This window comes from Cavia porcellus, unplaced genomic scaffold (genome assembly GCF_034190915.1).
Source record: "Cavia porcellus strain 051 isolate PalLab524CR breed Dunkin Hartley unplaced genomic scaffold, mCavPor4.1 scaffold_14, whole genome shotgun sequence".
Taxonomy (NCBI): Eukaryota; Metazoa; Chordata; class Mammalia; order Rodentia; family Caviidae; genus Cavia; species Cavia porcellus.
In genome coordinates, this window is record NW_026947497.1 from 1,831,920 (window position 1) to 1,976,098 (window position 144,179).

General features: G+C 40.7%; 1 protein-coding gene across 1 annotated transcript; it reads right to left on the minus strand.

Annotated features, from left to right (window-relative positions):
* Positions 1-23,819: 23,819 nt before the first annotated feature.
* On the minus strand, positions 23,820-108,255 carry Emcn (endomucin). Its single transcript, XM_003468023.5, has 12 exons — positions 108,018-108,255; positions 77,091-77,210; positions 73,191-73,256; positions 66,372-66,485; positions 53,059-53,097; positions 39,342-39,431; positions 39,062-39,115; positions 37,480-37,575; positions 33,710-33,734; positions 32,352-32,413; positions 28,917-28,988; positions 23,820-24,678 (listed from the first exon to the last, which is right to left on the minus strand). The coding sequence occupies exons 1-11, from the start codon at positions 108,091-108,093 to the stop codon at positions 28,954-28,956; spliced, it is 777 nt and encodes a 258-aa protein (XP_003468071.2). The 5' UTR covers positions 108,094-108,255; the 3' UTR covers positions 23,820-24,678; positions 28,917-28,953.
* Between the last annotated feature and the right edge of the window lie 35,924 nt (positions 108,256-144,179).

Here is a 144,179-nt window from a genome sequence, read left to right on the forward strand (position 1 = left end):
TTGACTATTGTCTTCTTTGGAAGTCCTGTAATGTTTACAACGCCTAAGTTTTATTGGTCTTGTTCTCTACTGTTTTGTCCAACTTTATAATATCTAATAAGATAGACAATTCTTTTTAAGGAAACAAGGGACAACGTTGATAACCATTGTTGATAAACTTGTACTCTGTTCTACACCATGTGCTACGTCTATCCTTGGTATTGACTGACAGCTTTGTTTTGCCATATTTGACTGTATTCTTCCCCCCCCCAAAGAAAGTAATAAGCACTAAGGAGTAATAAAATCCAAGATGTGTAAATTTTGTTGTAAAAAAGAGAGGGAAAAAAAAAAAAAGAAAAGGAGCTCTAACGGATATAACAGCAAGTGTGTTTGGGGGTGTTAAATAGCTGACTTTATCAATGTTTTTGGAACATTGAACACAGCTGTTTGCAGTCTCCCTGTTTGAATGTCCACCTTGTGTTCTTTGATACTGTGATTTGAGGAACTATTTTCAAGAAAATAGTGTGTAATCTACTAGCAGGTAATTTCTTACTGTTATGGTTTTTTGTTTTGTTTTGTTTTGTTTTGTTTTGTTTTGTAGTTCTGTATTGCGTGTACCCTTACGCCGCTTTGGTTTGTTTTGTGTTTTTCTCTTTTTCCTCTTAAATAAAAATAAAATAAAATAAAATAAAATAGAACAAAACAGTAAAGAACAAAACCGACAAAACCAAAACATTGGAGAAATTGTAGGTCTTCAAAAGTAGATAAAAGTCAATGAGAATGGGCATTATAATGAATCTCATTATCTTCACAGCTGATGCCTAAACTTTCGAACCTGATACTATCCAGAAAAACAGAATAGGGGAACATCAGTCAAAAACAAGATGATGAGAGTAATATAGGGCTTTAAATCGAGATAATGGAAAGTCAAAGTTGGTTACTATAATATATCCTGCTATTTTTATTTATTTTTTCCTTAATTAAAAGGATAAAAAAAGTAAATAATGGAGTGGAGATTGAGATAAAAGAGGGCATAACAGCAAAACAGCGCAGATCAAAACATAACCATTTAAGCAGAATAGTGTTTCACCACCAGATAATCCTGACATAAAAGTAGTTACCATATTGTCTCTTTCCTTGAAATCCTTGAGTACAACTTCGTATACTGTAGCATTAAATATATCAAAACAATGTAAAACCATTTAAGAGAATGACAGCATTACAGAGTATTTAGAATCGACTAACAAAAAATGAACAATGGTTTCTGTATAATCTCCTTGTCTTTAAAAGGTTTTTGCTTATACTATCGTACATAATAAAATCCAATAAGATACAAGCTATTTAGACCAATGGAGACAGAAGAACAAAAGCTTGATGAGACTTCAAAACAAGATGATACTAAATCAGTATTACCTATTAAGATGTCATTTTCTCCAAAATAGCTGCTCCTATCATCCAATCTTCTCTGCCTCATTTCTGTTGAGCTCTTTTTCTGTCAGTAGCTGTCAGTTTGTCTTCTTCATTTTGTTCTCTGCTCCATTCATTGTGGCCTCCCCGCCACTATTTCTGGATTCTTTGTATTTTTCTTTTTTTAGAATATCCTGCAATACTCTCTGTAGAGTTGAATTGGTGGTTGCAAATTCCCCCAGTTCCTCTTTATCCTGGAAGCACCTTGTTTTTCCATTAATTTCCAAGGACAGTTGTGCAGGATATCTCAATCTTGGCTGGAGATTATTATCTTTCAAAGCTTGAATTATTTCCCCCCACGCTCTTTGTGATTTAATGGTTTGTGCAGAGAAATCTGCTGTAATTCTGATGGGTGTTCCCTTGTAAGTGGTCTGTTTCTTGTCTCTGACAGCTTTTAATATTCTGTTCTTGTATTGAATTTCTGGAATTTTTATTATTATATGCCTGGGTGTTGCTCTGTTTGGGTTGTAGGTAGCTGGGGTCCTGTATGCCTCATACATCTGAGTATCTTTACCTTTTGCTAAATTAGGAAAATTCTCCTGGATTATTTTTGTGAGTAGCTTTTGTAGTTCATTTGTGTCCCTACTTCTTCTTTTATGTTCTTAATCCTTAAGTTATGGATCCTCTTATCATCTTCTTGTCTTTGTATTATTGCTGTGTGTTTCTTTGTTATTTTTAAGAAGTTTTTCATTTCATTCTCCCATATTACAAATCTGCCCTCCAGTTCAGATAGTCTGTCTTTAGTTTCTTTCAAGCTGTTATGCCAGTTTTCAATAGACTTCTTAGTTTCTTGGTAGTCCCTTTGAACCTGCTTCACGTATTCTATGCTTTCTCTGTTTTCTCCATCAAACAATTCTCCCCTCTTTTTCTGTTCTTCCATTCCACCATCTGTTTTTTCTTGGGTGGTTCTTAGCATTTCTCTAACTATTCTGCATACTTCTAGCTTCAGGTCATTGATAACTTCATTCCTGAATTGATCTATGAGGCTCTCTATATGGCGCTTTATGTCTATTGGTGCGGTGTCCGCTATTACCTGTTTCTCAGAATTGGGGGCCGAGGAGCCTTTCTTGTTGCTGCCTCTTCCCATATTCTCTGTTCCTTATATATGCAAGCTTATATGATAATGTGTAATCTGTTAACTAGTGATTTTTTACTGTTTATTTTTTGAAATTCTTTATTACTTATTACTTTTGTTTTTTTCTCTTTAAATAAAATTTTAAAAAGAAAGAAATCATATTCTTGATAGCTACCTCACTACTGACAGCAAGCAGAAATACCAGCTTCAGTTTTTTGTCAGATGCTATGTTTCAAAAACCTAGTAATTTATGTATGTTGCAGTGGGGATGGAATCTAAGGCCCTCACACTGTGCGCTATGGCTTGCTTAAGTGTCCTCCAGGCAGTAGGGGAGGCGGCTGAGCCTAGCATTTGTGATTGGTTGGTTGTCTCGCACTGGGATTGGTGGTGAGCGCTGCCCCCGCCCAGGAGCAGAGTCAGCATACATGTAAGGGAGGGAAGGAAGGGCGCTTTTCTGTTTTGCCCTTTCCTTTTGCTGTTTGTGGTTGCCATGAACGGTTCCCTCTCAGCCACACCACCTGCCTTGGAGCCAGCTCAGTATGGACTAAAACCTCCAAAAAACTGTAAGCTAAATAAACCATTCCTTGCTTTACTTTGGGCATCAGATATTTTGTCTCAACAATGAGTGAAAAATAAGTAAGACATTGTGTGACATCCCCAGCCCTTTCTTAGTATTTTATGTTCAGACAGAGTCACACTAAGTTGCCAAGCCTCCTAGAGTGCTAGGATTATAAATGTGCACCAGAACACCTTTTTTTAAAAAGGAGTTTTTTTTAAGGCCTTTTAAAAAAAAGAAGAATGAAAATATCTTAGCTGGGGATTTAGCTCAGTGGTGTAAGCGCCTGCCTGGCAAGCCTAAGGTCCTGAGTTCGATCCCAGATACCGGGGTGGGGTGTGGAAGTATGAGAATATCTAGTAGGACAATTGACATCATTTAAAGTATTTTTCCTTTATGAAAGTGATGCAGACAGTACTTTGTTGAGGAGTTGAGTTTGTTACTTTGACAAATATCTGCTCTTGAACTGTTTGATGTTGTTCTGTTTCTTTGCTCTGTCTTTTCTGACTTGGATATTGGGTTTGCTAAATCCAAAGCCTGAAGTATCTGGAGTCTTCATGCTGTTAAACACAGTGGCCATTAAAACTTGAATTGTGACTAATTTGAATTGAGGTGAGTCACCTGTATAAAACACACATGACTTTAGAGGCATCACTTGATAAAAGGAAGAATATCTTTCCTATTTAAAGAAGTACTTTTATAGGTTTATACCTATTAATAACAATGATATAGTCGGTTAAAACAAACTCATCATTCTTTCTAGTTTTTGATATAACTAAGAAACAGTGCAACATGGCATATGTGACTTTGTTTCTGTTGAGTTACCACAGACTGCTGTAGACTACGGATAACTAATCAAAAGACTGGAAAGTGTAGTGCTAACACTGGCTTCAGTATCAGTGGATTTGGGAGACTTAGCAACTGCTAGCCCAGGGCAACTGGTCCAAAGTGTCTCTATGCGTGCCGCCATCCTATGGGTATGGAATGGCCCCCAAGGCCATGAGTGCAAGGTTCGGTTGCCATCTGAGGGACTCTTGGAAGATGGGAAATCTTCAGGAGGCTGGACCTAGACAAGAAGTCCAGGTCCTTGGGATTGTCTCAGAGGAGATACCAGGGCCTGTAATACTTTATCAGAGATGAAAACACACTGACTTGGATCATAGGCAATTCACTCATGATACATTTTTTTCTCTCTAAGGTATGGATAAGACAATTTGCTTTTCAATCTTTGGTGATGTGAGGATTTTTTGATAAATCAGCATTCGAGATCACATTCCAGGGGAGAAAAATGACCTTGTTGAAGTCTAGGAAAAGTAATTTCAGTCAAAATTGAGAAAATGGTTTTGAACTCAAAGTCAGAATCCTGTGTTAAAGACTTTGCTTGGTCATTTACAAATTGACCATGTGTTTTTCACTAATAAATTGTATTTATTGGAGAGCCAATAATGCATTGAATATCTGTAAGAAGGGGGATATTTAATAACAATAGTACAATCTGTCTGCACGGCTGCTGTGATAATCAGAATCATGGTTCCATAATTAAAATTCATATATTCAATAGTCATAATTTTCAGATGCCTCATGCATTTTTCTTGTTACGGTCCCATGTATGTAAGATACTGAGATTCTATTATTTTTCAATCAATATACAGGCAATGAGATTGCATATATATTTGTTTTTCCCATGGGAATATATATATATATATATATATATATATATATATATAAAATGAATATTTATAAATAAATAAATAAATATTTATAAATAAAATATATATAATTGAGATCTTGCCAAGTCTAAGCCAGAGATGAAACTTTAACCATTTCTATTTCAGTTCTCCCACCACTCATCATTGCCATCCGAAATGCTGATGTATTTTCTTCTGTAGAGTTTTCTGTAGTGGCTAACAACTCCCTGCTGTGAGTGTATTCAATGCAGTCACTAACACTCTATACACTTACCTTCCTCTTGACTCACCCATTGTATAACCTGTCGTACTGTATGATGTTTTCATCATCTTTTTTAGCACCTAGACAACGTCCTGGTCACTCTCACGAAGTGAAGGCCCCAGCGTCCCTGCGGCCACTTCCCTTTCCCTTCCTGCTCCGTGCAGCTCTGTTGAATGCCTCACCCTTTGATAGCCCCACACTTGGTAACAGCTCAGGTTTGGCCTCCGATTCTGTGTACAGTGGTGCTGCAGCACTGAGAACCTGCTCCTGTTCACTGTCAGACCGGGTAGTGGTTTCACAGAAGCCTGAGCAGCTGTGTTGAGTGCCCTTCTGTGGACTGGACATGCCATCCCGACGTATGGGGTAGCACATGGTACCAACACATAATTTGTCATTAAGATGACGATGGCCATGTGCATTCGCTGATGTTTTCATGGCTTGCACCTACATGAGAATTTTTGCCTATGTAAAGTTTGGTAATAATGTTTTTTAAATAGAAAGAATGAAAGCTGTTTCTTGATGTCTATAATAGGAGAACTCAGATCCCAATTGGTTTCTCTTACTGTGAATCATTCTTGTGATAAAAGCAGTGGACAGGTCACTTCAAGGAACTGATGGAGGCAGCTGCCAACTTTGATCTTGGATACATTAATTTTTTAATTCAATTAATTTTTTAACCTGTCTTAAAATAGGGTCAAAATAAGTTGAGTTGCAAGAAATGTTTGAAATAAGTAAAAGAAAGAGATTTAGCTTACTGAAATTTGTGAATCCAATGAGTAATAGTTTATTAAGTAACATTAAGATGAAAACTAAATATTTTTGGATAATATTTAGATTGATATTTGTATCTTGAGGTTTATTGAACTTTATATATATTTTCCTCATAAAATACTTTATTAGTTGCACTTAACAAGGAGAAAGGAATCTTCATTTAGCTAAAAATTGTGTCTCAAAATAAATGAAGAGAGGGAAATATAATTGTCATTAAATTATGCCACTTAAGGAGGTTAATTTAGCATCAAGATTACATTCATTATTTTGGAAGTACTTTTTACTATGTCTTTATTTTGTTCATTAAAAGAAAAATAAGATTTTCTATTATGTTTCATGTTTCTTGCTTCTATACGATACAACCCAGCTGAAGTACTTTTACAATCTATTTGGTATTTATAAATAAAAAGAGTTCCAAACTTTCCAGGATGTGACTTCTTTTTGTGTTCCAAATTTATCTACATAATTTCTTTCCTATATTAGCTCTCTGGTATATTTATTATATTTGTTATTTTTCACTTATAGTTTATATACAATAGGCATTGTGTTGAATGATTTGAACACATTACTTAATTTTCTCACCATTTAATGCAGGCATTTAAGAATTGAGAGGGTAGGGGTTGTGGATTTAGCTCAGCGGCATAAGCGCCTGCGTTGTAAGCAGGCAGTCGTGAGTTCGATCCCTGGTACTGATAAAAAGGAAAAAGACAAAAAAAAAAAAAAAAAAAAAGAATTGAGAGGGTAGAACTGAGAGAGCCCTGCTCCTCCGGTGTGAGCTGTATGTACACAGCTAGGAGTATAAGCAACACTGCATAACCTTTTATTTTGCACATAATCACTTCAGTCCACATTCTCACATTAGCAACAAAAAACTCCACCCTCCTTCTTCAGCTACATGCCTTGCTTTCCGTACCAGATGATGATAAGCTTTTGGAGAAAGTGATCACTTATGCTGTGTTTCACATCCCTGTGCATAAAACAGTACGCTGCACTAATAAAACTGACCAATGAGGGGATGATGATGTGGTGATGAAACCTGTAATGTCTAGTACTGGTATTAAAGGTGGCTTTAGTTTTTCTCACACACATTTCTTTAAACTTCAACCTTGGAAATCTTCCCACACTTCTCTTTCCAAGAGTTTGCCTTTGCTTCTGCTCTGCATGTGCTGAGCCTCCAGGAAGCGGAAGGCACTTTCACGCCAAGCCCAAGGAGTGGGCTGCGCCACGACACAGGGAGGAGCCAGGCAGGCATCTGCTTCTGAGATGCTGAAGAGACCTTCAGTGCATCTCCAAACTGCACTCAGTTAACAGTGATGCTGATAAGCCTGTACCACATGCATTATGGTCTGAAGGCCTTAGTGTTTTCCAGAAAAGCCAGAGAAAATGTCCTTGGTGCCTCCCCCAAGTCCATGATATCTGATAAACCATCTGATGAAATTAAATGACATTGCAATGGGAGAGCAATGATGTGGCCGATAGAAATGCTGTCATTTGTTTCAGCATTGGTCCAAGTCACATGCTGTAAGTCTTGCCCTGTGCTTAGATTTACAGTTTAAAAGCACATACCATCATAATTCTCCACTGCAACATCAGCAGGAGAAATCCTCTGAAATATATTGCCAGCACACCAAAGAAACTCTGTTCTTCACAGTAACACATGTACACACTAAAAATCAAATTTGTACTTTAAAAATGGTTGATTTGTTTATTTATTTATTTATTTTTGCCTTTTTTGAGACAGGGTTTCACTATGCAGTTCAGGCTGGACTTGAACTCACTTTGTAGCCCAGTTTGGCCTTAAACTTGCTGCAGTCCTGCTTCAGCCTTGAATTATTTATTCTTATTGTCTGCTTCCATATTATGAAAGCACTTCCCCAAATATCAGTGATATTCTGAATTGCCAATTGCAAGTACAGTATAGGGCTATGGCTCATCAGGACAAAAGACTTCACTTTTACAAGTGTGACCTAGCTTCTGGATGCTTGAGAAGTCTAAAGGTCTCAGGAAAGAGGCCAGGGGAACATTTGGAGAAAGAATAGGTTTATTATTCATTTTCCTATGTGATTATATACTAAAGAATTTTAATACTTAGCATCATATTAGACAAAAATGAACTTTGCTAAAATGTTACTTATATTAAAGTTGGTACTAGAATTACATAGGTGGGTTGAAGCTAGAGGTAGAGTACAATGGTTCAGATGCCCCGTTGTTGGAGAAGAATCAGAGGGCTCTCAGTTAATCTTGAATGTGGGCTTTCCTAGTCCCTGGGAAAACTGAGACAGTAAAAGATAAGAAGTTTCTATTTTATGTGTCCTTAAAATTCATAATTTCATTAAATTATGCCAGTAATCTTATAGGAAGGGATACTGGTCTGCAGGCCAAGTGGCTTAAAGAAATCAATTTCCTTAAACTCCAGATCAAAGTATGGGGAGATTTGGTTTTAACTTAATGTCTCTCCCACGTGGTTGGTAGCTGGTCTCTTTCTTGCACAACTGCCTTCTTGCTTTTCCAGTGTAGCTCTCGAATTTTCTGGGGGGAGGTTGGTGCAGGATGAAGAAATGAAGACAAGAGTCAGAATGTAGAAAGCAGAGGTCAGGTGGAGCCCTCTCTCCGAAACAACCACCCAATGACTGCAGCAACATTTGTGGAGGTTGATGTCAGTTGAAAACCTTCTGCCTAAACAACTGATTGCCTGGCTTGCCTCAGGCACCTTGAATTGTCAGAGCTGGCACACATTGTTCATGTGGCAAACTTCTGGTGCTCCATGTTCTCAGGGTTAGCCTGGCTTTAGCCCCACAAGAGTGATCAATCTCCAGCTTCAGTGTCTTCTAGCTCCCATTTTTTGTTTTGTAGTTGCAAGTGGTGGGTGGTCAGCTGAAGTTGGAGGAATTGTGTTTGGAAGGTTCTGCAGAAGACCTTTTCAATCCTGAACACTTTTCATTCTGAGTGAATTTACTCATTTAGGCTAAAGATTACCTGTCCAAGAATTTCAGTTCCCTGCATTGAGTAATTTAACCCTGTATACTCCATTCACCCATAACAGTAATCAGTTACCAGTGTAGCTGGTAATTGTCAGAAAGTGTTAGTGATTTGAGTTTCTTTTATAGCTAATATATTAAAATAGCATTGTTTTGTACATCTTGTGGTTATTGTTTTCTGTTGGATGTTAAAGACCAAGTTAATATGAGACCTGTATTAATCAATTTTTTTTCTATCTATCAAGGTCAGTCAAGTCTCAGGATTTATCATGGAACCATGTACGAACCTTTTAGTTCTGCCATTGTCATTTGTTTGGATGAGTGACAGCCATTGCTTGACCAAGTTGCTTTCTGTAAAAATTTGGGAGTCTTTTCTCCTGTGACTCTTCCCTAGGACACTGTACATCACTGATCTCCTTCCTCTTTGGTCCAACAATCTCTTCTTGGGTCAGAAGACTGGGGACTTACTGAGTTGTGGAACGTTGCAACAAAGTTTCTCTTATGTCCTGCATCCTCACTGACCTAAGAGGGCCAGGGCTAAAATATTGGCTGTCCTCCTAGCCCATCTATCTCTCTAGTTTTTGGTCTCCGAACCTCAGCTGTTGAATATCCAGAAGAGAAAGTTAATGACATTATATTGAAATGGATGCAGTGTACTTAATATAATTTTATCTGAATATCAAGTACCTTGAAATACAATGTAAAACCATTATTTCCTACTAACCAGGGATATTCTAGTGTCAAATACTTGTACAATGTTGACAGACAACAGTTACATAGTTTTACACAGAAAACTTGGAGTCAAAACCATACGTAATATTGTAGCATGACAATCATGACATTTTTGTAACACACCTAAATTTCCATTTTGACATAAAATAGTCTTTTTAGTTAGTCATCACTATCTAATACATAAAAAGCTTTTACCTAACTTGTTATAGATTTCTGTAAACACAGAGGCACATACATAGCATGTAAATCACATCTATTTTGTTAAAACAGGAGTCTGAATTTGAATAAAAAAATCTATTACCATAAACAATGTCTGTTTTATATTTTGGAAGATCTGAAGGCATTTAACACACCATGAGATTAGTAACAATCATTGTCATAACCATATGAAAACTTTCATTTTTAATTTAGTTTTGTACAAAAGCACTTTAAGTCAGAAAATCTTATTGTCTCATTTTTAGAAAATGCAATCTTTTGATGATGATCACTGTAAACCTATCACAGTAATATATTTATAACATTTGTTGGGGTATTTCTCTTGAGTCTATGGAGATCACTGCAGCTTCCTATTAATGAACAGAAGCTGGAAAATGATTCTTCTCAGGCAACTGCTCCTTTATTCACCAAAGGGAGCCTTGACCAACAATCTTCTAAGCCCAAAGGGTCTCCATTTAAATACCTTAACAAATTTCTGATGACCTATGAGGAAACCAAGATGGATATAGTTTTGACAGCAGGCGACCCAGATGGCAGCATAATTTTTAATTCAATAAAGCAAACTAAATTATGAAAAAAATGATACAAAAATGTAAAAAAAAGAAAAGAGAAAAAATTGTTGAGCTCAAATAAAAATAGCTGCTTATAAAATAGGACAAATAGACAAATGAACAAATACACAGATAATCTGTTTATAATATTAAAGTGCATTCAAATGTATTTTGGCAAAATTGACTTATAATACCTCTTAAAATTTTAGGTGCTTGTAATTGTAAATAGACTACTAGATTTTTTATTTTTGCAAAATTTTGTCTTAAGAACACTGATAACTTTCATGTCTCCTTCTTTCAAATAGCTTTCAGGTCAGTTATCTCTAAGCACTCTAACACCTATTCAGATCTCCATTCCCATTTTTGTTTACCATCTCCTGCACCATGGAGCAATTTCTTTAATTTGCTCCAGGTTAGGTCTAGTCCCACCCTTGTTTATTGGCTGTGGCCTAATCTCCAAGACATCACTGCCACAGGACTGAGCATCAGCTTCTTGAAAAGTAGAACCCACTCCTTCTCTGGGTCTGGGTCCATGATACAACCAGACTGGGACCCAGATAGGTGTTCAGTGTTCTCTGGAAAGACACAAGCATGCCTTCAACCCCACTGATTACTGGGCTAGGTCTCTTCCATTGTCCAGTGTGAAGGTCTTTCCAAAGGATCCTTGTTAGCTTCTTTTCCTTTATTTGACTGAATTGCCTTTCTGCTGTTGTAGTATCCCTAGTAGGATTTAAAAAGTTAATAGCATGTATTGCCAAATGAAATGTATTATGAGGTGTGAATTTTGTAGGGAAGGATTCCCCTTTTTGTTTTCATAATTGAACTTTGCACATACAGTGAGCACGCTCAACAGTTCCTTGATTTTGAGGATTATAAGAAATTCTCATGGTAAGGGAAAGGTGAAAAGTTTTACAAAATGTTTGGAAGGCAGCATTCATATAATCTGGACCATTGTCAGTCCTAAGTGCCTATGTGCAGCCAATGGTACTAAAATCATCCAAGCAATAAGCAGCGCTTTGCCAGTGCAGACAGAATCAAAAATAAATCTTGAGAAAGTATCCACTAAAACACGGATCCACTATAGAGAACCAAACTCAGGAATGTGAGTGACATTCATTTGCCAAAGTTAATTGGGCTGTAACCCTTGGAGATAGACCCCATAGGGAGTAAAGGAAGATCTCCTATGCATGGAGAATAGTGTTTAACAATATGTTAAGCATGTTCCTGCGTTAAAAGGAACCATTTGCTTTTGTTTAATAGTATCAAATTTGAGGGTATAGGCAACCACTTTGAAGGCAACCAGATACTCTATGATGCCCATTATGGTTTGACTATTATCTTCTTTGGAAGTCCTGCAAGGTCTCCAATGTGGGTTTTACTGGTCTTATTCTGTACTGTTTTGTTCAATTCTTTTATACCAGCTGATATAGGGACCTCTTTGTAGGATAACAAGAGGCATAATGGTAACCATTGTTGATCACCTAGTAATCTCTTTTAGCATTATATACTATGTCCATCCTCCTGTTCTAACTGACTCTGTTTTGCTTTGTCACATTGGTTTTTTTTTGGTTCTGTTTTGTTTTGTCTTGTTTCTTGTTTGTGTGATTGTTAGCATAAAATAGGGAGGAAAGAAAGTGATCTAAAGGATATAACTGCAAGAGTATTTAAGAGTGTAGGATAGAAAACCATATTACTGAGTTTTTGTTGGATCATTGAACAGAACTCTCTGCAATCTCACTGTATTAATGTCCACTTTATATGCTTTAATTTTGTAACCTGGTCAACTGTTTCTGAGATGACAATATGTAATCTATTTACTAGTGAATTCTTACTGTATATTTTTTCTCTTGAAATTCTGTGTCACTTTTAGCCTTTTACTGTCTTACTTTGTCTTGTTTGTTTTTCTCTTTAAATAAAAAAAGGAACCATTTGCACAAGGCAGAAGCCTTGTGATGGAAGGTTGCATGGGGGGCAGAAGCCTATTGCACGGTGTCTGAGGGGGCGAGAGTGACAGTAGCCTGCAATCTGTCTATTGCAGTGTTTTCCTCAGTGATTGGCCTGGCAACTGAGAATGGGATTATAAAGGACTGATAAAACAGGGGACATGGCATGACAGAATGAGAAACTGAAGAGTGTGAAATTAAGGAAACAGACCTTTTTGGCCAGTGTGTATAGCAGGAGTTCAATGTGGCATATCATACTGCGCACATAAGCGCTATCTGAAAAGAGGTATCCTGAAATTCAGTCTTTTGTGCAGAAGAAAAACTGTCTCCTGTATTTGTGAAGAGGAGGCCATTCTGTAACCTCTCATGCCTGGAGAGGACTGTCTGTGAAAGCAGACATGCACTGCTTTGGGAACCGAGCTTATTTTTGAAATTGAAGACAAAAAGGTATGAGGGAAGCAAACTGAATTACTTTGTACTGGAGGATAATGACAATAAGTAACACCAAGTTAGCCTACATAAATTACCAAAAGGACAAAAATTGCCACACCCACTGCTGCTGAACAGAAGCAAAGGGGACAATGATAGTTTGCACCTCACAACCAAAGAGCTGAACAGCATGCATTTGCCCACACACATGAAGTCCTGCCACAGCATCATAAATTCCAGTAATGGTTTTATGTGGAGAATATGGCACATGAAACCATTGCGAAGGGTCCTGAGCCTGCCGAGGGGCCCTAGTGAGTATATGCTGAATTGGAAAAATAATTAAAAACATGGATGAAAATGGGTCAATTTTACAGAGTTGAGCATTAGAGAGAGCCAGATTAACTTTATCCAAGGTGGCCTTTGCCTCTGACATAAGTTCTCTTGGAGATGTGGAGGCTGGGTCTCACTTTAATGTCAAAGAGAGGGTCTATATCATGAGTTGTTAGCTTAAGGGCTGGGCAGAAGCAATATTATCAAATAAATTATGCAAATCAGTTAAGGTTTCAAGATGATTAACCTGGCTCTGAACAATTGGGGGCACAATATGTCTCTGCTGGTAAGGTGACTCAAATATGAGAAAGGTGCAATGTTTGCACCTTTTCAGAGACTACCACCAGGCCTGAATTACAAAGGGCATCATCGAATTGAAGAAATATTTGGTGCAAGGTGGGTGAAGATTCATGTGCAGGAAGAATATCATCCATGTAATGAATAAGATAGGCAGATGGGTAAGTTGCTGGACTGGCAAAATGACTGCAGCCACAAACTCTTCTTTTATTTTTATGTTTTATTTTTAAGGTAGTAAAATACAACAAAACAAGACAGTACCAAGTCAACTGAGACAATGCAGTGAAACTGGTACAGAACTTCAGAGCAGGATACTGGGATAACAGTAATAGGTACCACAGTATATCTTGTTATCATCACAGTAGTTGTCCATTCAATCAAATGTATCAAAATCAAACCAAAACAGAACATTTTAAAGCCTATCAAAACAGAATATTTAATAGAGCAAAACAATTAATCAGAGCAAAGCAAAATAGTGAAAACAATATTTGCCTTCAAAGAGAAGATAGAAGGAAATCCCCCATGTTTTCTAATTGCATACGGTTATGCTCCCAAGAGATGCTCAGACCTTTGGTCCCAGCATAACCAACCCCACAATACAAGCATTTAGTTGCTTTAATGTGCCTTAGTTGATATGGATTCTGGCTATCTTCGACACCATCCAGTTGCTAACAGGTGTGTGTGTGTGTGTGTGTGTGTGTGTGTGTGTGATGGGGTGGGGCATGTGGCGTTTGATTCTCAGCCTGCCCACCGGTAGCCTCATGGGAGACACTGACTTGTTCTCTTCCTGGCCCATCTGCCAAACAAATTCTGGACACAGAGTAGAACTATTTTTCATTCCTTGTGGCAGACACCACTTCAAATGGCATATAGGGGTTTGATAGTTAATGGAGAATAAACTAAAGGTGAAACGTTTTTTATCTTGAGGATGGAGAGGATTGTGAAAAAATAGTCTTTTAAATCAGTCACCATGAGAGAAAAATGTAAAGGGATAGCTATGGGACTGAGAAATCCTGGTTGAAGTGCTCCTATAGGTTCTATGGTATGATTAATAGCCCACAAGTCTTGTAATAATTTTTACTTTTTTTGTTAACAAAAATTGTGGTATTCCAAAGGATGTTGTAGGTGCCCTGTGTTATGTGTTCACTAACCAGTGTATGAGCTGCTTGTAAGCTCCTCCTGAGTGAGAAGACATTGATCAACCCAAACAAAGCAATCAGACTCTCAGGTTACCTTGGAAGCAGTTCATGGGATCAGAGAAGAGATCAAGGCCCCTCCTGAAAATGTGAAGGTGAGTAGCCTATGCCTGAGTGATCCCTGTTGGGAGTTCTTTCCTTCCTTTATTGTATTTACTAAGCTCTTGAGTGGAGAGAAAACCTTGCTATGACATCTGTTGAGTCACCAAAGGGTTAGGAGTGACCAAAAATGTCCCCATATCATGTAATACATCTTAACCCTATAAATCAATTGGTATACAGGAAAGGACATAAGGTGAGAAATATCCAGAATGACCTTCTTCATACCTCCAGGTTAACAACTTAGCACTTCTACTAAGGTGAGAAACAGTGCCTGGCCCCTGTAGATCTGTAGTTGCCACATCCAGGGGCCATGATATAGGCCAATGGCATTGGGCAGTAACTGAAACATCTGTATCTGTGTCTAAAAGCCCTTTGAAGGTTTTTCCTTCAGTAATCAGTTCCATCTCAGGATGATCTTGTTTAATTTTTTAAACTCAGTAAGTATCAAAAACCCTTGGATCTTCTTTCCTTATTTATAGATATTCCAACTTCTGTCAAAGGAAAAATGACCAATGGAGTGATATGAAGTTTGGGGTGACTTGAACAGTGTGTGGAAAAGTTTGAGCCATAACTTTGATCTCCCTTGTGTAATCAGCATTGGTGACACCAGGAAAAACCTGGAGACATTTTAAAGTGAGAATGCTGTGGCATAGAAGGAGTCCCTTGTACCGTGGGGCAAAAGTCCATAAACTCCAGTAGCGGTAGCTTGGGGTTCCATTTCAGCAGTTAGACAAATCTGGAGAGGGGATGGAAGTTCAAGCTTCTGCTGTCTTTTATTTCTCACCAGAGGTCAAAAGAGCACTTCTGACCTCTGGCCATGGAAGGTAGATCTTGGGGGGGCGGATTATGGAAGGCATCCCCATGGTTTGATGGGGTTGGGGCACGGTGCACTGGAAGTTTCCTGGAATAGTTTGACCTTGCACATAAGTTTTGTATCTGTGCTCATTTGCCCAATGATATCCTCATCTACACTTTGGACAGGTACTAGGTTTTGTTGAAGGGACAGATAATGACTGTGCTTCCCTTACAGGTGCCAGTGTATGAGCTGCTTGTAAGCAGTGGAGCAATTTCGGGGAAAATGTCTCCTTCCTCTGCCACTGAAATAAGTAAGCTTGTTCTTTTCCCTTCCTGTAGGCTGAATGGATAACCTGAGTGACAGATGCTGCCAAGGCAGCACAAACCTGAATCATCTCAGACAGCATAGCCCATTTGGTGTGGGCTCTTAGAGCCTCTTTACATCATTCATTTGCCAATTATTGAGCAATTAAGTTGCTAGCCTCTGTGTCACTGATAATCCTCTCATATTTTTGTGCCACAAAATGCACTGCAATAAGCATGCCACAATATCCTGAAAAAGTTCATCAGGACCTTGGTGAATAGGGGTCAGGTCAAGAGATGTCTCACCCTTTGATGGAAATTTCCTCCAAGCCCTTGCGGGCAACTATTCTAACGTGTTCACATATTTGCAAATCAAAAGGAAGTTGACTATTTGTGGCAGCAAAGGCACCTTCTCTGGTTAACTTGTCTTTTGCAGTGGCCATGTTGTGAACAGCAACCGCAAGCAGCTTGCTCCACGCACTATTCAAAAACATTTCCCTTCCACAGTAAATAATTCCCTGGTCTTAAACGTGCTTTAGCTATTACTTTCCAATCATTTGGGGACATAATCTGTTAAAACCCAGGGTAAAAGAGGCTGTGAGGCCACAGGTAGCTGTTACCTGTTTTATTTCAAGGTCTTAAAGGACACAGCTTTCGGAAGATGTGCAACTTGTCACTTTTTGGGGGTCTTGGAGTTCAGCAACAGGGCAGACAGGTTGAAAACTTCGAGAGATTCTCCCATCTCATTGGCTTCTTTTAGCACCAATTTCAAGGAAAAAAATAAAGGATGATGCTACTCTATGATTGGTGGAAGTCTCAGCCTGTGAGGTAGCAACACTTTCTGAACTGAAAAAGCAGAAGTAGCTGCTTGTGGCACAGTTAAGATTATGGGTTTTACTTTGGGTGGTTGTGAAGTGAAAGTCACAGCAAAATACTCCTCTCGTGGAGAAAGGTCTTTGTCCCCCATAGCTCCATCCTTATCTGATTGAGCAAAGCTATAGAATTCAGGCTCCATCAAGAAGGAGGGGCATGTTGCTCCACTATCCTTTTTCTGCTTGGAACTTAGCTTTAAGATAGTGCTCCAAGCCAAATCCTCTGTGGTGATCTCAACAGGCATATGATCATCAAGACACTCCCTGTTCCAGGTCCACAACAAAAAAGCTAAAGATAGAAATCAGTAATACAACAAGCATTTATATATACTTCTTTCCTTCTTTAGAAACTGTTTGTCCCATGTTTTATATCTGGTTAAATCAATATTGATAATATCAATTTACCTCTATCCTCTGTGCTTCTTGTGAGCCTCTTTTGCTCTTCTGAACCTATATTTTTCACATACACACCTGGAGATGTCCTCTCACTTGCTGTATTATGGATTTTCTCATGCCCCAGGTCCCTGTTTGGGTGCCAAAATGCCAGGTCCAGTGCAGCTCTAGAATTTTCTCTGGGGAGGATGTTGGAGGACAAAAAAATGAAGACAAGAGCCAGAGTGCAGAAAGCTGAGGTCAGGTGGAGCTCGTTCCCTTGATGGGAAAAAAAGAACTGCCCAGCGACTACAGCACATTTATTTCTACACTCAGGAGGTGATGTCAGTTGAAATCCCCTGCCTAACAACTTGTTTGTCTGGTTCACCTGGACACCTTGCATTCTCAGAATTGGAACAGCTTGTTCATGTGGCTAGCCTTAGGTGTCCATGTTTGGGACTGGCCTTCTTTAGGCCTACACCTGTGAACAATCTCTAGCTTCAGCCGTTTCTCACAGTTTCTGTGTGTGTGTGTGTGTACACCTGAATGCATATGTGTTCCCATCAACAGTCTATACACGTCTGGTTTCTCATATTCATGTCAATGCTTCATATTATTGACCTTTATAATTTTAGTCATTATTGAAAATATATCTCTCATTATTGAGAAAGTATCTCTTTGTGGTTTTAAATGGACATTTTCCTGATTAATAAGTGATAGTGAGGGTCTTTTCATGAACTTATTGATAAATCATATTGTTTGTATGCAAATCATTCCAATATTTTCCCAATACTTTAATGGATCTTGAATTCTTAATTTTAAGTTTCAAAATTTCTTTCCTATTCTAGCTGTCATTTGACATACATAATGTAAATAATTTCTTGTCCTTTCTTCTTTCATTTTCTATTCATTAATATTCATTTGATGAGCAGAAAGCTTTAATTTTGACAAGTTCTATTCATTATTTGTCCTTTATTTTTGGTCTCTTGTGTCCTTTAGGAAATCTTCACTACCTCGAAAGAGGGTAAAGTCATAAACTGGATACAACATTTAGGTTTGTGGCACATTTCCAGTTGCTCCTGTTTTTTTTTTTTTAAAGAGAAAAAGTTAAAAATAACAATAAAACAGAGTTTCAGTAGAGGCCAGTAAGGAGTGTAGCAATAATTAATATATTGTATTTTGGTATATTCATAATCTTTGTTCAGAGCACAAGATAAAGGCATGAAATATTGTTCAAACAATATTAACAATATTAATTTAGTGCATTAAACAATGCACTAAAAGATACTAGATATGTAACTATTTTAAGTATCTGTATATATGTTTTTTTCTTTTTCTTTTTTTCCTTTTGTCTTTCTTCCTTTCCCCTTTCTCCTACCACAGGTTTTCTTTTCTTTAGGACAGTTTCTTCCCTATTTCTTATATCTGTTGTACATTTTGGATCTTATTTGCTTGTTTGGCTTCTGACATTAGTGAAGGCAGTAAAATGTCTCTGCTGAAGTAACTGAGGGTTGAGCTTTCTTCCCAGAACACAAGCACACTACTGCCTCCGAGCCATTTGATAAAAGTGCTGTCTTTTTTCCATTGATTCTTTGACACCTTCCTTTGACACCTTCGTCAACAACCAATTGATCATAAAAGGAGATGGGGAGAGGAGGAAAAGCACATATTTGTATACTTCTTGATTTTTTTATGATCAAACTCACAGCCTCATGCTTGCCAGGCAGGTGCTTATGCCTCTGAGCTAAATCCCAGATCCTCTATTTCTTCTATTGATTAAATTATATTCGTATGTCAAAACAACACAGCTTTTGTTTCTGTAGTTCTTTATAGCTACGTCTGTAAATATAGTCATGTGAGTCTTCCAACTTTATGCTTTTTAGAAAAATTATCTTTTATATTTCCATATCAACTCCAGCACAGTCTTATCAATTTCTATAAAAGGAAAACCGGATTTGGATTGTAACTGTGATGAAATCATATGGCAACTGAACTGTAAGTAACATCTTAATAATACTGAGACTTCCAACCCATGATCTACTGTTCTTCAACTTCTTTCAGAAGCCTGACAGTTAGAAGTGTGTTATGGTTTACACTTAGAGCATCCCCCAAAGGCTCATGTGTCTGGAAGGTGATTGGATTATGAGGGCCTTCGAGTGGACTTGCTGCTGAGAGGTGGGGTTCAGTGGACATGACCTGGAAGTGTTTACCTTCCTTCTCAGCTCTTCCTTTGGCTGATTTCTGTCTGCCATGAGGCTGACAGCTCTTCCTCTGCCAGGTCGCATACCACGCTGTCCTGCTTTGAAGCCAGCTGACCACGGGCTAAAACAAGAGCCACAACAGACTTCTTTCCTTTTAGTTGTGAGCATCATGTATTTTGTACCAGTGAAAAGAAAAATGAGTAAGACAACGTGTACAAGAAGTGCATATATTTTACAAAATTTTTCTAGAAGTATTTATATTGTTGACATTATCCTAGGCAGTATTTAATTTTTTCATTATTATTTTTCTTATTAGCAAAAGTTATTGTTTTTTATTTCGAGTTGTACTCTACAATTACATGAACTCAGTTAGTAGTTCTAGTAGCTTTCTTGCAAATTTAATAGGAAATACGCATGATTTAAAAAATTTTCCTACTATCTATAACCTACTATTAGCTAGGAACCCACACTCCCTAGAATAATTTTGAATAAAAGTTGTAAGAGTGAATATGCTCTAACTTACTATTTTAGGGAAAAGAATTCAGTTTTTTTCATTATATATAAGTGACTTTTTTCATAAGTGTATTTTATCAGATTGAAGTTCTTTTTAAATCCTGTTAAGAAACTTTGTCATAAATGAACACTGAAAAATTTTAAATGATTTTTCTACATCTACTGAGATAAATACAATATTTTTCATTATTCTGTTAATATGCTAAACTATAAGGATTGTTATTCAAATACTAGACAACTTTAGGAACATAAAATTTATCACACTTACTGCTTTTTAAATTTTCTGGATTTAAATTGATATTTAATATTTAATATTTAATTTTTGTTTATGTTCATGAGGACAATTAGCTTACAAGTTCTTCCTTTCTTTTCTCTTTTTTTTCAGACATCTTTGGTTTTGTTATCAGCACAATCGTGGAATTAGTTGTGAAGTCTTCATTCCTCTTGTCATTTGTGGATGTTTTTATTGACTAATTTTTCTCATGTTCATGGCTTAAAATTTACTTCTTTAGGAGGTTTATGTAATTTAAACTTAATAGAGGTATTTGGAACTTTGCGTTGTTCAGTTATTATTTTCATTTTGAAATGAAAGATGCCAGCCTTCATTCTGGAGGGCTGTTAAAGGCTTGGCGGATTAGCCTCATTCCTACAAGGCTAGATTCTAAGCTGTGCTAGGCTTTAGAGTCATCTTTACCCAGGGGATATTCTTCCCACTTGTACAAAGATGTCGTTGATCAAGGTATCACAAGCATTGTCAAACATGTTTGTCCAGGTCTGGGCTACTTCTCCGCTCAGCAGTGTCTAGAAGTCACACCTGCAGCTCTCAGTCACTTGGTCCCAGTTGGGTCTGCTTGGCTTCATGGAGTCCGATGCTGTGTGTGGCCAGAGTTTAGTCCTCTGTCATCGACAGTTATTAACACGCAGGCGCTTTGGCTTGTGCCTGTGTAGGTTCTTCTTGGCTACAGATCCCAGTGCGGGGGTCCCTGGCTCCGATTCGTTTCTCCTAAACATTCAGGGACTGTCAGCTCTAGTTGTGGTCCTTCTCTGTGTGACTGGTGTGGACGCGCCGGTGCCTGCTAAGCTGCAGCACACTTTCCCTGCTTCTTTGGGCTGCTGGGCCCAGCGCAGCCTTGGGACAGTAGCTCGGATTTCAACTGTTAATCGTGGAACTGTAAATCTCCCTGTTTTTAATTATGATCAGTAGCATCATTTTTCCCACTTCTTTTTGTAGATAAGTAAAATGAGACTTACAGAAATGTAGTATAATGAGAAAGAATAGGGATGTGAGTATAATTTGGGGGCTAAATTTTTCCTTTTAGCAACTGTGCGACCTTCAGTAAAGTTACTTTGCCTTCCATGTTGGTCTGAATGGAGAGGCTGCTGCTGTTAATATGCAGTTAGGAACTATCTGTGATAATGTGATGATTAACTGAGATGGTATCAGTGAAATTTCTGCGCAGGGCTTGGTACATAGTAAGTATTGGGATTGGTGTTTGCTAACTAATCATATTGCTCATCATTACTTTGCTAGGATTTGTTTTTTTAAGATAAAATATGATGTATTTTCTTATTTATTTCTCTATGTTAAACAAATCCTTAGCAACCTCCTAGTAATTACTGGTTGCCTTGGCTTTGGAAGGATTTCTGACCTCAGGTTCAGGAATGTTAATACCGATGGCAAGACGAGCGCCTTGTCTATTATTTATCACAGTAATTTTTTCCTTTAAAAAAGTCTCCAGAAACAGAGAATAGGTATGTTCAAGCCTGCAGGACAAATCCTCTGTGAGCAGTGACAAAGTACACTAATTTCAAGGAATGAAAGTTTGTTGGAGTCTCTGGGAAAGTTTTAGAGGGAAGTCTGTGGACAATCCATCACAGTCCCAGTTCAGGACACTAGAGATGAGTCGAATTAATCACAGTGATAGATGCCTAAAGTCCACAGGGCTGCGGCGCCGATGGCAGTGTCCCCTCCCCGCCCCGTGGTGCACGGAAGTGTACGAGTTCTAAGAGGTGGGCGCGTGGTGGAGGCCTCGCTCCCCTGCCCTGTGTGGAGGGGCGCCTCCATTGCGCCCTTGGCCATGATATGTGCCACTCTTGTACCTCTTCGCTGTGACGTGCGCCGTGACGTGTGCAGTGATGTGACAGTGACGTGCGTCGTGACGTGCGTCGTGACGTGCGTCTTGACGTGCGCCATGACGTGTGTGCAGTGACGTGATACCTTGCTACATCTCCAGAAGCAATGGCGCTGGCGCCCGTATGGTCCTGGCCTGGATCTCCAAATCTGGGAGCCAAATGCATCTTTTCTCTTTCTAAATTGATTTATCTCAAGTGTTTGTTGTCACTATGGAAAGCTAATGAGCGCCAATACTAATAAACAGTTTCATAATCTAGGGATTGCCATAGTTCCTCAACGTCCATGGCTGATCTGTTCCAGGAGACACCAAGGTACCAAAACTGTGTATGCGCGGGTGTTTTAAATAAAACGATGTCGGAGTTGCGGACCGATCTCCTTCCATAGCTCTGAAGCCCTCTCCAGGTTACTTGTGATACGTAAGGATATGAAAGCCATGCAAATTGCCATACGGAAGAAAGACAGGAAGAATCTGTCAGTAGAGGTGAAATTCTTCTAATGGTTTTCGATCTGGGAAGGTTTGAATCAGAGGACACTGGAATTTGCGCATACAGAAACTTGACTTAGAGTCACTCACAAGACAGTTTTTAAAGAATGCTTAGTGTTCACTGTAGAGTGCCATAAATTCTTGGTGTTTTTTGTTTCACTGTTTGCTTTGCAGCACTGGGGGTCAAAGTCAGGGCCTCAGGCTTTCAGGCCAGTGCTCTGTCACTAAACCTTATCCTTCACCCCAGCTCAATAAAATCTTCGTGACAAGTAGCTCAGCAGCTGAGAAAAATCAGACTGAGGTAGTTCAGTCATTGTTAAAGGTGTGACTATGTCCTCTGATGTTCCTCCCAAACTTAAATATGGCAGATAGGTCACAAATAAAGCAGACTTCCCAGCCATGTGTAAAGGGATATTTAAGCTGAGCAGAAACAAATGAGACATCTTCCCTGCTGAATGATCATAGCCACGGTGTCAGCCAGCAGCACCCACTATCCTGAGAGGCCAGCTAATGAGCTCTTGTTTATGTGTGGATGATGGGTAGATGTAAACTCCATCACAGTGACCAAACAACCTGTGATCTGAATCGAAACTTTCCTTGTTTCAGCGACATTTGAACTGCATATCAGAATAAAGTTTATAATACAGTGGGCATTAAAATTAGACCATCTAATTCTTAAATATCTGATTAATGATGGTTTTGGCTTGAAAACAAAATACTCTCTATTAATGAAATTTTAAATTGGTTAATAAAAATGCAGACATTGGGCTCATTGGTATAAGTGCTTGCCTGGCAATCGTGAGATTAAGAGTTCAATCGATGGTACCCCCCCAAAAGCAGCCATTTGGGATTACCTTTGAGAATGATGCTATAAAATTCCATGAACATCTCTATAAAATTCCCAATCTCTTATTCCTTTGATTTTTTAAAGATCATTGTAGGTACTGTAAAGTATATTCATTGTGTGCAATTCTTGAACTGGAATCAATTGCTTTCTTTTCTGACAGTTTAAATGCTTTCTGATTCTTGAAAACTTTTCTAACAATGCTCATGAAAGTTAAAGGAAATGGTTTTCTATAAGCCATCTAACTTGCAGGGATTTAAACTGTAGATGAAGATGTTTGTTCTCATTTCATTCTGTGAGCAGGCCTTTTGCATATTTTGGGCCTTTGTGGGTGTTTTTCTTGTGAAAACAGGTGTCCCACGTGGCAGGGCCAGCGACTGTCCCACCAGCTTAGCAACCTGAAAGTCATGCTGCAGTCTGCGCAGAGCCCAGAGCAGAAGTAGAAACCCGAGTCCTTTTCTTGCTCTCCTTTCCTATTTTTCCTTCTTGCTTTCCCCCCACTTTTTGAGTTCCCCATTCTTTTCAAAGAACATAGAGACACTATGGGAACTACAGATTCTTGCGTGGTGTGCATAACTGGAAAAAGCACAAACACTGGAAAGCAAAAGTCAAGATAGTTACCCAATCCTCAAACCTGGAAGATTCCCAATACATTGCACAGGAGAAATTTCCAAAGGTGGGGGAGGCAGTTATACGCGCATACTTCCCAAGACAGTGACACACTGAAAATTAATGTCCCAATTATGTATTTAGGAAATGTTGGTTTTATATAAACCAGAGTTTTAGCAGTGATTGCTGAAAGAAGTCATTACATTTCCAAAAGAAATGAAACCTCTACAGAGTTGGTATCAACAAAATAGATTAATGAGGGGCTGCCATCCCATCCCCTTTTCCATGAATGCAGTCCAGAGCTTTAAATGTCCTTATATCTTTGTCATACAGAGTGATTACAAATATGGAAGCAAACAAAAACAAATCTCTGTCCCGTAATAGCATCTGAAGCACAGACTCAAGCTTCTCTGAGCCTGATGTGTTCTCTTGTTCTAAAAAACAATCCAAAAGTACTTGAGATCAAGAAAAGATAATACCACTGTCATTTCTGTTATGTTAGGATGGTTTTAGTGTAAGTTCAGCAATTATTTATTGAAGTAACTCATGAAAACACGAATAAAATACCTATATATACAAAGTGGCACAGTATGATTTTACCTAATTCTTAATAATGCACTTGCGAAGTTTCCCTGCTGTAACATAGTGTAGGCCAATAAATACAAACACTGGGTAATATATGAACACCAAGAAAGTGGGGATCATTTCCATAGAGAAAGCCCTCAGTCCTGGAAACCTCAAACATGAGCTCAGTTGGGGTTCAGTGTCCACAAAGCTGCCCAATCCCCAGAAGTCTCTACCGGAAAGTCTCTCATGGTGGAGTAATATACTTTGTGACATCATGCGGACAGGAGAAGCCTGCTGTTCTTTCTGATTCTGTCAGTGCATGTCATCTTGAAGTCACTTTACAGACTGCGAAGTCAGGGCTGATTCTGCGAGACTCCTCCCACTGCTGCAGCAGAGAAGCTGAAGATTAAGCCTGTTGCAAGAACAACAAGACATCAGAGTCCCAGGAAATGAGGAAGAAACAGGGTGCGGGGGGTGACCTCAAGGTGGTGAGCGTGCTGGGGGCCTGTAGCGGTTTTCTCCACACGCAGGCTCTTCAGACTCAACGTACTTTCTGGAGACCTAGTCCTCGTCCCAGCGGAGTCCCCACTGCACTCATGGCCCCAGGCTCTCCTGTCACGTCTGTGACTCAGCCTGCTACCAGGCTGGTGGTGTGGGGGTCACTATCATCCAGAACTCTGACCTTATCCACTCCCACAGCCCATGGCTTGCATCTCTCAGTCCTGTTTCTCCTCCACCTCTTCAGCTGCAGTGCTAGGTCAGGCCTGACCAGGAGGTCATTTCTCTCTCAGTGCTGTCCACTCACTCTTCCTGTGAGTTAGAGTTGCACCTTAAACACATGGCAATGTCACCTGCAACCCTGCTACTCCCACTTCATACCTGCAGTTCCAGACCCGCTCCTTGCAGTGATGAGGAGCTAAGAACTTTGTGGGTGGCTTTCCTACTTCCTGCTGCATCCTGACCAGGGAAGAGATTGAACGGGCCACTTGACCTCTCCTTCATAGCAGGGCCAGCCAGGCCCTGGGGTAGGGTAGGGGATTTCTGTCTGCAGCACAGACATGGCTCTCTGTGTTGGTCCAAAGACAGTGAAGGCTGAGGCAGCTTCTGTGTTTTAGGTGGGAAGTGACCAGGCTGAGTGGGCAGGGCTGTGGACAGGGTGCGGAGGCTGACCTCAGCCTGGTAGATGGCACGGCGTGCTGGAGATAGTGTCACCACCATAGAGATGTATCTGCCTTCTCATGGCATAGGTGGTGGAAAAGTTTCTTTGATAAGGGTGGCAGCTGTGTCTCCTGCTAAGGGGGACAGGCTGCTGTGGCCTGGGGTGACTACCAAGGTTCATGTCACATCTTTGACATCCTCCAGAGAATGGATGGCTGGCATACACTCAGTACACACAAGATCGGCGTGGGTCTGGAGAGACAGTAGACCAGGCCCTCCTTCAAGTGCTAGACTGACTCACTTCCTGGTGGGGGGCAGCCCTGAGATGAACCAGTGACATGGATGGTGTTCGTGGGCTAGGGGGTCAGTGTTCCTTCCAGCCCACAGCACCCTGGCAGAGGAGCCCCCATCCTGCCCCTCTGCTCCTCTGTTGTACCCACTCTTGTGCACTGACCTGCATTCCCCAGACTGGTGCTTCTTAGCTCCTCACAGATAAGCACCAGGTGGGTTTAGAGACTCCTAACCAGCTGGAAACTGATATTTCAAGATGTATAATTACATGAATTAAGTGCTGCAGGACATTTTCAAGCTTTTCATCCTGTAGTTTATATACCACTCAGTGTCATAACTCTTTATCTTTTGGACATGCTGCTTCTTATGCCTACAGAATCTTTTTTTTTTTTTTTTTGCCTAGATTACTCTAAGGAAAATAATTCTGTAAGTCTCAGTTTACGTACCATCTGTAGGAAGTTTGCCATTAAACTTCCATGGGATCATGTCTGTCTTTAGATATCATTATCTTATCTTTTATCACATTATACTAAAACTATTTTTCCGTCTGTGTGTCACTCTGAGGTCCAGTTCTGTGTGCCCTCTGAGGACCGGTTTGTTCAGATCATTGATTGGCACCAATAAGAAAGCAATGTGCTTTGCTTTTTCTATAGTTTTGCAGAGAAATTCTAGCCAGAGGCATTTTAAGTGATAGCAAATGATACTGTCAACTATGCCACCCTCTCTTCTCCTTATCCTGCGAACTGATCTCAGAAAAAGAGAACAGAACACATTTTTCCCACCAGTGAGTGCTAACATGTATAAAAATGCAAACAATGAATACGTTTTGCATCTTTGATTCTAGTGGCCTTCAAAACTTATCACAAGCTAATGTATCACGAATTATTATTTTTAGGGTAATGTCAGTTCTTCTGAGGAAGGAACCACTTTGTTCTCATAGTTGAGATAAAAAAGGATTATACAGGGAATGTGAAAGTTAAAATAATTATCTTATTCTAAGAAACTATGGTCCTTCTGTGTAGCACTGTATGTGCAGTGACATGGTGGTATTTTCTGAAAACCCTATCCACCCTCCTGTGGTTGATGTAAGAATGCATGTGAGTTATGTGTCAGTAACAGTCATGTCCATATAGCTTTTAAAATGTTTTCTCATTTCTGTGCAGTGCTTCATACTCCAAGCAGAAGGTAGGCCATAGGTTGGAAGTATTTCAGAATTCTTGTCTGCCCTGACAAATCACATTAAGCATGATTCTCCACACAAAATAGATGATTGATAAATGAAGCAACCAGATCTAATTATATCTAGTGTCTGATTTGGAATGTATCTAGGTGGTTGTGTCTATGCTTGCTGTTGAATACAGAGTCAAAGACCTCCACTTTTTTCTCTAAAGCTTTTAGGTCTGATGAATATATTGCTGCTCATCCTGCATCTCTGCATCAGTAACTGATTCCTAGTGCAAAACTTAGAAAGTAACTACTCATTAGTTCTCCAATTCCTGGTACAGGGGTAGAAATACATATTTTAAGAAAATAAATAGCCAGCAGAATTGACAGATGTCAAACTTATTCTTCTCATTACATTCTGACTTTTACTCTTTAGAACATGGTTATCTAATTCCAGAACTACATAGAGGACAGCAAACATTATGTACCTCTGAAAATCAAGACACAAAAGCGAAGATTAGGAATAATTTTTAAGGTATGACAATGGAGATGAATGGAGTGGAACAATGATCTCTTGTCGGGCTTGTTTGGGTCAGCACTATGCCTTGTCTCCTGCATAACTTTTTCTTCTTTGCTTTTGTTCTCCTTTCCCAGTTGAACAGAGGACATTATTAGTCTTCCTCCAGGTTGGACAATGAGTGTCTATACTTTCAGCATTTTGATCACTAGAAGGCCTCCCTTTAGCAGACACTGGGGTGCAGAGGCACTGGAGCTGGCCTTAGTTACGACCTGCCCAGAATCCTCTCATCCAGCTCCCCAGCCTGGCTCCGCACAGTGTTCAGGACAAACAGGTGGGTGACGCCCACACTGCTTTCTTTGTAGTCCACCCTAAGCGTCTGGTTATAGATACGACATTTGGATGTGATGTGTGTATCTGGCCCGCAGCTCTTGCCTGTCTTCTGCAGGAAACACTGTGGGAACTATTTATTCAGCAGGTGCCTGCTGAGCGAGTGTGGGACAGACCTGAGTTGACATCTTCATGTTAGGCACAGTCAGGGGACACACAGTGACATCCTCATCTGGGCTACTTTCCCACAAAGAAAACCATGGTAGTCGGACCATCTGGTGCCTGTAAGTATTGACTCGTTTTTGTTTCTACTCTTTGTTCCAAAGCATAGATTCCTCCACAAAGCATCGCCCATTAATTGTAAAAACGCTTAACCAATGTATCTTAGAGTAACTAACATAAGAAGAAAATTTCCCAGCCCAGTTCTAGGAAAGCTAGGGCGATTCTATACTGAATAATTCTGTGGCGGGCTTGAAACGGGCCTGAGCTGTTTAATTGAAGTATGAAAAGGTATTTCTCCTGCCCTGGCTCCCGGTGAAGGTGTGGGGTAGCAATGGTGTTTGTAAGACTCACATTGGTTATTAATTAGCAGTTATCATAAAAGATTGATCATTTCATCTCATTGATACCTGGAGGTTGTAAATCAGAAAGATTCCTCTATGATCAGCTGGATGGAAGAAGTCCCAATTGACCTTGCCTCTCTGGTCACCCTCTTCATGGTGTTTTGTGACAGGTCCCCAGAGAAAGTGTAACGCGGGTGGAGAGAAGGCAGGACTTTGCACCCAGCTCCTCGGAGCCCAGGCCTGAGCCGGTCTGGGGCTGTGGTGGATCGCCTTACTTCTGGCTTTTGTACTATGTCCTTTGTCCCCCTACAAATCATCGCTCGCCATAGGGCCCTGTCTAACCAGCTGGCACTGTTGGTGTATGTTTATTGACCCAGGCAGGGTGCATTTAGGAAACACAGAAAGAATTCAGGTCATTCCACAGACAGGAAGGGCATTGGAAGAATTTTCTACCACACTCATTTCTCTAGCAATTGTTTATAGAGCTTGTTTTTAGACAGACAATGATGGTGTCATGGACACAAATAATTAATTTTTCAGGTTTCAAGACTCATTAAAATAATCTAGGTTGCAGCTGGCTAAGGAAGCAGATAGGAGCGAGACTTGAGGAGGAAGGAGGACACTTACGTATTTATTGCCCAGGGCAGGCGGACTCTCCACACGCTCAGTTCTTGCTCTTCTCTGCCACACGGTGCTCGCCTGGAAAGAGAGGAGGGTTTTGGTCTAGGTGCTCAGAGACTGGCTGAGGGGGAAAATCATGGTTCTTGATTTAGTTTTTTGTTCACCAAGAATGGTCAAATTCTCCTGCAGTACAATCATTAGAGCTACAATTTGCCTCTTGTTACAGTTGGAAATTCATTGGCCAGATACATGATCTTTCTCTGGCCAGCATCCACTTCAGCCATGGAGATAGAGCGACCCCTGGAAAGTGGATTGATCACCTGGATGATTGATGATGGGTGGGCAGGTGGAAGAGTGGTGTAGGCAAGGATGTCCATCTGTCCTTACAGAGCCAAGGTCCATGCGGAGGCAGGTGAAGCCTGGGGAATCTGCTGTGGGAAGTGGTTCTCAACTGGCACTGTGTGAAAGGCCACCATGCAAATGTGCTGTGGGTTTGACTTAATCCTGGGTGACAGGAATTCAGAATTCATCCCAGGTCTCCAGGCAGAGGGATGGAGTGACAAGTTCAGATCTGCACGCTCTTGTTCTAGTGGTTTACAGTGAATCAATTTTTGAAACTGTTCAGTGGCATAATGTTCTCTTTCTTCATTTGTGTAATCTCTAAATTTGTTTTCTGTGTAACTTTTATAGCCTTATGCATTTAAAGTGAAATAATGCACATAAACTTTCTGAGACATAGAGTGAGAACCACGTTTAAAATGCATCACGCCACTTGTATCTTCTGCAGTCAATCAAGGTGACGTTCAACTTGGCAAGATGTCTTACTAAAGCCAGGAGGCGTCATCTGGGTTTCCTGCAGGATCGCTTGATCTGCCGTACTCAGCACATACATTTCTATGAAGTTGTATTCTTATTACATGCTTGGGGGCTTTCTCTTTGGCACTAAAGAAGCTCAGGATGTGTCTGGGCTCCATTTGGAGCAGGCAGGGAGTGTGGCTGGACAGGCAGTGCAACTTTAGTGGAGGGGGAGGACTTGAGGTCAAGGAACCGTCCTCCCAGCAAAGATGACTAAGTCTGACCTTGGCTCTCAGGGCTTCTGGAAACCCAGATGATTTAGTATCTGCTGTCATTCCTGAGACCTGGCCCCTGCAGAGGTCTGCTTCCTTGGAAACATTGTTTATTGGCCACTAAGATGACACAATTCATTTCAAGACAAAAGTCCAGTTTCTACATTGAAGTAAATGGTTGTGCCAGAGAATTGTGACAGCTGGAAGCTCAAACATCTTGGAGTTACTGACCTCCCACATTCATTAACACTGTTTTTTTTAGACTTGGAAGCAAATAAGATAAATTGTAGCACCCTGATTCTGATTAGTCAAATACTTGTATCAAATTGTTTCTGTGTTTTAAAAAATGTAAAGATATTTATATAGGTGATAGTAGAAAAACAACAAACTGAACTAAACCTGTGAATTTAGGTGAAACCTAATCCTTTCAGGTTTTGTTCTAGTTATATTTTAGGCAGGAAATGTAAATTTAGGAAATGCCAGTATTGGTACTGAGATACCTGAATAAAAATAGTTTTAACAATGTAACATCTGTTAAGTGTGCATAATTTTATAAACAAAACACATTTGAATACATTTTGAAAGGCAGGGAGATGAAATGGCTTGGAGACTATTAAGGGTTATGGAGTCTTAACAGTAGACTTTAGTAAGCGCAATGCTGGTCCCAGGACCATTTGGTTACTGTTACACTTGATCTTATTAATTTTAGGCTATCAAAATCTGCTCTAAATCCTCATCTTCAGCTTTGCTGTATCACCACCATGTAGCTTTCACGGTAATTATCTGGTAATCCCTTCTCAGAGGTCAGTCGAACTTGGCAGAACAAAGGTACCAGAGGCTCTAACCTCCTTTTCTTACAATATTTGCCCCATAGACTGTGACTAAGAAAGACAGGAGGCTTGGAGAGCTGAGGCTCTGTTACGATTCCATCCCAGCCCATTCCATGCAGCCAGTGGGAGCCCTTTCAGAAGGATCCACAGTGCATTTTTGCAACCAAAAATCATGATAGGATCTGTGGGACTTTGCCTGAAGGAAGCCCTGATTCAATTGTCTCATGTGACTTCCCTAGTAGTGAGCAGAGAGGACAGGAGGTGGCTCCCTTGGGGTCCCTTCTCAGGAGAGCCCTCACAAAGGCCCTGAGGGAGCCAGGGGCTCAGGCCTGCAGGTAGCAGGCAGGTGCTGCGTGAGGATGAAGCTGGCTGCTCCAGAGCTGACTGAGCTCAGCCACCTGTGGGCTGCGGGGCTGTTCCCTGTCTCGCTCCCACCTGGGAGGAGAGGTGGCCGCTTGGCCAGGGTAGTAAGAATGTGGGGACCTTGGCTCGTAAGGGTTTCATGTGTGCCGGTAGCATGGCTCACTGTGACGAGGTCTCCCATGAGAAGTGGTTCTCAGGCTATGTGGGGAGGCTCCAGAGGGCTCTCCAGGTACAACACCTGCCTGCCCTGCCTGGGACATCAGGCCACACTCAACCTGGGGCATCTTGCTCCTGACCTAGATAATACTACAGCTTTTTGTTTTACAGAATTACCTTTAACCCGAAGAAATATTTATAATGCAGTTTGTCATCCTGTAGCTGTCACTTTATACAATCCTTTGGGGGACTAGTTTTGTGTAAGTAAAATTTGACTGGACTGAATGTTATAAATAGATTAATATAACTGGATATTAGAGTTACTGGGATTATTTTGTAAAATTTATAATTACTTTAAATTTATTCCCTTTGTGGTATCAGTGTTGTACATATCTGGTCTACTCAAAACAAGAAAAAAAATCGTGCTTTTTTTATTTTTAAAAATCTCCTTGGTATCATTTTGACTGTTCTTGGTACTTTAGATTTCAAAACAAATACAACAAATAAATTAGAATAAAATGCAGATTTTAACAATGGGAAATTGTGATTATCTTTATTGGAAGCTCAATTAAAACTGTATAAAATGATATGGAACATGACTAATACTTTAATGGATTAATAATGTGTTGTAATAAAGATTGCTGGTTATGCTTGACTGTATATAGCCATTATCAAAAATAAAACGAAGCAACAGTGATACTAAAAAGTCCATCAATAAATTCAGCATTCTTCCTGCCAGCCCTGTGGGACGGAAAGTACGTCCTGTACTGCCTGTTCTTTAGAGCCCACATATAACACAAAGAAAAACAACCTCAGACGGCTGGGTAGCCTAATGGCTTTATAAAAATGGTATTTGGAGGGTTCCTCTTTCCTTCGTACAAAACATTTCTGTTCTTTGAGAGTTAGTAACTGAGTATTCCTAAAGTAGCTATGCTTTTGGGTTGTGTCTCATGTGACAAATCCAAGGCTATAGTTAGATTTTAAAATAGCCATTTTTCCATCTAAACAACTGTCTGGGAACTCACCAGGCTCGTGAGAAATTGTCTTGACAGTGAGCAGCTTCACACTCTCTTTGTTGGACTGTGGTCTGTTTGAAATGGAAAATACCATTAGCACACAGGCCAGCGGGCGTGTCCGCAGAAAGGTAAACACAGCACTGAAAACCTGCATGTAGTGCTACGTGTCACTGAGGCGAAGCCTGCGTCTCTTCATGCGCAAAGCCACATGAACTGCTTAGCATTTTCCGCTCTGGAATCGGAGCAGTGAAGCCTCTCATGCCACTGCAGCGGTGCCAAAGCTAACTCTGGCATCAGTGTGGCAGTGCGGGATGCTGTTGCAGGGCCACCTCGCCCTTGTCTCCGGCTCTGAAGTATGAGAGGGAGCCCTCGCAGTGCCCCCAAACCTGTGGGTCAGCTGGGCTCCGGGCTCTTTGTCTGCTTGTCCGGGACCCCGCAGCACAGCGCCTGGCCTGCCTGTCCACCAGGAGTTCCTGCCTCACTGTTCCAGCACCAGCCGGTTTCTAGCCCGTTCCCTCCCTGGGACCTCCCCAGAGCTCCCATTCTCCGGACGGAGGTGCTCCAGGGTTGTTATTTCTAACACTCACAACCTGATAAGACACAAAACCACTTATACACATGCAGACCACAAACGCAGGCCAACAGCGGTCTGACCCCGCAGCACTTGCTTTTGACATGGAAACGCGATGGCGCTCTTTATGGCGCTTGGTTGTAACAGGTGCTGGGATGGCTCACAGCTCCTGCCTGCTTTTGTAAGGTCTAAGTAAAACCATCTGCTGTTCAGGTAGAGCCACTCAGAGCCAGCTTGCGGACAGGCGTGACTTTTCTGAGATTAAACATGCTGAAAATGTCACCGGGAAAACTATTTTAAAACTCTATGCACGGTTCTGTGGTAGTTTCTTTCTTAGTTTGGTTCTATTTCAATTTTCTCCCCTTATCTTGCCATTTATCTACACTTAAGAGCAGTCTTCTCTTTCAGTTGTTGGAATTTCTCTGTTCAGTGCTGAGAGCTCTTGGAGACAGCCAAATCCCTGATGATGACCTCGACAGCCTTTTCCTCCCCCTCTCCCTCCCTCCCTCCCTCCCTCCCTCCCTCTCCCTCCCCTCCCCTCCCCCTCTCCCTCCCTCCCCTCCCCTCCCCCTCTCCCTCCCTCCCTCCTCTCCCCTCCCCTTTCTCCTCTCCGTCCCCCCCTCTTTTTCTTCCCTCCCTCCTTCCTTCCTTCCTTTTCTTCCTTATCTCCTGTCCCTCCATTTCTCTCTCACTTTTCTTTCATAAACAACATAAATGATAAATACAGAATTAAATATTTTTCCCTGTGGATACTGTAAAACCAGATTGTCCAGGAAAAAGGAAACGCCCCACTTACTGGTCACTGCCATCTTCGGGTGTACCTGGGAGAGGAGATGGTGGTTATGAGAACCGCAGGAGTTCAGGTGCCGAAACCCGGCCCACCTCTGCCTGCCGGAACCTTCCCTCCAGCAGGTTTAGCTTTCCTGGTCTCCCACAGGAGTTCTGCTTTGCTTCGCTTCATTGCTCTTTCTTAGCACGCAAATAGACATTTGTGGTGAGTGGTGAATGAGGTGAAGGTATTATTTCTAGTTGTATTTAAAGACCACTGACTCAGTGTCTCAAAAGTGTATTACAAAGTATCACTCAGGTTATGAATGAGATTAAAAATAGGCAAATGTTTAATTCAAAAAATTATTACACTGAAAGAAATATAGTCCTTAATCCCACTCAAAATACTCTCCCTGTCTTTGAACACACTTTTCCTGTCTGTTATCACCTTCTGAAGCAGTTATGGAAGTCCTGCGTCCCGAGTGTCTGGTGGTGTTGTCCTGGATGACTTGATGTCCTGAATTGATTCAAAACATTTACCTCTCATGGGGGAAATATTTTTTGAGGTGGAAGGAGGAGCAGAGGGCGAAATTATTCTGCGCCAGACCTGGTTAATATGGTGGATAAGGGTACACCATAATATACTTACACATGTGCTTCTCCACTGGATGGAATTAGGAACCGGCGTTCATTATGTTTTTGATCACACCTCACAAAGACACTCATGAAAGAGGACTTCCAGAGCTGCTTCAGAGAGGGCCAAGAACCATGGGACAAACGGGCTTGCAGTGAGGGGGAGTGTTTTGAAGGGAATTCATGGTAATGTGTCTTTTACCATAATAAAATTATAAAATTTAAACTTTCACCTTAATTTTGATCATACTGTGCTCTAACTGAAACTACTCATTTGTGTAATCTGCTAGGATGCTTCTTGAGTGTCTGGGAGGTATAGTTTGGATTCAGAGTGAGGATGCAGGGTGGCTCATTCTCCACAAAGCACGGCCTCTCTGGAGTGGGTGTTGCTGGTCAGGCATCGCCCTGGGTTGACTGTGATAGATTACGGTGGCCGTCACCAGGCTTCCAAGAGCATGCCTCCCACACAGCTCCCAGATCTTGGGTCATTTTAGGTCTTGGCATTGGAATGTGCTCTTTGAATGTAACTCTCCTGGCTTTGACAGTTCTTGACACTTAGCTCCATCAACATTTTGTCTGCTTCTATTGTTGTTGCATTGCCTGGGACACCCAGCCCTCAGGAGTTAATCCATAGCACCATATCTGGGCACCAGTGGGGCTAACCGTCTTCTCTTCATCAGTAGGGTTGAGCATTTTTTTTTAAAAAACAAAACCTCCTGTATGTGTCAAATACAATTCCACCAATAGCACTCATGGTGCTGTTTCAGAATGAGTTGATAGGTTTGTGTGCCTGTTGTAATGTTTTCCTTAGGGTCCTGTAATGACGGGTCCTGAGCAGACTGGCCATGTCCACAGACATGAGGGGTGGCACGCCCACTGTGCTTACTCAGAGTGAAGTTCAGCCCACCATCACTGTTATCCGGACGAACTGAATTTCAAACTGAAACCTCTGAGTCACATTATCTTCCAGAGAGCAGAGTGGGTTTACTAATTTTCTGAACTTAATGAAGCCTTACCCGCAAACTTGAAGGGCTGATTAACTGCAGGTGTTTAATAGTGCTAATTTAAGGGTATCAGTGTTACAAATTTAGTTTGGAAAACAAAGTTAATGGTAATCAGATAGATTTGGTAGATAATATAATTTCCAAATTTGGTCTTAAAGCACTATATGTCTTTAGAATAGCTCTTCATAGTGGTTGGGATTTTATATGGCATTTAAATCCTCTTTAATACAAAATACCAACTTTTCAAACAACACATTTTTGAATTTCCATTTGCAAAGCAATTTTTCAAGATAGGATATTTTTATAAATGGATTTAGCACATGAATTTTTACCTATCCGATATACTCATCACCCACAGTTTCAGTTTGGATGGCTGATTTTCCATTAAAAAAAAGATTTATGGTTTAAATTCTTAAAAGAATTAATGTGATTTACAAAAGTGCTACCTCTGGAAACTGGGTAAGAAAACATATTTCAGACATTATTAAGAAATGTCTTCCCTCATTCCCTCAGGAAAAGACAATTCTTTGTTTTCCTGTTTTCTCCCTGGAGCTAAATGAGCCCGGCTTCTTGGTCCCTGGCTTCTTCTGTGTTGTCACAATCAGGCGTGAGGGTCTAGGAGATGGCATTGTCCTTAGTGTCCCAGGGCCCATGGTCCACACAGTAAGTGAAGCATCATGCAGTTGATGTGCCTTTTTAACATATGTATGCTTTTACCTTTATGAGACTTAGGTAGAATTTTGTTAGTGAACTATTTAGAATCGAAGTGGGGACAGGGAAGATGCGATGACCCTGGGCTCTTAAGCAGAGCAAGGGCCTGGTAGGTGTTAGGGACAGGGCAGTATTAGTACCATGTGGGCAGGGGATAAGAGGAATTATAAGGGCGCCCCACATGAAGATGTAACTGTACTATAATACTATGTAAATTATATCATCTTTTTTTTTTTCCAGGACTGAGGATTGAACCCAGTGCCTTAGCACTGAGCTACATCTCTGCCATTAAAAATGTATTTTGAGACAGGGTGTTGATAAGTCTTTAAATTATCTAGGAGGGGCTTGAACTTTCTATCTTTTTGCCTCAGCCTCCCAGAGGACTAGGATTGTAAATCTGCGCCATCATCAGATTTTGTGGGATTGAAACTGAAGGGACTGTCCCTCCGTTCCCTCTTGCCAGAAGTAGTGGTGTGTTATAAAAAGACACTGCAAAATGGTAGATGAGTTGGAACAGATGGCATGGTGGGGGATATAGAAGGGAAGAGGTGGGCTGGGCATTCCAGGAAGGGACCATGCAGAGGCAATCATGAACCACAGCATGACATGGTGCCATTTGGGCAGCTCTGGCTTGGGAGGCTGCCTGGAGCCCCCACTGTGGCAGACAGGCCATGGGCTGGGCTGAGGAGGGTCAGGCAAAGTTCTGAGCAGAATGGAGCCGAGGTACCCAAAACAGAAAAAAATGACATAATAAAGACAGAAAGAGACAGCAATGCAGTGAAGGGTTTAGTTGATGACGCTACATGCATATTGGCTCACTAATTATGACAAATACACTACAGTAACTTAATCTAAGAACAAGGAGGTCAGGCGTGGCATGTGCAAGTGCTCCTTGTCTTTGCAAATCATCCACAAAGTAGATCTATTCTAAGTGGAAAATATATTCTGAACTGAAAGAAACAATTTTAAATAGAAAGGTTACTTAGATAAAGAAAAACTACAACCCTGTCGTGGAAGACACCTTCACTGGGAGGCAGCAGAGCCTTCAAGATGGGAAACTGAGGTACAGAGCAGCTCTGAGCCCCAGGTTCCTTAGCAAGCCCTGCTTCTATGCCATCATGTGGAAATGGAATACAAACCTTCCTGAGAGACCAGGCATGCCAGCTAATGCCTGCTTGTCTCCCCTATTCCCTTGACCACCCACAAGAGGGGCTGTTTCATTCACAAGAATTCCCTCTCAGTATCTGCCAAGAGAGGTGACATTCACCAACATTTGCTGACTTTCTCTGCCTGCTCCTGTCTTAGTGACTGACTATTACACACCATTTACATTCCCTGTATGACCACCCTCATCTTACTAGGGGTGTAAGTTCAAGTTTAGTCTGAGCAAATATCCATTCTTCTTTTAGGAAAACAAAACAGAACAAAATAAAACAAAACAGTCACCTACCTGGCTCTTTCTTCCAGCACATTTGATACAAACCCACCAGAACAAATACTGAGAGTGTTATAACGATCAGAACTATGACTACCGGCAAAATGATACCTAGGAAGTATGGAGACATTGGTGATTAGTGTGGCGACTGGGTTTCACGCAGGTAGTTTCTGAGCAAAAACAGGCTTGCTTTCTGCCTTGAACATGGTTCTAATGATTGTTTTAGGTGAAGCAACTTGATCTGACTCATGGGCTTTGCTCTTGTGTCATTTCTGAGGTATCCACTTGGTGTCAGTCTTGCAGCCTTTCTGAAACAACTTCACCCTAGGAGCCCTGAGCCTGAGCAGGAGGAGAGGAAGGCTGGGAGGCAAGGACACCCCCAGATGACAGGGAAGCCACATGGCGCTCCGCAGGACTTCACAAGATGCTACTGGAAAAGAAGCACAGCCCCCTGAGCACTGCTCTAGTCCTAGTGCTGGCTTTCCAGAAACACTCACAGACATCTTCTCTAGAATACTGTTTTAAAATGAGAAAAGGCACAGCATGCCACAAGCAGATGAAATTCCCTTAGACTGAACAACATAGTTCAAAAGAGAGGTGCCTGCGTGTGTCTGCTCTGCAGTTAACTGAGGGGAGTTTGTTCCTGATTTTATTAAGGCTTTTATTGTTTGAAACAAATTCCTCTTCTTGTCTGCTCATTGTTGCTCAGCCTGACTCTGTCTGAGGATGGCGGAGAGGCATGATGGGCACAGAGCAGAGGGACAGAAGGCCAGGCCATGTTTGGACAGTGTCGCTTCTGTGTGTGCATCTGTTTCTGTGCTCACCAAGGGGTGAGGCAGGTCCTCCTGTCATGATGGGGTAGTCTGCACCTCCACAGTCAGGTCAGGTATTTATCCTAGGTGCATGTGCTGACTTCACGCCAGGCCTTGGTTGAGGTCGTGGCTGCCTCCCCTGGTAGAGACCCCTGAACCAGCATGTCAGTGATTCCTGTGCTAATTTACCTAATGAGACAGCTTTGCTCAAAGTCAAGATACTCTTGTAAGACTCTAGCTACATATATTTCCACCTGGTCCTCAATTGGTAAGTGGACTGGATGTCCTTAGCATGTGTGTATGTCATGTAGCACACACCTGTTTACCTGAAGTAGACCCTTTCATAGAGGGCACTGCTAAGAGAAAGATATCAGGGTGAAATGTTCCATTTTTGTGTCATCTAGTTATTTAAGATATTTAATGGCCAAATAAAGATGGAACATTTTCAAAGCATGCTTCACGAGGGTTTGGCACGGTTCATTTACAGAGGAGTCCCTAGGTGAGCACTTTGGCTTTCTGTAAACCAGTGCTGTCGTCATGCTTGGCTCTGGGTGGTAATTGCTTAGCACAAAGAAAGAAAATCACCAAGATGTACTAATTAAGATCAGATTCACAGTAAGTTCTCCAAGCAGGCATCTTGGAGTTACATAGGATTAGGATGGAATTGCAGGCTCAGTGGACTTGAGATAAGGCCTCCTTTAACCCTCCCCTTATTCTGTGTCTCGGATATCCAGTCTAGTCTCTTGCCATAGCTATGCCAGGAATGAAGATGAGTTGCTACTCACTGGAATAGGAGGGACTGGTTGAAAAAGAACTTGTATTTTTTGCATCTTCGATATCTATTATTTAAAAAAAGAAACACATAAGTCACATTTGGTTATCATGGGCCAGTTCTCACACTCCACCCTCTACCCTGATAGAAGGAATGTCTGTAACCGTATGTTTGATGCTTCAAGTGCAAACATTTATTCCAAAGAGGTCTGCTTTGAAAGTGGAGCTGGGCAGTTTCCTGGAGGAGGACACATCGTGCAGCCAAGTCTCCACTCAGACGAGGAGAGCTCGTACCTTGGGAATGTGAGACGTTCTCTGAAGTTGTTTGTGTGGAGGGTACCACAGTGGCTTCAGAAGGGGCTGGATCTTGTTGTTGGGTGCTAACTGTAGAAAAATCACAAATCCAGGGTCAGACTTTGATATAAACCTTGAGGTTGGACTATTTTTTTTTGCAATTTGCATTTTCGATGACCTGGGAAAACTATTGACTGTCAAATAATAGGATACATACATTGGTAGCAATAGACTGTAAGTTTATCTGTTCCTTCTGGAAAGATGGGTAAACCTGAAAGCGCATGATCTACATATCAGCTTTACATCTTGAAAAACTGACCAGCAAAACCCGCATCGCATCTCTTGTCTTCGGTTAGAGTCAGGATAGCTGCTCCAATGAGATTTTTGTGAGATGCAAATTCATGCAAAAAAGCCATTGAAATGTAACGTTATCACTTTGGGAGACAGTGACTGTCTCCTTGGGACCTAGGTACTTAGAATGGGCATGAATACATAGGACTTGGGATTTTATAGCATTTTCAGAGGGTGGAAAGATTGCACTGAGGGCTTTGCTAGAGTGCTTGAGGGATGTGAGAACGTTAGAATCCTTACAGCCTGGCAGCTGTCCGCAGTGTGCTTTGTCTAGAATAACTGCTGTGTGGCTTTATTTCCACAATATCCATACGCTTTTCTTTTCCAAAGAAAAATGTTATTAACATTTTATTAACAGTATTATTTATTTAACATTTGGTATCTTCAACCAGACCTAACTAGTAATTATGAATAAAGATTTGTTACTCAATACTGAATGCATCACAGTAAGTTTAAAGGAAACACAAGTCATTTAATTTTTTTTAATAATTTTTTTTTGTCTTTTTCATTTTTAGCAGTACCAGGGATCGAACTCATGACCACACACTTGCAAGGCAGGTGCTTATGCCGCTGAGCTAAATCCCCAGCCCCTATTTAATGTTTTACAAGCAGACAGCACTTCATCTTGTGATCCTGGGAACTGGGAATAAAATGTAAATTTCTTTTGGTATTGGGGATCAAACTCATGACTTTGCGTTTGCCAAACAGGCACTTACACTGCTAAACTAAACCCCTGGCCCATAAAATGTAGTTTTATTTAGAAATTTTGGGGAGCCTATTCTTCGTGCTGGATGAAGTACTCGGTAGCATCACGCCTGCTTGCCTCAGAGGATGGCTCTCCCCCTGCCTGCTGAGGCCCCAGCCGTGGCTGGTGAGCAGGCGGGAGCCTCCTGCTTGGTGGAGCTGAGAGTTACCGTCCCTCAGGAGTTTCAAGGCCGAGTTCAGTTGCACCAAAGAACTGATATTTCCAAGGCTGCCTGTGCTCCCTCCTTCCTGGCCACCCACAGCCCCACATACTCCTCTGCAAGCTCATGCAGTTCTGACATCTGTGGGGGTAGAATAATGTTTCGAGTCGGTACTGCTCTCACCATGTGAGAGATCTGTGGGAGGGAGCTCGATATATGCCCGTAAGAACAAAGGAAAATGTCAGGCTTGAGCACGGAGCAAGCAGAGAGAGGAGCATGAACTGGAAGGGGGGGAATGAGCTGGAACCCTGGAACCTTCGGCTGCCATTCCGAGGCAGGAGCTTCAGCGTGGATGTGCACCCCCTCGGATTTGCTGGGAGAGGCTGGAGCGGCTGAGTAAGCAGCCAGTGGACTCAATTCTCAGGATTCCCGCTGCTGCTTACTACTTTCTCCTAAGCAGCCCGGGCTGAGTGCAGCCTCTCCGGCCAGGATGAAACCTCATCCTGTCCCCTGGGAGCAGGCTGAGTGTCCCGGCCAGCAGCCTCCACTGCTGACCATGGACAGGCACCAGTCAGCCCCTCCAGTGCAGCAATCCAGCGACTGTTGGGCAGGAAACTTTCAAGGTTTTATTTGAGTTTTCTTTTCACTGCAAGCCTCAGCCAACAAATTGGTTCTGAATTCAAAACACTCACATTTACCCTGATTACGTGTAGCATCATCTGCTGCTGCCTGCTCGGGTCATGGCTTCTGTTAGTTACCCACAACTGGAGAAACCCTGTCTACATTTTCACACGACTCTATTTGTTGAAACCATAGTACTTGGGTTACTTCACAAATTGTGAGCTTGAAGTTATTCATTCTGTGACTGTGAAGGAGGGAGGACCCCTGTGCATCTGGCTGAGACCGTTTTCCTACATCACAATGGCACTGTCAGAGGAGGAACAGATGAAGCACAGAGTTTATATTCTCATGTGTCACATGATTCTGCTCCGAGGAAGCTGAGTCGTTCACCCAAAGTCAGTTTGTCTAATTTAAAAATACATGAAATAAGATTCCCCAGACACTTCCACCTGTCAGATGCTTCTTTGCTCTGCCAGGACCTGAGAAATTGAAGCACATGATGATCGTGGATGACATGGGCCTGATTAGGACCCTGACTTTGGTAATTACGATGATTACTGAATTATGAGTATATTGTGTCACAATTTTAGTTTGGTTTACAAATGTCAAATCATAACCTGAAGGAAGGGTTGGAGGCCCAGTTCTGTCCTAAAAATGTGACATGTAAATTGTGTAAACTGCCTGGTTTCTGGCAGTGCACGTCACTGGCCTTGCTGTAAACCAGTTAGTGGACAACTCGTTGACCCAAGCGAGGACGACAGTGTTTACTGGTGTCCCAGGGTGCCTGTGGTCACTGAAGAAGATGCTGTACTAAGCTCTGACTAGGAAAGGGAAAGGGACCCGGGCTCCCCAACCCCTGCAATCCCTCGCGACGTGTGCATGTGCCAGTGCAGAGCCTCCGAGGACACGCTGGGCCACATGGCACTGCAGGCTGTTCTGGCGGGTTTGTCCCGGAGCTCTGATGTCCTTCCGAGGGGAGCCAAAGACCTCCCTGCGCCTGCCAGAGAGCACGCAGGATCCCGGGTACTGTGGCGGTGCCCTCTTCTGCTCCACTCCGTCTTCACACTTGCTGGCCTCAGCGGCTGTCCCTGCCTCTCCAAGGCACTTTCTCTAACGCACCTGAGCGCTCAGTTGCGTCTTACTCCCTTCTGGAAGTTTCTGACCCAGGCAGCCCCTAGCAGCACCCGCTCAGCATCACCTCTCCTGGCTGGTGGGAATAGAACCTTGGCCCCTTTAACCAGAAATCACAGCTGGGGTTTGTCTTCTGACCTTTTTCCTTTTCCCCTTCTTTGGAGAACTTTGCCCTGCCCATGGGGGAACCTGTGTGGTCACCTGAGTCCTCTTCCTTATTCAAGCTGTGGGCACTGTGTGAGAAAGGCCTCTCCTAACAGTCTGTACCAAGAGCTGAGCTATTCCCAGGGGCACTCTCTGAGCAGACCAACTACAGGAATAAGATCCCTAAAATTAACTTGCATCTTTCTGGACTGTGAGCTTCCTTGTAGCATTGTAATTAAAAAGAAATCATTTGGTTGATTAACTAGTCACAGCTAAGATTTATTGTTTGCAGTCAAATAATTTAAATATTTACTGTATCATTTATTTCTTTTGGCTAGCAGAAAACAAGGGTGTAACCCTCTGTGTCACTAGCACCTGGTTCTCTAGTTTGCTGTCCTAGTGCTTATCCCATTGCCCACAAACACAAGGATTTTTTTCTGCCAGTTCATTGCTAACATCACTGACCACCTGCCCAGCATGGTTTCAAGTATGCACAAACTTTCCTAGGCCCATTTAAATGCCCCTGAAATGTCCACATCTGTTTATTTTTAAGCATAGACTGAAGTTTCGTTTCACTGTGGCACAAAGTCTTAACTAGATTTGGATTACACCATAAATTGGTGGCCCTTTCTCTGAGAGAAATTTTAGGACAGTTATCTACACAGTTATTCCCGACACTACTGATTTTGCTTGCGACCCTCAGTTAGGAAATCATTTCCAAATTCCGCACACGCATTCACCTTGGTTATGTGTAATGCCACCCGCTGTTGCCTGTTCATTTTCATCTTCACAGTGCTGGTCGTGGCTTCCATCAGTTACCCACAACCTGAGAAGGCCTGCTTTTCAGATGATTATGTTGTTGAAACCGTGGTACTTGGTTTATCTCACATATTGTGAGCCTGAAGTTACTTTTGCTGTGACTATGGTGCAGACATGGGCTGATGATCGTGTGTGTTTGGTCCATCAGAACATGTCCAGTGTGTATCCTACTTGCTCTTAGAGGATGAAATTATGGCTCTTAGAAGGATTTCATGTTACCCCAGTACTAATGTATAACCCCATAAGCCTGGCTCACTTAGTCATATCAGATCATTAGTTTGCAACTTAGAAAGAAGGAATTCAGAAGCAGGAACATGAGCTATGTTAGCAGGAGATTAGTGTAGGAGATGTGCGGGTTAACACTCCAGTGTGAGGCTGGAAATACAAGTGTGTTTCACTTTACGGCTCCTACGTTGCCTGCTTCTTTTAATGGGGAAGTGTTTGATATGCCCATCCTGAGGGCTCAACTCCATTGCATGGAGCGATTATTAATTGCTTTAAATGGTCTGCAAATAATTGAAATGGTCTCACTGCAACTTGATGGGTTCCTGTTCCATTTCCACACAAAACTTTTCAATATTGACACAATAAATTCTTTCCTCTTCTTTAGAACACGTTAATTGTGCGGTTTTTGAATGAGCACCCTGCTGGGTTTGCTACAGCTGATCTCTCAGGCTCCTTGATTGACTCTTTGACTTCTACCTGAATTACATCCTTGATGGGCCCGAGGGCTCAGTGTTGCTCCTCACCTCTAACTGCGCTCATTTCTGTAGGCGTCTCACTCACTTTGGGGTGTAAACAGCACCTCTACACCCCGTCTTCCAGCTCGTTCCAGCTCCGGCCCAGCCCACTTTCCTCAGCTTCAGATTCAAGAGTTCAGATGCCTCCTGAGCAAGCCACAACACTTTCCATGCAATGTGTCCGCACTTGAACTGCTTCATCTACGGTGTCCCCTTTCCTCTTGGGGCAACAGTTCTCTCCTAGGGCTCAAGCCAGTGCTGGATTTGGGTTCGTCTCGTTCTGTTCTCTCTCACCTGCCATCATCAGGAGCCCCCAAAGCTCCACTGAGAAACACATGTAGAACCTGGCAGGTTGAGGTCGCCCAGGCTGCCCTCCCCTGGTCTGAGTTACCGTCACCTCGGCCTGCAGACACGTTTCTCCTCTGTGATCTCAGTTACACTTAGGAAGCGGGACTCGGGTCCTGGCACTCCTGTGCTCAAATCCCAAGTGGCCCTCCAGGCCACGTGCAGCACAAGCGGTGTCGTGCTGTGGTGCACAGAACCCCACGGGATCTGCCAGAAAGTCCTGCCTCAGCTCGACCACCCCCTTGACCCAGTCCCCGGGCACCACCTCTCCCTGGACACTCTCCCCACAAGCGGGGGACTCGCCCCTGTCTTGCAGTTTTCAAGTCTTTCCAGGACTTGGACGCTGAGCACAGGTTTCACGCAGGCCCTGGCCTCGGCCCCCACGCGGGGACCCTCCCTGTGGGACTGCTCTGCTCCTGCATCTGCTCCTTCTGAGCACGCTCAGTACTCATGAACTTACTGTCTAGCTTGGTTGTCAGTTTTGCAGGTTGCAGGCTCTTTCCTGCTGGATCACCAGGCCTTCCGGGGTCTGATGTTTCCCTTGTGCTAGAATAAGAAGGGTCTCTCTGAGTTTGTTCCACGGGTGAAGAGTTTCGGCAGTTGAAGTGATTACTGCTAAGTGCAAGGTGAATTCAAGAGATTGCCTTTTCTGTCTTAATATCAGGACAGGTGGAGAGCTAGAATCATTGCTTTACTCTTTTTAAAATGTAAAATAAACACTAAAAACAATGCCACAGAATTTCAAATTAATATGATAAGACATTAATAATGATCACTAAATTGAATATTGTTATCTTCAAAGTAGTTGCTCAGATTATAAGATACACTTGTGAAAAAATGATCAATGAAAGCACAAGCTGCTCTTTTTGAAGAACTAACAGATTAGCAGTATAATTGTCTATTATATATACACACATGTGATGATACATGCTGTCTCTCCGCTTCTGTATTTTCTCCTTTGTCCCATCTCAGTTGTTCTTTCCTTGTGAGCAGTTTCGTCCCCTTTCACTTTCATGATAGCTGTGGTATATTTTGAATCTTATTTACGGTTACATTACCTTTCACTAAGGAGATAATGCAATGTTTACAAGTGCATGTCTGAGTTATTTCACTTATGAGTACGATCTCAAGTCACATCCATTTAACTATAAAGCCTCCAGATTGCCGTTTTCATAGCTGAATAGTACTCCGCTGAATAAAGATGCCACATCCTCTTATCCATTCAGTGGTTGATGAGCATGTAGGCTGTTTCCAAAATCTGGCTGTGACAAATTGTGCTGCTACTTGAGCGGACATGTATCTCTATGGTATGATGTTTTCAATTCTTCTGGGAAAATACCCAGAAGACAGATAGCTGGATTGAATGGGGCCTCCAAACCTAGATTTTTGAGGGATCTCCACCTTAATGTCCACAGTGGTTACACCAGTCTACACTCCCATCAACAATGGATAAGGGATCCTTTTCCCCCACATTCCCTCCAGCATTTGTTATTGGTTTATTTTGTGATGCTGGCTATTCTTTCTGGAGTGGGATGTAATCTCAGCATTGTTTTAATTTTAATTTATTGAATGATCAATGAGGTTGAACAGTTTTTCATGTATTTATTTGCCATTTGTATTACTTCATCTGAGAACTATGTATTCATCTTAGATGCCCATTTTTGGATTGGGTCTTTGAATTTGAGGAGTCTGATTTTTTGAATTCTCTATACGCTCTAGATATAAGTCCTTTGTCTGAGGGAGAGTTGGCTAAGATTTTTTCCCAATCTGTGGAGTTTTTCACTCCATTGGTGATTTCTTTGATGTGCAAAGGTTTTTTACTAAGATGAGATCCCAGTTGGTGATGCTTTGAAGTACTTCTCGTGCAGTTTGGGTTTTGTTCATGGACTCTTAACCTACACTTATGTCTTCAAGACTTCTATCTGCCTTTTCTTTCAGTAGGTTTCAGTTTTAATATTTAGATCTTTGATCCATTTTGACTTTAATTTAATGTATGGCGATAGTCGTGTGTCTGGTTTCAGTCTTCAGCATGAAGAGAGCCAGTTTTTCCAGTTCCATTTAAAAGACTGTCTTCTTTCCAGCAAACATGTTTAGCCCCTCTGTCAGAGACAAGGTGTCTGAATGTGTTTGTAGTTGTCTGCATCTTCTAATCTGTTCCACTGATCCTGGGGTCTGTTCTTTTGCCCATACTATGCTGATGCTTTTCTTCTTTAGTTCATTTAATAATGACTAAAAAACAGCCTCTGACTCTGGGTCCAACACTACTTGTGACAGAGAACAGTGATAGCTTTGCATTTAAGCCCTCACATTTCACTAAGGGGTGAAATATACCCTCAAGCTGGTCAGCGTAATACAAAGAGAAATAATGAGCCATGGAACACACAAAGGATCAAAACCAGGGAGATTCTGTTATTGTCAATTACATCATGTACATAAGCTACCCTTAGTATCAGGACTGAATAATTTTAAGCATAGTATATACCTCTGATGAAGGCAATAGAAATAGGAATGAGAACAGGTACAGCTTAGAAAAAGCAAACCAGGTCCTGCTGAGAATCAGGGCCAAGTTCCTCTCCATCTGCCAGTGGTGATCAGAGGAGTGACCTGTCCTCTTCTGCAGGAGGGGCTCTGTCCCGGGGCTCCCACCCAGGGGCATGGCCCTCACAGCAGGGGACTATGACAGGGACCCAGGTAACAATGAGTGCTGCAGTGGGTGGCACGGCTTTGAGTTGGAGAGGGAATGCATCCATGTGACCCCTGCAGCCTCGTTGGCTTTAAGAGTTTGGGTTCTTGTCAGATCCTCATTTTGTCATTGCTAGTCCACAGGTTTGCCCATATTCACACTCTCCCTCCTCGTAACATGGCAAATACCAAGTGGAGGTTTTCTCCTTCCAACAACTAAAATCAATTTCTACTCTCATCAGACTTTGTCCTCTGACTTTGACAGCGTATGACAGTGCGCACAGTATGTTTGATCTCTTTGTCTGGGCCATCAGTGTGACTAACTTGAGGTCCTAATACCCTGTAACTCAGTAATGACTGTTAATGGAGAATTGTCACTTCAGATGATTCTGTGGAGGTATGTGCTGAGTGGAAGGATGTGCCATGTTTATACAAGATGCCCCTCTGAGCCTCCTAGGGTCATACCCAGGGCTTCTGGGAAGAGACTGGATTGTGAGGGTTTGTAACTGGCTTGCTGTGAGGAGGTAGACCTGTGGGAAGAAGAGTGTTCTTTTTCTCATGACCAGTTCTTGACTGCCCTGTAGTCAGCCCAGACCCTGGAGCCCGCTGACCATGGACTGAACCCTCTACAAAGTGTGAGTCAAAAGTGGGTGTCAGGTATTTTTGGCCCAGTAATGAAGAAAATGGCTAGGGCCAGATGTATTTTTCTTTTCCAAATTGTATAGTTATGGGTTCCCAGAAAATTATAGCCAAAATATACAGAATGAGTGAGGCACTATACTAATTACTTAGACATAGACTAATTCATTTCATTCTTAGGCAAACATTTTTAATTTAGTGATTTTAAAAAGGAAAGAGTGTAGCTCAGAGATAAGCTAATGTTTCTGACGCTAAGTGGAAACAGAGCTAAATTTAAGCTAAGTATAACTCAAAACCCTTTCTGTTTCCTTTGTAGTGAGCCCTAAAACCAACAGATTTTAGGCAAGTTCCTCTTACTTGATTAGTGCATTATTTTCCATAGATTATTTGGGAAGGTTCTAGATACAATGTTCTCACTCTCCTTGTCAACCTAAATATGGACATGAAACATTACACATATATTATTTTCAAACCCTCTTGGTTCCCTGCATGCCAGGCACCTTTCCAATTGTTTTACAAATATTAATTCACCCAGTAATTGCATTATTATTTCTAGTTTTGCAAAGTCAAAAATGAGGCTAAAAGATTATGGTATTGACCCAGATTCACTCTGCAAGCAGAAATCAGGATCAGGATTTCCCTGCAGGCTCTACAGTCTGTGCCTGTATCATGAGTTTCTCTCAGTTGCTGTGTTCTGGAGGGGTGAGCTGGAAGGCCATGCCACTTGTTGGGTGATGCAGGGTATAATCTGTCCCAACAAGGAAGGTATTATTCCCATTCAAACAAGCTGAACACTTTCTTCTTTAGATAGTTCTAAAACGGTAGGCAGGTAGGTACAAGGAGACAGAGGATGAAATTCTAATGCAGCAAATAAAGTACAGTGTGGAGCTCATTAGAGGAGTGTACTCCTTAGCAACACCACGGAAACATTTTGGTTCTTAAAGGGAGTTTTAGGATCTTTCATGTTAGTAAACTAAGTAAAGTAACTATTGTCTTAGTTATTTTACTTGTTGCTGAAGTAAGATACCTGACACCCAAAGTTAAAGGAGGAAAGGTTTATTTTGTCTTAAAGTTTGCAGAAGTTTCAGCCCACAGTCAGCTCACTGAAATCAAGGTGGTGTGGAAGAGGGGAATTGCGGAGGAGAAAAGTTGATGGCCGGCAGAGGCAGCAAAAGCAAGCAAGGGACAAGACAAGTTAAATTTTCCTTTCTGTCCCTCGTATTGTATCTGGGTTCCTGGAATTAGGGTGATGCCAAACCAGTCAGTGGACCGGTCCAGCAATCGTCCACCCTTGATTGCAGAATTCTTAAATCCAGCTCTGCACCATGAAAAAAATCTCACACTCTAGATTCAACCACACATGTAAAAACTCTGCCTGCGACCACAAGAGGCTTTGGTCAGGGACATGCACAGACACAGCCCTAACAAGTGGTATGTTGCGGGAACAGGGAGAAGAGTTTCTTCCATGCTCATCGAGTGTCAGATCCAGGCAAAAAACCACGTAGCCACTGTAGAATCTGTGCAGCTTCCAAGAGGAAATGAAGCCAGACCCCAACACAACACCTCTGTGTGTCTTTCATTCTATTGAGTCAGTTTACTCCAGGCTGCAGCACATGTCTAGCTCGTGTAGAGCCGAACCGTTACCAGGGTCAGCCTTATGCCACTCAAAGACAGAAAACTCAAACCAGCAGCCTTGGAACAGAACTGTCCATGCTTCACTTTATATGAACTCTTTGTGATCAGCATCATCCAACATCCAGAAATAGAGTGCAGAGCCCAGAAACCAGCTCTGACCGCGGGACTGTGATGCCTACTCTTGGTGCTCTCTTTCTGTCAAGTTTGATGTCTGCAATGCTGTTGACATCTTTCACAAGCTGTGCTGCTCACTGAGGGGATGTGCTGGGATGCTTGTTGTATACAGAGATCCACTGTGTCCAGATATGTGGCCGGGCACTACTCTGACTGTGTCTGTGCAACACTGTGCGCTGAGGAAGGTGTTTGAATGAAGCCCAAGAAAAGCAGAGTTCTGTCCCTGACATTCAGACAGGTGATGGCCTGAGCGGAATGAGGAGGGAATGCTCCATCCCAGGGCACGCGACAGAGGAGAAACAGTCACGGTGCGAGGAAGACAGAAGGCATCAAGCTACCAGCCACAAGGAACAGCTTCTTCCAGCCCTTTTCATGCTCTCTCTAGGCTATTGGGCTTAGAGCGGGCTCCAAACCCGTCAGTGGACTAATTTAGTAATCACACGCCCTTAATCCCAGGAACACACGCTAGATCTGGCTGCCTCTGGGAAAGTCCCAGCTATGATTGCAAGAGTGTTGGGGGGACATTGAGAGCCAAGCCGTAACTCTTACATTGAGTCCTTTTCTACGCACACAGTTCAGTGGTTCTAGTTATCTAGAGAACCCTAGGAGAAGGAATAGAGTTCTACTTCCCAGGAAATTGAGGGCAAGTCCTGAGGTAGTCAGACATTTTGAGGGCTGATATTGCCCATCAATTAAAAGGTCACTAGCACTGATTGTCTGTGAGAAAATAATAAGGCTAAAGAAAGTGAGTTCCAACAACTGTTTAAAGTTGTTGCTACAGGCACACAACTCTACCTGCATTTGTAGGGAGGGAATAGCCCAGGCTGCATTCCAGTGGACCCTCTGATCTTCCTATTTGCTCCACAACCAGAATTTAAAAAGTGAGTAGGCAATCATCTGGTGGCTAGAAGGTCACTTTTTTTGTGAGCCTTTTCTGTAACCTTCTTAAACTGATTTTCCTGATTTCATGGATACATAACCAAAACAAAAGCAAAAGCAAAAAATAATCCTCTCCCTCCTCAGAGCTGGCATATGCTTCTTTATGACATAACACTACTCACCTGGCCCTGGAATTATTGCAGTTACTTATGACATTGACTGGTGTCCTGAGCAACCCCTAAGGAAAATTTAGGCATCTCTCATAACTCTGAGTGTTTTGTGGAATGGGACCAGAATGTGCACTTGTTGAGTGCCTAGTTTAGCAGTGGTTGACAGAGGACCCATCCTGGTTAGCAGGGGATCCTACTGAAGTTGAAGCTGTCTAAGATCTGTTGCAGTGGGTAGCTGAGGTTTGACTTTCCCATGGGCCTTAGGAACTGCGTGTGAATCTATCCTGTGAAGCATCATTAAGCACAGCTCTCTGCTGCCTCTCTGCTGGGCTCCAGCAAATGGGCCCATCTTCACGCCTTGGTCTGTGCTTCCACATAATCGTAACTGTCTTTGCTTATCTTTATTTTATAATGCTAAGCATCATCCTACGTATAGCTGTTTATCATTCACAGTCATAGAGAATTGCCTTACTTATCCCTAATCTGTCAACAAATAATAATCATCAGTTCTGTATCACAATCATCAATATCTAGATACTTTGTCATTGTTGGAGAAGGTGATAAAAGCTTTTAAAGGAAATAAAAGCTAGATGCAAATGATGAAGGAAAACATTAAATGGGAGAACCGTGTATAATATATTCAAAGACTGCACTGTAGCAACTACCCATTAACACAAGGTAGGCAGTACCAGCAATTTGATGGGCTGGAACTCTACGCCAACTTTTATCTAAAAGACAAGACTATTTTTAGTAATAGGCCTACCTTTGATCCTATGAATAAATATTTTATAAATTTTATATCAACATTTCTGATGATGTAAGACTAATAATTAGCAGTTTGGACGGTAGTATGAGGTGGTAACATGTTACTAACTTGTTAATTCGTCTGTGAGGAGGGGTGAGTCTGAATTTAGTCTTTAGCCATAGCATACATCTGAAGCTTTTAGCAAGTAAAGAAATGAGAAAAGCTTTTCTTTTTATTTACAGTTGTCTCATTTCTGTTATTCTCTTATTCAAACAATGATTTGTCTCTTATCTGTTTAAGCAGTGGTTTAGGTAACTCTAAATTTGAAATAGCCTATATGTGTTATATATTCCATTTAACTACCTTTAACCTGGCTGTAACTGCAACTTTGGAAATGTAACCCTTGAGCAGAATGAAGGATGTTTTGTCCCTCCTTAACAACAGCTTACAGCTGGGGGATCCCTAATTCTCCTGCACCCCTGATCTCTTTTCCGTGGTGAACCTGTGAAGCGGGGGGAACCTTAGAACACACGTCACAGGTTCACTTCACAGGTGCACCCTGGCTGGGTGCAGAGCTTTGTGTAAGCTAGTGCATGCACATTTCTAAATGTGCATGCTTTTGAAGATAGAAATAATGATTTTGAAGATAGAAATAATTAAAAATAATGATGAGATGAAAGAAAATTAATAATATAAAGCAAATACTTCACAGGTGCACCCTGGCTGGGTGCAGAGCTTTGTGTAAGCTAGTGCATGCACATTTCTAAATGTGCATGCTTTTGAAGATAGAAATAATGATTTTGAAGATAGAAATAATTAAAAATAATGATGAGATGAAAGAAAATTAATAATATAATTAATAATATAAAGCAAATACTTTATTAAAGTGTCATATTATGTAGCAGGAGATAATTAAAAGTTAAAAGCATAGTAATCTGCTCTGAATTCCTTCAACAAAGGAGGTGACTGGTAGACCATCACTGCCTAGGACACATGCTGTGAACATGGTATTAGAATCTCTCAGATATTTTTCTTGTTTTTTCTTTAGCTGCATATTTTAAAAATTTATTTTACACTTTTATTTTATGTATGTAAAAAGGCACCAGAATTGAGAAACCATGAGATTTGTCATTCATACAAGTTGCAGGTAAGATGCAGGAAGGTGCCAAACTGCCCTCATAGTTGTAGTTTTAGAACAATAGGAAAAATCAGGTCGTGTTCATTGTCATTGCTGCCGAATCTTGGTGGTAGACACTAGAATCACAGCTCTAAGCAAGAAAGAAGTCTCTCTCACTGGAGTCACTTCTAGTAGACAACACACAGTGTTTTAAAGATAGAGACCAGGCAGGAAGAGCCAGGGGCAGAACATTGTCATTGCTACCCCTGCAGGGTAGCACTCTGGGCAGTCAGAGATGAGCCGGCAGTGGGGGCTGTTGGCTGCGGCTTCCACCAGTGCACTCAGGAGGCGAGCTCTGGATGCTGCTCCAAGTACAGAGAAGACGCCCTGTCCTCTGGAAAGGGCCGCTGGCCACAGACCAGGCCGGGACTACGGGACCTCGGTCAGCTCTGGGATGTCGTGTGTCACAGCTTAGTCCTTACAGGCTTTAAACTCAATGTTTGATTGCTCAGGCTGAGACTTTCTTACAGTTTTTCACCCTGCTTTCAAACTGTGCTGCTTTGACTCATTCTTGGGATTTGATCTATGATTACACCAGGAGAAGAAAAAAATTAACTTACCTGGTATTTTTGTTGTTTCCGTTGAACTCTGATTCACAGCTTTATAGGAAAGAAAAGAAAAAAAAATCATTAAAATTCAGCATAAAATATCAGATCTGCTTTTACAAGGTAAATGGGTATAGATCTTAGCTTCGGATGGTAAGCAAGCATGGATCTTAGCTTATTTCTGATTCCCTTTTTCCTCAAATCATAAATTCATTGATGCTTCAGAATTAGAATTTTAGAGCAGAGGTCAACTATCTCTTTTATTATAGACCAAATGTGTTAAGCTGTAAGGTCTGAATAACTGTGCCTTTTAGTGTGGATGTAGCTCTATCCTGCACCCCAGGTCGTCTCTGCCCTCCGTCCCTCTCTCAGGAACCCTGTTCTATCCCTGGCTCTTCCTGCCTGGTCTCTATCTTTAAAACACTGTGTGTTGTCTACTAGAAGTGACTCCAGTGAGAGAGACTTCTTTCTTGCTTAGAGCTGTGATTCTAGTGTCTACCACCAAGATTCGGCAGATAAGATAAAAATAACAATAGATCAGAGCAATTCTTCCTCCCTGAATTGATACTTTATTTACAGTAGCTACTTGGATAAGGATAGCATTGTTATGCAGCTTTTATGATCAGTGTCATATACAAGTTGGTGATGTTTTTAAAAGTCACAGTATTATTCACATTTATTATCATTTATCGTTTATTAGCTCAGAGAAAACACTAGTTAGAACCAGGATTGTCATTCAAGTGTGTTGGTCTCAGACTCATCCTCTTTCTCTAAAAGAAGTAGCTTGTCTTTCCACTAAACTGTTCCAAATAAAAGTCTCTGGGGTTCATCCTTATTTTTGATAATGCTGCATTTAGATGATGCAGTTAAAACTGTATCAGCTGCTGGAGGATTGAAGTACAAAGACAATCAAGATCCTTTGTTTCTCTTATTAATATCAGGTCATAACCTTTCTTGATGATGAATTTGGTTGGGAAAAATTTTAAGCTTGTATCAGATAAAACCTTCTGATTAGCCCCTTATTTGCATTTTTTAGTCTTTAAAATGTTTAATAATTTTGTAGGGTCATGAAATATATAAGAAATATATCTATGTCTTAAGATGGAGCTGAATATTTTAAAAAATCAGTTCAAAATAATTATACTGAGTATTTTAAGAGGCTCAGATTTTTATTCAAATATGAATTAACAAATTGTTATAATGAGGACAAAACTCTGTAAACTTCAGACATTTAATCAAGATTCAGATATATGTTTCCCATTCTCCAAATCAGAAGATACTTTGTTTTTTTGGTTTTTTTTTTTTTTTTTTTTTTTTTTTTTTTTGTCTTTTTCATTTTTATTGATACCAGGAATCGAACTCATGACTGCCTGCTTGCAAGGCAGGCCCTTATGCCGCTGGGCTAAATCCCCAGCTCCTCAGAAGATACTTTGAAGATGATAAAATGTTTTCATAGAAGTTTACCTTTTAAACTGCACTGAGTTTAGTGGATGGATATAAAGGCTTAGGAGAGATAAATATGATGAAATATGTCTACATTTACTAATAACTGAAGACACTTTTGATTACTCCTTTATAACTTTCACAGCATAAACGTGTTCTGAGAAGAAGCTAAGTTCTGATCTCTAGAGGAAACGGGGAGATTCAAATAGCAAACGAGTTAGGGTGCTTCTGTTATCACCTTAAATGTGAGATGTTCAGTGCAGACCCCACCTTTAGTCAGTCTGCTGAGTTGATTCCCTCACTCTGAAGCTTTATGAAATGCAAATGAATGTTAATCCACCTTTGTGTTATTTTTATATATTTTCTTCTACAATGTCGTATGCTTTCAGTGCGCTTTGTTATTTTTCTTTTAACAATCAATTATCTTTCGAAGGATACTTAAAATGCATTAAATCTTTTTATTTATGCATTTACCATCCCTGATTCTCCTCATCCCTTTATTTAGATCCGGATTCTATATGGTGACATTTGCCTCTTTCTGAGTAGTGTTTACTTTGATGAATTTTCTGAGCTCTCCCAGGCCCTAGAAACACCCGTAGAATTCTAGGTGACGGTTTTCCTCCAGGCCTGAAGATGCTGCTTCATTCTCTTCCAGCTCCTGCTCCGTCCGACGTGGCTGTCACTGTCACACTCGTCTTCACCGTGTGGCCGTCCTCCAGGGTCCCTCTGCATCGTGGCTCTCCGTCAGTGGCTTGCTGTGCTTCCCTTCCTGGCCCGTCAGCAGGGACTCTTCGCCTGCCCTGCTCTGCGGATTGGTAAGATTGTTTAAAATCAATGGGAGGTATTTCTTCATCTTTTCCTGGCCCTTCTCCTCACTTTTTCCTCCAGGGGACTTTCAGTTGTGTGCGTGTTGGGCTCCTGGAGCCCCAGCAGCCTCAGGCTTTGTCTGATTCTTTTGTTTTTTCCTTTTATTCCTGTTTTATCTTCTGAAGTTTCTACCGCTACATGTTGATGTTAAAAAAGCAGACTTCATTTTGTTGTCTTTTGTTTTGCCTGTTTGCTTTTAATTCACTCATTTCTATTCTTATTTTTATTATTTTCTTCCTTTTGGTGTTTTTATTGTTATTCGTGTTTTCCTCCTCACCTCTTGAGATGGTTGTTCAGATGCTTATGTTGAAATGCTGGCCTTTTCCCCTCGTGTTTCATGTTAGTGCTGGGGATGGCACTGCGTGGCTGATGCTAGCTACTGTACTGCATAAACTTTGACACTTATTTATCCAGGTTCTGGGAATCGAACTCAGGACCTTGCGTTTGCCAGGCAGCTGTTGTGTGCTCTGATAGTTACTTGAAACGTGTTAAAATTGGCCAAGAGGCACAAGCTGGACTATTAAAATTGTTATCTGACTGCAGATAATTTGCTTTTCGGAGTTGACATGCAGTGTCCCCCGTGTCCACTGTACGTGTCACCCCCTTACGCTTTGCTGCTTTGTTAACCGGGGGGTCGGGTCCCCTAAAGTGTTCACTAGGACTGTGAGTTTACCTTCGTCGCTAAGTTTTCACTTTGTGTAGCGTGTTAGTTGGGATCTCTGCAGGAACGGACTCCTGTGCCATTCTCAAAGGGGTTCAGAGGTTGGCATGCGTGGTCAGGAGTTGCAGAGTCTGCGGTGCCCCGGGAGTCACCAGCACAGAGGCTGCAGGCCTCTAAGACACGGGGACGCAGCCCGGCCTGAGGCTGAGGGTCTGTGGCCTCCCACAGTGCCAGGGCCAGTCCAGACCGACAGGGTGGGGCGGGGCTGCCCGGCGGTGGCAGCAGTGAAGGCTGCACCCGCTTAGGGGCGACCCCGTGCCTTCCGCCCCCCTTCCCCTGGGCCCCCCAGCCTGGACGTCCCTGCGGGAGTCCTGGGAGCACCGCAGACACATCGTGTCTCGGCCCAACCAAGCCGACAGCCAAGATAAGCATCACATGCGTGTTCAGACAGGGTGGCATACACAAAATATGAATTTCTTTCATTCCCACCAAATCCAGCATTTTAACAGTATGAAATGTTCCCATTTACCTGTATTCAGTTTCTTTGCCTTAAATTGTATCATATCATATGTAACATTAATGTATTTATCATCTTTATTTAATCAGTTTTTGGCATATGTATCTTTTCATCTTCTTTAAAATTAATTACTTTTATTGGTACATAGTACATATAGATGACATCCATCATAGGGAATTGGCACTTGCCCATGATACATATTGATTTTTCTTTTTTCTTTCTATTCCCTTTCCATCTCTTTAGCCCCTCTTCCCTTTCTTATTTAAAAATGCTTTTTCTATTATTTTTTCTTTTCCCTTCCTTCCTTTTCCCCTCCTCCCTCCCTAGTTCCCCTTCATATCTGAACATTTTATTTCACAATATCTATTATACATTTTGGTCCTTATTCACATTTTTGGCTTCTCACACCACAGAAACAATGTGATATTTGCATATGTGTTCACTTTATTTCACTTAAGAATATGGTCTTGATGTGCATTTACCCATTTACCTAGAAATGGCTCAAGTTTATCCTTCTTTATGACCGAGTAATACTCTATTGTATAAAAAGGCCAAATCTTCTTCATCACAGATAGGTAGAGGGCCATTTGGGCTCTTTACAAATCATGCTGCTGTAAACATGGATGTGCATATATCACAGTAATGTGATGCTTTAATGCTTTTGGGAAGACACCAAGAAGGGGATACCTGGGTTGATGGGGACCCCTAATCTTAGTTTTGTTAGTGGTTATACCAGTCTACACTGCAACCAACAGTGGAAAAGGGTTCCTTTTTACCCACAGCTCTGCCAGAATTTTTTATGATTTCCTGATAATAGCCATTCTTTCTGGAGATAGAATCTCAGTGTTTTAATTTGCATGTCTGGAATGACTAAGGGTGTTGATCATTTTTTAATATGTTTATTTGCCATCTGTACTTCCTCATCTGAGAAGTTTCTGTTCCTTTCAGATGCCCATTTTTGGACTGAGTCTTTAAATTTGGGGAGGGTCTCATTTCTTTGAGTTTTTAAAAACATATATTCTAGATCCTGTTTCTTTTGAGGAAGAGCTGGCAATTTTTTCCTCCCTTGTGGATTATCTCTTCACTCTGTTGGTGATTTATTTTGCATTGCAAGAACTTTTAATAAAATATGATCTGTTGTTGATTTTCTATAGTATTTCCCATGTGATTGGAGTTTCGTTTATGAAGTCTTTGCCTACGCCAATGTTTTCAAGAGTTCTGCCTATTCTGTCTTCCAGCAGATTTGGTGTTTCTGTTTTGATATTTAGATCTTCGATCCACTTCCCTTTAGTGCAGTGCATGCTAAGACACGTGGGCCTAGTTCCGCAGGTCTTTGGCCTGGGAAAGATGATTCCCAGCACCACTTACTAAAGACATGATCTTTCTTCCAGTGTTTTTCATCTTTTTAAAAGTGAATTCATCTGTGTCTTTGGTAAACTGCATGCTACAAAGCTGTATTTCATTTTGCCAATCTTTTATTTTCTTTTTATTTTTCTCTGTTTCCAAAAAAATTGAAGCATCCAGAACACTGATATCAAGTGTAGTGCAGTTATTTCTCTTCTTGCTTATAGTTGTCTGTCTTGTGATATGATGCAATTCCTGTTCTAAAAAACCCTCTCCTTTTTGGCTATATTTTGACACAAATGGGTAGTTTTAAAAATTATTCCATTATTTTTTCCTGTAGGAGTTTTCTTATGATCAATTTCCTGCATACTTACTTTCTTTTAACTGGGTTCAAATTAGAATTGTAGTCAGATATTGAGTTTTTAAATGATACCAAATTTTAGCAATAAAAATTTCCAGTGTGTTTTAAGCTTTTTAAAAAATTTTTTTTAGTTTCCATAGTGCTAGTAAAATAATCAATTTCATCTTTTTCTTTTGAACACATTATGAATATCTAATAAATTAATGTGTGTATTTTGCTTCTATGAACATCTATTAATTTTATATATTTTCTGTCTCTGCCATCTGTTACCCTTTTTTCCTGTTGGCTTTTAGTGAAATTGTTTTGTTTTCCATATTCTCAGCCACTGAGCTTTTAAAATGACATTTACCAAATTTTAGTCCTAAAAATTTCCAGTGGGATTTAAGTGTTTTCAATTTTTGGTTTCCATAGCACTGGTAAAATCATCTTTTGCCTTTGAATACATTATGAATATCTAATAAATTAATACATGCAGTTTCTGTTTCTATGAACATCTATCAATTTTACATACTTTTCTTTCTATCATCTGTCATCATGGTTCCTGTTGGTTTTTAATGAAAGGGTTTTATTTTCTGATATTCTCTAGTTGGTTTTTATGTAGTGCAGTGGTTTTTTTTTTTTTAACACATTGTGGTGGTGATCTGAGGTCTAGAGTGACAGGACATTGGAATCCTAGATTCCCCAGACCCAGTCCACAGCTGAGCCTCAGGGTCGCCGTGCTTTTGTTTAGCTGTTTGGGATTCTTGCCCACCAAAGAAAGAATCGAACAGAGCTCCTCCAAACTCCTCTCTCTAGTCTTTCTCACCCTGAGGGAATCAAAGTTGGCCTTCAGCTTGTGGGTTCTCACCAGCACATTTGAGAATCAGCCAGGCTATTTCTATTCCTTCTCCCTGAGCCTGACTCCATAATGTGTTATTACATTACCAAATCTACATGGCCAAATCATGTACATACACCCAACTTTCCTAATGAGTAGGAGCAGATGCAGAGTTTCAGGATCAGTTTTTTTCAAACGTCCCTTATTGGCTATTTTTTTAAAATTTTGTGGCCAAAGTACAAACATATTTATTATCTCAGTGATTTTAAGAGTGCTCCGTAATAGTGGAGCTCTCCAAAACTTTTCACTATTTTAGCCATCCAACAATTCCTTTCTCCATCCACCAAGCCTATGGCAACCACCATTTAACTTCGTATTTCCAAGCATCTACTTATTCGAGGTACTCATATAACTGGAATTGTGCAGTATTTGCACTTTTATAGACATTTTTATTCTGATTTCACTTAGCACAGTGTCCTCCAGATTCATCCATGTGGTAGAATACTTGACAGGTTGTAGATTTTACTTTCTTTTTATAGGCTTAATACTGTTCAACTGAATGTGCATATCTCAACTTCAAATCTAGTTGTGGACATTTCAGTTGCCTCATTCTCTGGGCTATTATAAAATAATATCACAATGAATATTAGAACACAAATACCTATTTAAAATTCTGTTTTAAGCTTCCCTTTGTTTGGATAGAAACCTAGAAGCAGGTTTCCTGGATCACAAGACAATTCTATTTTTAATCTCAGGGACTTTCACACAGTTTTCCATAGAAGCAGGACTATTTTTATCATCACCAATATTACACAGAGTTCAATTTTCTATATTTTAGCAACACTTGCAAGCTTAGTTACTTATTTTTGATAGTGGTCATTCTAATGGGTGTGAGATAATAGCTCAGTGTGGTTTTGATTTATATTTCCCTGACGAGTAAATTTATTTCCTATTCTTGTTGTCAAATATTATATCTTTAGAAAAACATCTATGCATATCCCTCATTCAGTTTTTCTAAACTGTTTTTTGTTGCTGTTGAGTTGTTCTTTATATATTCTAGATATTACCCCTTGTCAGCATCTTGTTTGCGAGTATTTCTTTCCCTTTTGTAAGCTGCCTCTTCAGTCTGTTGACCACTCCCTTCACTAAACGGACATTTTCATTTGATGTTCTCCCGTATGTCTATTTTTGCATTTGGTGCCTATATTTTTGGCATGATTTCTATGAAATTATTGCCAAATCTAATATCATGAGGCTGTTTCCTTGTGATTCTCCTGGGGTTTAGCTTTAGGGCTTTGATCCAGTTTTAGTAACTTTTTGTACGTGGTGTGTGCTAAGGATCTCATTTAGCTCTTTTGCATGTGAATGTTCGGTTTCCAGGTGGAAGTTATTGACAGACCACCTGCTCCTCCCTGTGCGGCCCTGCGCATGACTGCAGACCAGCTGATCACTGACACTGGCTTTCCTCTCAGGTCTTCTGTTCTATCCCGCTGGTTTGACTGTTTGATTCCAGCACCAGATTGCTTTGATCACCGTAGCGTCACCCCCGATTTTGTGAGGCCCCCTGACTTTGTTTTGTTTCTTCCTTTCTTTTGGGCAGCCGTTTAATGCTGTTTCTTCCTTCCTTTTCTGTGAAGAAAGTTTTTGTTTGAAGCATTCTCTCGCACTGTCTATTTTTGCTCTTGTCGCCTGTGCTCTTAGGGCCGTATCTAGAGACGTATTACCAGAATGAAGGCCACAGTTTCCCCCGTGCTCCTCCAGGATCCTCTGAAAGTGTGGCTGAGACCAGCACAGCTCTGCCCCCACCTCCCACTGAGCTGTGCATGAGCGAAGTGGGGCCCAGCGTCGCCCGCCAGGCCAGCTCAGCCTGGTGGAGCAGAGCTTGCTGCTGTCCGGGGTCTGCGTCACCCCTCCAGGCCCCACTTGGATACTCGGCGGTGTCAGCCGTCCTCACCCAGCCCTGCTCGGCCGTCCTTCTCTCTGGCTCTCTCCCACAGGTGTCCACGGCCTGCCTCTGTCACTTTGCTCCCTTCTGTCCTCAGACACCACCGGGTCAGAGGGCACTTCCCTGAGCTCTGGGTGAAATCAGCACCGTCACCACCGTCGCTCACTTTCTCTTTATTGTTTTGTTACGGTTGAGAATATGTCTGTGTCCTGTTAAATTACTCACATCTAACTTACTTGTTATCATTTTATCCACTAATAGGCAAATTCCACAATTACTTTCTCTAATATCACTACTTTTCACAAACTAGACTAATGCAGGGTACACAGGTGAGCTTCCAAAATACTCTTGGTTGAATAAACTAATTCAACACGTCCATGTTTCTTGTTGTATAGGTGAGAAGACTAGATCAATGAAGAGTTATATCTTAGAGAGCTGGGGTTACATGTTTATGTTCCACAGCCAGAACAAAATAGGAGAAATACATACAACTCTAAGAAAATGGAAAGACTGGACAACAGTGTGCAGATCTCCTGTGTTTGGTCTCCATTCCACCAACCAGTGAACCCTGATTCTTATATGCTGAATAAAATGTCTCAACAGGAGGATGCACCCACAGCACGCTACCCCAGGGACCCTTGCCTTGAGTGCAGAGGGAGAGGCCTCAACTCTGCTTTGGGAAACAAAAGGTAGACGGGGACAAAGCCACCCTGGCCAGAGATCTGGGAGGCTTAATGACAAGTGGAAACTGCTGTTCGTGCTGGGCATCAATGCCTCAGGCTGGGCACCTAGAAGAGGCTCAGGAAGGATGGCTTGTTTCTCAGGGCCAGGGAATTTGGTAGATATTTATGACAGAGACGTAAAAGACCTAATGTAGGGCTGCTTAATCAAATGACAAGTGCAAAAGACAAAAATGATGACTTCATTTCATTATGTTGTTTCCCAGGGTGTTTTATTATTTATTTATTTATTTATTTTTGACTTTTTAAGACAGGGTCTTGCTATGCAATTCAGGCTGGCCTTGAGCTCACTTTGTAGCACAGGCTGGTCTCAAACTCACCACAGTCCTCTTGCCTTAACCTCCTGAGTCTGGAATTACAGGGGTGCACCACCATGCCTGGCTTTTGTTGTTGTTGTTGTTAAAGAAATGGCTTTAGTGTCTCTTTTGAGAACTTGGAAGAAAGCCATTTCCAACTGTGTTTAGGAGCTACATCAAAATAGCAGTCTCCAGAACCAAGATACAGAGGGCAATTTACTTCAAAATCAAAGTGAAATTAAGTCTTAAGTGGCTCACAGGGCTGACCATATACTCCTGTGTAAACACTGAGTTTAATAACAAGTGCTCATTGAATACGTGAATGTTTAGCACAGAGTAGAAACTACAGTTTAATCTTCCAGAAGCTGTGATATAGTCTACAGATGCCAGTGTAGCTTTATTTTTGTTTGCATTAGGGGCAATCACTTATATTACCAGGTGTATGAGCTGTGTTTACTGAAAATTCCTTTCAGACTTACACTACCTACAAAATAGATTCTTTTTATCAGAGCACAAACATTATTACAAAGAAAGTGTTCTTCCTTGAAAGAGAGAAGAACCTACTCTTCAAATTTTCTATGAGGCAACTGTCTCTTGCAAAAGAATCCACAGTTTACAGTTATGGCATGAAAATAGACTACCTGTCTCCAAACAGCTTTATGTGGTGCTTTGTGATTACGATAACAAGGGGACACCCGGTTTTCCTGGTGCGTCTGTAGACAAGAGCGGGACGTGGACACCTATAGCTCCCGCTTGCCTCCTTTTCACCTCAGAGGTGTAGTGACGGAGAGACTGTGAGACACCATCAGTGCTTTGTGTTACAGGTACACTCACTGATGCTGGATGGCATCCACGGGGCCTTCTCGGCAGAGGCCTGTTTTTCCCTTGCCCTTGATGACATTTTGACTAGATGTGAATCTCCCTTCAGATTTCTGCCCCAAAGGCCACAGGGTGGGAGTGTTTGTGAGGATGTGTGGGCTGTACCAGAAGCCAGGAATTGCGGGAGTTCTGTGTTCTGCTCCTCTCTGTGTCTCACGAGTATTTTAATTTTGCTCTGGGGCTCTACCAATTTTGCCGCATCCTTTCCACCCTTCCTTCTAACTCTAGGTACTTCTGACACCTGCTTCCCTATGCTGTCGACATGTACGTGAATTGCTGTGATTTTCTCAGTACTAAACTAACCTTTTGAAGCTTTAATCCTCCTGGCTAATTCTTCTGGTTTGTTGGGGATTTCTAGTTCTGAAGATTCAGAAAAGAAATTTGTCTGCTAATGCTCACCATTTTATTTCTACACAAAGCTTTAAAAGGATACTATTTGAATACTAAATAATATATAAATTCATTTATTTTGAGGATAAAGTTAATAATTTTTAGTAAGATTACACTTATACAGTTGTCCCTTTATTTCCACTGACATGAAAAACCTCCTTGAATCTTTTGTTCTTTAACACCACCTCCAGCTACAGGCACTTAGTTATTTTTATTATAAAAACGTCTCTTCAAAAATAATCTGATTTGAACATGGGCAGCAGACCAAAAAGACATTTCATAAAAGAAAGCATACAGATTGCCAGTAGATATCTGAAAAAATGCTGGACATCACCAATCACCGAGGAAACACAAAGCGAAACCACAGGAGATTCCCGTCTTGCTCCCAGAGGATTGTTTCTTCTCGAAGGAGCAGAGATGACGGGTGCTGGGGAGAGTGTGGAGAGAAGGGACCCTGTACATCGTTCCTGGGTAGGGACACTAATAGAGACATCATGGAAGCTACTCAAAAAGTTAAATCTGTGACTACCTGGAAATGACCCAGGAATCTCACTTTCAAGTATATCCAAACAGGATAAAACCAGTATGTCAGAAATGCAGCACTATTTACAGTAACCAAGAAATGTGAACTCAAGAGTTCAAGTGATGAATAGATAAAGAAAATGTGGTACATGTACACAGTGGAATGTGATTCATCCTTACAAATGATGAAATTTTACCACTTGCAAAAATGCAGATAAAATCAGAGATCATTATGTTCAGTGGAATAAGCCGGGCACAGGAAGACAAGAGCCACATGGTCTCATTTCCGTGTGCGACATAAAAAGTCAACCTCAGAAAAGTGAGTAGAACAGTGGAGAAGGCGGGAAGGAGGGAGAGAGCTTGATTAGAGCATAGTAAGTGACAGATCTGAGCGGCTGAGTGGCTACAGGGATGGATTATATGCTGCAGAACTGCGAGAAGAGATCCTGAATGCTTTACCATAAATAAATGGTAGTTGAGGAGACAGATATCTTTGCCTGAATTAAATATAACATAAATTATCCGTGAGTCGAGACATCAGGTGATATACCCTAAATATGCCCAACTTTCATGTCTTCTTGGATCAGTTAAAATAAGTTCAGAGATTCTTTTTACATATTTATTATAAATGGGATCATGTTATTTATCATGTTTTATATATGATTTCACTGAACAAGATATTTTTCAGGTTTATACTTGATTATTACAGTTTTAGAGTAAGTTTTAAAATTGGATTGTGAAAGCTCTCTAATTTTATTATTTTTCAAAAGCTTTTTACCTAGGTTAGGTCCTTCCCATTTCTGTATAAATTTTACGATGACCTCATTGATTTCTAAAATAACAACAAAAAGTGATTCTAATAAGGACTGTACTGAAAATGTTAGTGATTATTGACCAATTTGAGAAAAATTATTGTCATGGTCTATGTCTGTGGCCCCCAGGCCTCATGAGTTTGCATTGTGCATTTGTGATGGTTCACTGTGTGGTGCTTAGACTGATGGTGTCAGTGCTCCACCCACAAAGGGGTGGAACCAGGATGTGATGTAATGGCAGGAAGAAGGTGTGTCTTGCTCTTTGCTGTTTGCAGCCACCATGAACTGTGGCCCCGCCATGCCCGCTTGCCTTGGAGCCAACTGAGTGTGGACTGAAACCTCCAAAAACTGTAAGAAATAAACCTTTCCTTTCCCAACTTGGGCTTCAGGTATTTTGTCTCAGCAACAAGTAAAAAGTAACTAAGACAATTATCATTTAAAACATCAAGTATTACAGTCCATCAACATGTAATGTCTGTTATTCAATTCTCGTCAAACTATTGTGTACTTTAGTGAACAAATCTTACATTTCTGTTGCTAAATTTATTTCTAAGTATTTTGTGTTTTTTGGATGTTATTATAAATGCAATTTAAAAAAATTTGGATTGCCATTGTTAATATAACAAAAGCAAGATATCTTTATGCATATCTTGCATCCTGTGGTAAAACTACTCATAGCTTTTTATGAATCTTTGAATTTTTGCATACCTGTCTCTGTAGTCTGATAATAAAACCTACTTATTTCTTCCTTTTCAACTGATTGAGTCTACTTTTCTATTTACTCACATTTATTCATCAATTTATGTACTATTTGGAACTTCTGGTTAATAATGCTGAGTAGCAGTAATAAGAATGGAATATCTTGAATATGTTCCAGTTTTTAAGGTGAAAATATTACATTTTTCACAATTTCACATGATACCAACTGTAATTTTTTGTAGATGCCCTTTATTATATTTGGAAAGTTCCATTTCATTTCTTGTTCATTAAGTTTATGAATTTATGATTTTGTTAAATACTTTATACATGCATTAATTCTACTAGACAGTAATTAAATTAATTATTATAGGTGTAATCAATGTGCATTTGTGGGATAAATTCTATTGTTAATGTTAATGTTTCGTATTCTTTTTCATGTAATTGTGTCTTTGTTTGCTAGTATTAAAGATAGTCTTACTTATATGCATGAGGGATATTGATGAGCAGTTTTCATTACCTGCTTGTTACTTTTAATTCCTTTCTAGCTTTATCAAAAAGGCAATACTAGCCTTGTAGAAATACATATGCAGCCTTTTCTCTATTGTTTGGGTGCTTTTGGGAAGAGTTAGTGTCAGCTCTTGTGAAAATTTTTTGTTCAACTCATAATTAAACCATCCTGATTGGAATTTTCTGTCTGGGAAAAGTTTTTTAAACTTCTTTTTCAGTTTTTTCCATTGATGTAAGTCTTTTCAGTCTTTTATAACTTCTTAGCAGCTTGTCTTTCCAAGAATATTCACATTGCCCCAAAATAGCCTGCTTCATCCAGCAAGGTCTGCTTGTGCTGATGCTGTCACAGGTTACTGCCCAACCTACACTGCTCTTTAACACCGACGCATCTGTGGCTACTATGGGGCAAAGCTGTCCCATTCTTAACTTTGATAGAGACTCAGAGGGAGCAGCTGTGGGCTGGAAACAGCGTGAGGCCACCCCATCCATACGTGCGTCTAACACAGCAGCACGAACCCTCGTACTCACTCATGTTCTGGGAGCTCTGTAAAGTCGGAGGAACACTTGAAAGTGAGGAACTTGTCATGGTCTCTTCAGGGGTGACAGATTCATTCTGTGAAGGACGACCACCAGTTGTGCTTTCTGTTCATGTAATTAAAAAAAAGCCACCATTAGGAGCACAGCAGATCACTGGTGAATCTTTTTGATATTCATATTAACATCCAATCACAGCTTGAAGATTAGCTGCTGAAAGCGTTATGACCAAGATTTAGAAATCCGTCATCTTAATACTCACCTTTTTGTGACTCAGTTAATTATTTTGAAGAAGATGGGGTTACATGAGACTGTTCTATGTTTGCTATAAGTGTTGTCCTCTGGGCGTCAATGTAATTCTATAAAGGAAGCAATCTTTATGGTCATCATTTTATGCATGAAACTCAGGGAAGTTCCCAAATTGCCCCTTAAACACATAACTCTTAGTAAGAAGGAACCATGATCTGCATCTGAGACTTTCTGACATAAAAGATATTAGCTCTGCTAAAAAGGGATGGTAAGAGAGAGCTTGTTGGTAAAGGTGGTACCATGATTCTCCTTCTTGCCTAGGAGAGACTTTTCAGGTAGGTGAATGGCCAGGGATGAAGAGATCAAGGAAGGAAACACAATTTACTTTTCAATATAGTGAGTTAATTTTTGAAGGAAAATTAACAGGAAAAAATGACCTGAGTTTAAAAAAAAAAAATGACACTGGATAAAAGATGGTTTGAGACACTCTAAATGTGAATAAAATGATGGGTGCTCTTCAGTCTTTTTGGAGTCCAGCATAGGGACACTGGATCGATAATGACCAGACAGACATCCCAGTCAGGACATGTTTGGTTCCAACCAGATATAACACTAGCTGGAGATGGAAGGAAGGCAGTCTAGTAGACTCCTGTCACGGAGCAGATCCGAGCATGGGTTGCTGAAGGCTTCCAGAAGAGCCAGTCAACTTCTAGCTCTCAGCAACAAACATCTACCATATAATACAAATTCTCAGCATTGTCAAGACTCATGCTGAAAAACCTAATAGTTTGCGAGACTTCATGAATGGTAGATAATTATGTCTGCAGACAAAAACGCTTCAGGAATTTATACGCAAATAAAATTCAATTAAATCAAATGTAAGAAAAATGATATGTATAGGAAAGAAATTAAATTATCATTATTTGCAGATCTTATAGTCCTGTATGTAGAAGACCTAAAAATTTCTACCAAAAGACTCTGAGAATTAACAAATTCAGTAGTGTAGAAGGGTACAAAGTCAACACACAAAAGTCTTGTACACAATAATAAACTCACCAAGAAAGAAATTAGCAAAACAGTGCTACTTACACTACCATCAAGAAAAATTAAATGTTTAGGAATTAACCCAAAATGAAAGAGAAATATCTCTACAGTAACAACTACAATACTCTGAGAAAGAAGATCAAAGAGGACATCACAAAATGAAAGGACAGCCCCTTCTCCAGAACAGGGAGAATCGATAAAGTCAAAATGACCACACTAACAAAGCTGATACACAGATTTAACGCAGTCCCAATCAAAATATAAATAACACTCCTCACAGAGTGAGAGGAAACAATCCTCCAGTTCACATGGAACCAGAAAGACGGAGAAGAGCCCAAGCAATCCTGGACAACAAAAGCAAAGCAGGAGGCGTCACAGCCCCGGACGTTAAGTTATATTATAACAACAATGCACACTTATGTGTTAATGGAACAGAACAGAAGATGCAGGAACAACTCCACACACATTCAGCAACATGGTTTTTAAATAAAGGGACCGAAAACACACACTATGGAAAAGATAGCCTCTTTAACAAATGTGCTGGGGAAACTGGTTATCTGCAGGCAAGAGACTGAATATAGATCTATCTCTGACCATTAGAGAAATGCAGGTGAAACCAGCACATAGATTCCTTCTTAGTCCAGGAAGAATGACGTCATCAAGAAACAATAATAACAAATTCTGGTGAGGCTGTAGGGGAAAAGGAACAGCAATAGATTGTTGGTGGAAACATAAAATAGTACAATCTGTATTGAAATCAGCTTGGAGATTTCACAAAAAACTAAGACTAGAAATTCAATTTGATCCAGTCATTTCTCTTCTAGGTGTCTTTCTGAGTTAAAGACATCACAGTGCAGTGAAACATGCATACCTCTGCATAGAGCAGCACAATTCATCTTATCTAAATCTTGGCAGCAGGCTATGCGGGCATCAAAAGACAAATTGATAAAGAAAACATGGTATTTGCACACAACAGAGTACTACTGTGCACAAAGGAGGACACACTTTGTGTGAATTGTAGGAAGAAGGATGCATGTTGAGGCCATAAAGTTGAGTGAAATAACATACATAAGCTGCAATATCACATGGTTTCTTATACCTAAGAACTAATTTAAATACAAATAAAGAGCAAAATGAAATATAGATAGAAACTAGCAAACAGAGAGGTAGATCTTTGGCAGATAGGAAGGGAACCAAGAGATAGAAGGAGATGGACGGAGGGGAGGGAAAGGGGTTTTAAAAAGATTAAGATGTGTCACCTGCGTGGAGCAGCTCCCCATGAGGAATGTGATCACTGTACTAACACACGAACTAATTTAAAACAGAAGAGAAAAGAGCCTATGAGGAGTCCTAGAAATGTTTAAGGAGTTTTAGTGTTTCTCTTCACCACCGGGAAAGTGATGCTTGATCTCATAATAAAGCAATGTGGGCCTTAAGAAATGTTTTAAGAAAAGAAAACTCAAATGTCAACCACAGTGTTCACCTCCCATATGGGAAAAGGGCAGTAATGGACACAGACTTAAGAGGCATCTTGAAATATAAGTGTGGCAGGAAATACTTGAGGAAAAGCTGATGGGTCTTACTGTGCACGGAGAGGAGAAGCTGATGCTCACTTAGTGGGGAAGCAGGAAGACCACCTCGCTCAGAGGAGAAACACAGTGCATGTGGGTGAAAATTTAACTTTTCCTTGGAACCTCAATTTAGGCTGGGAAACATTTAACAAGTGTATCTTTTTAGACAACTCTGGATAAAAATTATTCACTTGAGACGAAAAGCTCTCCTCTGGCCTGAAGGATCCCTAGTGAAATATTGGGTACTATGATTCCACCACCACCTTTCTGCACCCAGCATCTGCACTGGCTAGAGGACAAGTGCTTTGCACCCCTCACCATCCCGGGTGCTAGGCAGCTTTGCTAGCAGCAGAGTTAACACGAACGGTTCCTGAGGGGACCTCTGTCGTGGGACAGGAGCACTGTTTCCATCATGAGAGCAGCCGCACAGTGAGCATCTCACACTGCCCTCTGCACCACGTCTGTCTGCACTTCTAGAGTGCCCACACTTGCATGGTTTGCAGGGACAGTGAGTTCTCTCTGTGGTATGGACTATACTCACAGTCATGAGTCATAGCCAAAGAAGCTAAGATAGACATAGCTTGGTCTGGTCCTGGCCAGAAATCAAGTCAACATTGCACTGCAAACTGACTCCCCAGACACATCTTTGTGAGAAAGGCTCTGACTAAGATGGCACCCCAGGAAAGAGGTGGAGATAACTGGTCCACCAGACTTGCAGGCAGCAATGTAGAAGATGGAGAATATGAAAAAAATGTAACAGGATGACACTAAAAATATAACAATGTTCTACAATAACACCAAAGAAGTCAATATGATTGAAATATTAAAAAAATTTAAAAATGTTATAAAACGGATTATATAAGAGATCTAACAGAAAACAAGCAATTAAATGAAAATAGCAAAACAATGCAGGCTATAAGTGATATATTTGACAGATTTTTTAAAAAGCACAGAAATCTTGTAAATGAAGAACTCAGTAAGTCAATTAAAAGTTTGAGAGCCCCAACAATAGTATAAATTAACAGGCAGGAAGACTAACCCTGAAGACAAGTCTTGCAGTATCATAGTCAGACAAAATAAATAAAGACAAGGAAAGTGAAGAAGAAAATGAGAAAGAATAAAGGGAACATTCAAAACTTTTGTGACACCATTAAATAAACAAGTAATCATATTTTTAAATATAGGAAGGACAAAAAATTTAAGGACCCAGAAAATCTATGCAATGAAATAATACCAGAAAACTTTGCTAATTGCGAAAGATAGGTATATCCATGTACAGAAGGCTTATAGAACACCAAATAAAGTAAAATAAAATCTTTTCATGGTTACATATTACAGTCAAACTGTCAAAAGTGTAGGATGAAGAATTCTAAAATCTGCAAGAGAAAAGTGCCAACTCACATATAAGGGTATCCCTGCTGTCAGACTAACAGCAGATTTATTGACCTCTAGGGCTGCAGAGCCCCTTACAGCACATGGAGGAGCCTACAAGTTCACACGCATAGCCCCGGGAAGATGTTTCCAAGCACTGGCAAACACTGGAGCAGGGGCTTCTTGAAAATTAGCTCAGATTCTTTTGGTCTCTGTCCTTGATGTGGAAATAAGTATCTTGGACTGAAGTAACTTTTTAGTGTTATATCTAAGAAGGGAAACAAGGTATGAAGGGATGTAGCCAAACAGCTGAACCATGAAGGAAAAGCTCAAGACTTGGCCCTCCAGTGCTTCCTTCTGGGGAGGAGGAGATCAGACATGACGCCAGGCCAGGTGCAGTCCCTGGACTCTGCAGGGAACTGAAGGGGGTTGAAAAGATGGCAGCTGACTGGGACTAGAACTTCTGGTAGCAGATTAAAAGGGGAGACAGCTTTATTTGTATGAGTCGTGTGTTTCCTTTTTAATTCCTATGTCATTTAAATGGTGAGTGAGGTCGGCACAGGAGGCCTTTTGTGAAGGCCTCTGAAGCCACGTCCTCCCCTGGAGCTGCTGACATCCCAGGAGAAGCCGCCAGATGCTCCCTGTGGTACAGACTGTGGTGAACTGGGAGAAGGACCTGTCTACTTTCCTACCCCACCGACCAAGGTCAGTGTGTACAGAAATTTGAGAATGGCCCCAGGCCAAGAATAGAATCATACTTATGTTTAGAGCAGTCCTTTGTTCAGAAGCCACAGAAATCTTATGAGTTGAGATAATTCAGCGGCTCAGAATGATCCAGAATCTGTGATTTTTAAAAATGGCTTTGCAGCTCCTGCAAATGTGCTAATAAAAGACTTCCTGCACGTTTTTATTTCCATGTAGATGTCGACTTTCCTCTTCAAGTCTATCTCAGTGGTGTTTCTTGGATTTAGGGTAAATTTTGGTAGGGTTTCTTTTTTATTTTCTCAGGTATATGGTTCTGATTTATCCATAAAGCCATGCATACCATTGAATCATTAGTAATGGTGCTTATCAGGACCTTAGAAGCTTCTAGGACCTCTCAGCTTCCCCCTTTTCAAAGCTGCAGTTTGTAACAACTAGCAGTGAGGTTCCTGTCAGGCCAGGTGGGGTGAACAAGAGGGCTTTATTTGCTTTCTGGTTGTAAAATGCGTATGAAATTTTTGTGTTACTGTCACTAGCGTTTAAGTAACCAGACTTTATCACAATCGTTTTAAATTGTATTCTCGAAGCTCTGTTTCTCCCACGTATGTGGGGAACCTCCAGGGGGAACAGAGAGGAACATAGTGTAGGCCACCTGCCACCTCCACACAGAACACTATCTCATCCTTCTCACACTGAGGAGTTCAACTCCACGCAACACTGGCATTTAGGGTGGCTTCTTAAGATTGTATGTCAAATTATTTCATCCGGTTAATGAAATTAGATAATGATGGCCTAACTTAAAAATAAGTTTTTAAAATAGTGACCTTCTTGTCCACAAAATTCTTCCAAAAATTGTTAGAGCAGGGAATATTTTCCAACTAATTTTAGGAGGCTGGGATGACCCTGATACCCAATCCAGACAAACATCGCAAGAAAAGAAGGCTAGGATGCTTTACCCCTTATGAATATGAATGCAAAAACCCTTGACAGAATAACACAAATCAAATCTAGCACCATAAAAACACTAGCACCATCAAAATGATTATACACACTGCATGACCTAGTTGAATTTATTCCAGATATGTAAAGTTGGCTTGGCATGTCAAAATTGTTACATGTCATATTACTAAAACAAAGGGTAAAAGTCACACAATAACCTCAATATGGTGAGAGGAAGCATTAAAAATTTCAGTCCCTTCCATGATAAAAACACTCGACAGAGTAGTAATAGGAAGGATTTGCTCATCCTGGTGAGAGGCACCAAGAAAACAAAAACAAAAACAATTTGTGACTAACGCCATTCATAATGGGGAAGTACTGAGAGCTTTCTCTTATTAGGAGGAGGAAAAGAAGAGCCCCTCGCTCCCCTCTCCAGCATGACACTGGGACCATCAGACAATACAGTGAAAGAACATTCACTGAAAGGAAAGCAACTACCTCTATTTGTTGATGACATCACACTGTGTATAAGAAATCTTAGAACACACGCACACGCACACGCACACGCACACACATGGACACACAATGCAAGCAGTAAATGAGTTCAGCAAAGTGATGTATTTCTATGAGTAGCTATGAACAGCCCAAAGTTGAAACTAAGAAAAACGTATTTCATTTACAAAAACAAAAATTGAATAACAACATGGAATATGTTGAATTAAAGCAATTCAAATGATCTACACTAAAAACTATAAATGTCATTGAGAGAAATTAGAGACTTAGGAAAGCAATACATGCTTATGAATTGGAAAATAGCAAAAGTTGAGAATTTACAAATTTAATCGAATTGCACATGTTAGAGGGGTGAGACTATGGTGTGTGAATTAGATACACATAGCGAGTATGCTTTAAGTGGTGGCAAAAGGCACCTACTCACCTGCACCTCCGCCTGCTGTAGATGGGGTCACCGGCAGCAGCCCCGCTGAGCTGGTACTGGCCGCTCCTGGTTAGGTAAGAGACGCCATTGTTACTGCTCACGGCCTCCACTCACTTGTCAAGCAACAAATAAAGGTTAGTCAGACTTGGAGGGTGACTATGTTAGCTTTTGTCTATCTTTGATTTTTTTTTTCCATTTTTCCAGCTCTTTTTGTCCAAAGAGGAATGTAGGAGTTGAACGCTTGGTGGTCTCATTTTAAACATCTGTGCATGTAACACTCATTTGTGTGCACACACGGCTTTGTGTGATAGATCCAAGCTGCAGATTTCTCTTGCAGACTGTTACCTGGGTTTCACTAAACATGTAGAAAAATATTTTAAAAACTCTAAATTCCAGCCACAAGAAATCATTTTATTTTTCCCTTTAGAGAAAATGTCCTGGCTAACAGGATTGGAGAATGTCATTTGTTGTGATGAATTGTGTGCTATTTTGTTAATTTAGCTATAGTAATGAAAATTTCAAATAAGCAAAAGTCATAAAAAATTGTACTCTTGTAATTGTTCATTCTAGAGTCATTTTTCAAATTCCTGTTCTGTGCTGGCTCCCCCTGGATCTCGAGCCATTCACACAGACAAATGCACCTGGCCATGCCCAGCACTCTAGACCACGGCGCAAACACCTGCTCCTCCCCTGGCCCAGGTGACGTGAATGCCTGTTTTGGTACCCAGCAGCCTTGGTATCGAGCAGGTGCTGAGGAAGGTTTTACTGCTGCATATGACTCTACTCATTCAAACATCTGACTAGCAACTGTCTTTGAACCAGGCCCAATAATAATCTCACTTCAGGACAGAATTTCAGGTTGGGTTTTGTACCACAGGTGTCCGTGTTACGAGGGTGACATGAGGTGTCTGCACAGTGCGCAGTGGCTGAGTCCATCCGGGCGGCCACGGCCCTTCTCCCCAGCTGTAACTCTGCAAGCAGGCTCTCCTCGGGGCAAAGGTGCATTTGTCCATGTGGTAGCAGCTGCCATCAGCTATGGGGTTGTAAGGCGAGTCCTCCTCTCACCCGCACTTCTACTCCGATGGTACAATTTCCACCAAGCATTTTTACGCTTTCCATAAACACAGCAGCACAAACCAAGTTCAAACAAAGAAAATGTGATTGGGAAGCCCTCAAATTAAAATAAAGGAGCTACGTGCACTGTTTTTTATAAGTACTTTCACCATAGCCAAGAGAACCACGCTGGCCATGAAGAAGGAGAAGCTGCTTCACTGTGGAGACGCCCTTCTGATATTCTTGTGTCGTTCACACTGGTTATTCGGAAGATGGGAACTGTACACAACTGCTCCAAATTTAAGCCTCCTGTGGGTCTGAAATTAGGCAGCCATGCATGCAGGCACATTGTGTGGCGCATGAGATCTTCAGACAAACTCTGCACCTGTCCAGTGCTGCCTGTTAGCTGCATTTCCTGTGGGAGGATGAGCAGCACTGTGACCAGAGAAGGTTTGCTCTTGTGCCCTCACTCCAGCATGGCGACCAGGCAGCATCCGAATGGCCGGCTCCTGTGCCCCTGTCCCAGTGCTGCCCCACTGAGCCGTGAGTGCACAGCCCCTGCCCCGCGGCCTGGCTCCTCAGGATGGACTGTGCTGGTACGGACCCGGGTCCAGGAGACTCGGCTCCTCTGCATCAGCGGTTAGGGGCATTGCCGATGGTAAAGCTAAGCATACACTTTCACAAAACCAGGGTAAATTGTCAGCTTTATGCCTGAGACTCCTCTCAGAGAGAGGAAGAAAGAGAGAGGGCAGCAAATAAAAGAAATCATCAGAAACTACAGTGAATGTTTATTTTTTTAATGTTTAATTTTTAAAAATTATGGTAAAAAACACATTACCATTCACCTCCCTGCAAGTGTCTCCCCTCACCTCAGACACACTTGTTCTGTTGTTCTCGCCACTTTCTTTTTTATTTATTTATTTATTTTTCATCGGTACCGGGGATCGAACCCGCCGCTGAGCTAAATCCCCAGCCCCCCTTTTTTTTAATTTTTTTTTTTTTTATCGGTACTGGGGATTGAACTCATGACTGCCTGCTTGCAAGGCAGGTGGTTCTTGCCACTTTCTGAAGCAGTTCATGAGTGTCTGTATTAAACAGAGACCCAATTAAACGTCCAGTAAACGCTGCTGCCTGGGGCCACCCAGTGGAAAGGTGGCTCACAAAAACATCACGGAGTGTCCTCACCCATCTCTTTCACCAAACCTGGAACCGTGCGGCTTCTGACTCTTCCCATAGTCAAAACGGCCATCAACAGTCAGTGTAGTATTGAATCAATTCAGGACATCAAGGTAGCTAGGACAATGCAGCTCAAGACAGCTAGGAAAGAGGACTTCAGAACTGCTTCAGGAGGTCTAAGCAGGTCTAAGCAGCAAGAGCGATGGGGTAAGTGGATGGAAAATGTGGAGAATTTTGAGGAGATTCATGGTAACGTACCTTTATGGCAATAATTTTATTTAAACACGCACCATGGTTTTTGATCATGGTTCACAGTTATGCTTTATAAAGTACCAGAACGCCTGTTCTCAGAACCTGGGGACACAAGGCTAGCGCAACTTTTAAGGAAAAATCCCGGAGTGGTGGTGCACACCTGTAATCCCAGTGCTCTGGGAACCTGATGCAGGAGAACTGGAGGTTCAAGTGCAGTCTGTGCTGTTGAATGAATTAGAGAGACCCTGTCTCAAAACAGGGGAGGGGAAGCTAGGGGTGTAACTCAGAGAAGACTTTGGGTTTGATTAAAATTGAAACCACTGTGTGAGGGAAATGGTCAGAGGTGCCGTGGCCATGGTTTCCCACCTGTGTCCTCTGGCGTTTCCCTTGCCTGGACACACAGCTTGTGTGATATTCTAGGAATAAAAACCCCATGCTGTGCTCATTACATGATGTTTCCCCCGACTTGATAGAAAAGTTCTAGGAGGATTGGTTTGCTTTCATCTTAGACTCAAACACTGCAGAAATAGGAGGCTTTGATCATGGCACCCTGGCTTTTTGAGCATCTCCACCCCAGTGTATCCCAGAGAGCTGGCCTTTGTTGATCTGCATGGTGGAGCTTTGTCTCACAATAAAAATTAAGGTGAAAATGAAGAGCTTTGGAAGATTTCAGTCTTTAATTCATTCGGAGTACTTGATTTTCTGGTCTTTCTGTGACCTCTGCATTCTGACAAGTTTCTGTCCCTAGGCAATCAATGAGCATTTGTATTCTTTGTCCATCATTGATTAGGGAACCTGAGTAACATGTCTGTCTCATTTATGTATGTTGCAGGATAAACCAAACGCTGCTTTGTATTGATACACCCTTGAGTTTCATTTGAAGAATTCTAATGGCATTTTAAGTTGTTATGAATGATAAGACAGTCTCTTTAATATCTAGATAGATATGCTGGGTCGATTTGCTATCACTCAGTCTAGTGACAGAAATGATGACATTGCTATTGAAGCCAACAGATTAAATCTGTTATCACCACAGAACAAGCAACAGATCAGTCCGTTCTTAGTACAGGTACACCGTGCTGGCCCTGCCGTGCAAGCGGAAAGCTACAGCAGCTAAATATTTATACGGCTTGCGCATGGCGTTTTTCTTCTCTAAAAATAAACTATGTTTATGTAATATTAACAATAAGAACATTGTCAAACAGGAAACAATCTTCAAGAATATTGGCAAGGAGACCCACTGAGAGCCCAGGCTTATGGTGAAACCTAAAATCTCACAAAGATCTCAAAATAGTGACATACCAGACCTTTGTAACAAACACATATAAGATTCTGGGTTACTTCTTATATTAAATTATACAAATGCTACTAGTTTTGTCTGCTAAAGGTAAAATAATTTTTTTATGAATATGATCCTACCATGAGAAGATGTTCCAGTTGTGGGTTCAGCAACGCTGTTGTTTACGTTTGGAGTTGATACAAATGTGTTTGTTGTGGAAACTGTTGCTGGTATTGGTGAAGCAGTAATATTTTTAGCATCTGGAAAAAAAAGTAGATTCTGTTAAAGTAGCTGCATTAACATTTATATTTTACCAATCAGCACACTGGTGTATTTAAATCAAGTACAGCGAACTGTATATTTACTGCTGTTAATGCGGTAGGAGGCCCTGAGTCCAGCACTAATTGCTGGTTGCACTGGACTCATCCTGGATCCAGTGTTTGTTCACTGACTCTCTCATCAGAGGCGCAGAGTTTCCTGGTAGCTGAGAGTTACAACCAGTGTTTCTGAAGCTACAAAGTTTCTGAGAAACTTTGCAAATTATTGAGTTTTCTAAATTGCAATTATGTTTAGGAAACCAAAGTCTTGGAAATTAAGGCAATAAACTCTATCCATACTATACATTTATTTTTAGTACTAATTCTTAATTAATTGAAGTATATAAAGGAATTTGTATTCTTTAACATGAAGAATGTTCAAACTTTATTGTTTCAAAATTAAATATGAAAGATTTAATACCATTCCATGAAAAGATATGGTTCACATATATTTATTTTAAGTCACTGCCCCTTAATTTCTAACCCTTTAGTTTAGTGATCTCATTTATATATACCGTTAGTTAAAAATCAAAATGCACAGACAGTATTCTGCAAAGGATTTGGAAAAAGCATCTTCCTTGATGAAAGGCTGTGTTTTCTGTCATTACTTGGCCTGTGTAGAGCACATAGAGTACTGTGATGCTGCAGTGTAGTTTACAGAGTCAGATAAGAGGATGAACTTTCTTACGGAGGCGTGGTCTACTCAGGTCAACCTGGGCAGGTTGCCACAGTAACTGTATGTGACTGTAAGAGTTCTAAACCTTAAGTCATATTAATTTTCTCTTTGAATGGGGCATTTCAGTGAGAGGCATTTCCTCCGTGTCATGAGGTGACTCCACTTGTTTCCTTTTTCAGCCCGGAGATGTTTGAAGGTGTGAGCTCTCAACACTGTGCTCACGAGCAAATCACACAGGGCTCACTGGGTGTGTTCAGCACACAGCCTCATGTCCAGCACTTACAGGAGGAATGAGCTTCACTTCACAGGTGTATGGAAGGGGAGTCCAAACATTTTCACCTCTGGACACACGCCTTGCACCCTGCCCAAAATTCAGAGAGGAATGGGCCCCACCTAGTTCTTTAGTAGCCAACTTGTTCTAGCTTGTTCATTTTGTCTTGGATTCCACCACCACTTAGCAACGAGTTTCTAAGTTTATATTGACACTTATGAAGTTATTCAAACTGTGCCACTTACTGGAAAATCCACCTGTAGATAGCTTGAAGGTTCTGGGTCTATTGACTTCTGACTAGCAATAATCTTAATTATGAGCATAATTAATAATTAACTGCTGAGCACAGTCAACATCTTCAGTTCCCTTTTTCTTTCTTCCTGTTATCCTCCCCCCTCCTTTCTTCCTCCCCTCCCTGTGTTTCCTTCTGCAATACTTACTGGGCCACTGCTTGTTCAGAAGCCATGATTAGATGCATAAAGCCTGTGAGGTCCCACACGGTGCTGCCCTGTCTGTAACTCCTTAGGTGGGACGCAACAACTGCACAATAAACAACGTGAGCTGCCTTGCATGAGTGCTGTCGACTAGTGCTTTGCAAAATGCTAGGGATGGCACCCCCGAGGGCAGTGAACTCTCTTGATAGTTCAGAATGTTTAGCAGCAGAAGAATAAGAGACATAAAACTTTAAGAAAAGCTGCATGCCAAGAAAGCTCCAGGTGCTGACTGGGCCTCAATTCAGCAGGGAGCCTGGCAGCCTTCATTGATTTGGGCCCATGTGAAGTCTGTGTTCCTGGAAGAACCACAAGCTAAACTGTGTATCTCTTGACTGGACATGTTCCTGCTTCAACTGCAAGAAAAATGAAGTCCAGAAAATCTCCTGTCACTCCCTGGACATCGTGACAAACTGCATACATCGTGACACACTCAGCTCCTCAGCTGAGCACCCAGGGATGCACTCAACACCACCAAGTGGAAATTTCATCCGCCCACCCCTCTCTCTCCTCCTGAGCTGCTCTCTTCTGTACCAAACCACAAGCTGCCCTGATGTGAGCATGGCTTCTATTTTTTAAATAAAGCCTTCCCCTTTTCCCCTTTAACTCTTGGTTGACAGAGACATTGTTAGAGTAAGTTGTACATAGTGGGGTTAAATTCTGTTTCAGGGTTTTTATATAGGGACGTGTGCGTGCACGAACCTGTGTGTGTGCATGCGTGTGTAAACCTGCATGAAATAATTATCTGTGCAAAATGTATTTCTGACTGGGATGCAAGTTCAGAATTTGGAAGCAGCTGACTGAACAGTAAGTTAAAAGAAGTTCATCTACCTGATGCCCAAGCCATGAACTCATCCTGGGAGTAAAGACAGAGGGAGACCCATGAAAGCCCATGTTGGAGAGGGAGGGGGCGGGAAGGGCAGAGCAGAGCCCTGCAGTTTGAAGGAGAAGCGCCTGGAGGACCTGGCTTGGCTGTGCTTTGCTGGGACAGTACTGGGCTGTGCAGTAGGTGCTGCCCAAGAGGACCTGGAAACCAAGTACGGAGGACAGAGCACCAAGCCTGGGACCTGGGATTTAGGAATGTGGTGGGAGACATGGAAAGAGGCTAAGTGGAAATCCCATGTCAGGAAGATGATGAGGAATGGATGGAGTGGAAAATGGGAAGCTGAACTGTGAGTCCCCTGCCTTCTCGAAATCATCATCTTATACCAAATTCATAAAATGACTGGTTGTGAGCTGTAAGCAGGAGGATTCTTCCCACTGTCAGCCACAACAAAGATGTGCTGCCAGGAGTTTCCTCCTCCACTTCCCCAGCGCACCTAGCCTGGTTGTCCTGAGCAGACCCTCCGTCCCTGAGCACACGCTCCATTCCATCGCAAGTCCTTCCGCAGAGAGCAGATCTCCATAGCAAGGCTGACAAGATGTGCCTGGCTGGGGGAAGCACGCTCTAAGGGTTGTCTCGTCCTGATACGGGGACCGGCGCCTGCCCTCAGATTCACCATTTAAGGGGGAGAACACCAAGGCTCCCAAGGGTGAGCATCTCGCTCAGCTGCACTAGAAAGTAACATTGTGGGACCCCCACTGATGCTCAAATCTCAAATGCCTCAACCACAGAGGTAAGGTGGCTGCAGGGAGCTCCCTACCCCAGCAGCCTGCTCATTTCCAGGGAAAAGATGTGACACAAAAAAAGAGGAGGTGACACGACACACAGATATTTTGCCCTTTGCCACCACTAACGAAGAAATGGACAAAACACAGCCTGTCTTGCATGAAAAGCTGCAACATTCCATGCCGGTGCTCACAGTCCTGCGCATACACATGCCACACTTTCCACAGTAGATTAAGAGCTTCACTGCAGTTTCACTGATCTAAGGGTGATCAATCTTGTTCTAGGTCAAAACCAACTCTGAAGTCAAAATTCCATTCTTTGAGACCTAAAAATGTTTTATACATCGCAATAAAACATTTGCTTGATTGGAAAATGTTTTGGGTTTTCAAACATTTCAAAAGATCATAGCACTAATTAGGAGAAAATTCTGTTTTACGTCTTTCAGTGCTGCTTATCAGATGCTACAGAAAAACCCACCTTTGGCTCCAGCTCTGCTGTCTGGACCCACGGCAAGCACTGCTCTCCGAGGAAATATCTACAGTACCAGCTTTACTCATGCTAAAGTTCAGAAGGAAGGTTTAAGCTCTTGAAGGAAACACAAGAATGATTTCTTCAGAAATGTATAATTATAGTCTGTGAAGATGCTCCTTGCCAAATGGTCTTCTACACTCTCCATTGCACCATTCAGGGTAGTAGTTTCATAACCAGGTAAACTAATCTGTGGAAGTGATGGTAAAGCCACTTTATTGCTCAACATCTCAAAATGCATTTTTTTTCTACAAATCCATGTTGTTTTCACCCAGTGCAGTCACATAACCTCCGGCCTTAAAAAATTTGGAGATTTCATCTTGAAATGAAGTAACTTCCAGTTTAGGTATAATTGTGTAGATAATCTATCTCCTTGTATAGTATAGATTCATAGATCCATAGATCCATGCATAGTATAGTATAGATCACCATGTATAGTAAGCATTAATCTAATTGGTAATTAAATGTAATGTTTCAGTGTATTGCCAGGATCTTATAAATGATGAGAGGATTGATTTTCATTATCAATAGTTGCTGGAATTATATTCTAGCTTTTTTACTAATAAATACTGTATATACAGACTTAGTCAATGATCATTAGTGAAATTTAAGTTGAAAGTTTCAATTTTTTTCTCATATATTAATATTGTAAGTATAAAGGTATAAGACATGTGAATAAATATAAAATATATATATATATATGTAAATGTGGTATAGTTACATGTAAATATGATAAAATATGTAACATAAATGCAAATAAAATAGGGCATTACTTTCTGTAGTCCTATCAAAAGTTTATTGAATGACATTGCACCTACTCCTTTTGTGACCACTTTCATATTAACAGTTTTACACCACTGGCAATCCTTCTCTTTTGACATAGATTCAGTTTGCTTCCTTGCTGATCAGTCTAGATGCAACCCATTTTAAAAATAATTTGTATTAATAATTATGTGATGATATGGTCATTTATTTCTTCTATTTACAGTGATCCAAAAAATTTGTCTGATAGGAAATTTATAAATAACTCATGAGTGAGTGACTTACATTTACTTCAGTAAACATTTATTAAACAATATTTCAATAGGTGTTAAATGAAATTAAATATATATTAAATGTACTAAATATACGTGTGTGTGTGTGTGTGTGTGTGTGTGTGTGTTTTCCTGAAGGAACATAGAGACTATTTTGATCTTCATCATATAAAGCCACTATAAAATTTATGCTTGCAGTTGTGCCATATAAAATGCTGCAAATAATTAGTGCTATGTGTGGCTGGTTCTACACAGTTTAAGAGAAATCAAAGTCAGGTCATACCTCTGTGGATCTCTATAACAATCAAAAAAATTGTCTTGAAGGAAGAGATTTCAAGATTAGATAGTTCCTCTTGGACCCAACAAGGAAAGAAACAACATTCCAGACCTGAACACAAGGGGATAGAATCGTGCTGTGTGGACACAGTCCAGGTGCACCTGAGCCTTGAGGAGGCAGTGCCCAGAAGTACAGCCTTTGGGAGGTGAAAGCAAAAAAATCTGAGTTTTCAATGAAACATCAAACTTAGTGGTACCTCTTTAAAAAAGAAAAAGCTTACAGCACCTTTTCACTGAGGCCAAGAAAATGTTGCAAAAGACATAGACATTTGGAGAACACTCAAGTTTCCCACATGCAATGACTTCGGGGATGAGTAGCAAAGAAACCTATATCTGCCATGGAGGAGATGTCTCTGACGAGGTTCCCATCCTCCAGGGGAGGCAGTGCCACACTGGCAGGCGTATGGGACAGGCGTTTCCACCACCTGGCTCTGCCTAGGGACAGGAAGGCAGTGCCATGCTGGTGGGTCTGAAAGGAGACCTAGTGTCTGCAGGAGGGAGCTGAGCACCCTAGCATGGTTGGGTGCAGGCCAGATGTGCCACTCCCAGGGGTCCAGTTCCCTGTTATGACCTTGTCTCCCATACACTAAAGAGTCTTTACAGATTCTACCCCAGAGAGTAAGAGCTCACTGCATCGTGGGCTTTATTATATAACTGATAGTTTGATTAGTGACTCTCAGCTGCTCAAGGAATGAAAATAAAAGTTTCTGTTAAAACTTGTGGTGCAGGAGTAAGAGCAACAGGGAACAGCACAGAATCTCCTTGGCTTTCAGATTACTGTCCCGGTTTCTCCCTCCATGTGGATTCTAGGGTTCTTCAGTTCACAAAGTAGGAGCAGAGAAAACAAGAGGCCAGGCCTTCACATGATCTTGAGCTCCCCAGGCCCACTTTCTGTACATTCAGAAAGGGAATCTTCACAAGCATCTTCTTGTCCTCCTCCGTTGTGGCTCTGGGACCTGACGGGTGTAGCAGGTCAAGGTCAGCAATTTTTCTCAAGTCGTGCCTTGGGCTTTCTTCTGAATTTGCAACCCTGGGTCTTAAACTAGGATCTTCCTGAGCAATGTGGATGGTGTCATCTGGCACTGTGACTAACAGGTCACAGTGAACAGAGATTTAGTCACTTACACATGTGAAATCATTTCCAAAAGAAGCTAAAAAATTTCCAATGAGGGGCTCTAAAGGAAAGGAGATCTATGAAATGACAGAACAATAACTCAGAACAGTCCTCGTAAAGAGGTTCAGAGGTGATAGACAAAAAATTAAACAAAATCTAGAAAAATTGTCCAAAGAAAATGAGAATTCTGTCACTGAAGTGAAGACCATAGCAAAAGCACACATAGAAATCCTAGAGTTGAACAACACCATGAGCAGAAGAAAAATTCAGTAGATGACATCTATTGGTGGCTCCTTCAAGCTGAAAGAAACAGTGCCTCTGACTACATGCAGGTGGAGAAACAGAAAGGGAAAGCATAAAACCGCGTGAAGAGAGCAAGGAATTACAGGACACAATCAAAATAGCCAATATGTATGTAGTGTGAGTTCAAGGAGAAAAACAGGAAAGGGATTGGAAAGCCTATTTCAAGAAATAGTGGCTGAAATCACCCCTACAACAGGAGTAAGGTCTTCTATCAAAGCTGTGAGGGTCTTCTATCAAATTCAACCCAAAGAGGAATTTATTAAAACAAGTGGTCAAGCTGTCTTAGTTCCTTTTCCTGTTGCTGGGACAAAATATTCAGCACCCAAAGCTAAAGGAGGAAAGGTATATTTAGCTCACAGTTTGTAGAGGTTTCAGTTCATAGCTGGCTGCTCCCAAGCAAAATGGCATGTCAGAGGGGCATTTCAGACCAGGCAGGCAGAAGGAGTAAGCAACAAGCCGGGAGAAACAAGTGCAGTAGCAACTTCTTTCTGTCCCTTGGTATTTTATTTAGGTTACTCGCCCTTACGATGAGTAGCACTCACTCTCAGAACTATGCCAAACCAACTGGGGGACTGACTTAGCAACCACACACCCTTGATCCCAGCACCACACCCTGTAGATCTGGCCACTTCTAAAAAAGCCCCACCTGTGACGACATGAGGCTTTGAGAGGACAGCTAGACACAAACAATAACACTATCAAAAATCAAAAACAAAGAAAAACTCACATTATAGGGACAACAGTATAATTTCAAGTGAATTTCTGAGCACAATAGTAATATTATATATGCTGCTGTGAAATAATATACATATACACATATATGTATGTGTATATAGTATCCACTGTAAATAACAGACACTAAAAGAAAACTCATTATCCAGGGAGAAAGCAGTGCAACCCCGTGTGTAGAGCAGGAGACAGCAGGCTCAGGGCCATGGTACCTGGCTTGAATATAGCTCCACCAGTCACCAGCTGCTGGCCTCATGCAGGTGGCTTACCCTGCCTGCACTGATGCCCTGTCTTGGGGTGGCACTCGGAAGTGAGGGGATTTTCAGAATGTGCATATTAATGGGGTTCCAGAAATCCCTAGAAGATGTGCCTGGAGGTTTGTTCCTCAAGAGCTGCTGTGAGACTGACCTTGGTCCCAGCCTCTCTCTGGTCCTGGTCTGAGAAGTCATCACATTGTTTCTATCACATGTGCTTCTGCTTTGCTGTATTTCATGGTGTGGCACAGTTGAGAACCAAAAAGAGGCCAGTGCTACACTCTCGAACCCCTAAAACCTGTCCCTTCGCACTAGGGGGTGCTTCAAGTATTTTATTACGGTGTCAAAAGTCTGATTGATACCACCACAGTTTCAATTCTCAGGGTATACTTTATGGCGATGGTTACAAAACAGAAGATGGAAACATCTAAAATAATAAGCACTATGGCTACTATGTTGGCTACACTTGAATTCATCCTCATTAAAGCTCAAGGAAATGAAACACATTTTATAACTCTACCATGCATTCACATATATTTACGTTATTTCAAATATTCAAATATTCCTTCTATACATTTGGTTAACTCATTTGAAAGCTATCATCAACACAGCCAGATGGTTCCAGTCAGAATAGTCTCATAAAAACTTAAATCCTCCTCAAATTATAATCTGGTTCTCTCAATTGTATTATCACTCTGATGACCAATTTTACAGGTTTTAAAAATTATTTTAACTGTTTTCTTTTACATCTCCTTAAACTATTCCCTCTATGAAATGGTGACCACTGAAACAGAACACAAAGCTTGCAGAATAGAAAAAAAAAAAAAAAAAAAGACACTTGGAAGCGGATTTCACGGAGAGGAGGAAAGAAGTGTCCCCACTGCATTTCTGTTAGCCCGCTGAGGGCTGTCTGGCCCGGGCTTCGGCCTGCTAAGGTCTGCAGTTTCCACCAGGAACACACACACTAAGTGTTGTCTATATGTTTATGGATAAAAAGAGTTGCACACATATATTACTATTTTTAAAAAATGGATGTTCTACTGTGCTTAATAAGATTGCATTTTTTAAAAATCGCCAAACATTTAGTTCAGCGGCACAAGCTCTTGCCTGGCAAACGCGAGGGCATGAGTTTGAACCTTGGTACCAAAATAAAGTGAAGAATTGCTAAACACTTTGCTGTACTTTATTTCTCTTTTCTTAATCAGTGGGTATAAATTTCAAATTTTTTCCACGTAAATGTATTTATCTTTAAAAAGCCGCAGAGCTCCTTTTTCTATGTCTTCAACCAGAATGTGAAAAATAGCGACATTTAGCTAATTTCACTCGAGGCTTTGTAGCATCACAGCACCAAGTCACAACTTGGATTCTTCTTGCTCGTTCCCTGCAAGCAGTCATGAGATTTATTCAAACATACATGACTCAGATTTTGTAATTAAAAGCAAGGAAATCACTACAGGGCCGGGGACCTGCAGCCTCCAGTACAGACTAGCTCTAAGTGATATGCCTAGACACTTCTTTTCTCCCTTCCTCTGTTCTCCTGTTTCTCTGTTTGGAGATGGAAACGTGATCTGAGGACGTGCTCAACAAGGGGCACAGAACATACAGAAGAATTTGTGATTTTCTACTGTTGGATTTTAGAGATGAGCTTGTTACGGTATATTTTCCAAATTAAGAATATTTTGAACTATTCTGTTAGGGTGTAATCAAAGGAATTACTTATGGTGAGTTAATTACATCTTTCACAATTCACAAAAAACTCTTCCTGGCGTGGGACAGATGCTGCCTTTGGGAAAAGAACCCACACTGAACACAAGAGCAGATCCTGTGCACTGAGCAGGCAGCAGACGCATTTCCCGAGTATGCTGCAGACACCTGGCTGGCAAGTATCTGCTGTGTTGGCAGCAGAGGATTGGAAGCCCCGAGTTCCAGACAAGAACAGCAAACAGTAGGTGCTAATTACCTAGACCACAGCACCCCATGGGATGATACAGTTCGCTAATCTGAACCCACAGCATACACCTCCACTATCCTCTCCCAAATGTCCACACAAAGACTAGAATGGAAGTGGTATTTATCCAAGAGAATGTGGTCAGGAGCATGCTTTTAAGAGATAATTTTAAAAATCTAAAAGATTGTCCAGTAGCAAGTATAGGCTGGGTGTGGGGTCACACACCTGGCAGGCTGAGGGTGGAGTTTCACAAATGCGAGCTCAGCCTAGGCCACTTAGTGACTTAGTGAGATCCTCCTCAAAAAATAAAAATAGAAGACAGCTAAGATGCAGTTCAGTGTGAAGACCCTGGGCTCTAACCCAGTAACACAAACATACACATGCACGCACACACACGCACACATACACTCACAAGGATTGGAAAAAACTAAATTGCTCTCTCCAAGAAAACTAACATTTTATTTACCTTAGGAGAAGTGGGTAGAGAATAGATAAAGAATAAAGAATAGAGAAAAGGCCAAGAAATGAGAGGGCACACCCTGAAGCCTTTTAAGAACAGGAGTGTCTGAAGCTCTTCAGACACCCATCAGGCATCTGGTTCTGCCTGCAGGAAAGCAGAACTGCACTTGAGTTCTTGCTAAGGTAAAGCTGAAAAACTTGTCATAAGAAAACAAAAGAAACACAAACTTGGTGGACACATGAAGGTGCAAAGGGAGGCCAACATGTGAGCTTAGTCCTTCCTCTGCCACGAAGCCTGCAAAAGTTTGGACGCCCTCTCTCGGGCATGGAAAGTCTTCCAGGTGGCTGTGTTATTGTGTATTGTAAAAGGTAAAGACAGGTGACATTTGCATTCTATCAAAAGCTTTCACTAAACATCATGTACTACACTCAGAACCACACGTACTGGCTCATAATCATATTTTCCAAGCAGAAAATAATTGCAGGTTTGTTCTATAGAAAATTATTCTAGGCCAGTGATGGGGAACTTTTTGGAGACAGAGTGCCAAACTGCAACCCAAAACTCATGTATTTATTACAAAATGACCACACTGCAATTAAACCTGAATACTGAGGTTTTGGTTTTGAAAAAGAGCTCTATCTACATTAACAACTTCTGTCTTATAAGAAAAACCCTTATTGCTATAGGTTCCCCACCATTCTGGACCAAGCTAGCTATAATGTTTCATAGGCAGATATGGCCATATCATCATAACAAAGAGTCCCTGGCATATCAGTGATTGCTTGGATGTGGGATGTCACCCGTGTTAGAGAATAAAGAGTTTTCCAAGGTTTTGTAAGTCTGAAGGCTATCATTCGTCAGAGAGTACATTTGTGAACTGGCATTTTTTTTTGTACCAGGGATCAAACTCATGGCCTCACACAGATAGGCACCGTGCCACTGAACTATATCCCTGGCCCCCTTTTTCGATCTTGAAGAAAATTTACACCAGAACAATTAAATTTACATTCCTGACATAAGAACAGAGGTACAAATAAGAGAATACCAAATAGATGTACTCTGTCATTATCACCCATATATAACAATTTCCCTTTATCATGCCTCAGAAATATGATGTTCTGTATAATTAAACATTTTATGAGTTTAGAGTTATTATGAAAATGATCAACTTGCAGACTATTTTGAAAGATACTAACATTGATCTGTGCATCTTTAGCTAGTAGTTAGAACTTGTAGATATAAGTAAGTTTTACTTGAACAGAATCACTGAACATACAATTTACTTTATTCATTTACTTTTCACACTTAAATAAAATTTTAGCATTTAAATGTATTTGAAAATCATTATGCTTTATACTTAGTAAACACACTTCTGCTCTTTTGTGACCTCGGTAGTATTGAATGCTGGATAAATTTGGACTTAAAACTTTTTAAAATAGGGCCACTTTAAAGTCTGGTAGTAATTCATGGGGCATTTCCTGTGTTGTTAGCATTGTTATTTTATCTTTAATGAAACTGTAACATTTGGAAGTGTTACTATTCATGTCCTCCTGCGCCATAAAAGTTCAAGTAAAATGCACTTTGTAAGTTCAGAAGAGCGTTTACAAATTACCAGTGTCCTTGAAACTCTTACCCATTTTAGCAGCTTCCTTGTACAAAAAGAAAGAAGGAGAAGGAGAGGAGAGGAGGAGGGGGAGAGGGAGGAAAAGGAGCCCCGTGCTTGGGTGTAACAGCCTCCTCGGGTTTGGTCTCTGAAAATACATGTCCAAAACTTCACCCCGTCCCGTTCTGTCCTTTGCTATTGTTTATTTATGTTTGCTTAAAATCAGTCTCCTTTTAAACATACTTCATAACACTACAATGTTTTCATTTGGCCACAATGTAAAATCTGTGTTTATAGACATAACCGTAGCAAGCTAAATACTATGAAAAAGTGCTGGAATTCTTGGTAAATACCATTAACGATGATGGTTTCATCTTGCATTCTGCTCTCTCAGTGAGAGCAGAGAGAGAAACTGCTGAGTGCTGGGCTGTCACACAAACATAAGAGCACCAAATGCACATTCTTCCTTAGGAGATCAGGTTTAGCCCTGTTTATTTTAGGGCCAGTGATGCCCGGTATTACCTCAAGAGGCACCAGCTGTCCCCACCTACAAACCAAGGTGCAGCTCGAGACAAAGCATGTGAAGGCGGCCACCAGGCACAGGAGACACGGCCCGTACCAGGGGGCGCCTGGCTGTGGCAGAGCTGCCCACTCCCTCTCGTCCCTTTGTCTTCCCACGCTGATACAGGCTATTGCCTCTTTTTTAAAGGACCAAAGCCAAAAGATCCCAGACCTCAACAGTGTTTTAGAGTCTACTAAAACAGGTGGAAAAGAAGGACTGAGGAGGTGATTAACAACCACTTACTTAGCCAAACACTTAGGGGAAGAAAATATTTTCTATAAAAAAGGAGTTGCAAGGTCCACAACCTCTAGCCAGGTTTGAGTAAGCTTTTGATTTTCATCTCCTTGAAATCAGCATCAACAAAACAGATTGAACCCAAAGCCAATAAATGACAGTGTCGAGGTAAAACTGAGCCCAGCATGTCCCAGGAGTCTGACCTTCGCGGCTTAAAAAATAATTCAAATCAGCATTGATAGGACCACATCTTTAAAATCTGGACTAATAATACAGAAAGTGACCAAGTCAAAATAATGGAAATAATGAGAAAATTTTCTTATTTGTAGGATAAAGTTAAGAAGGAATAAAATGAAAAACAAAAAAGATAAAAAACAACTTTAATTTAAAAAAGTAGGAATAAACACATCAAAAAGTTATGTAAGAGCAAACAAGATCCAAAAAGTAAAAGATATTGTGAAATGAAAAGGAAAGAAAGTGCTCAAAAGGGAAGAACAACCGTGGGAGGGGAAGGAGAAGAGAAAGAGGGGAAGTTAGTGCACGCAGGCGTGCGTATGTGTGCGTGCACATGTCAAGGTAAATCACCGTGCTAGTGATCTCTCAGCTCATCAAAAAGAAGCTTGTGTTTTCAGTGTTTGATCATTTTTTTCATACCTAAATCTTGTAATCTGAAGGTAACAATATGCGGTATGTTAGCCAGTGTTAACTTCCTATTATTTTGTTTTGAAATCTTGCATGATTTTTATTCTTTTTTTGTTTTGAAAATTAAAAAATAAAGGAATCACATAAACCCAGAGGAAAACCAAAGTTTGAAAATGATTAATATGATACTTTAAAATCCCACCTTTAAACAGGCTGCAGTGATAACACTAAGATGCACAAGAATTTAAATGTAATCATTGCTGGTTTTTCAATAATAGTTGGATTCTTAGTATTGCATATATTCAACTTTTCTCTCTTTTAAACACCAGTAAAGTTCTTATAGATCAGGAACTAATGTGGGTAAAGATGTGACTGGGGTTTCAAGAGAAGAAGGAAAAGCATTTGGAATGATTTATTGTTGAATATAGAAAGCAATGTCTGACACTAATTTTTCAAATTTAATTTCTATGATATCATTTCACTACAGTAATTTCCCATTATGTGAATTACAGTAAAAAGAATTTTACCTTGAAAGTTTTGACTTTTCAATAGATGTAAAAAGCCAGTAATTATTTACCTAATGTTCAGAGAAAATACAGTTCACAAGCACAGTAATTCTCTCATAAGTAAATCAAAGAAGTACAAGTTATAACTGTAAATAAAAATCAATCAATAAAATGCACCTGCCATAAAATAACGTGATATCTTACCTAATTGTAGTGTGTAGAGTTTAATTGTATCAGAATAACAATAATTTCATGGATTATAACATTTAGTGATAGTATTCTTATTCACGTATTCCAAGAAAAGAGATAAAGTATCACTCTGATTCTATCTGTACTGATGCTTTCAGAGCCGAATTAAAGGACTTTAAGAATTTGGTAGGAAGACATAGAGCCCTAAGGATATTTTTGGCCATCTGAGGCAATTAGAAATGAGCAAGTGCAGTCAGCCTGTACTGACTAATATTTACCATGGACTCAGCTGGAGAGAATCTGCCTGCAATTTGGGGAAATCCCTTGATCCACGGTGTTTTGTTTTACATCCCTGCATGTCAATTGCATTTGTGTCAAAATCTCAAACACACCACAAGTTTTAGGGACTGCCTCTCGCTCGAGCGTACCTTTCCCTGCATACGCGTCTTCAATAACCATCGTTTGTTATTGCTCATGGCTTCAGCTCTGAGCAGCCCACTGTGGGTCCTTGGGAGCCACCTCTCCCATGATACTGATGGGATGGCAGGTGGGTCACTCATGAGGCTGACAGAGCCCTCAGGGTCCCTGTACCATGAATGACCATGACCCTGCCAGACACCCCCACAACACGATGGCTTCCCCCAGGGAGAGCAAGGTGGATGCCACAGGGAGCTCTACAGTGCACCACACGTCCCTTGCACATGGTCTATGTGTCACAGACTCTGCCCAGAGAGGGAGTGGGACATTCCGCCCATGACCTGAGGGACTTCTACCAGGTTGCTATGAAGGACAGAGATGATGAGAGCCCAAGCAATCGCTTCCTGCACCCTTCAAGGAACTTGAAAGTTCTGTTTACTCTTGTGTCTCTCTGCTCCACTTCCTGCTGGTCTCTGTCAGCTTAGTGCGTGTCCTTGAGTCCCTCAGACATGGTAGTTTCTTTCCTGCTCTCAGCCAGGCTGACTGCGTCCCTCCCTTTTCTATTAACAAATCCCCTGCAGAATATGACTCATTTCCTGTATAAAAAGCTCAAGTTGTGCCACCTGCATGCAGTATACTTTGTATTTCCGTCTGTAGTGACTGATACTTCCCATCTGTAATGACTGACGTTCTCCACTCTTGTGGTACACAATTTCAAAACCCACAAATGAACACTTGCTGAGTCATTTTCACCCAATGTACGGCCACCAGTGTACCCGCTGTGTGCCAGGTTGTCTGGGAGGTGGCATAAATATGACGACTTCTTTCCCTTCTCAGTTCAAATAATTAATGTATATACCAGTCACGATACTGACTCTAAGTGCATCCCCCAGAAGTAGTCTTTAAGACCTTTTTTAAAGTTCACAAGTGCAGATTTTGTGTGCAGGAAAGTTTTGTTTAGAAGCTAATTGGGCATTGGAAATCAATATTAAACTTTCAAGTCACAGGATAAGATATTTCTCTGTTAAGTCTTTAAATTCAATTTACAAACACTATTATTCTATCTACTATTCTGTCTACTTATGCTGCAGGTTTAGCAACCCTTTTAGGGTTGCTTTAACATTTAATCCCTTTTGTACATTTCACTGAACTTTGGAACTATGTGCACTTACATATAAATTGGTGATAATGTCACTGCTTTGGTTTTTAGAGTTTTACAGAGGTAGCCCCTGTAAATGGCTTTGCAAACTCGCAGTGATACACAACAATGACATTGCTATTATGGGGTGGAACTTAAGGAGCAATCCCTCAAACATCCCCCGCCTCTTGGGAGCTGTAACTTCTCATTCTGGTACGGATGAGTTTGGCAACTACGTCCTAAAATCAGAGCTTGTGTGAGCCCATTCTCAAAGGCTTCATAAGGCTCTATCTTCTTCAAGGCTAAGTTATTAATTGCTTTATCTTGCTTCTGTGCTCCTCTCCCCTCTAGTTTCTAAAGACCTCTCCTTCAGCCAAATGTATAAAAGTAGAACCTTGCCTTTGTTCTAAGGCCCAGCACTTTGGATGTGAGTTCAGCTGGGTTTATGTACCCTGGCAATCTTGGACATAAATCCTTCTGTTTTTCCTTATTGGTCTCTCTGATCTCTTGGATTCTGCAACAATAACATTATGAAGCTTCCTTGCTGAAATGATTTTCTGGAAAACAAAGCATGTGACTGCTCAGGAATGCTTTTAATACATGTTATATCATTTCTTAAAATAAAAAAAATTGAAAAGCACTTCTACCTTGAATTAGATAGAAATCGGGGGGAAGGGAAATTGAAATGGAATTAAAAACCCTCAGGAGGATCCCAACATTGTTCCCACTAACACAGGCTGCTTGAGGCCCAGAAAACATCACCAGTGAACTTCACTTTGGAAAGATAACTCCCAGTGGTGACAAGGACTGCAGAGACCCCAGGAGTCTGGTCACCGCGGTCCTCAGCACAGGCGGGTAGAGCTGCCCACATGGACTGACGTGGACTGACAATAGTGAGCACAGGCGGCCATGACACTGGATGGCCGGGCCCTGGGTGGCCAAGTAGAGGCCAGGCTTACATGGGGGAGGCTCTGACCCTAAGTAAGTGAGGTATGAGGAGAAGCTGCTCCTCACGACAGGCTTGAGGGGAAGTCGATGACAGCTGAGGGTCTGCACAAGGACTCTGCACCCACAAGGATTGTTCTGGAGATGTGGGAAAAGAAAGAGTCCGCAAATGACACATGTTGGGAGCCGCGGCCAACACCGGTCGCCTTACTTGGCGGACGTAGGGCCTGTGGGTGGGAGCGGAGCCTGAGCTAGATTGCCCCTCCCATCGAGTGAGCCAAGTTGGCGCCTGCTTCCTGCCCCCTGATTGCGCTGGCGACTTAAACAACCCGCTCTGTAAGATAGTCTGCCTAGCAACAGCTGATGTTAGCCAATCAGCCCGCATCGCGCGCTTTGAACTGATTGGCTACTGTTGCCCTATAAAAGTGAATGCCTCTCCCGCCACGAGGAGGAAGCACAGAGAGAGATAGAGAAAGTCCACCGGCGAGAAAGGGCTGGTGGCAGAGTGGAGGCCTCGCGGGGCCCACGCGGAGACAAATAAAGACAAGGTTGCACACCGCCAGACTTTGTCGTGTGTCTTTCCTGCCGGCCGGGAGCGACCCCGACAGACACACAAGCAATGAAAACAGAGATTTATTTGGCGAAAAGAGTTTGTTTTGTTGCACTACTCAGGAGGCCACAGGCATCACTCTCTCTAGCTCTTTTCTTGATATGTTTCTTCAGGTGTTCTGATGACACACAGCCTTGCTTAAGTACTAACCATGGTTAAGACCTTGGGGAGTCTCTCTCCTCTCCCCAGCCATTTTTCCCCTTTACTCGATCCCTCTTTCAGTTCAAAAACTTAAACTCAGAATCTGAGTTTTTTTCATCCCCCTACTTTTGTTGCACTTGTAAAAGATGATATAAAGATGCAAAAATGCAAATATACATGAAGTAAATGCAAATATACTCGTAGTAAATGCACCTAAACATGTAATAAATGGAAATACATATGTAATAAGTGAACCTAAGCCCAAACCTGGTGGAGTCAGGGGGCAGTGAGAAGGAGAGGATTTCCGGGGTTTGAAACCTCTGTGGGAACAAGCCCAGGGGGACGATCTGTCTCCTGCAGTAGAGAGGCCCCCGCACCCACAGCCCGCGTCCATGCAGCCCTGCCCAGCCAAGTACTCAGGAGTCACTCTCCACGCACCACTGCAGACCACAGAGTTCACGTCTGAGTGCTTGATCCTTCAGTAAACTATGACATATTTTATGCATTTTTTGCATTTTGCTCGGCATATTTAAAAATTTTCATTGTAGCAATGATAGCCACATTACAGTCATTATGATTGCTGTATACAGTTCATTGAATGAGCTGTAATTTACTGACTCATTTTGCAGTTGAAAGAGATTAAACTTACACTAAATTGTGGCTATTTACCATGAATATATTTTTATATTTAATTTTGTGCAAAAGTGAAATACTTGAGTTTGCCAACTGTATCTTTTATTGGGGGTCCTTTTTAAAAAAAAACTGATTTACAGTTTGTTTTTCTTCTATGTATGGTGAGGAATTTTTTTTATGACTATCTTTTGGTCAAGAGTGTAATTCTAATGCAATCAAATGCACGTCTTTTGTGGTTAATGCTTTTGGAATACTTCACTATGATAAGGTTAGAAAGATACTCGCTTGTGCTTCCCAGGAGCGTAAGCACTGATGTGTTAACGCCTGAGTCAGCGGCTTGCCCGGAACTGCCTCTCTGGGTGGAGCAGACAGGAGTGGACACTGAAGGTCAGGGCTTCCTCGAACCTGCGGGCCTCCCGTTTTACATCACAAGCCCTGTGCTCTGGACAGCTGCAGAACTCTGTTCCATCAACCACGTGGTGTCCATGTCACTGCTGTGGATTTGTCTGCGGTTCGCCATTCTGAGTTTTTACTTCTGTTTTACAGTATGGGACTTCATGAATGGAAGGGTCAGTCAAGTTTCCCTTTCTTGTTTTACTTTCAAGACTTACTGAGGCTGTCTTGATTTCACGTAGCTCTGATAAGACTGACGATAAGCTTCTCACTGCATGTACTGTTTTGCCCAATCCATAAACCTTATGATTCATTTTCCCAATATTTAAGGTTTTCTCTAATGTCACTCAATAACAGTTTTATTTTCTTCTCATAGAAATTATGTACATCTTCTAGAATTATTTATAGGTGTTGGACTTTGTGATTCTTTAAATGATATGCTAGTAAATCATCTTTTAATGCTTATTTCTCTTGTAACGTACTTTTTCAGGATTTGCTTAGATATTCAGTACAATGTTTTATAAAAGTAGCATTGCTGGACAAGACCACTTTGTTTCTGTTTTTGAAGTAAAGCTAACATTTCACCACTAATCATGACGGTCGCAGTGTTTTTGAAGCTGCTGTCTTAAATTGGGAACATTCCTTTACAGTCTTAGTTTCCTTAATGATTTTAGCAACAGTAAATACTGAATTTTTAGAAATGGTTTTTCTGAATCCACCAAGATGATTATATAGTTTTCTCTTTATTCTATTGGTATAATGTTAGTTGATTGATTTTCACATTGTTAATGAGTCCCAATTAGACAGAATGAGATAATGTTTTAAAAATATTTTCACAGTTTTTAAGAAAACTTTTAAAATGAATAATCCATTTGTAAAAATCTGTAGTGGCTTATGTTTGGAACACAGAACTGTGATGCTCCTGTGGACAGTTGATGTGTGCGTATAACCTGGGCCACTTTTTATCTTTCTACCCCTTTACTCCCTGGACCCTAACCTCCTTCATCCCTGATTCCCTCTCTATCTCCAAAAGTCTGCTTTTGTATTTCTTTCCCTCTCTGCTTTATTTTATTCGTTGATGTAATTATATCCTTATGCTTCCTCTAAGAGAAGCCGTGTGATATTCGGCTTCCTGTGTCTTACAATGTTCCTGTCAGATTTGGGTCTCAACCCTCCACCATATTTACAGTAAAAAATTCAAGTGTAAAACTTATTTTTATTCTCTGAAATAGTTCCTATAAGACTGCCTTTATTTATTATTTTAATGCCTCAATATTTTTCTGAGATTGGGGTGCTCTTTGTGGGAAGATAAATTGTTGAGTCAATTTCTTCAGTGGTTATCAGGCCGCCAAAGTTTTGTATTTTTGCTCAAGTCAGGTTTTGTCGGCTGTCTTTCCTAGAAATTTGTTTATTTTATATCAATTTCCAGAATTGTTGACATAAATATTTTTATGATCTCCACATATGACGTAATTTTCAGCAGAATCTGCAGTGAGTTTTCTGTTTTACTCTTGTGTTGGCAGAGGCTTAGAACTCCAGTTATTGTGGACAGATATTCTTGGCATCGTTCATTTATGTTAATTGTTGGTGCACAGTACTCATACATAATAGTGGGCTGCACTGTGACTATTCACACATGAAACATACACTCTGGTTGTGTTCCTGCCCTCCCCCGCTCCCTTCCCCAGATTCCCTGCATGAGAGAACGTCTATGGAGTAAGAGTGGCGACAGTGGACACTCCTGCCTCATTCCCGATTTGGCAGGAAGTGCCACGGGGCTGGCACCCCACGGATGCCCTCTTTGAGGTGCTCTTCTTTGCTATGCCCTTCCATCCACTGCTCTAACCACAGGATAAGCAGACAGGTTTGCTTTCCAAGGAAAAGGCAAGTCCAGAGAATTTCACTATGAAGTCAGTGTGATGTATGTATTTTTTTTTTAACTAACGTATGATAATAGGAAGCTAGACTTGGCCAAGACAAATATTTCCTAAACTTCTAGGATCTCTGCAGGAACCAAGGTTTCAGCTACAGCTCTGTTTAACCAGCCCTGTGCCCCAGCAACAGGCATTCTCAGCCCTGCTCACTGACTGGTTCCAATGCTGCTATAGTCTCCTCTGCTTCATTAACACTGACAGACCTGAGCCTCTGCCCGTAGGCTACTCACAAAAACTAGCCACTTTCAGCAATCATTGCATTAGGGAAGCAGCCACGGTGCCCCCTTCACAGTTTCAAATGGGGCCAGAATGTGTACGTTGATCTAAACACACAGCTCTCGGGTGCCCAGGCACTGCCTAGAGATGGCAGAGCTTGGGTAGATACACACAGGACTGCAGACCAGAATGGACACTAAAGAACCAGAGAAGCTGTGGTGTTACCAATCAGGCCTAGGCATGCAGGATGTGGCAGTTTGAAACTTGACAACTGTCCATCTCGCTGCTATGGCCTGACGAACAGAGGCTAGCTGCAGGAAGGACCTGGTTGCCTCTGTGTCAGAGTACACAAACCAGCCAGTCTGGACCAGCAAGTGCCTGGTGTGGGCAGCACCGTGGATAGTGGAAAGAATGCCTTGTGGGTGTACAGCTAGCACCTCTCTGCTGCAAGTACGGGCACGGGAGCAGGGGATTTCCTAGGGACTCCATGAGTAAGGCTGCAGGAGGAGCTTAGGGGGCACCCCACATTTGCTCAGGACAGGCACAGGCGGAGGAGGTGGCCTGTGGGGCAGAGGTGCAGTCGGCCCACTAAGCAGCTTGAAGGAGGTGCTCGCTCACACCTTTGACCCCACTGCTCTGGTGGAGTCCCGGAGGATTCAGCCTCTGTCCGCCTCAGTCACCCAGCAAGCCTGAGCTCAGAACCAGGTCCGATGATCACCTTCTCGCCACCACGCACTGTGTGGGCAAGGGCGGCAGGGTGTGACCCAATACATTCAGTTTCTTTACCAAATGCCCTTTTCAAATGTAATTTCAGGTAAGTAATATATGGATTTGGGGGTTTTTGTGTCTTTATTTGGCAAAGGACAAAGTTGTTTCCCCTATATCAATTGCATAAATGGCATTTTGATTATTTAGTGATCTGTGAAATTTTTAAAAAGTGAAACTAAATTATCTGATGCTTTTACTTTTACAAAGTATTAGAATAAAGTTAATTACTCACAATACTGAACTTCAGAGTTGGAGATGTGAACGATGTAGGTCCAGGGAAGGCATTCACTCCCGTTAACACCGACCAGGGTGTCAGGCCTGCTTCCTCCAGCAGCCCAAGCGAGGTCAGCCAACTCAAAACGTGTCCTGAGAGCTCTCACCACGTCTTCACTACGTGGTCCAAGGGTAAAAATAGACATTTCCCTCGCAGGAGTGAAAACAAATCCAAGCATGCCTTGGGTATTTTCAACTCTGCTGACTTTTGAAGAAGTACAGTTCTTCAGATGAAAGCAAAAGCCAATTACTAAACAACACCAAGGAGTCCGAAAACAGACCAGTCAGACATTGTCCTGGTCCCAGGTTAGCTGCTGCCTGATCCCAGGCGGTGAAAGGGTTAGTGGCTTTGTCATTCTTTTTACTTTGGAAACTCATAGAGTTTTAAACTTTAAATGTTATGAAATTTGAACCAAATAAAATTAAATTGACAGGAAATGAAAAGAAAAAATGTAATGAAAAGCTTGTTGATTCACATGGTTTAATTAATCTAATCTCAGTAATGTGGTTGCTGTTAAAATCTTTAGTTAATTATGTCTCATCTTTTCAAATCTGACTTGTGGGGAGAGATCGGGAGAGATCTCGGGTTGGACGAGACATGGGGACCCTGGCTTAGATCTCTGCTCTGTCCCCCAGCAAGGGTGGACAAGCGCTCCACACTACCCTCACTCTTGCCAGATACCCGGAGAACATTTTCGCAGCTCATGCCACAAAAAAGGGTTTGTCTTCTCACTTCAGCTGAAAATAAATTCAATGTGTGATCAAATGGTTTTCTGTGTGTGATTTTAGAATTCAAGCATTAATTCAATACACGACCATTTGGATGTGAACAGCCGTACACACACACACACACACACACACACACACACACACACAGGGAATAAAAGAAAAATGGTGGAAAAATGGTTCTAAATTGGTAAGAAATGGTTCTAAAGTTTATGATGTGCTTTGCTAACTGAGCTAATTCTGCTATTTAATGGTAGCCAATACAATGTTTTAATACCAGAGAAATATATGGCTTACACAGCATTTAAAAGTGGTTTTCTCACTGTCATCTGTACAGATCATTTCCCTCATTTTAGATATAGAAACTGAGGCTGAGAGTGATTTGGTGCATTGGTCCCTTTGAGTATACCAAGAATCTGGAATCACACTTAGTTTTCCCATCAAGGCCATGTTGTCATCCGCTAACACAGTCCACCTCTGAGTGTAAGCAGTGCTCAGTGCTTTATGACAGGTAATAATATTTGTGAATGGTGACTATTTCACACTGAAAGGTCACAATTCTTATTAAATGCAAACAGTATTTTGCTTATGGATATGAGTGGTGAGTTCATTTGTAAGTTAAATAATTTACAAATCTGAGAGACATTTTAGGGAATACATGAATTTGCATATATCAGAGAGTGATTGCATATACTGTAATTAAAAGAACAATTTAGCACTAATGTTTCTAAGTGGTATTCACATCTATTAGAAGAAAGTCTTGTATGCTTATATTTTACAATGCAAGAATTAACTTTCCAGTTATTTAAACATTTGCTGATTCTGATTGGTATTAAAAATAAAGCATTTTACCTAAGAGATGGTATACAATAAGCTACAGAAGTTTCAAAATTCAGCAAAATTCATACAGCATTTATCACATACTGGACACTGTTACAGGAACTCGATGTGACCTCCGCCCATGATAACTCCAGTGTTCCTGTGAGGCAGGGATTGCAGTCATAAGTTCAAGTAACTCGCTCAAAGTCACACGGCTAATAAGCACCACAGCTGGAGTTTCAGTCTAGATGCTGTGACTCCAGAAATTTAAGTGTGACATTAAATTATTAATTTAGTAATTATTTCAGTTTACTTTCTTTTCTTCTCCAAATACATTTAGAACCAAGTGCATTTTATTTCAAGCAACCTAACAATGGATAAGTTGATAAATGTCTACACATCCCTCTGAATCACCCATTAGGAATGGATCCAAAGAAGCCAGTATTAATAAACAGAGGTGCTTCAGGCCCTGCGAGAAGCAGCCAGAGCTTCTTAATTACTCATGTGGAAGTAGTCATCTTTGTTTTGATTGGAAAACTCAGTTTACCAAGGAAGCAGAAGCAGAAAGCTGTGGTACGACCGGGTTTTGGAGAGTATAGCCCTGGTTTGATTTTAAGCCCCACAACTTAAGCATGCCTTCAAATTGTTTCCAAGCCTCTTTTCCTTCAACAGTAAATGGGAATCATGCAGATGGCCATGGAAGCAAGGTGGACAAAAGCAACGTGGGCACAGTGCCTGGCATGGCAAATGGCAGGTGTTTGTAGATGTTGCGACAAGACTTCCTTGGGTTAACCTGGACCAGAGCTCATGGTGATTTCCCTTCTCTGTCTTTGACATCGTGAATGCAGGCTATGATTGATTAACGAGATTAACAGACAGTCCACACTTCAGGAAGATCAACGGCATTGATCACAGTATCATTCATCACTGAGTCAAAACTGGCAAGTTATTGCCTCCACATAGCTCTGCTTAGAATATTGTTCAGTTTATTCAACGAAAAATTGATCAACATTTTTTACTTTTTTAAGTAAAGAAAAAGGGCAGTGCATATTAACCAAAGTGTCAGAGAAACTGTAAACAATCTACAAGTCAGCATAAACTGTCACCCAAAATGAAATGTTTCTATTAAGTAAAATAATAAATCCAGAAGAGAAGGCAGATCCTGAACTAGCATGACCATGTAGATAGTGGGTGGGACCTCAAGAAAGGAGTAAAGAACTAAACACAGAACTGGCTCCAAACCCTCCTGCTCACGAGCAGTCTTGTGGAATACTAATGGCCCTCGCTCCTAGGCTGGGCATCTGACAGTGCCTAGTGGGATGCTGAAGCTTATGTCGGGTCACAGTAACTCCAGACAGGAATCAAAACATGTGCATTAAAGCGAATCGGATGCTGTCCATCACACCTATGTGCACTTTGTCACCACCACAATGGTTGGAGACTATCTGGCCAAAAAAGATGCAGGGGGAGACAGGCAGGTGTCTAAAGCTTACTAGATGGCTGCTTCTATGCAGAGACCAGTTATGATTACCTCTGCTGGTCCATGATTCTGCAAGATATGAAGCCACATTCAAGCTTAGAAAATAATTTGTCATATGGGTGCCCACATGGGAATCATGTAGTGGGTTTTCCACATGTAACTAACACCACTCATGGTTCTCATGATGATGCTGTGACTGTGGCCAACAATCCTGAAAGGGTCTAGCTTGCCGATGGGGAGAGTGTTTTCTAACACCTGATGGGCATGATTGGCTGAACACTGGAGAACTGTAATGACCATGGGAATTTAGAAGTAGGAAGGAGGAATTACACAGGACCTGAATATCAGTGAATTCCTGCCTTGACATTCAATACTTACAAATGTGCCTCTCAAATTTTTCTCAAAGATCAAAAGGAAATTGGCAAGTGACTACAAAGAAAAAAGTAAGTAATTTGTATTATATAATGATTTATAAGTTAAAATAGTTACTTGAAGTCGGAAAAGTATTTCATCAAGAAGAAGGAGAACATAAGAAATTACCTACTAAATGAAAACCTTTCTGAGATCCTTAAATGTTTATCTTTGTTTCTGAACAATTTTCTAAATAGTTACAGTTTGTTTCTGGAAGCTACCACAAACCTCGTGAAAATAAGAATTCTACATTAATCACCTCTACTTTTAGTCAGGGACATTAAAAATGAGTAAGTGAAGACATAATGTGAAAGAAATGGTTTGGAAACTGATTATCTATCCTGCTATGTTTGTTCCATTTTGGTTTATTCTTTTTCAGATTACCTCTTTCAGCTATGAAATATAAATGTGGGATATGCAAAACTACTTACAACTACTAAGCAAAATTACAATGATCTGTTCTGAAGCAACCAATTTATGTTGCTGAAAAGACACATGAAGTCATGACATGCAGTATTTAAGTTTCTCTCCCAAATCTTTTTGTAAATTTAGCTTTTTGAAAGTGATGCTTCACAGTTTGAGAGTATGCTATCTCTTTGAATTTCAAAATGTAACAAAATTTCAAATATTTGACAACCACAAAGGAGAAGTAGAGCCAATTTTATTTAGATATTTTCTCTTTCAATTATTATTGGCATAAGAGTTTTGCTACAAAATTTGTTATAAATTATTGCAGGCTGAAACTAGGTTGTCCATCTATTATTATCCTTTCTGCTGCTTGGGTTTGAAATCCGGCTGGCCTTTGATAAGAAGCTCTCTCCTTATATCTGGTGCTCATTATCAGAGCCTGGATTCAGGAGGCCATTGCATCTATGTTGTGCTGTGTGATTTACACCTATTTGTGATATTCCACAAGGATAAAGCAGTGAGCTGATAAGTAATAGAAAGAAATTAATATGAACATTAAGGGACAATTATTTTAGTCATTTGTGCATTTGGATAACTATGTCCTAATTATGTAGTTACTACTATTACTGAGAAAACAAACTGTAATAAATATGGTTTCTTCTTTCAAAGCATTTATGTCCTAGTAGAGGAGATAAGACATTCACATAAATAAATAACACTGCTAGAAATGGAAAATAAGTGAAAATAGAGTTCAAAACACAGGCATCCAGAATTGAAGGAAGTTGATTCTCTTCACTATGTTATGATTTCATTGGTTTCAAGACTAAAGAACTCACCACATTTTACAATCTCTTTGATTTCCAGGGTTTCACAGTACCTACAGACAATGTTAATCAGCCATCACTGTTGCAACTTGAGTTATCTTACCAGAACCTTAAATTTCTGGGACCTAAACCAATTCTAGACCCCCTCAACCACCTCCTACTATCCTCACCTCTACTGCTAAGTCATTCATTGAATTTTAGGGTTAAAATAGTCCATCTTTACATTTCGGACACCTTCCCTTTCATTGCCAAATAAACAAAATGTCAATGGCATGCCTTGTAATACCTTGTCAGTTGAAATTTCCAACATTGAATGGCACTGTTGGCATTCTGTCCAGTATGTTTCACCTCTGTCAAAACTCACTACATTTTAGGACCTAACTCTAACACTGGATCATTCCAAACGGTTGTATGGCCATATTGTCATTGAATGTTGGAAATCGCAACTGAAAAAAATATTGCATGATGTTGTGAAATACACAAAGGTTGAAGTGCAATTAAAATGTTCTTTGTGCGCCAATAGCCATATTCAAAAATGTATTTATTATGACACCTCACTAGCTGAACTGAAAGTATTCATAGACCTTCTGTGCTTAGCAGGAATTCCACATGGTAATCACAGGAATGTAAAAGACTTATGGAAAAGTTTTATGCACTTGTAGTTATGAAGGTTTATTATGTTTTCAATTAAGACATTTATCTTGGAACTCTGCCATCAGGTTCTTATTTGATTAGTAATAAACCAAATATGTTATGAACAGACTTGTTGCTCATCTCTCTCAAATTAATCAGAATTTGACAATTGGTTTACTGGTTTCCAACTGATGTTACATTTGCTAACAGAGCATAAATAGACTAGCACATGAACTGTATACAGGAACAAAGCAGAAATTCCAGGGGAAATGTTGGAAATTAAGAACTGAAAATTGTATAGTACAATGTTTGAATTTCAGAAAGATATAATGTTGACCTTATACATGGTAAAGAAAAACAAACTGGAACCATTGAAGTCAACATTTCACCATGATGGAGAAATATTGATAGAGAAACCTCAATATGGTATACAGTAGAGGAAAAACAAAATGTTTCTGCCCAGTGAAATGCACAAAAATATTGTGGAGTACACTAGTAAGCTGACAGGTGAACAGGCAGGTGCAGTATCACAAAGACCTACTATGATAACCGGACAAAAATTGTGTACAAAAAAGGGCAGGAAAACAAAGTATATATATACTATCAGTCTGAGCAATCTTGTGTTTGGAATACGCAGTTGTCATGTGTGAAAACTGCTTTGGTTGTGACAGTTGTAGCAGATTATTTTTGTGGTAGATTTTTGTCTGTGTTTACATTGTAGTTTTTACATTTGATGTTATCGTTTAGATTTTGTAAGTAAGTAAACAGTTGATATGAAAATGGTGATGTATATTACTTGTTATATATTTGATATTTTATTTTATTGCTATCTTATTTCTCTGCTAAGTGTACATTGTACAATATAGTAGGAAGCACCTGACAAAACAGAAAGAGAAGAGAGGTGGCCACAGTGCCACAGAGAAGCAAAGCTAAGCGCACACGCAGTCAGTGGGAGACGTGGGGGTGGGACACACAGTTGTCATGTGTGAAGACTTCCTTTGGGTCAACACTTCAAACAAAGCTTTTTTTTTTAGTGGTAGAAGTCTATTGAATTCTCATTGTAGTTTATATAGGAATTAATTTCTGATATCATCTTTTAGGCCTTGCAAGCAGGGACTTAGCAGGTATGAAGATGCTGATATGTATTCTGAATGCACAAAAATATTTAGGACTTAATAATTTATTTGATTGATATTTTATGTCTCTGTTATCTAAACACTGTATAATATAGTAAAAATCTCCTTTGGCAAAGCATCATGAGCACTGAGATGCCAAGTACATCTTACAAAAAAGCCAGGAAAAGACGTGTGCTGTCCCCATAAGCAATGCAAATGTATAGAACATACAGCTGTCATGGGTGCAGACTGCCTTAGGTGTGACAACTGCAGTAAAGATTTCTTTTAATACTGTGATATTTTAATACTGTGGGTATTTTCATTGTGGTTTACATAGAAATTTATTTCTGATATTCTTTTTTATAGACTTAGTGCACCAAAAATCAATTGATGTTGAAAATTTTGATTCTTTTGTAATAAACAATAAATATTAAAAATTCAATACTTTAGTTTTGTGATTTTTTTCTATTAATTACACATTGTCTTATGTAATGAATCTCATAAAATTAAAATTAATTGTTCATCAATAGAAATATTCTAAATAATAATAATGTGTCCCACCCAAATTTCTGCTACTTGCTGACAAACTTAGTGTTATGCTCCTTAAAGTTTATATCATATTGTCCCTGTCCCAGCTTCCAAGGAAAGCAATGCACCATTTATACCTCTATAAACCGGCAGCTCATGTTTGCTTAGAGTATGTTCAGTCAATTTTTGTTTCACAAAATTGAATATCTATTTAATAAATGAATTTATCTATTTAATAAATGAATATCTATTTAATAAATTTATTAAATAATATCTATTTAATAAATGAATTTTTCAAAAAAAATCAAATCCCTTTTCAGATACCAATAAAATGGTGTCTATTCCTGACTGCAAAACTGTCTAAACAGTTTGATCTCTCCTAAATTAATGTCAAGTTTAAAATAAAAAACAAATGGCACTGGAAAACTAAATCCATATTGTGTCCAGGGCATGCTTTTCCTTAGACTCCCTCTTCATTTAACTTCTCTCAGTCCAACAGGCAAAAGCTCATTGATCTTGATTTAAAAGCTAAAGGAGCTTTAAAGCCACTGTAGGGGTCTGTTCAGTTTTAAACGCAATTTAGAAAACCCAAGAAAGAATGACAGCTGCCTTTCAGGAGTTTTCTGCACATATTCCCAAAGAACAGCTTTCCAAATTGGACATTATAAAATATTGTATTACCAATTGAGTAAAAGAAATCACTCACTGTCATGCAGAGATTCCCTTGATTTTGACAAAAGAACAAAAGTCTATGTTGCCTTTTTGAGTCTGAGACTGACAAAAAACATCAGAAGGGAAAAGTACTCAATTTCTCTAAAAAATTATTATTTAGAAATAAGTTATTATGCAAAAAAGACTCGGGGCTTCTGACAACTTGTGAATTTCAAGCAGAGGAAATGCCTCCTTGGTAATCAACTGCTGACAAAACCTGTAAGTCTGTCCAAATTTGGGGAACACAGAAAGTTCTGAAATCAAAATGTTCCTGGTTCAGGCATTTAGGAAAGAACTTACCAGATCATCTCAGGAAATGCTTCATTTCCTGTGCCAATCTGGGAAGGAAACATAAACCAGGCAGAAGCAAGTGTGACAAAGTGGCCCACTGGATGGGAAATTGACTTCCCGCTCCCGCAGGCACATTCAGATGGCCCCTTCAGGCTCCTGCGCTGTAACTTCCTTTTGTAAAATGAATGCACAGTTTGTATTTTTCTTAGCATTACTTTTCACCGATACTGGCTTTAAGTTAAAAAGTGGGCTTGTTGGCAGAAGTTGAAGGAGACAGTTACATAACTGTCTTCCCTGCTCAGTGGGAAACTCTTCCAGGGGCTGACAGTTCATTAGAAATGCAGCACAGCTGAAGAAAGATGAATCCTTAGCGAAGCGCCCACGAGGTTGCTGTCTTTCCAAGGTGCCCATAATGAAAACCACCTTCCAGGCTTCTGCGACATCCTCACCTCAAGACTCCCTCCACCCAGGTCTTGCCCCTATGCCTCTCTAATGTGAGGAGAAGCTGCAATGGAGAGGGATTCACCACGGCTGTGAGGAGCCTGTCCTGGTACCCACCCACCGAAGCAGCCATGCTCTACCTCAGGCTTTCAAAATCTAGAGGAACCCAGGATTCCTCATGAGGAGGCTTTGCACAGGATGGGTTCATATCAACCTTTTCCAGGCATACTGAGCAGTTACTCACAAACCAGCATAGCAATTTCCATGACACCTCATAGATGTTCTTCATTTTAAAAGTCACATTCTTTGTCTGACCTCAAAACCTGGTGCACTGCAACCCCAGGGACTCCAAGTTGCATGGAAACCAACAGTAGGTATGCCGAAGTGTTTGGGGATGTGTTCTAAGTTTACAGACATACCGTGAAAAAAATCACTCATAAAGAGTTGTTCAAGGAGGTGTTCAAGGAGGTGCTTAATTTTTTTCCTACAATGCCTCTGTAAATCAGAATTTCTAGAAAGAAAACTTTTGAAAAGAGCATAAACAAAATAAAATTAGAACTGAGATTTTTTTTGACCCCCCTCCCCAGGGTTTCTCAGAATAAAAAATCAATTTTCCCATGGTGTTCTTTTATGATAGTTTGTACTTTGGTTTTCACACTTATTAAATCTGTCCTATATTAGAATCGCTTGTTTATTTTTCCCACCGTGGGCAGGGATAACATCCTACTCATGTTTTATTCCTTGCACCGCCACAGAGTGGGAGCATACAAATATTGATGGTTGATTTTAATTCCTCAGGAAGATTTAAAACTCAGATGTGATCATTTCTTGCAGTTAATCAAGTCAATATAATATAGTCAGGGCTTATGTAGGATCACATATATCCTTTACCTAAATTTCTTACCCTGTAATAATGGTAGGGTTTTTATGCCATGAATCCCTAAAATGTTATCAAAATATGGTGTGTACATGTTCAGATGTGAGTGTATTTCTGCAACAAGTCGATAAACTGTAATCAACTGACTTTCTCCCTAATCACCCACCCCGCTGGACACTGAGATACTTGTCTAAGACAGACTCTGCTAAGCTCCCAATCTCTCAGGTCCAAAGACAGTGGAAACCAAAGCAGATGGGAAGCAACAATGCACATTTCCAGTACAGCTCATTAGCCCTACCTAAAAATCTCATTTTTTCCAGTTTTCTGTCTAAAAAGAAGAAAATTTGAACAAGAGTACCTTTTTAGCCAACACTATCCCCAGATTCCATTTTCTAAAAAGGCCCTTCTTCATTCCTGTGCCTCCATGACTCCACAGGAGCCTCCAAGGTTGTCACTCCATTCCTTCTCAGGAGACTAAAGGGTCTCTCTGCGGAGCTATCACACCCACAAGGAAAAGAGAATATGGTACCTGTGGCACAGTCACACTCACGGCAGAGGGTGGGGAGCAGGAGCAGGAGAGCGGTCACCGCCGGCAGCTGTGTCATGGTGCTAGGGTCTCAGGGCTCCTCTATCGACGAGGCAGGGAAGGCTCCCTCCTGCCCGGGGCCTGCAGCAAGTGGAGAGAAGGCCTGCGGAACCCCAGCAGGCCCTGTCCGCCCCTACTTATTTTGGGGACTCGATAAAGAACGGGAGGAAACACACGCACTCCCTCAGGGAGTTGAGTAGAGAGATTTATTGTTTCAGTCCCTTACAGGAACTCTTTTTTTTTTCCTCTCTCCTTTCCCTTGGCAGCCACTTGTGTTTTTGTTACTACATTATTTTGTTCTTCTTCAACAAAAAGGTCAGGATGGGTTTTGAACAGAAACAGAGCCTTCTTCATGGGGGGACCAGGGAGCTTTCTAACTTTTGTTTTGAAAGCACACTTTGGAGTGGTTATAAAGGAGCCTCATTACTTAACTACTCAGTTTAAATAAAAAACAAGACTCAGTAATGTCCCAAGAGCTGAACTTTAGAGGCAAATCCAAACAGAATCAACTTGCCTCCTCTCACTCCAAGCGGAGGGCAGACTGGTGCACACCACCTCTGAAAACAGGCAGAGCTCCTTGCAGAGATCACAATGTCCTAGGGAAAAAGAGGCTTCCTGCAGGATGCACACAGCTTTGCCCAGGCAGCTGTGGCAGAATGGGGCCAGGCTCTGGAATGTCACCGGGTCAAGCCTGCTTTCATTGGTGAACCTCCATGAAGAGTAAGGGCCAGGGGCCGCAGACAGAGGCAGGGAGAGAGGATTCCAGCAGGTGGACAGCTGTGCCCAGGGGCCTTTCTACTGCCCAGCCTTGGGCACTCCCTTGGGTGGGACAGTCCCTCCACCTGTCCTCAACCATGGCTCACGTGTGTGCCCAGCTCTCAGCCCTTCTGTGGTCTCCAGAGGTGGCTGTAGGTATGTCCATGGGGACCAACAGGCACACAGAGGAAACTGCTCAAGGTCAAGCCTTCCCTTCCAGGAAGAGGGCATGTCTCTGCTTGCGCTGCACCTGCTAGGCAGACTCCTCAGATTGCGCAGAGTAGACACCTGCTCCAAACACTGCAGCACAGCTCTCATGCCCCTCAGACATGCCAGGCCTCGGAGGAGCTGTGCTGCAGCTCTGTGCCACTCAGACTCCAACCTGCCCCTCCTAGAGGTTCTCCAAAGCAAGGTCCTTCACGACTGTGACTGGACAGCTCAAGATGACAGCATATGTGGGAGAGCTCATAGAATCCTCAGAAGCAATTTGGGGTGTGGCTGTGGACACCCGCAGACACGGGGCCTTGTTCCTGTCCCTCATGCCCCCTGATTCTGTAGCCTTCAGCGCACGAGGTCTCAGCCCTGCCTAAGGGATGTGATGGTTTTAGGTCTCTGGCCTCTGCCTGCAGTGCATTCGTATCAAGTGTACCAAATCCTAGTCTGGAAAGGCTTCATCATAAGCATTTAGGCTTTTAAAAAGACAGAGGAAGAAATTATTCAAAAGGAAATGGAACTAGGCAGGGAGAAAGGAAGGAAGGGAAAAGAAAAAAATGAGACTAAAATGGAAACAAAGCTTTGTAACGAAGGAGGGGGAGAGGGCTGAAGGCGGGGAAGAAAATGGAGAAAAAAGAGGTACAGAGAAATTTCATGTACTGCACAAATTCCCTGTGATAAATGTGATCAATACGCATTTCTAAATTATGCCAACAAATTTAATAAAATAAAAGACAGAGGAGCTGTAGACGGAAAGGAAAAAGTAATAGAAGACACTGACATGAAACGAATCCATATTAAAGTAGTTACGGAAACTAAAAAGGGAAATGGAGACTGGCCAGCTTTGCCTTTCTAGGTCAGAAAGTATCTTTGAGATAAAATACATGAAGAGATGGTGGAATCCAGAAAACAGAGATGAATAGTGCAGAAAATGTATGCATGAAATACATATGATGCATTTATATAGAAACTGAGGCTGAGTACAGTTATACACATAAATATTTATGCATAGATATAAACATACATATGTACCATTCCATATATGTGTGTGTATGTATGAGCAGAGATTAGATATAATAAACAGTTAATATGAATTTAATAAACAGTTAATATGATTAATAGAGTGCATGTGTAATGTTATTTTTGAAGTTTATAAGTTGTCTCTATTTTAATTCAACTACAAAACAAATTTCTTTTATGCCCATTATTTAACTTGAAAGACAAAAATCACAAAGTTGTAGGTGACAGTGCAGGTGGCTGTAAGTGAGACAGAGAGGATATTTTATGCCCAGCATCAAAGGTGGAGCACATGAAAGAAAAATTTGGTACACTGCTTGCATAAAAATTAAAATATATCACTCCAAAGATGAAAAAATAAAACTGCAAAAATGTTTATAGTATGAGTGGTATTTTATCCTAAAAATACCTCATAGAATTGAAAACAATGGCTATGCCCCCTCAAAATCAGGAAAAGAGTTTGCAAAAAGAAGAAATGGAAGTCCAACAAAATGCAAAGAGGTATTTCTCTCACTGGAAATCAAAGAAACTGATATCCAAACACTGAGCCCATGTATTTTATCTTCAGATACAATTACAAATATTTTCAGACAATATCCATTGTTGATGAATTGTTGAAGTCTGAATGTTTTTCTCTTTTTCTTGACTTTATGATCTTTCTGGGATGTAATTTCACAACATTCATCAAAATTCTGAGTCATAATCTCTGAACTTGCAATTATGGTTTTAGGATCTTCTTCTAAAGATGAAAATGTGAGCTGAGGCTCATGTTATTACAAAAACTTGGGAAAGTATTATTACTGAGTAAGATGGAATATTCTACCAAAAGGTAATATTACCGAATTTTATACACATGGAAGCACATCCACTGATCTTTTTTGCACACATATATACATTTACATTTACATGTGAATGATGAGCATGTGGAAATATAGACACATACGAGAATGAATGCATGCCAGGGGAAAGAAAGGGAGACAGATCAGAGTAAAATGGAGTGCTAATTTTGTGTATCTATCAGTAGTGAAGTATAGGTCATTTTTTCTTATTTTTCCTAAAACATTTTTCCAGAAACACATATTATCTCTAACAACCAAATAACCCCTATATTTTTGACCTGGTGATTCCTTTTAACACGTTAGTCTGCCTCTGCCTCCTTTTCTCGTCTCCCTGCCTCTGTTTATGCACACTTGTGTTACCTATCACCGTTTCTTGAGCTGATTCAGTGAGTTCACAAGGCTTTTTAAGAGTGTACATCAAAACTAATAAGCAGAACCAAAACACAAGCACAAAGACAAAACCACAATGAAGTTCCAAGTTCACGTCCAGTCTCAGGCCAGCTGGAGCTGTCTGTACTGAGTCTCAGGCTGCTTGGGTTTTGTGGAATTTCTTACCTGCCAGTCAGTGTGCTCCAGGCACATTCCAGGAATCCAAAAACTGTTTCCGGTTTCATCCCTGTCTTCTCTTCCACAGGGTTCTGACTTTCAGCCCAGGGCTGCCAGTGGGTGCTGTCTCAGATGAAGGTCTATAGATCTGCGGGAGACTCAAGTTCCCCTCATCTGAGGCTGAGCACATGCCACGTCCCAGCGTTGTGGCCCGAGGCCTGGGTGACATGCAGGACAGAGCCCAGCCTCTCTGCACATCAGCTTGATGTCTGCAGGAGCAGCACTGCGACAACCATTGCATGGAGCCACAGAGTCAAGTTTATTCTCCTCCTGAAGCCAAGCATTGCCACCCTACAAGCACAGTGTCCTGTCACTTGCTCTTGAAAGTCTTAATTGGATGGTTTAGTAGGACAAAGGGATTACACTTTTGTCTCACCATCAGTTTCCTGCTCTAGATGGCAAACTTCCAGGGCCAAAACTTTTGTCTCAACCCCAAATCTCCACAGTTTAGCTCAGCATCTTCACAAACACCCAACTCTTCATCCCAACAAGGCCGACATCTCAGTCTGATACTGACTTGCTAGAAGCTCTGTGTCAGGGCCCATGACCTCGCCATCCCCTGGGCCACTCCACCATCAGCAATGAGGCACAGGTCACGCCCTACTCATGCCATGCTTTGCTCTTTGGCCTCTGACCCATTTCACACCCGGTACATGATTCTTCACTCATCTGAGTGTCAATACCCCACCTGCCCTCACTAAATTTCTGGGTGAACTTGGAATCCCAGGAACTTAGCAGGGTTTGGGAACCATCACAGTGAGGATTCCAAGAGGTGGGAACAGAGAGACCCATGCGGTCTTCGTGGTCATCTTCCTTTTACTGGGAGCAAACAGTCCCAGCTCTGCCAGCTGTGAGTCACAGCACATAGCAAGGCTCTCTGATTCTTAGTTTTTCTCTTCTCATGGGGCACATTTTAGTCAGTTTTGTGTTCCTCCTGCTCACAGTTTTGAAGGGTGGAGGCATGGTGTGGGGATCAGGTCATTTCTCTACTGAGTCACATCCTAGCAGACAGCAGAGACAGAGAACCACAGAGGCCACACTCACCCTCTTTTAAGTGAGTCCTCACCCAAAGACTCTTTCAGGGACCATGGATTTCCTGTCACTCCATGGAGCGAAGCCTTCAGCACAAGGGACATTGAGGGAGACGCAGCACACATCCAAGCTACCGTGGAGTGTGACACAGGGGATTTGTGTGCAAAAGACTGGAAGCAGTGACACTTCTTGTGTTCAGTCTTGCTGCTGCATCTAGGTCTTAGTTAATTCATCTATAAAATGGTTATGACGGTGCTCAGACCTGGAGTTAAAAAGTTCCTTATATTATTTTAAAAATTGAATGAAAGGATTCTAAAGTTTATTCATTTTTATGTCACAGCATGACTTTTAAGTTTTCTGAAAAGTGAGAAAGTATTTCATCAATGCAGATAGATTCAGGTATATATATTAGTAATTAAGAACATGGCTATTATCAGATGCCTGGCCTTACCAGAATGAAAAGAACTTTGCCAAAGTGCAAATCAGTTTTTCTCCAAGCTTCACAAAATAGATCATGTCCATTTCATCACCAAACAGAATTGTTCGCTAGTGTTTCCAACTTCTTTCAACAAAACTGGCTTAATATTCCACCCCCCAGTCTCTGTTACCAAGCACAAAAATATTTTGGATGGAGGCTGGGGATTTAGCTCAGTGGCGTAAGTGCCTGCCTTGCAAGTGTGTGGTCGTGAGTTCCATCCCCGGTACCGATAAAAAAGAAAAAGACAAAAAAAAAAAAATATTTTGGATGGACAACAAAGCTAGAGCACAACCCGATCCATCCTTCCAAAGCCAGGCTTTGGTCAGAGGAAATGACATAGTAATCATGGCTCTCCAAGCAGACGAAGGCTGCCTCTGTGCACATTTCAAACCTAAACTTCCTGTCTTCCAACACTCTGAATTCTGACTGATACCCCAGACTGGCAGCAGTTTTACCCACATTTGTCCTCGGATCTCAGCATCTGAGTTACTGCAAGGTTAGTTTCAAAACTAGGTCTATTTAAACTTCACCCATATGATTTGGGAGGTACAGGGTGGGGACCAGGCATGTATATGGGGAGAAAGCCATTGGTGAATCTGGCGGTCGTCCTCAGTAATTACTGACCTGGATTATTCAGAAGATTATTTTAATATGTGTTTGCCATTGTTCAAAAGGAAGTGGCTATATATGCTGGCCCTGCCATCAGCACCCACAAAGAACTTCCTAAAGGATTCCATAAATGTGTCTATGACTCCAAGCAAACCTTAACATCACATATCCAAACTGTTAAAAGCAGCAGCTGTATTTAAAAAACTCACTCTTATGGAATTGTGCCAATTTAAATTAAAATACAGACTCCATTTCTATGGTCAGAATCATAGTGAGTAAACCCTGGCTTAGTCCTGTCAAAGGGGAACAAGAATGGCCCATGGGGCAGTTAGTTGTCCTCATTTGGAGTCCTTAAATTCCAAACACTCCAAACATCTTTTAATAATCATTTATACATCCTCTTTTGAACCTCATTATATTTGCATTTTGATTGATAGAATAAGAACAATACACCTTCAGTTCTTGAACAAATGATGATATGATGTACTCAGTGGTTTTAGGAGTATTTCTTTTCTCTTGGAGGTGTTTCTGTAAACATCAAGTTTGACACACGGTGACCAATATGCAATTCCAATCAGACGTCATTTGATCCAATTATTTGATAATCCTGTGATTTATTTCATGAAGTCAAAACTACTTCTGATCATAAGTTTGTACCCAATTTTAATTTTCTTCTTAGAAAAATTATATACAGGCCCAAGGATGTGTACCTCAGTGCCTCAATGGTTTTTATCCTCTTTTTCAATTAACAGGCTAGCCTTTGTGTTCTTAATGATGGGTCTCTTTTGAGTAGGATGAGTTTGGTTTAATTCTTCAGATCTGATATGAATTTCTGTCAGATTAAGCCAAAAGTCGGACCCACTTCCTGGAGAACATGGTGGACAAATAACAGCAGCCACAGAGGCTCTCTGAGATTACCAGCTTAGAATCCAGGAGTGGTGCCATGTGAGGAGTCCTAAGCCAGGGGAGATGTACCCTGCCGACCCAGGAATGAACTAAGCTGAGAGAAACCAACTGGAAATGCAATCCTGGTGCTATAACAGGAACAGATAAAGTCTCAGCGTGGAAGCTGCAGCCCACACCATTGGAAGCCGCGATTTGAATTTCCTGCTGCCGCTACTGCATCCCAGTCGGCACGGCAGGGAGAGAAACGCGCGAAAGCTCTGAGAGCGGGAATCGGCAAATGAAACAGCGTTGAGAGCGGGACTGGCAGGGAGCCCTGCATCGACCTGCGGTGAGTGAGAGAAATAGGGACCCTTTCATAGGCTAGTAGGCTCCAACAGAGGACATTCTGGCAATGGGCAGACTAGCTGGAACAGGGCCCTGCAGTGACTTTAGTCGCATATTCCCCTCTCAAGCGGGATTTGTGGGGAGTGCTTGGCATGGTGATGCCGCAGACTAACATCCAGTAGGCTAGCCCAAGTCAGGTCCCTGTGCCTGGTGGTGCACCCTAGCAGTGAAGCCTTCACTAGGTTGATCTGGAGGGACTGGCCCAGCAGAGGCTGCCCAGGTCTGTGTCTCCCTAGTATACTGCAGTGGGTGGAACACCTAGCCGGTGGATTTAAAAAAACTGTAACAGACAAAGAGAAAAAAAAAAAAAAACTGGGCCTCCTACTTTCGCTTGTATGGAAGGAACAAAAAGTATGGGAAAAGGGAGCAACAAGAAAGCGTCCTCAGTCCCCAATCCTGAGAACACTGATCCAGGAAAGTTAAATGCAAAGGAGAATGAAGACAGAAAACATGCAATATCAGACACAGCACCAATAGACATAAAGCGGTATCTCCAGAGCCTCATAGACGAGTTCAAAAATGAAGTATTTAATGAAATAAAGCAAGAAATAAGTAGAATAGTTAGAGAAATGCTAAGCACCACCCAAGAAAAAACAGATGGTGGAATGGAAGAACAGAAAAAAAGGGGAGAATTGTTTGATGGAGAAAATAGAGAAAACATAGAATACGTGAAGCAGGTTCAAAGAGATTACTAGGAAACTAAAAACTCTATTGAAAGCTGGCATAACAGCTTGAAAGTAACTAAGGATAGATTATCAGAACTGGAGGACAGATTTGTAAGGTGGGAGCATGAAATGAAAAACTCAAAAATAACAAGAAAACAAGCAGCAATAATACAAAGGCTAGAAGATGATAAGAGGATCTATAACTTAAGAATTAACATAAAAGAAGAAGTAGGGACACAAACAAATGAACTACAAAGGCTATTCACAGAAATAATCCAGGAGAATTTCCCTAATTTAGCGAAAGGTAAAGATACTCAGATGTATGAGGCATACAGGACCCCAGCCACCTACAACCCAAACAGAGCTACACCCCGGCATATAATAATCAAAGTTCCAGAAATCCAATATAAGAACAGAATATTAAACACCATCAGAGACAAGAAACAGATCACTTACAAGGGAACACCCATAAGAATTACAGCAGACTTCTCGGCACAAACCATCAAATCACAAAGAGCGTGGGGGGAAATAATTCAAGCTTTGAAAGATAATAACCTCCAGCCAGGATTGATATGTCCTGCAAACTGTCCCTTGAAATTGATGGAAAAACAAGGTGCTTCCAGGATAAAGAGGAACTAGGGGAATTTGCAGCCACCAATTCAACTTTACAGAGAATACTGCAGGATATTCTAAAAAAGGAAAATACCAAGAATCCAGAAATAGTGGCAGAGAAGCCACAATGAATGGGGCAGAAAACAAAATGAAGAAGACAAACTGACAACTAATGACAGAAAAAGAGCTGAACATAAATGAGGCAGAGAAGGTTGGATGGTAGGAACAGCCATTTTGGAGAAAACAAGACATCATAATAGGTGGTGCTGATTTAATATCATCTTGTTTTGAAGTCCCATCAAACTTTTGTTCTTCTGTCTCCATCAGTTTTAACCTGTTGTATCTTATTGGATTTTATTATATGTGATAATATAAACAAAAACTTTTATAGACAAGGAGATTATACAGAAACCATTGTTCATTTTCTCTTAGTTGATTCTAAATACCTTGTAACACTGTCATTCTCTTGAACGGTTTTACATTGTCTTGATATGTTTGATGCTACAGTTTACGAAGTTATACTCAAAGATTTCAAGGAAAGAGACACTATGGTAACTACTTTTAGGTCGGGATATCTGGTAGTGAAACACTATTTTGCTTAAATGGTTATGTTTTGACCTGCGCCATTTTGTTGTTATGCCCCCCCCTTTTTTTATCTCAATCTCCCTTTTATTATCTATTTTCATTTTTATCCTTTTAATTAAGGGAAAATAAATAAAAAATAGCAGGATATATTATAGTAACCCACTTTTATTTCCTTTTAACTTGATTTGAAACCTTGTATTGCTCTCACCATCTTGTTTTGACTGATTTTCCTCTATTCTGTTATGCTTAATAGTACCAAGTTCGAAAGTATAGGCAACAACTATGAAGACAATAAGATTCATTATGACGCCCATTCTGGTTGACTATTATCTTCTTTTGAAGTCCTCTAATGTCTCCAATGTTTTGGTTTTATTGGTCTTATTCTTTACTGTTTTGTTCAGTTATATTATAACTGATGATATAGGCAATTCTTTTTAAACTAACAAGAGGCGTTATGGTAACCATTGTTGATCATCTTGTATTTTGATTTTACATTATGTATTATGTCCATCCTTTTGATTTAACTGACTCTGTCCTGTTATGTCACATTTGGTTTTACTTTCTTCAAAAAAAAATAAAAAGAACTGTGGGAGTAATAAAACCCAAAATATGTAATTGCCATTGTACAAAAGAAAGGAAAAGAAAGTGCTCTAAAGGATATAACTGCATATATATTTAGGTGTATAAGATAGATAACCATATTACTGAGTTTTGTTGGATCATTGAACAGAACTGTTTGCAATCTCACTGTTTGAAAGTCCCCTCTATATGCTTTAATTTTGTAACTTGAACAACTATTTCTAAGATGACAATATGTAATTAACTAGTGATTTCCTACTGTTTATTTTTTCTGAAATTCTGTATAACTTGTGCCCTTTTTCTGTTTTTTTTTCTTTTTTCTCCTTAAATAAAATTTTAAAAAAAAGATTAAACCAAAAGTTGGGCTCAGAGTCACTATGACCCGAGCATGTCACACCTCTGTGGAACCCCTCCCGAATGGTGGGATGACGTCTCTATTTTTATTGCCGTGGCTCTTGTCACAATAAGAATTTCCTTATCCATGTCACTACACTGTTTGTATTGTTTTGTTTTCTCAATGTTTCATAAATAACTTTCAAACCTTGAGGGTGGTTAAGTCTTGAACTCTAAATATAATGAAGAGTTCACATTTTTCTTTAATGTTTTTCATAAACTGTAATGATCTCCAAATGATGATTTTCAAAGGTCATTTGGTTTCCTTCAGTGTTAGATTCATTAAATCTTTTCATTTCTAAAAAATGATAGTTTTGCTTTATGCTGATCTTTAACATCTACATGGGTCTGTAGTAGGAGCTTCTGGCCTGTGGGGAGCAAAGGACAAACACCGCACATGACACGCTCAAGCCGCAGGCCCAGGGTGGGATACCGCTTGTCATGTCCCCATCAAGATGCCTTCTCCAAAGGCTTCCCCTTGCAGTGCCTCCACCTGCATTTCTGGGACAAAGTTCTAGAAATGCTACAGCTGATACTGACCTTTTTTTTTTTGTTTGTTTGTCTTTTTCCTTTTCATCAGTACCAGGGATTGAGCTCAAGACTGCCTGCTTGCAAGGCAGGCGCTTATGCCGCTGAGCTAAATCCTTAGCCGCTGATGCTGACCTTTGACTAAGCAGTTCTGAAGCTTCCAGAATTGATCTGATTTTCTGGTAATTGGCGTGGAGTTTCCATAGCAGGGTAGACATGACTGGTCTGAGAATCACTTTTGTTTCACAGGATTGTATACTTTCTCTTGGGATTTTTGTAGGATAATTTATATCATAGCGGGGAGAGATCAAGAAAATAAGAAAAAGATACAAAGGCATGCTTTGGGAAATAACTGATAATCACTGAAGATACCAAGACCTACACACACAAAATTCTTAGTACAACACTACTGTTACTATCTGAAAAAAACATTGTAATTCAGTGTTACAGTTTTGAAATGGCTTACATACAATACCAGAGAAAAGACATCAAATAAAACAAAAACTAGAAAAATTTTTACATATGGAAAGACCAAAAATCATAAATAAAAATAGAAAAGAAAATAAGTTACTGAGTGCTTGTACAACAAGACTGGTTATTAAAGTCAGTCTGATGCCAACCTAAGTAAAGCCCATCAAGAGTCCAAGCCACCTTGGCATAGTCCTTCTATCAGTGTGCTCACAAACGTACTAATCACTGTGTGCTGGACAAAAGATAAAAAGCATAGATTGCCAGTCCAAATCTTTACAAATGGGACCAAAAAGTGTATTACTGAGAAGCTCACTCAGACAATTCTTCGGCACACTAAACTTTTGGAAGCAAAACTGTAGTTTTGTGCATTGATTTGGTTTTGTTCTCGGTGGGGTTTTCTGAAGGTGACTTTATTGAGGAACCCGAGACGCACACTCATGGGTGAACCTACACCCAGATATCAACTATTAAGACAACCAAAGTGTCTGCACTTGGTGAAAATCACACTGCTGTCTTAGTTACTTCATTGCTGCTGGGGCAATATATCTGACAACCTGAAGGAAGAGAGGTTTACTTTCACTCACAGTTTGTAAAGGATCCAGTCCTTAGTCAACTGGTTCCAAGCCAAGGCAGCATGAGAGGAGAGAGTTCGTAGCATAGCAGGAACAGAGCAGCCCGACTTCAACCTTCTTCCTCTTTTTATTCCATCCAGGAGACAAATCTGAGTCAACAAGGCTTCAGGTACCTCCTGCTAGGTTGAACTCGGCTCCTTACCCTTGGTGTCTCTGACGGCTGTGCCTCACTCTGACACCTGAAGTCCTGCGATGGAGCCAACCTGTGACTTCTCTGAATCCTGAGTTCAGTTGGCCCCTTTCCAAAATGGCGACAGCCATTTTCTGAGGACTCTCGAACCAGACTGAAACCACTTACCAGCCACTTCAGTCTGCAGCATCTACCGCTCCATTCCTCTGGTGGACTGCTCTGTGGAGGCCTCAGGAGTCACCAGTGATCACCATGTAGGTTCAAGCCACCCCTCCCACAATGCAAGCACAGACTCCGAGAGAGACTGTGCTATATATATATATGTAATATATTTCTCATATGACAGAGCAAAGTAGAGGAGAGATAAATAGGAAATAGGGAGAAGTTTAAATACTTTCCCAAATTACATATTCCTTGCGAGGTGAGATGTTCAAATATTTCCCCAAATACTTTCTATTATTTTGAAAATATTTCAAGATATATGTTAATTTATTACATTTGTACTACTAGTTTATCTTAGTTTGTGGAAAAGAAAGCTTATGTCATTATGCTTTTGATTTTTTTGTAAGAATCTTTTTGGTTTATGTCTTGGACTGACTAAATACTTTGAAGGTAATGCTATACTGTGTAATAACTATTGTTATTCTTATCATTTGATTATGAAATTTGTTTAATTTTTCATAAAAACCATTCAGCTGGATTGTGCACCCTAAAAGAAACTCCAGGAAACTTCCTGGAGTCCCACACTTGCACCATGCAGGCAGGAGCAAGAGAGGTCCCTGTCAGGCTCTGGTCAGCCTTCCTGCCGCAGCCTGGGCTTCTCCAGGAGCAGGACTCAAGCTCAGCTTCCCCAAGCAGCCTCAGGATCGCAGAACTGGACAGAGCTGAGGTTTGTGGACAGTGTAGGGAAGACTACAGTTAACCAAAGTATGAGGCTAAAGGAGGCAGGGGAAGGGGTGGCAGCAAAACCAGCTTCTCTTGGACCTGGAATGGAGCACAGAAGGTATTTGTGACTCGGTCCTCCCATATCTAGTGAAGTCCAACAGCACAGGCCTGTTGTTAAGGGTGGTGTAATTGTAGCTGTCTTTGTTTATAATGTTATTTCAATATGCAGTTTGTCTTTGATTCTATTATCATTGTGGATTTTTTTCTGTACCGGGGATCAAACTCATGACCTAGCACTTGCCAGGCAGGTGCTTATGTTGCTAAGCTAAATCCTCAGCCCTTGATTTCTATTGTTAACATGCCATAGTTCTGCCATTACTTGTTTGTCTCCGTGTCATCAAAATTACTGTGGCTTTGTTCTCTCTTCTCTGAGTGCTCTGGAGACCAAGTCCCCAGAAAAAGGCTGGATCCTAAGCAGATTCCCCAATTTCACCCTGAGAAGATAGAAGAGGGACATAAACACCAAACAGTCATATCAAAGGGCATATCCCGTACAGAGAGATTCAAACTAAACAGGTATCCACAGTAGTGATGGAGTTTCTCTGTCCCAACTGATCTTAAACCCACATTGCAAAAACAATAGAAACACAAGAAAGATGACAAGATTCCTACAAAAACCTCTAACTTCAAAATCTGATTTCCTGTACACCGCAGTAGAAGAAGGTACAGGCAAAGAATTAAAAAGCCAAATGATCACAGTGTTTGAAGAGACTGAACTATACAAGCAAATGCATAAGACACCTGAACTCAAAAGAGGACTTGATTAAACAGATAAAAGATTTTATCAATAGCATTTTAAATGAGCTTACACAGGAAACAAATAATAATTGAGTTAAATAAGACAATACAAAATGTGAATGACTGCTTTGATAAGGAATTATAGTGCCTGGAAAGAAAACAAGCAGAAACACAAGATATGAAAAATTCAGTGGAAACATGGGTAGCTGATCAGATAAGTGTGAGGACAAATCTCTCAAATTCCCAATCAAAAGACACACCGGCAGAGTTGATCAAGAAACAAAGTACCACCACAGAGCAGACACGCCTCGCCAGAAGGGAAATGCATACCCTAGAGTGAAGAAATGGAAACAATACTCCATTCAATTTGAGCTTGAAAGCAAGCAGGAGCAGTTGTCAGAAACAGCAGACTTCAAGCCAAACCCGATCAGAAGAGACAAAAATGGCCACTACATATTAGAAAAGGGAATAATTCAACTACAAATATAGGAGAAGAAATCCCCCAGTGGGAAGTGGGTGTGCACTCTAGAAATGCTTTTGAAAAGATTTCTTGTATTGCAATGTGGCAAATAGATTGGAGAACTCATTGGAGCCCTTAAGAAAGTAATTAAAAAAAAGACAGCTTCATCTAGGGCAGAAGTAGAATGAAGCAGGGAAATTCAAAACAAAGTTTGAAAGTGAAATTTTAAGACTGGAGATTTATTTGTTCAAGGGCAGAGGAGAGCTAGAGTCAAGGATAAGGCTCAAAATTCACTTGTGAACAATCAGATGGGTGATAAAACTCTTTACTAAAAAGAGGCTCCATAGAAGGAGCTGTTTGAGGGTGGAATATGGATTAAAGTTGGGGCATGTTGAGTTTGAACTCTAAATAAAAATAATCTGTTGGCAACCTTGTTGAGGCTCAGAATAGCTAATGGGTCAGAGATACAAGGTACAGGCAGGTAGATCTAGATTACACAAGGTCACTAAGACTATGGAATAAACAGAGCATTAGAGAGGAGCACACAGAGAGGAATGGAGAGAGCCTAAAATCCAGCAGAAAAGAGAAGGCAGTAATGCAGACAACAGATGCAAACCCAAAAGGGCCTGTCTGGTAAGCCAAGAACAGAAAACATACAGAGGAGAAAACCGTCAGCTTGCACCAAATGATCCAGGAGGATCAAAAAAAGCAAGCACGGAAGGCTGCTGTTGGCTTCAGAGCTTGGAGGCCCTGATGGCGGTACGAGGAGTCGCTGTGAATCTGGGACTGGTGTGGGAACCAAGTTCTAGCATGGAGAGGAGGAGAAGAGGATGACACGGAGTGTGCACATTCACGTATTTAAAGCAGCTTAAAAGTTGATGAAGGGATAGAGCTGTACTGGCTCAGCCTTGAGTCCCATGTGACTCAGTTCCTGGGGTGCTGCTGCCCCAGTCCACCCCAATGGAGGCCCACACAGGATCACTGTCCCAGGGACGCCAGACCACCTTCGTGGCTACACTTATGGAGCCAAGTTGATCTTTTGCCTTTTTGTGTCATTTCTGAGCTCACAGGAGTCACAACCACATAGCACAAACAGGTTCTGCTGTGAATTCTGATGTTCAAAGTACTGGACCACAGAATTCGAAAGAGCAGAGCGGTTACTGCTGGAGGCCTAGCAGAGAACAAGAAGCGGGAGGCATCACGCAGTGCAACCGCCTGGCCTTCTCCCCACCGCGGTCCCCTCAGAGCCAGCTGGAAAGGCTGCCAGCTACTGTGCACCCCAGGCCACAGGGCAGGGAGCAGGACAGCTGTGCTGTGGCCCTATGGCCAGCGACTGTGGCCTTCTTTCTGGCCTTGCCTTGTTTTTCCTCTCTCACAAGACATAGCCATTTTGAGCTGGTAGCAGACTCCCCACTTTACAGCTAACCTGACCTGAAGCAAGGATGGTCCAGGGTGCCTCTCCACATATCTGCTTCCATGTGCCAGCTTCGGCAGCACATAGACCAAATGTTTGCTTCCCTCTCCACACAGGGGAAGCAAAGTGCCAGTTTCTACAGACTTTTCAGCGTTTGCTCACAAGTACTGTCTCCTAAAACCCTTTCCTGGCCACACTGAGATCTTAAGCTGTCTGCCAATATTTCTTTATCATTTTCTCCTTACCTGTTATAATTACCGAACTTCCTGTACACTTTAATGTTTTATCTTTATTGTCTCTATTTTCTACTGGAAGGTAAAAAGTTTTGTCTGCCTTTCCACCCCTGTGATTCCAATAGGCAGAACAGTGCCTGGCCCTTGGATGCTTAATAAGCTTTCACTGAATGAACTTGTTTAAAGTGGAAGAGGTGGGTATCTGTAAAATGCGCTATGCCTCTAGACAACAGAGGATAACAAGTGTGGGGTGCTGACCCTGAAGCATCGTAATCTTATTGGCTGTGTGGAGTACAGTGATTTCCTTATAATAGTGTTTGAGTCAGAGAGTTCTTTCTGCGCTGTGTTCTGCTTTTTACAAAGTCTTGGACTTGTTTTTTTTTTTTGTATGTCTTATGAATCTTTAGAGAGACAAAAATTAGTAATAAACTACTTTTAGAGGACTTTAACAATTCAGATAGGAGTTATGATTGCTCAAAGATACATGACGGATAATTTCAATTAAGAAGGGTTCAACTTCAGTTATATATCTCTAAAAACTTGTGTTTGTTGGCTGACAGGTGACTTTGCAGCTTAGATGGTTTTTCCGGTGAGCACTTCACTTGGAGGATCCTAGACTGGGCTTGCAGTCCTGCTGTGTAAGTCAGTACATTTCCATTTATTTTTCCACCCCCATAGAGTGGGAAAAATTGAGTCATTAAGTGATAAGAAACTTCCTAACTGAGAAAAACAAGTCTTCTAGTTCCACATGGAAAGTTAGATCCAGCCTTAATCGAGGAGCCTGTAGAGAAAGGATATATTCTAATGGGAATTTTAAACAGCCAGTCCGATCTCTGATGGATTAGTGACCCTAACACAGGAACAGTGTTTTATTCCTAGTTTTCTGGGCACTGGAAGCTCCTGGGGTGTTTGGTAAATGCAGAATCTTTAGGATCTCTGAAATTGAAGACCTAGAATCTTAAATTTAATAAGCCCACAGCTGGTTCTAGTGTAAGTCATTAAGACACCAAGTGAGGAAAAACATTATATTAGATCTAATTCCAGAGCAAAAAAGAAAGCAGATTAGGGAAAGGCAGAACCAAACGCTGCCTGTGCCCGAACAGGCAGGTGTCATATACTCATTCAGCATTTTTTTCATTTTATTTTAAACTAATGTATAATGTCATTGCTTATTTATTTCAAATGTTAATGACTCAGTTGACACAGCAGTGGATGGTACCTGCAGGAGCTAGTCAAGCAAAGGTCTAATTATAAGAACCAACAGCTGAGAGTCTGTCAGGAAATTAAGAGAGCGAAAGCTAACTGCCAGAAGCACAGGGAGAATGACAGTGTGGCCCTCTTTAGCTATGGCTGAAGAGATCTTGGTGACTCCACAAGGGCACCACTGAATCGCACTAATAATGTCTTTGTGTCAATAATGAAGCATTGGCTCGCTTTCCTGTTCTCTGTTTAGGTCTTCAGGGAAGTAGACTGAGTATCTCAAAGACTTAGGTACACAAACAATATTAAATATAGATTAGACTTCAGTTACTTGCAAAATTAATAGAAGTAGAAAAGCCTGTTCCACAGGTCGGGAGACACTCAGTATTTCCACATGGGCAGTGGCAAAGTGCTGCCCTTCTAGCATATGTGGGACTAGGCTAGCAGAGGAACTGACCTGCTGGTGATGACAGTTTGCAGTGAAGCTGCCAGGAGCTGGGGGAGCCACGGCAGTGTGTGTAGGGCTGCGCAGTCTGGGACCCACACCCCCAGTACCTCCTGAGCTTTGCTACAAGCACAGAGGCTCAGACTGCAGCCCATAACTCCTGAGTCAGAATCTGCTTCTTGGTAAGTTTCTTGGGCATGCTAAGATGTGGAAGATATTGGTGCAGCTGGGATTTCAATGTCAAGAGTGATCTATCTTCAAATTGCTGCCCATACCATCAGACAAAATAAAGTCCAACACAATAGAACAGAATAAAACCATTTTGATTGGTTTTGAACTTAACACACCTGGAATAAACCTTATAAACTCTTCTGTGTCTAGATCTGTTTTACCATCTCTTTTTCAAAATTGCTAATATTGCATAGTTTGCTCCTTTATTGGTGAATAGCATTTCTTGTGTGAATATGCTACACACTGTGTGCTCATTTGCTTAGTGATGGATATTTATCCTTGTTGTCTATGAAAAAATGCACAAGGAAATGGATGAGTTAAATAATTAAATGTGTCATACCAATGTTAAAGATCCAGGACTTGACAAAATTTGAAAATGAAACTGCTGTTTATTCCTTGACTCAGGAAAGATTTTAAATTAAAGGACAATTTTCAGGACAAATGCCAAATCCAAGGTATAAGTTAAGATTGAGGGAGGCCCACTCAGGAAGGTACCATATCACAGAATCTTTCAAAATGGAGAAGGCAGGACCAAGAGCTACTAGCATCATTTTAAGGTCAGTGTTTGATCCCAATCCAAAAGAGGGCCACATGCCTCTGGATGGATTTGAGGATTGCCTCAGACCAGGATCCCCAGTGGCCCCTCCTGACCCAAGGCATCTGTGGCATGTGTTTGTGCCTTGTCACCAGGGCAGGCTGGACATGTGAGCAACATGAGTTGTTTCTTTAGAGTGCTTACCTTCATGTTGAGAGAAGTCGTATAGAATGAGCTAACGGCAATCTTCCTGGTGTGTACAGGGGAATGATTCAGATGACAAGACCCAGGACTGTGACATTAGGCCTCATGCCCTGTGCGAGATTTTCATTCAAGGGTCCTTGAGGAGAGTGAGAGTGAAGGGAAACAAATAATTTGTAGCCAAGTCACAAACTTTGGCAGCTTTCTACTTAGGCTGCCGAGTTTTTTTCTTATTTTTTTTATAATGTCACAGCTTGTGTAGCCTCTGCCGTTGAATTCAGGCTCTGTGACTCTGCAACCAATCCTGTAATACAGAAGAAATACTGACCCGGTTTCTCAGCATGCACCTTAGGAACCTGAAGCTCCGCTTCCTGGTTCTCTGGCATGTGGATTACTGGAACCTCTGCTCTGGAACCGGGAAAGAAGATGAACAGGTCATCTGCAGTGTGCAGTGGGCAATTGCAAGTGATAAAGCCTTGTATACATCCACAAGTCACTTCCAGACGGGCAAATGAGAAGCTCCAGGAGACCCCAGCCCTGGTGGAGGCCCCCCATTTCCCACCGTCAGAGCGCTGTCTCGGTCAGCCTTGCTCTGCCCAGGATTTGTGAGTCAAGTATAACGACTGCTTGTGGACTAAGTCATCAGGTTCGGGATGGCCAATGACTCAGCAATAAGCAACCAGAACTAAGCCTTTTGCTTTTATTTAAAAAGCAGTTACTTACTTTTTAAAGAATTGGCTTGCAAGTTCCTTTTTTATACACCCAGGATGAAGACTTGTAAATATGTATATACTTAAAATATTTTTCCTAGTCCATAACTTACCTTTTCTTTTTCTTAACATTGTGTCTAGCAGAAATTTTAAATTTTGATATAGTAAAATTGGTTATTTTTATGGTTAACCCCTCATGTATTACTCTAAGTGAAGCTGTGTTTACTCTAGTTTCATGAGATATTTTTGGTTTTTTGAATTACCTTATTCCATTTGAAGCTTTTCTATTGGTATGTTTTGGAGTAAGGTTGAAATATGTGCTTTATAATAGTTTCAGTGCAATTTGTTGAAAGTATTTCCCTTTCTGTGAACAATCTTGGAACTTTGTGAAAAGCAAATGACTCTTCTTTTCCACTGATCACTCTGTTTTTATGTTAGTATGAGTAATACAGGATGAATATCCATCACTAACCCTGAAATAAAGTAGTGAAGTTCATCCAACTTGCTTCTTGTTTTTAAAAATTGCTTTGGTAATATAAAATCTTTTGCATTCTGAATGAATTGATTTACTAATTTTTACAAAAAATTACAGGAAAGGGAAATAATTCTTACCATAGCAGTAGGTTTTTCAACTTATGACTGGTTCATATATATATATATATATATATATATATATATATAACCCTATCCAAATGAATCAGTGGAGTGATGTACTAATCCCATATCCTTAATCCCAGCATCATATATTCTAGATTCAGCCATCCCTAACAAAACCCTATGACCCCATCAGGCTTTGAGGGTGCCCTAGACACAAGCCGTAACACTCAGAGAGGATGAATACTGAGCCCAAGGTCCCGCAGCTGCTCCCAGCTGGTCTGTAAGCCTAACTGACTCCAGCACTCAGCCTCAGAACATCTAACATGCCTGCCCCAGGCTTTCTCATTCTTGTAGGTGAAATAGTGAAAAGGAATGGTACAGCCCATGGGGGCGGCACTAACAACAATAGCCAGAAGCTGGGAGCAGGCCAAATGCCCATCATCTGGTGAGCTGCTAAACATAAAGAGGTACGGACATGCACTGGGTGGTACCGTCAGGAGTGAGGCCTCTGAGACATGACCAGTGCCCTTAGAAAGGAGCCCGAAGGAGCTCATTGCCCTCTTCCTCCATGTGAGGATGAAGCCTACAGAAGCTGTCTGTGAACAAGGAAGGGAGGCATCACCAGATCCCCGGCAGGTGGCCAGCAGCCACCTGGAGCTGGGCATTCTCAGTTCCCAGGACTGTGAGAGATGAATGTCTGTTTTTTATTTTAAAGAGGATAAAATTAAACACAACAAAACAGAATAAAACACAACATAAGAAAGCAATGTAAGAGACATAAATTTAAAAGCAAGACAGAGATCTTCACTATCTATCATATTGTCTGTTTTCTTCCACATAGTTGTCCACTCTTCACATGCAGAGAATTCACATGAAACAACATAGTATAGAACTGATCTGAACAGGATGAGGAGGCAATTTAGGTCTACATGACCAGACAATGGGAAAGTCAACAATGGCTGTCATAGTGTCTCTCATTCTTTTCAAAGTAGCTGTCCATACCTTTATGTATGTTGAAATTAAACAAAACAGAACAGGCTAAAATCACTCTAAATAAATAATAATATTTCTGGATTTCACATCATGATGCTACAGGATCAGCACTGGATACTGTAGTCTCTTTTTCTTCAAAGCAATTGTTCATTTCATCGTGTGTTATATAATCAGTTCTCATAAACTGTTTCTAGGTTTTATGCATGCATGAGTTTTTACATGTATTTCTATCCTTTCTGTATTAGAGGGAAAAACAAAGCATAGCAAGACAAATTCCTATAAAAACATGAAAAGAAAAAGTCATATAAAACCACAATATAAGGTGATCTACAGTGGTTACTGTGTTTTCTCTTGTTCTCTTCAATAGAATTGTCCATACCATCAAGCATAGTATAAAGGAATATAGCAGTACCTAAAAATATGAATAAAAACAATACATTGTAGATAGTGTAAAACTTCAAAATCAGGGAGTAATCAAACCAGAGTGGGTATCCTAGTGAATCTTGTCATCTTCAGTGTAGTTGCCTATACTCTCAGACTTGATAGCATCATAACAGATATGAATAAAATCTGTCAATACAAAACAGCAATCTAAGAAACCAGATTCAACTAAGATCAGTCTTGATAAAACAGCATAAGTTATACAGGGCTTCAGGTTAAGTTAATCGGAAGTTATGAACTATTACCATACTATATTCTGCTATTTTCAGGATAGCTGTATGTGCCCTCAAATCTAGTACAAGTAGACAACCTGGAACAGAATATAATCCATCTAAACAGAGCAGTGTGAGTAATGTGGGTTTTAAATCCTGATACATTATTAACAATATCCTCTGCCTTCTTCTTTTAGACTATTCCTCCCCTTTCACTCCCACAGGGTGCTGTGCATTTTGGGTCCCACCAACTCCCTCAGTTTTTAGATTGGGGGGGGGGACCTGCTATTTCCCTAAGTGGTTATGAACCTTCTCACTCCTGTACCTGATCTCGAGTTGTATTCCTTTACCTACAAAAGCCTCAAGGTTTTCCTTCATTATAGCTGAGTAGTTCTCTACCATACATAAGTATCCTGTCTTTTCAAACTATCTGGAGGTGCTGGCTGAGTTGCCCCTATTACTCTGGTTCCCTGTCACATAGAGCATCATTTTCTCATATTTGATCTTCAGTCCATAAACCCTTTTTCAGGTTAATTATATTTCCTATATAGAGCATCTCAGTGGACCCTACCTCCTGATCTACTCTGCCTGTGTTTCTTTCTTTTTTTTTAGTATATCAAGGCCATCTATGTTAGAGACTATAGCCAACCTTCTCTGCCTCATTTCTGCTATGCTATTTTTCTGTCTACTTTTCTCCTTCATTCCACTGTCTGCCCATTCACTGAAGCCATTCTGCCACTGTTCCTGAAATCCTAGTATTTATTTTCTCTCTCCCTCTAGAATGTCCTTCAGTATTCTCTGTAGAGTTGAATTGGTGGCCACAAATTCCCCCAGTTCCTCTTTGTTGTGGAAGCAAATTGTTTCTCCATTAATTTCTAGAAAAACCTTTTCAGGGTACATCAATCTGGGCTGGAGGTTATTTTCTTTCAGGGCTTAGAATTCTTCACTCCAAGCTCTTCTTGATTTGATGACCTGTGTTGAGAAGTCTGCCATGATTTTGATGGGTTTTCCTTTATAGGTGATCTTTTTCTTTTCTCTGATGGCCTTTAATATTCTGTTCTTGTGATGAATTTCTGGGATCTTGATTATTATATGTCTGGGTGTAGCTTTGTTTTGGTTGTAGGTTGGAATTCTGTATGCCTCATACATCTGAATATTACTTCCTTTTCCTATGCTTGGGAAGTTTTCCTTAATTACTTCTGTGAATAGCCTTTGCATTTCTTTTGTTTTTACTCCTTCTTCTTCACTCATATTTTTTATTCTTAAGTTACAGATCGTCTTGTCACCTGCTAGCCTTTGTATTGTTACTGCCTATTTCCTTCTTATTTTTAAGATATCTTTCTTTTCATGATCACACACTGCAAACCTGTCTTCAAGTTTTGATAGTCTATTCTTAGTTTCTTTTAAGCAGTTTTGCTGGCTTTCAATGGAATTTTTAATTTCCTGGTAATCTCTTTGAATCAACTTCATGTATTCTAGGTTTTCTTTATATTCTTCATTGAACATTTCTCTCCTTTTTTTTGCGTTCCTCTATTCTTCTGTCTGTGTCTTCTCAAATGGTACTTAGCATTTCTTTTATTAATCTATTTATATCTTGCTTTACTTGAATTAATATTTCAGTTTTGAGCTTGTCTACAAGATCCTGAAGATATCTCTTTATGTTCGCTAATGCTGTGTCTGATACTGCATGTTTGTTGCCATCAATCTCTTTTCTATTTATGTCTCCTGGATTAGTATTCTCACGGTTGAGGGCTGGGGGCTTTTTCTTATTTCTATCTCTTGTCATGTTTTTGGTTTCTTCCATACAGACATATACTGGAGGTCCCAGCCCCTTTCCTTGTTGGTTATGGTCCTTCTGAAGTGTGCTGGCTAGGGATTTCTGCCCTCTCTAGTTTTCTGTTGGTCATTGAGGCACAAGCAGGGCGGTGTATCCTGGCCCTTCTCCTCTGGGCTAGTCAACCTTCGAGAGCCTTTCACCGCATTAGTGTGTGCTGCACATATGGAATTGGTTTGGGACGATTTATTGGGTCCCAGCCAGGGGCATGACCCAGGCCAAGCAGAGCCTACCAACCTTCTCTGGGAAGGTAGCAACTGACTAAAGCACTGCCATTCCTTATTCCTGCCTATCCTGCCCAATTCCAACATGTTTTCTAGTTGGTGGCCCCTTTCCCATGAGATTGTCTTATTCCCAGCATTCACTGAAGGTTAATGCAGGTCCCTCTCTGGCTCTGTTCTCTGTTGGGCTCACCAACCTCTGACTTCAGCACAACCAAGGCTCCAGTGAGTCCCAGTGGTGTGAGTTTGGGTGGCTGTGGCAAGTCATGGCAGTGCAAGTTCAGGTGGCTCCAGCAAGTTGCGGCAGCATGAGTTTGGGCCACCCCTGTGAGAGCAGGTGACCACTAATCTTAGCTTCTCTAATGGTAGCCATGGGACAGTGTGTTTGATCAGCTCTTTTCCCTTTAGTTTCTTTCTGGGTTGAGAGAATCTGTCTCCCTCTATCTGGATCTCTCTCGGATGTTTTATTTCTGCATCTGAGTTGTTTCTCTCAGGGAGGCTCTGTATCCTGCTGTTTATTGATCTGCCGTCTTTAGCTCCTCTCAAATGGTTCATCTATATTATTCAAATAATTTTGCTCATAAATATTTTATCATTTTAAAATGGGATGTTTTAGATTATATTAGTTGACGATCATTGAGTATTAAGATCTCCACATGTGATTATAGGCTCATCTATATTTTTATCTTTATCTTCAATTTTTCAGCATTTACATAGGAGTATAATGTCTTTGTGAAGAACTGATCATTTTATCATTATGTAGAACTCTTATTTATTTATCATAAACTTCTCTTGAATTTGCATGCCTAATGTTTACACAGTCACTTCATTTTTTGCATGCTTACTATTTGTATATCATATCGTTTATGTCTTTATTTTCATAGCACACTTTTTATATTTTTACATAATAGATCTTTATTTAAATTTAAAATGAATATCTTGGGGACATTCTTACTTAGATTTTTCCTATGATCAAGTTATACTTTAGCTTCTATTTCTTGTTTATTCTTTCTAATAAGTCAATGAAATTTTTTCCATATCATGAATTCTTTAATTTTCTTTTTCATAATTATCTGACACTAATTCAAACATTACAAAATGTATTCTGTGCTTGTAAGATTGAATACCAGGAATATTCACTGTAATAAAGGTATAAAGCTAATTTACTTTGTGTGTATGGTTAGACCTTCATATGCATGAATTCTGAAGATACAGATTCAATTAACCTTGATTAACTTTTGAAGATCGAAAATACTTAATAAAATGTTTCCTCTATGCTGAATACATTTGAGTTTTCCCCTTGTCATTATCTATAAGTAATGTAACATGAGAACTATTTGCTTGGCATTTAGTTTTGTATTGTATTGGGCATTATAAGTGATCTAGAGATGACTTAAAGCATAGAAGAGGGTCTTGTAGGCTATATTCAAACATCATACAATGGGATAGGGCTTTAGCATCTTTGCTTTGGGTATTCATGGGGCGGGTGTCGTATCCTAGAAACAGTTGCCTATGAATACTGTAGAAAAAATGTATGTTTATATGACGTATTGTATATTACTAGAAGAAGGGTCAGGTCCAGTGAGTCAGATTAAGTACTGGATAATTTTATTTCCATTGAAAGGAAAATCTTAGATTTGTTTACCTGAATCTATGTAGGTCCACACTATTCTGAAAAAAAATGCATTAATATAGCAGATATTTCATGACAGTTTGTTTTCATTTCATTTAAACAGTATAACTTTTCTTTTTTTTTTATTTAAGAGGAAAAAGAGAAAAACAGAAAACAAAACAAAGCAGTGTAAGGTTACATATAATGCAGAACTACAAAAAAAACATAACAGTAAGAAATCACCTGTTAATAGATTACATATTATCATCTTGGAAATAGTTGCTCAAATCACAGTATCAAAGAATACAAAGTAGACATTCAAACAGAGAGACTACAAACAGCTGTGTTCAATGATCCAAAAACATTAATATAGTCAGCTATTCAACATCCCTATACACACTTGCTGTTATATCCGTTAGAGCTCTTTTTTTTCCCTTCCTCTCTTTTTACAACAAAATTTACACATTTTAGATTTTATTACTCCTTAGTTCTTATTACTTTTTGGGGGGGGAGAATAAAGTCAAATATGGCAGAACAAAGCTGTCAGTCAAAACCAAGGATAGACTTAGCACATGATGTAGAACAGAGTACACGGTTATTAACAATAGTTATCAACGTTGTCTCTTGTTTCCTTAAAAAGATTTGTCTATCTCATTAGATATTATAAAGTTGGACAAAACAGTAGAGAACAAGACCAATAAAACTTAGACATTGTAAACATTACAGGATTTCCAAAGGAGACAATAGTCAAACCAGAATGGGCATCTTAGTGAATCTTATTGCCTTCAAAGTAGTTGCCTATACCCTCAGACTTGATACTATCCCACAGAATGGAACAGAGTCTAATCAGTCAAAACAAGATCGTGGGAGCATTACAGGACTTCAAAACAAGTTAATAGGAAATCGAAAAGAGTTACTATTATATATCCTAATTTTTTAAATTTTTCCCTTAATTAAAATAAACATAAGAAATAACTAAATAATTTTTTAAAAGAATAATAGTTACCATAGTGTCTGTCTTTTTCCTTGAGATATTTGGATAAAACTTCATATACTATAGCTTCAAATATTTCCATATCAAGAAGCCCAGAATAAAGCCTTTCTAATTAATAAGTGAAAATTTTATAAGGCTTCAAGGCCACATAATGGGGAATCATGATTGCCACATATTTTCATATATTTGAATCATTACTTACATTAGGGAAACTATTCGGTATTCATACATGCGAGATTGATTTATTTCACTTATGAGTATGGTCTCAAGCTGCGCCCATTTATTGATAAATATCTCAATGTGATCCTTCTTTATAGCTGAATAATACTCCATTGTATAGAAATACCACAACTTTTTTATCCATTCCTCAGTTGATGGACACTTGGGTTGTTTCCAGGATCTGGCGATTACAAATTGTGCTGCTATAAACATAGGTGCACATAAATCACTGTGGTATGATGCTTTCAGTTCTTCTGGGAATATGCCTAGAAGTGGAATAGCTGGAATAAATGGGATTTCCAATCCCAACTTTTTGAGAAACCTCCAGACAGACCTCCACAAAGGCTGTACCAGTCTACACTCCCACCAACAGTGCAGGAGAGTTCCTTTTTCCCCACATCCTCTCCAGCATTTGTTGTTGTTGGTTTTCTTGATCCTGGCCATTCTTTCAGGAGTGAGATGGAATCTCAGTGTGGTTTTAATTTGCATTTCTCTGATGACCAATGATGATGAGCATGTTTTCATATATTTATTTGCCATTTGCATTTCTTCATCTGAGAATTGCGTATTCATCTCAGATGCCCATTTTTGGATTGGATCTTTGAATTTTGGAGGTCTGAGTTTTTTTAATTCTTTATATGTTTTAGACAAGAGTCCCTTGTCTGAGAGAGAGTTCACTAAAATCTTTTCCCAGTTTGTGGGTTTTCTTTTCACTATGCTGGAGATTTCTTTTGACATGCAGAAACTTTTTAATAAGAAGTGGTCCCAGTTATTGATTCTGGGAAGTGTTTCCCATGCGGTTTGAGTCCTGTTCATGAATTCTCTACCTACTCCTATGTCTCCAAGGTTTCTACCCACTTTGTCTTCCAATAGATTTAGTGTTTCTGTTTTAATATTCAGATCTTTGACCCATTTAGATTTTAATTTAGTACATGGTGATAGACATGGGTCTAGCTTTAGTTTTCGGCAAATGGAGAGCCAGTTTTTCCAGCACCATTTATTAAAGAGACTGTCGTTCTTCCAGTGAACCTGCTTGGCTCCTTTATCAAAGATAAGGTGGTTGAGTGTGTTTGTAGTTGTGGTTGTATCTTCTAATCTATTCCATTGATCTTCGCCTCTGTTTTGATTCCAATACCATGTTGATTTTACTACTGTTGCTTTGTAGTATAATTTCAAGTCAGGGATTGTGATGCCTCCTGCTTTGCCTTTGCTGCTTAGAATTGCCTTTGCGATTCTAGGTCTCTTCTGGTTCCAGATGAAATTTAGGAGTGATTTCTCTAGATCTATAAGGTATGTTGATGGTATTTCTATTGGGATTGCATTGAATCTGTATAAGAGTTTTGGGAGAATGGCCATCTTCACAATGTTTGTTCTTCCTATCCATGAGCAAGGGATGTCTTTCCATTTTCTGAGATCATCTTCAATTTCCTTTTTCAGTGTATTATAGTTTTCACTGTATAAGTCTTTCACTTCTTTCGTAAGAGTAATTCCTAAATATTTCATTTTTTTGCTTGCTAATGTGAATAATCCAGTTTCTCTTATTTCCCTCTCTGGGATTTTGTTGTTTGAGTATAGGAATGCTATTGATTTCTGAGTATTGATTTTGTATCCAGCCACATTACTGAATTTATTTATTGTATCTAAGAGTCTTTCAATGGAGCTTAGGGGGTCTTCTATGTAGAGTATCATGTCATCTGCAAACAACGACATCTTAACTTTTTCTTTTCCTATCTTTACCCCTTTTATTTCTCTTTCTTGCCTAATTGCTCTGGCTAGTACTTCCAGTACTATATTAAATAGGAGTGGTGATAAAGGACATCCTTGTCTTGTGCCTGATTTTAAAGTAAAGGCTTTCAATTTTTGGCCATTTAGAATGATGCTGGCTGTTGGTTTGTCATAAATGGCCTTTATTATATTGAGGTAAAGACCATCTATTCCAATTTTCTGTAGAGTTTTTATCATGAATAAATGTTGGACCTTATCGAAGGCTTTTTCTGCATCTATAGAAATGATCATGTGATTCTTATTTTTGGCTTTATTGGTATGGTGGATTACATTTATTGATTTGCGTATGTTGAACCATCCTTGCATTCCTGGGATGAATCCCACTTGGTCATGGTGTATAATCTTCTTGATGATTTGCTGGATCCTATTTGCCAATATTTTATTGAGGATTTTTGCATCTGTGTTCATTAGGGAGATCGGTCTATAGTTCTCTTTTTTAGTTGGGTCTTTCTCAGGTTTTGGTACTAGAGTAATATTTGCTTCCAGGAACGACTTAGGAAGGATTGCTTCCCTTTCAATTTCATTGAATAGTTTGAGAAGTGTCGGCATTAGGTTTTCTTTGTATTTCTTGTAGAATTCTGCAGTGAATCCATCTGGGCCTGGGCTCTTCTTGGTGGGTAAGGACTTAATTACATTTTCAATTTCAGTAACAGAGATTGGGTTATTCAACAGTTTTACATCCTCTTGATCTAGCTTTGGCACTTCATATGCTTCTAAGAATCTGTCTATTTCTTCTGTGTTATCAAACTTTTGAGAGTAGAGGTTTTCGAAATAGGTGTTGATGATCTTCTGTATTTCTATTGGGTCTGTAGTGATTTCTCCTTTTTCATTTCTTATTGCATGAATTTGAGCTTTTTCTTCCCTTTTTTAAATAAGGTTGGCTAGGGGCTTATCGATTTTATTTATTCTTTCAAAGAACCAACTCTTTGATTTGTTGATTCTTTGGATTGTTTTCTTAGTCTCTATTGCATTGATTTCTGCTCTGATTTTTATAATTTCCTCTCTTCTTCTGGCTTTGGGCTTGACTTGCTCTTCTTTTTCTAGCTGTTTGAGGTGTAGCATCAAGTTATTTATTTGTATTCGTTCTGTTTTCCTGATGTGGGAACTCAGTGCAATAAATTTTCCTCTCAGGACGGCTTTCATTGCATCCCACAGGTTCCGGTAAGTTGTATCTGTATTTTCATTTTCTTTTAGGTATTGTTTGATTTCTTCTTTAATTTCTTCTGTGACCCACTGATTACTCAAGAGTGTGTTATTCAGTTTCCATGTGTTTGTGGGATTTTTGCAGTATCTTTTATCATTAATTTCTAATTTCAGAGCCCTATGATCCGATAACATGCAAGGGATGATTTCAGCTCTTTTGCACTTGTTTAAATATGTTCTGTGAGCTAATATATGGTCTATTTTAGAAAATGATCCATGTACTGCTGAGAAGAATGTGTATTCTGATGTTGTTGGGTGGAACATCCTGTATATGTCTATCAAACCCATTTGTTCACAGGTATGATTCAGTTCTGTTATTTCTTTGCTCATTTTCTGTCTGGTTGATCTGTCCCTTGGTGTCAATGGCGTATTAAGGTCTCCTGTTACAATTGTGTTACTGATAATTTGAGTTTTCATTTCTGTTAATAATTGTTTTATATAACTTGGTGCTCTGGAGTTTGGTGCGTATATATTTAAGATAGTTATCTCTTCCTCTTGGAGTTTTCCCCTTACAAGTATGTAGTGACCTTCTTTGTCCTTTATGGTCATTGTTGGTTTAAAGTTCACGTTGTCTGCAAACAGAATGGCTACTCCTGCCTTTTTCTGGATTCCTATTGCATGAAGAATTGTTTTCCATCCTTTGACTTTCAGTCTGTGAGTATCCTTCTGGGTTAGATGGGTTTCCTGTAAACAGCATATGGTTGGATTTTGTTTCTTGATCCATTCTGCTAGTCTGTTTCTTTTGATTGGTGCATTGAGACCATTTACATTAATGGTTATTACTGTTAAATGCTGGTTAATTGTAGGAATGTTATCTCTCTGCTGTTGCATCTTTATCTTTCTGTTCTGTTTAATTATTTGCTTTGCTTAGTGGTTTTTTCCTTTGTGTATCTAAACTGTCTTTCAATATTTTTTGCAGGGTTGGTTTGGTGTTCATGAAGTTCTTCAGCTGTTCTTTGTCATGGAAGTATCGTATTGCACCATCTATTTTGAATGATAGTTTTGCAGGATATATCAGTCTTGGTTGGAAATCATTTTGCTTTAGGATCTGGAATATTTCACTCCATGCTCTTCTTGACTTTATCGTTTGTGCTGAGAAGTCTGCTGTGATTCTGATAGGTTTTCCTTTATAAGTGATCTGTCTTTTCTCTCTGACAGCTTTTAGTAATCTATTCTTGTGTTGGATTTCTGGGATGGTGATTATTATATGTCTGGGTGTAGTTTTATTTTGGTTATGAGTGTTTGGAGTTCTATATGCTTCACTGATCTTGATGTCAGTTTCTGATCTCATGCTTGGGAAATTTTCAGCTATTACTTCTCTAAATATCCTCTTGACATCCTTTATGTTGTCTCCCTCTCTTTCATTAATCCCTATCATTCTTATGTTATTCTTCTTTGCATCGTCTTGCAGTTGTTGAATTGTTGTTTCCTGATTCCTTGTTATTTTCAAAAGATCTTTCCTTTCCTGTTCACTAGCTGCAATCATGTCTTCAAGGTCTGAAATTCTATCTTCACTTTCATTAAGGCGGTTTTTACAACTTTCAGTGGAGTTTTTTATTTCCTGTATATCTCTGTGCATCTGCATTATGTATTCTGTTTGTTTCTTATATTGCTCGTCTAGGGATTCTATCTTTTTGTTTAGTTCCTCCAATTTTTTATCTGTGTTTTCTTTAGATATATTTAGAATCTCTTTCATTTCTTTTATCATTTCTTCTTTTATCTGGGAGATTATTTCGAGTTTGAATTTCTTTAAAGCTTCCTGGAGTTGTTTGTCAACTTCAGTAGCTATTATGTCCGATATATGAGGTGGATGGGATATATTTTCTTCTATATACATTGCTCCTAGGGTTTCCTGAGATGGGCTGGAGGTTTGAGGTTGTAATTTGGTCTTTCGTTTTGTCATTTTGTATATTTCTGTGTTTCAAGTGTTATTTGAAAGCTTCCTCAGGATCTGTTGAAAATCCCCTTCTATGCTTGGAGCTACTGAGACTCTGACACCGCACTACCCCAAGCCATTGGGCCTGCAGAACCAGTGTCCCTCCTCTGCCTGCTCAGAACTCCACAGTTCCAGACAAGCTGGGCCTCAGGGACACTGTGCGCCCACCTGCCCCTTGGAAGATCCACAGCTCTTCAATTGCAGCCGTGTTAGGGTGCTCTCCACAGGCCGCAGTGCCTCAGGAGCCTGTGATCCCTCCCTGCTTACAGAGATATCCACAGTCCTCTAGGCAAAGGAAGGGACTCAGCAGACTTCCAAGTGTAGCCAGGGGGGATGGGGAGGCAGCTGTAGTGGCCTCTAACCCACTGCTCCACTTCACTGCACCCAGAAGCCTGGGGGGTCCGGAACAGTCTGAGATTTGGGCAGACTGTGCTGGGCACTCACCACAGGCTGAGGTGCCTCAGGAAGCTGCGATGCCTCCCTGCTTGCAGAAGTATTCAGTCCTTCAGACCAAGGAACGGGCTTCTGCAGGCACTCCGGATCCGCCCAGCTCCTCCTCTCTAAACAGTATAACTTTTCAACATCTCCAATTGTACTGTGAACTATTAGAGAGAAGAAATTAAGGTTTTTATTTATCTCTGTCTTTTTCATCATCTTCACTGTGTCTCACACAAAATAGGCTCTTAGCAATGAACATAGCACACATTTTAAAGAACACCGTTCTGATGGTGACCTCAGTGGAGAAGACTGCATGCTGTAGAGCTAAGAAAATAGTTTCTTCTAATGGTTTATTTCAGATGGGGCACTAAGTTGGATAAACGCAGTGACATGGAGGGACTTGGGAAATAAGACACATCAATGAAAAGGACATCATTAAATAATCAAAATTTCATGATCTATGTAGAGAATTGAAAAACACTGAGAAGTCATAAAAATTAATTTGGAAGAGAATTAAAAGTGAAGACTGAGTGCTGGGTCAGGGTGCTGTGTTCCTGGGCTCCCTGATTGGGCTTAAGCGCAAGGCTCTCAGCCAGGAGCAGCACCTCAGCCCTGGCCCTGGCCTTGGAGATGCTCTGGACATTGTCTTGTACTCTTGGCCACCTCAGAGGCAATAGAACACAAGTATTTGCGTCTGGCTGTAACTTCCCAGAAGACTGAAAAATTTGGTCATTTCTCAAATACAAAGCTCATTTGGGTTGCCTTTGTTCAGGAGGGGCTTGTTCTCTGCCTGGCAGACAGAAACAGGAAGTGTGGCAGGTGCCATCCCCAAATCTCCTAGTTTTGGCTCGGCAAATTTTAATTCATGGAGGAGATTATTGTGCGAATTTCTCTAGCTTGCTTTCCTCCTTTAATAATACTGAGTAAAAAGTTAAAAGTCAGCTAGATACTAAATCCAGTACTTTCAACTCCAAGCATAAATCAGAAGGTATCCATGGAAAGTCATGACCGACACAGAAGGCTTACTTTAAAAAGTGGACAAGTAATGTCAACGTAAAATAAATGTGAATACATTACTAACATTTGAGTGCTTAATGTTAAAAATTAAGCTAAAATTACTATTCATATAGCTAAAATAATTTATTGTACATATTTTGATAATATAAACATGATTCAAAAGATGATATATAAATGCTTGCTAAATTAGCAATTGAGTCAGGTCTTATACTGTATAATATGACTGTAACATGATTCCCATGAGATTTTCAGCCTTGCATTGTCAGGCATAAAAACATGGAGGAAGACAAAATACATTCTAATGTTCTAATTAGGATTACGTTCAATGAAACACACTGTAAATCTGAGTTTAGATTTCATGCATATTTCACAAATAAAGAGGTAGATATTTTGTACACCAATCATCTGTACTATAACTTTTTAACAGCAAGAAAATAGATGATTATGCTTTAATGATTACTAAAGTATACAGTGCCTTAGATGCTAAAGATTTATCAAAACAATGAAATTAGATCAAGTTAGCCAAAGTAAATAAAAAGCAAAAGCCAGTTACAACTGAGCGATTAGAATTCACTAACTGTCCAGAAATACAGTCATCGTTTTATTACATTTACATAGAGAATTTCAGCTGATTCAGGGAAACTGAGATGCAGAGTAACTGAGAATCATAGGACTTCCTTAGCATGTTCTGCGTATTTTCTTGGAGTTAAGGTGGATACTGTAAGTGATTAGTTTGTTTGGCTGTGGAAGGTGAAAGACTTCAGTACATTTTGATGTGCTGGCTGGAGGGAAGAGTAAGGTCAGAGGCTCAGGGGCACTTGAAATTGGAATTCAGTTGTTCACAGGAGAAAACTGGCTGAAGGAGAATGGGAGAGGACACACCGGCGCTTGAATGCTCTTAGCTCCTGTTAAACCAATCCGGAACGTCACGAAGGGCATTTTTCTTCATTGTGCTGATGAAGCAGTTAAGGTGACCTAGTCAGTGGGTTGTGACTGATAAAAGCCAGGTTCAAACAAAAGCCCTCATAGGTCTGGTTCCAAGGCACATCCCCTTGCTGTAAAGGAGTTGTCCTGGAAAGTTAAAGAAGGCTTCTTTCTAATGAAAGCAGGAGTATCCTAGGTTCCTGAGAATAATTCAGGAAATTCTAAGCCTGACATTGAAGAGATTTTAGAGGCATGATTTCCTCATGTAACTTTTCCGAAGCAGCTATTTGACATGGGTTTTCCTGCAGTAATTTATTTCACCACATTGAAGGGATGATGGAGGGAGACATTAAACAATCCTACATCATCCCTCTCTCCTTACTGGACCTGACACATAAAACGTGTTGTGACTGGGAGCTTTGAAGACACAAGGGATAAATTTAATGATTTCAAAGTTGGAGTAGAAACACAAACGTCTGGTAGCTAAGATTTTGTTTTATATCCTTTTTTATTTGAGACGACATGAAACAAATGACTGAGTGAGTAACAAAAAATATGGAAAGGAGAGAGATTTGGGTCACGAATAGGAGTTATCTGGTCAGTAACCAATAGTTTCTGGTATTGGAGGATGGCATTCTACTTCAGCAGAAGCTGGCTGGTATTTTGCTTCATACTAGGGTTTTCATTTTTCTTGACACATCAGTAAGTGACCTTCTCATCCCCCTTGATGGGACTGTATGATAAGTTCTCCTGCCTGGAATCTAAGGAGTAATATTGTGTGTGTGTGTGTGTGTGTGTGTGTGTGTGTGTGTGTGTACTGGGTGACTGCAAACACTCACCCACCCACCCAGAGCGGGGCTTCTTACAGCTAAGGACTCCATGGTACCAAGCCCTGAGGTAGCCTTCAGGGTTCCTTGTGGCCTGACTCCTGTAGGAATGTCCAGGACAGAAGCCTCCATCTTCTGACTTTGAGATACAGAAAGAAATGCACCATTTTCTGGTTTGATCACAGGGGATTTGCAAGTCACTTGTTACTACAGCAAGTTTATCCAGTATGTCAATCAACACCTTTATATGTATTTTATCCTTACTAAAATAACTAAGATGATCACCATTTTAAGTTGAAATTTGAGTTCTAGAAATGCATGTCACCTATGCAGCTGGATCCAGTAAGTTTTAATGGGAGTCATGCAAGTGTCATAAGTGTCCACCAAGCCTCAGGATACAGTAACAGAAAGTTGCATTTATTTCTTGAAACATCCACATATCAAGGTGAACTCGGAACAGAGTAGAAGGGAATCTCCTTTTACCCAGGTAGTGCTGGACTTGGTTGATGAAGCTCTGGGCTCTTCTATGAAAACAGAGCTGAGGCCTTTGTTTACTGAACTGAACCAAGCAGAAAAGTTTCAAGAATGTGATCTTATCCCTGCTCTCCCAATGTGGTCAGCACTAGTTACCATGCGTTGAGACTCTAGGGTTAGCCTCTGTCCACCTGGCTTCAAATACCATCCTGGGGTCAGAGCTAACATTATCCCATATTTTTCCCACCGAAATGGACTCCAACTTGACTTTAAGGGAAATCATAGAGCGAACTTCCAATAGTCTCACCCCAATTCCAGGCCAGCCTTGGAACATGCGTGGATCACCTCATGCCTCTGTTACTTCAGCTGGCCTGGCCCAGGGTCCTTTGATCATTTTGGAAAGAATTCCACAGCTTGCAGATGAGTGCTACGTTATCGTGGTATTAGTCCCTCAGGGAAGTCATGAGACTTTTGTGGCAGGATGATTGGTGCGTGAGTGAAAATGAAGAGGAGACAGTAAGAGAAGAGAGAAGAGCAGTGGCTACCACTGTGGTGGGAGCTGAGACAGGAAGCCGGGGGCACACTGAGACACAGCAGGTAAGATGCATGGAAAAAGCATGAGTCCATGTTAAGGAATTTAAAGGGAGAGGGTGATACAAAAAGATAAGCATTAAGGACAAGAACAGGAATCTCTATGAATAAAATCTGACAATTTGATCCTAAATAATCCTATAGAAGAAGAAAAGGAGGATGACATAAAGATAACATGAAGTTATCTGAGGATTCAGAAATGACAGGAGCAAAGGCACATTTCATGGAAAATAAAAATGAGGTAATATTTTAACTGGAAAATTCATTGCAGAAATGTAAAACTAGGCATAAAAGTCTGGTTTTGAAATATACTAAGAGCAACAAAAATGCCTTTGTTTTCCACGATATGCAAAGGGATCATAGGCAGGATCCTCTTTCACTAAGTATTATATTTCAATAAGTATTATAAGGTTAAAAGGCAGAAAGAACAAGTCAATATTTGTTTTGCTTCTATATCTATGCGACAGCGATCTTGAAAGAAGAAGGGTGAAGTTTTGCTAAGGAAGGGCTTAGCTCAAGGTAGGCCAGGAGGAGAAATTAAACACTGATTAATCTCTGCTATCAGCTCTGCATTTATTCAATAATTACTGTTTGGGGATTATCTACCCATACTCCTGAGCCTGTGAATGTGTTACATGGATACGTTAAATGTGTCTCTTGTTCAAGAAAGTTTTGTCTCTAGTAATATTTTATACACTCATCTCCTGTACTCCTCAGAATTTAAAGATATCGTCAAGGAAAAGAACATCAGCATTCAGAGAATGCTGGTCAGTTGCTCAGAGATGCAAAGCATTTTTAGTTTAAACACTAGAAAGCCAGTCTAAGCTTGTCAACTACAGAAGTCATGCATTTCTATTTCTCTTAGTGACTCTTTCTAAAAAGGAAAGCAGACACTGGTATCAACTACATCCAAGGACATGGAAATAATTGCAAAAATATTGAAAAAGTATTGCAAAAATAGGTCCACATTTTATGAAATTAAAAATAGGAAAAGTTTCAGAATACTACAAGAGGACACCTCCTTGATTAGTCAAGGGGGAAATTATTTACTCTAGAACCTACGAGTCAGGGTCTAATGTACATTAAAGAAAAAATTTTCATCACTGACACATGAATAATTATAAATAATTAGATTTAACAGGCTTGGCGACTTCCCGAAATTCATGTCATGCTTAACTTGTGAAGCAGTGATTCTGGTTCACAAAGCATTTTACTATGGAGCACAAAGACTTTTAAATAA

Bases quoted from the DNA above. Each gene is read 5' to 3' on its own strand.
- Emcn (XM_003468023.5), bottom strand. From the start codon at position 108,093: ATGACACAGCTGCCGGCGGTGACCGCTCTCCTGCTCCTGCTCCCCACC. The intron at 39,116-39,341 runs GTACGAGCTCTC...TTTAAATAATAG, and splicing joins GAACGTCTCACATTCCCAAG to ATATCGAAGATGCAAAAAAT. The intron at 32,414-33,709 runs GTAAGTGGGGCG...CATTTCAAACAG, and splicing joins CCCGAAGATGGCAGTGACCA to ACCACAGTCCAACAAAGAGA.